Genomic DNA, 144,179 nt, shown 5'->3' on the forward strand with positions numbered 1-144,179 from the left:
GGAGGTCAGTGAGTGTAACAGAGGGGTGAGTGTGCTGAGGGTGATAAGGAGGTCAGTGAGTGTAACAGAGGGGTGAGTGTGCTGAGGGTGATAAGGAGGAGGTCAGTGAGTGTAACAGAGGGGTGAGTGTGCTGAGGGTGATAAGGAGGTCAGTGAGTGTAACAGAGGGGTGAGTGTGCTGAGGGTGATAAGGAGGAGGTCAGTGAGTGTAACAGAGGGGTGAGTGTGCTGAGGGTGATAAGGAGGAGGTCAGTGAGTGTAGCCAAAGGGTGAGTGTGCTGAGGGTGATAAGGAGGAGGTCAGTGAGTGTAGCCAAAGGGTGAGTGTGTTGAGGTTAATGAGAAGGAGGTCAGTGAGTGTAACAGAGGGGTGAGTGTGCTGAGGGTGATAAGGAGGAGGTCAGTGAGTGTAGCCAAAGGGTGAGTGTGCCGAGGTTGATGAGGAGAAGGTCAGTGAGTGTAGCCAAAGGGTGAGTGTGCCGAGGTTGATGAGGAGAAGGTCAGTGAGTGTAGCCAAAGGGTGAGTGTGCCGAGGTTGATGAGGAGAAGGAGGTCAGTTAGTGTAACAGAGGGGTGAGTGTGCTGAGGGTGATAAGGAGGAGGTCAGTGAGTGTAGCCAAAGGGTGAGTGTGCCGAGGTTGATGAGAAGGTCAGTGAGTGTAGCCAAAGGGTGAGTGTGCCGAGGTTGATGAGGAGAAGGTCAGTGAGTGTAGCCAAAGGGTGAGTGTGCCGAGGTTGATGAGGAGAAGGAGGTCAGTTAGTGTAGCAGAGGGGTGAGTGTGTAGCACACGTGAACTAGTTCACAGGGGAGTGCTAGTCACTTTCTCAATTCATCCTTCCTCGATTCCTCTCCTCGTATCCTTCTAAAAACCCATTGGAGAAGAAGGTCAGAAGGGAGAGATCTTGTATTTTCTCCTCCAATACAATACAGGTGAGGAGATAATCAAGGAAAGACAAAGTGAGAATGCCCTAGTAGCCATTGTGTAGTGAGGTCACCCACCCTGAGACCTAAAGTTCTGTTATCCTAGACCAACCAAGATCCTGGTTTTGGAATGATAATGGATGGTACTTTGTGGGTATGAAGTGCTGTTATGGACAGGGGTTGCATCCTAGGTCAGTCATACAGGGATTGTTACACCCGCACCAATGATCAAGGACATCAACTGCTGCTCAAATCTGTGCAGTTTCATCAGACAGAATGAAAGTGAGTAACAACCAAATAAAACAGACAAACAGGGAATGTTCAATGACCAAAAAATACACTTTACATAAAATAATCAAGACTTTATTTTATATCATACAAAGAATGCCTATGTAAATGGTTAGTGGGTTTAGACATTCATTTTCTCAAAAACGAGAGATAATTGAATAGTTAAATGAGTAGTGTTTAATACAAATAATAAGCAGAATGTCAGGGATGGGGTGGAAGAGAAACCTGCACACCCATTAGCTAGATCTCTAGAAGCAAGGTTCACCATGCATATATAACGCATGGCGATATACCCTTCAGTCTCTCCAGGACTTGATGCACAAGGTTAAGGTTAAGCAATTTTCTCAGGTCTCTGTATCTGAGATTAGAAGCATAGACATTAGACCAAGACTTGCTTCATTATTCTCAAGTGATATAACATTTGATATTTTGTTTTAATTGAGTTTTTGTATTGTCATAGTTCTCTCTTTGGGACTGGAAATCAGTTCATTAGCTACAGTTGAAGTCGGAAGTTTACATACACCTTAGCCAAATAAATGTAAAATACATTTTTCACAATTCCTGACATTTAATCCTAGTAAGAATTCCCTGTATTAGGACAGTTAGGATCACCACTTCCTTTTAAGAATGTGAAATGTCAGAATTATAGTAGTGAGAAGGATTTATTTCAGCTTTTATTTCTTTCATCACATTCCCAGTGGGTCAGAAGTTTACATACACTCAATTAGTATTTGGTAGCATTGCCTTTAAATTGTTTAACTTGGGTCAAACGTTTCAGGTAGCCGTCCACAAGCTTCCCACAATAAGTTGGGTGAATTTTGGCCCATTCCTCCTGACAGAGCTGGAGTAACCGAATCAGGTTTGTAGGCCTCCTTGCTCGCACACACATTTTCAGTTCTGCCCACAAATTTTCTATAGGATTGAGGTCAGGGTTTTGTACCTTGACTTTGTTGTCCTTAAGCCATTTTGCCACAACTTTGGAAGTATGCTTGGGGTCATTGTCTATTTGGAAGACCCATTTGCAACCAAGCTTTAACTTCCTGACTGAGGTCTTGAAATGTTGCTTCAATATATCCACATAATTTTCCTCCTCATGATGCCATCTATTTTGTGAAGTGCACCAGTTCCTCCTGCAGCAAAGCACCCCCACAACATGATGCTGCCACCCCCATGCTTCATGGTTGGGATGGTGTTCTTCGGCTTGCAAGCCTCCCCGTTTTTCCTCCAAACATAACGATGGTCATTATGGACAAACAGTTCTATTTTTGTTTCATCAGACCAGAGGACATTTCTCCAAAAAGTATGATCTTTGTCATCATTTGAAGTTGCAAACCGTAGTCTGGCTTTGGTTTTGGAGCAGTGGCTTCTTCCTTGCTGAGCAGCCATTCAGGTTATGTCGATATAGGACTCGTTTTACTGTGGATATAGATACTTTTGTACCTGTTTCCTCCAGCATCTTCACAAGGTCCCTTGCTGTTGTTCTGGGATTGATTTGCACTTTTCACACCAAAGTACGTTCATCTCTAGGAGACAGAATCTGTCTCCTTCCTGAATGGTATGACAGCTGCCTGGTCCCATGGTGTTTATACTTGCGTACTGTTGTTTGTACAGATGAACGTGGTAGCTTCAGGCATTTGGAAATTGCTCCCAAGGATGAACTAGAATTGTGGAGGTCTACAATTTCTTTCTGAGGTCGTGGCTGATTTCTTTTGATTTTCTCATGATGTCAAGCAAAGAGACACAGAGTTTGAGGGTCGGCCTTGAAATACATCCATAGGTACACCTCCAATTGACTCAAATAATGTCCATTAGCCTATCAGAAGCTTCTAAAGCCATGACATAATTTTCTGGAATTTCCCAAGCTGTTTAAAGGCACAGTCAACTTAGTGTATTTAAACTTCTGACCCACTGGAATTGTGACACAGTGAATTATAAGTGAAATAATCTGTCTGTAAACAATTGTTGAAAAAATCACTTTGTGTCATGCACAAAGTAGATGTCCTAATCGACTTGCCAAAACTATAGTTTGTTAACAATAAATTTGTGGAGTGGTTGAAAAATGTGTTTTAATGACTCCAACCTAAGTGTATGTAAACTTCTGACTTCAACTGTAAATTTAATTTAATTCCTCATCCATTTATTTGTGTATCATATAGTGAATATGACTTATATTGTTGGAAAAGGAGACTGTGTTTCCAGTGATGAGCTTGAACTGGGTCTTGGGAGAGGGATGTTTTTCAGGAAGTTGCCACAGACCCCAGCTAGAACTATAGATGTTGTAGATTCACAACATTTTTGCTCTACTCAGGCCACTAACAACACACCTTCAGCTCCTGTAATTATGCCTAGTGACACCCCCTCAGATAGTTCAGAGGTGGCCAATCCTGACTTGGGAAATCGTATCACACAACTCGCTCATCAGATAGGACTGTCTATATCAGCTCAAATTAGGAAGGAAGGTGAGGGGAAGGAGGATAGAGGAGCATATGCTCAGAGCTCCAGTGCAGGCTAGACATTGACTGACACACCTTCCCTTAATTTATCTGGTGTGAAGTTGGTCATGCAGTCTGACATGAGAGAACCTCCATGTTTCAGAGGGGAGGGGTCTGACAAGTACTCAGTACATTAATGGGGGGAGCTCATCGAAGCGTACCTGAGGAAAATGGGCGTGCCGGTCATAGAACAGTCACAGGAAGTCATGTCCAAGCTTATGGGAAGAGCTAGAGACATTGTAAGATAACACTCCGCAGCAAAACATCTCTGAAACCTCACGATAACTCTAAAGTGATAATAGATATAATGAGACAGCATTTCAGTGAGGGAACATATTCATCTATGCCACTTCCTGATTTTTATGACACTTTGCCCATACTAGGAGCTAATGCCATGGAGTACTGGATCCTTCTGAGCAAGGCAGTAGATGTGGCTGATGAGTGTTTGAGGAGATAGGGTCAGAACATTGAGGACTCCAGCCAAGAGGTAACGATGATGTTTGTGAAATACTGCCCAGATCCTTCTCTTTCTGAGGTTTTAAAAGTTCAAAACAGCTGATAGGTGGACGGCAGCTGAGATACAAGAACGTCTAGAGGAGTATCCGTCTGAAATGGAAGCCTGAATGTTGACCAGGCCAAAGCGCCATGCTGCTGTGAGACACATATCCAGATGGCTGTACTTGAAGATGAAGTGACAACTTGTCCAGTGTCTCCTAGCCAGAGTGAGATACTTGTCATCTCACTCCAGTGTTTAATTTCTATATTGTAATTATTTTGCCACTATGGCCTATTTATTTCCTTACCTCCCTTATCCTACCTAATTTGCACACACTGTTTAATATAGACTTTTTCTATTGAATTATTGACTGTATCTTAGTTTGTTTGCTCTGTGTTGTTGTTTGTGTCGCACTGCTTTGATTTATCTTGGCCAGTTCGCAGTTGTAAATGAGAGCTTGTTCTCAACTGGCCTACCTGGATAAATAAAGGTGAAATAAAAAAATAAAAACTTGTCACACCCGCTAATCAAACTGAGGGAAAGTGCATGCAAACCTTGATAAGCCTACTTGATCGTGTGCTAACACAGAACACTCAGACAACAGTAAGACCGCAGCACCCACCTAACCAAGGTTACTCTTACAGGAAATACTGCAGGTGTGTTACGGTACAAACCACTCTACGTTTGCACACTGTAGAAGGGTGTTTGTCATGCAGTAAATACAATGTTTTATTGTATTTATTTTCTAAATTGTGTAAATGCTGTGATGTCATGAACAGGATTTTTGCTCAGAGCATGATGAGGAGAGGCAAATATACTTGTGGATGGGAGTCCAGAAGGCAGTATTAACCTTTACCTTGTATTTGTATCCATTTCATGCAGTCATTAAAAGAGAGACAACTGGCAGAATTGTGTCCAGAGCCTTGTCTTCTACCTACACCTCACCAGAACACAACGCAGAAAGGTACCGGTACAGTACCGGTTACATTAGCATAGATATGTAGCTGTTTACAGCCGCAATGGAATGACTCGTTTTCAAACGCACTAGAAGTTCTTTGGATTCCAGTGTTCACTTCCGCTCCTCCAAAAGGAGCTAGCATTCCTCATGTTGCAGTGATGGCTTTCAGGGCAGGCAGATTTCTATTTAGGCGCTCAGCCATGTATTTACATGTAGCTGTGTTGAATCTAGCTACTGCACACAGCTTTAACTATCTATCATTTTGCATTTGCATTTAAAATGTATACTGAACAAAAATATAAATGCAACATGAAACAATTTCAAAGATTGTAACTCAGTACAGTTTATATAAGGAAATCAGTCAATTGAAATAAATTCATTCGGCTCGAATCTATGAATTTCACATGACTTGTGTTACGAACCAGCTCATATCGCGTAACAAAGAGGGAGACAGCGCAGCGATAAAGAAATGACAAACATATTTATTAAATAAAGTAGACTATATCCAAGTAACAATGGTGTGTGAAGTCAGTGGCTCCCAGACACTGCCAGGCTCCCAGACACCCGCTGGGAGGCCAGGCCCAGCCAATCACCACCACATGGTCTGCTATTGTGGGGCCGTTTGGACCTATTGACAAATTCTCTAAAACAATATTGTAGGCGGTTTATGGTAGAGAAAGAACATTCAATTCTCTGGCAACAACACTGGTGGACATTCCTGCCATCTGCATGAAAATTGCACGCTCCCTCAAAACTTGAGACATCTGTGTCATTGTGTTGTGTATCAAAGTTGCAAATATTTAAGTGTCAAAGGGTCTGAATACTTCCCGAAGGCACTGTAAATCAATACAGTAAGTATTGTGAAAAAGACCTCTCAGTACATAGTATAACTTAACTTGCTAGGAAATAAACAGAGACCAGGGTTCTTACCTACAGATATATTTGTATATAAATAATTAAGGATGAATGATACACTTGCAAACAATCTCCAATACACACAATACAATTTTAAGATATCACCCGGGTTTAGATTTAGGCTAAACTGAACATGTTAATTGGCGTCGTTGGAGCTCAAAAAAACATTATGCTAACATGCGCGCACGTTGATTTTGTCCACCCACACCAAACATGATCAGAACACGCATGTATATACTATATTAATTTGGGGACAGATCGAAAAGCATTAAACATTTATGGCAATTTAGTTAGCTAGCTTGCTGTTGCTAGCTAATTCGTCCTGGGATAGAAACATTGGGTTGTTATTTTACCTGAAATGCACAAGGTCCTCTACTCCGACAATTAATCCACAGATAAAAGGGTAAACAGAGTTTGTTTCCCCTCCTTCAGGCTGCTTCTTCTTCTTCTTTTGACTTTATATGGCGATTGGCAACCAATGTTAAGGTGCATTACCACTACCAACTGGGCTGGAATGTGGACCTCAGTTCATCTTTCAATCCCCCACATGGGTATATGCTCCTAAAAATGAATGAGGAGATGTTCAAGTTCTATTTTAGCCCCTGGCTATGCAGACGCTCATTGACCCGCGCGAGCAGTGTGAATGCAAAGAGTGAATAACATGTATGTGTACATTTATTTTGCAACGCTCGCGTACGTAACGCGAGCGGTGTGGTCAGCATGTAACCCCACACAGTTACTCATAGTTTCGTAGAAACCCCTTGAAAGCAACAGTTCCAAGGCAGTTGCCTATTTACAATCAAATTGGCAGAAAGTGCCCTGCATGCATCTGAAAAACGATGTTGAGTGTCAACAAAGCCCTTACATTCCCTCAGACCAAACTGTCCTCGCCAGCTCCCGATCCGATGAACCCAAGCTACATTAGCTCCTGAAGCCACTGGAACCTTGTCAATCCAGCCATGCAGCAAGCGAATTGAGACTACCCGATCGCTAAAATACGAATGTCACGCCCTGACCTTAGAGAGACGTTTTATTTTCTCTATTTGGTTAGGTCAGGGTGTGATTTGGGGTGGGCATTCTATGTTGTCTATTTCTTTGTTGTTTTTGCCAAGTGTTGCCTAGTATCGTTGTCTCTGATTGGGGATCATATATAAGTTATTATTTTCCGTTTGGATTTTGTGGGGTGTTATTTTCTGTTTAGTCTCTGTTACCTGACAGAACTGTTCGCTTTCGTTTTGTTACTTTGTTCGAGTGTTTTTTGATAAAAAAATAAATCATGAACACTTTTCACTCTGCCGCTTTGGTCCACTCCTTCCGACGACAGGCGTTACAACTAAACTATAAATCTTATTTTGTTAAGGTAAGTAAAGTAGGGTACAGTTAAAACCAAATCGGGAAAAAAATATTTTTTTGTACACAAAAAGTTTTCCCACCTCACAAGAGCATCTGTCCTCCTTTTTTTCTCTCCCTAGCAACAACAGAAAAAACTCCACGAAGCCCACTGCCCACCACTTATAGTCCAACTTGATTGGTTTAAACAGGTACACACCCTTCACATGAACAGAATCTGTCCCAACATATCTAAAGTTACATTACATAATAATTTAACCAACATAGACCCAACAGCGGAGGCTGTAGTAAAACATAGAGCTTATGAAATTATACAGTGGGGCAAAAAAGTATTTAGTCTGCCACCAAATGTGCAAGTTCTCCCACTTAAAAAGATGAGAGAGGCCTGTAATTTTCATCATAGGTACACTTCAACTATGATAGACAAAATGAAAAAAAAATCCAGAAAATCACATTGTAGGGTATATAACAAAGTATTAAGATAAACTTCTGTTATTGACAAAATACTTATTTTCCACCATAAATTTGCAAATAAATTCATTAAAAATCCTACAATGTGATTTTCTGGATTTTTTTTCTCATTTTGTCTGAATGTTGTCTCATGTTGTGAAATACCATTATTTTAACCTTTATTATACATTCTACCATAGTAATGCACAATTATGATAAATTGTACAACAAATTATCGTATGGTACCATCTTTATTAAGTGTGCTTTACCATAGTATAATTGCAGTATAATGCATTAAGTAAATCAACCCCCCAAGGTCAAGAGGTTGGTTGGTATTATATTGATTCGTTTACGTATTTGTCTGTGTGCACGCCAGTAGCTTCACGTTTCGTTTGTGCTTGTTTGTTTTGTTTGGTGAGTTTCTATTAATTAAAATATGTGGAACTCTACGCACGCTGCGCCTTGGTCCAATCATTATGACGATCGTGACAATGGTATAAATGATACCATGCTAATATTTAGGTACAATGGCAGAACCATGGTAGTACCATCATAGTTCTAGGCTAAAACCATGGTACACTTCCATGATTCAGACTATGCCATGGTATAAGTGAAAGTACCATAGTAGTACCATGCTATGAATGAAAATACCATAGTAGTACCATGGCACATTTTTGGAAGGGTGTAAAGTTGGCTAACTACAGTAGCAAACATTATGTTGGCAGCTCATTTGAGTTAGCCTGCACAGTGCACACTAAGTTTCTGTAGCAAGGTAGCTAATAATACAAAATAAATAAAAATATTTACTTACTTGAATAGGTTCTCCCACTGCCTCTGTTTTCTTGGTCCTTAGAAAATAATAACAATAATCTTCCCTAATTTTCCAATGGTAGCAGAAAGCAGCCAGCAATGTGGATGATTGGAGGCATATTACCTACTGACTCTGGTCTTCCAACATGGGGCCTAGCAGTGGGGCCTAGCAGTGTGGGGCCGAGCAGTGTACAAAGTACTTTAAAGTACTACTTAAGTATTTTTTGGGGGTATCTGTACCTAATTATTTATATTTTATATTTATATTTTTGACAACTTTTACTTCACCACATTCCTAAAGAAAAGAATGTACTTTTTACTCCATACATTTTCCCTGACACCCAAAAGTACTAGTTACATTTTGAATGGCGTGTCGCAGGGGACGGCACCAGCCAGGGGACCGGAAGGCCATAGTGCTGGAAGACCTGCTGGAACAGTGCCTCAGCGACCTGCAGAGCGGTAGGGAGACCAGAGAAAGGGATAAAACATCAGGATTTAGAGAATCGGTCCACAACAACCATGATAGTAGTGAAACCATCAGAAGAGGGTAGATCAGTGACGAAATCAATGGACAGATGAGACCCAAGCCGCTGAGGCACGGGAGGGGAAGGAGTTTCCCTGCTGGAGCGTGCCGGGAAGATTTAGTTTGGCCATATACGGAGCAGGTGTTGACATATCGAGCGATGTGCGGGTGATACCTGGGTGTCCAGCGACGAGAGATGTTTGCGCCCAGGTCAACAGCCCATTCCTTATCTCCATAGCCTAGTGGATGTCCACATCTATGTCCCAAAGCATGGGGGCAACCACTCGGGAGGGCGGTATAATTGGTGCACTCAGGACAGGAACTTCTCCTGAATTGTAGAGACTGGACAGGGCATCGGCTTTGATGTTCCTTGAACCTGGGCGATATGACAAGGTGAAGTCGAATCTAGTGAAGAAATGGGCTCACCTTTCTTTGCGCGGTTTCAGCCGCCTCTCTGTCCATATGTACTTCAGGTTCCGATGGTCGTGAGGATGAGAAATGGGTCCTTGGTGCCTTCCAGCCAGTGTCTCCACGCCTCTAATGCAAACTTCACCACCAAGAGCTCCCAATCGATGACATCATAGTTCCTCTCTGCAGGAGACCGTTCTTTTTAGTAGTATGCACATGGATACAATTTCTGTGGGTTACCCTGACATAGGGACATGACGGCCCCTATGCCCATTTCTGAAGTGGCCACCTCCACCACAAAGGGCAGTGTAGGATCTGGGTGTTTCAGTAACCTTCACTTTCATTGTTACTTGAGTAATTTTCTATTAATTGAGTAATTTTCTATTAAGGTGTCTTTACTTTTACTCATGTATGACAATTATGTACTTTTTTCCACCACTGGCGTCTAGTGCAGTTGCTAGGGGATTTGTGACGCAACTGCAAAACTGGGATTGTGATGCAGAACAATGGGCTGGAAATAGAACTTTCAGAATAAGAGTTGTTGCCACGGTGCTCAATAAAACTAATAGGTGTGAAAAAGTCCCTAAAAAACTTTGGCAAGTAGCAGGGAGATAAGGTAATATTATGAAACTGGGCTCCATGGCAGAGGCAATTAACTAGTTTTATATATTTAAAAAAATATGTTTCCAGCCTAGATGTAGGCTACAGAAAATGTCCTCAAAAGTAAAATAAAAGTTATACTATAGGTAATCTGAAGTTACACAGGAGTAGAAATACCCCCTATCAATGTTATGCTAATGAGGCGTCTGTAGGTAGGGTTATAATGACATTTTGTCTGATGTGTCTCTGTCTATTGGCCACTTCAACCTAATGATGGGTAGCCTCAGCATCTACCAGACCAGAGTTTTTGAAAGTTTTGGATGTAGCTCCATCATGTAATTTTGGCTTGCCTCGAACGTCACGCTCCCTGCCACTCGAGCATGGACTACTTACGCCACTCCCCCTTATTGGTGTCACCATGGAGATGGTTGCGGTGTGACGCTCCTGGTCCCCAGGAAGTAGCTCCATCTGTAAACACACGGGGAAATGGACGATAATCTTCAACTCGGAGACAGTGGAGTTGTAAAGAATGTAAGTGATTTACGATTTCAACTTGTACACAGAGTCTTTACATAATAAGTAACGTTAGTAATGTTTAGAATGTCATTGCAAACCTTGAACTTGAAATATGGTTTCTCTCTTGTCGAGGCAGCCTTTTCCAGGCAACTACTTAGCTAGCTAACGCGTTAGCATTGCCATCCAGCTCACTAAACATCGCTTTACAGCAATTGTGTGATAAAGTTAATATTCAACTAATGCTTCAGAGTTACGACCGTGTTCATGTCATTTTATGCTAACTTTTAGTGACTCTAATTATGATATTCACTCAGGTTGCAAAGTTAGGTCGACGGGCTCGCCAGGCTGCAGAGCCAACATCTTCAATGGAGGAGTCTCGACACGTCAGAAAATCCTCTTCTTCTACGTCGATGGGAGAGGTAGCTATGATTTATGATTGACTATCAGTGTTGCTTGTAATGTTTTATTTACCTAAAACCAAATATCATATATTACTTGTCATGGCCATTAACGTCACTGCATACACCTCACCTAAATATATGTGAATTATTTCTTATGCATGAACCAAGGAAGAGGAAGAGGTATTGTATGAGGGCACTTAAGTAATGAAATGCATTGGCAGTATTCATTTTATAACCCTACAGAGTAACTTTATACCACAAGAACATATACTGTACCCTCATAGATTGAATCCATACACATTACATATGATTTGAATGTAGGCATTCTACATACTAACTCAGCTGTCACTGGGTACCTCACACTGTGGTATTAAGTTACTTCATGTTGTGTTCAAGGGATGTACTGCTCTATTCTGCTTTATAGATGTAGGCATATTAGAGTACAGTTGTTCCTTTGGATACTGCTACTTTTATGTAAAAATGAGTTTGAAGTGGATCCTGCACAGTGGTATAGTGCTATTATTATTTTTAGACGAGGGAGTGCAAAAAAAAGTAAGTGATGTCATCATTTCCTCAGTTTGTACCGACAGATGTAGCCAATTGAATAGCCTATCATTATAGAATATCTATAAAATGGATCCTCCAATTGCAACATCTGCATATGTTCACACATACAGTATTGTCTAAAAAAAAAGTTAATACTCTAAAACACCAAATTAGGCATATGCTACCTCGTTTCAAAATAGGCCATCATCACTGTCAATCATGAATGATAATTCTTCATTCTTCGTATTCCCAGTTTCATGGGAATGCGCATTTCGGTCTTCTTGAATTACGGTTTAATGAGCGAATTAGAGCACATGGTGTTAACAAGCTATTAGCCTTTCTTGTATTTTGTTTCAATCAAAGCATATATCCTGCTGAGTGGCACACTCTGTTGAGTTTTGGCGCATTATTTTTTTTGGGGACCATTCATCTTCAGCTAACAATGTTTTTAGTGTAACAGTAACGTTGTAGGCCTACTATGCTATGGTATTATATTCGGTTCTGTAATGTAAAACGCTAATGAATCATTATGTAATCTTGCAAAACATTGAATAAGCTTTGATCTACTAAACAAGCACCATTGTGAGAAGTGATCATTACGCAATAAGGCCTGAGGAGGTGTGGTATATGTCCAATATACCACGGCTAAAGTTCGTTCTTAGGCACGGTGCAACGTGGAGACACAGCCCTGAGCCGTGGTATATTGGCCATATACCACAAACCCAAGAGGTGCCTTATTGCTATTATAAACTGGTTACCAACATAATTAGAGCAGTAAAAGTAAATGTTTTGTCATACCGTAGTATGTCTGATACAATGGCTTGTGAAAGTATTCACCCCCATGGAATTTTTCCTATTTTGTTGCCTTACAACCTGGAATTAAAATGAATTTTTGGGGTGTTTGTATCTTCTGATTTACACAACCTGACTACCACTTTGAAGGTGCAAAATATTTTTTATGGTGAAACAAACAAGAAATTGAGCGTGCATAACTATTCATCCCCCAAAGTCAATACTTTGTAGAGCCACCTTTTGCAGCAATTACAGCTGCAAGCCTCTTGGGGGTATGTCTTTATAAGCTTGGCACATCTAGCCACTGGGATTTTTGCCCATTCTTCAAGGAAAAACTGCTCCAGCTACTTCAAGTTGGATGGGTTCCGCTGGTGTACAGCAATCTTTAAGTCATACCACAGATTCTCAATTAGATTGAGATCTGGGCTTTGACCTGGCCATTCCAAGACATTTAAATGTTCCCCTTAAACCACTCGAGTGTTGCTTTAGCAGTATTCTTAGGATCATTGTCCTGATGGAAGGTGAACCTCCGTCCAGGTCTCAAATCTCTGGAAGACTGAAGCAGGTTTCCCTCAAGAATTTCCCTGTATTTAACGCCATCCATCATTCCTTCAATTATGACCAGTTTCCCAGTTCCTGCCGATGAAAAACATTTTTTTTTCTCCTTTATTTAACCAGGTAGGCTAGTTGAGAACAAGTTCTCATTTACAACTCCGACCAGGCCAAGATAAAGCAAAGCAGTTCGACACATACAACAACACAGAGTTTAAACAACAGAGTCAATAATACAGTAGGAAAATTCTATATACAGTGTGTGCAAATTAGGTAGGATAAGGGAGGTAAGGCAATAAATAGGCCATGGTGGCGAAGTAATTACAATATAGCAATTAAACACTGGAATGGTAGATGTGCAAAAGATGAATGTGCAAGTAGCGATACTGGGGTGCAAAGGAGCAAGATAAATAAATATATACAGTATGGGGATGAGGTAGTTGGATGGGCTATTTATAGATGGGCTATGTACATGTGCAGTGATCTGTGAGCTGCTCTGACAGCTGGTGCTTAAAGCTAATGAGGGAAATATGAGTCTCCAGCTTCAGTGACTTTTGCAGCACGTTCCAGTCTTTGGGAGCAGAGAACATAAAGGAAAGGCGACCAAAGGAGGAATTGGCTTTGGGGGTGACCAGTGAGCTATACCTGCTGGAGCGTGTGCTGCTATGGTGACCAGTGAGCTGAGTTACGGCTGGGCTTTACCTAGCAGAGACTTGTGGATGACCTGGAGCCAGTGGGTTTGGCGACGAGTATGAAGTGAGGGCCAGCCAACGAGAGCGCACAGCTCGCAGTGGTGGGTAGTATATGGGGCTTTGGGGACAAAACGGATGGCACTGTGATAGACTGCATCCAATTTGTAGAGTAAAGTGTTGGAGGCTATTTTGTAAATGACATTGCCGAAGTTGAGGATCGGTAGGATAGTCAGTTTTATGAGGGTGTGTTTGGCAGCATGAGTGTTTTTTCTGGATCAAACGCGTCAAATAAATGGACATTTGGATATATATGGACGGAATTAATCAAACAAAAGGACCAGTTGTGATGTTTATGGGACATATTGGAGTGCCAACGAAAGAAGCTTGTCAAAGGTAATGCATGTTTTATATTTTATTTCTATGTTTAGTGTAGCGCCTGCAGGGTCGAAATATGCTACCCTGTGTTTACTATTGTGCTATCATCAGATAATAGCTTCTTATGCTTTCGCAGAAAAGCCTTTTTAAAATCTGACATGTTGGCTGGATTCACAACGAGTGTAGCTTTAATTGAGTTTCTTACATGTTTGATTTTTATATCATTTTTGTTAATTTGCCGCGCTGCATTTTCCCTGTTTTTTGCCCAAGAGGGACACAACCGTCCCATATACCATAAGAAGTTAACACAGTGTCCAAAGAAGGGCCAGAGGTATACAGAATGGTGTCATCTGCATAGAGGTGAATCAGAGAATCACCAGCAGCAAGAGCGACATCATTGATGGATACAGAGAAGAGAGTCGACCTGAGAATTGAACCCTGTAGCACCCCCATAGAGACTGCCTGCCAGAGGTCCGGACAATAGGCCCTCAGATTTGACACACGGAACTCTATCAGAGAAGTAGTTGGTAAAGCAGGCGAGGCAATCATTTGAGAAACCAAGGCTGTTGAGTCTGCTGATAAGATTGTGGTGATTGACAGAGTAGAAAGCCTTGGCCAGGTCGATGAATATGGCTGCACAGTAATGTCTCTTATCGATGGCGGTTATGATATTGTTTAGGACCTTGAGTGTGGCTGATGTGCACCTGTGACCAGCTCTGAAACCAGATTGCATAGCGGGGAAGGTATGGTGGGATTCTGTTTGTTAACTTGGCTTTCGAAGACCATAGAAAGGCAGGGTAGGATGGATATAGGTCTGTAGCAGTTTGGGTCTAGAGTGTCTGCACCTTTTGAAGAAGGGGATGACTGCGGCAGCGTTCCAATCTTTGGTAATCTCAGACGATACGAAAAATAGGTTGAACGGGCTAGTAATAGGGGTTGCAACATTTTTGGCAGATAATTTTAGTAAGAGAGAATCCAGATTGTCTAGCACGGCTGATTTGTAGGGGTCAAGATTTTATCGCTCTTTCAGAACACCAGCTATCTGGATTTGAGTGAAGGAGAAATGTGGGAGTCTTGGGTGAGTTTCTGTGGGGGGGTGCAGGGCTGTTGACTGGGGTAGGGGTAGCCAGGTGGAAAGCATGGCCAGCCGTAGAAAAATGCTTCTTGAAATTCTCAATTATAGTGAATTTATCGGTGGTGACAGTGTTTCCTAGCCTCAGTTGAGTTTGTGCTACAGGATGCAAATTTCTGCTTGAAAAAGCTAGCCGTAGCATTCCCAACTGCCTGTGTATATTGGTTCCTAACTCCTGTTAAAAGTTGCATATCACAGGGGCTATTCGATGCTAATGCAGAACGCCACAGGATGTTTTTGTGCTGGTCAAGGGCAGTCAGGTCTGGAGAGAACCAATGGCTATATCTGTTCCTTGTCCTACATTTTTTTGAATGGGGCATGCTTATTGAAGATGGTAAGGAAGGCACTTTTAAAGAATAACCAGGTATCCTCTACTGACGGGATGAGGTAAATATCCTTCCAGGATACCTGGGCCAGGTCAGTTAGAAAGGGAGCATTTGGGAGCATTTGACAGTGATGAGGGGTGGTCGTTTGACCGCAGACCCGTTACGGATGCAGGAAATGAGGCAGTGATCGCTGAGATCTTGGTTGAAAACAGCAGAGGTGTATTTAGAGGGCAAGTTGGTTAGTATGATATCTTTGAGGGTGCCCGTGTTTACGGATTTGGGGTTGTACCTGGTGGGTTCATTGATAATTTGTGTGAGATTAAGGGCATCAAGCTTAGATTGTAGGATGGCCGGGATGTTAAGCATGTCCCAGTTTAGGTCACCTTGCAGCACGAGCTCTGAAGATAGATGAGGGGCAATCAATTCACATATGGTGTCCAGGGCACAGCTGGGGGCAGAGGGGGGTCTGTAGCAAGCGGAAACGGTGAGAGACTTGCTTCTGGAAAGGTGGATTTTTAAAAAGTAGAAGCTCAAATTGTTTGTGTACAGACCTGGATAGTAAGACAGAACTCTGTAGGCTATCTCTGCAGTAGATTGCAACACCGCCCCCTTTGGCAGTTCTATCTTGTCGGAAAATGTTATAGTTAGGGATGGAAATTTCAGGGATTTTGGTGGTCTTCCTAAGCCAGAATACAGACACGGCAAGGACATCCGGGTTGGCAGAGTGTGCTAAAGCAGTGACTAAAACAAACTTAGGGAGGAGGCTTCTAATGTTAACATGCATGAAACCAAGGCTTTTACGGTTACAGAAGTCAACAAATGAGAGCTAGGCACTGTAGGAGTGGAGCTAGGCACTGCGGGGCCTGGATTATATGGGGCGGCAGGGTAGCCTAGTGGTAAGAGCGTTGGACTAGTAACCGGAAAGTTTCAAGTTAAAACCCCCGAGCTGACGAGGTACAAATCTGTCGTTCTGCCCCTGAACAGGCAGTTAACCCACTGTTCCTAGGCCGTCATTGAAAATAAGAATTTGTTCTTAACTGACTTGCCTAGTTAAATAAAGGTAAAATAAAAAACCTCTACATCACCAGAGGAACAGAGGAGGAGTAGGATAAGGGTACAGCTAAAGGCTATCAGAACTGGCCGTCTATTACGTTTGGAACAGAGAGCAAAAGGAGCAGGTTTCTGGCTGCGATAGAAACATCTACACAGCTTGATGCTGCCACCACCATGCTTCACTGTGGGGATGATGTTCTCGGGGTAATGAGAGGTGTTGGGTTTGCGCCAGACATAGCATTTTCCTTCATGGCCAAAAAGCTTAATTTTAGTCTCATCTGACCAGAGTACCTTCTTCCATATGTTTGGGGAGTTTCCCACATGCCTTGTGGCGAACACCAAAAGTGCTTGCTTATTTTTTTTTCTTTAAGAAATGGCTTTTTTTCTGACCACTCATCCCTAAAACCTAGATCTGTCGAGTGTACGGCTTAAAGTGGTCCTATGGACAGATTCTCCAATCTCCGCTGTGGAGCTTTACAGCTCCTTCAGGGTTATCTTTGGTCTCTTTGTTGCCTCTCTGATTAATGCCCTCCTTGCCTGGTCCGTGAGTGTTGGTGGGCAGCCCTCTCTTGGCAGTTTTGTTGTGGTGCCATATTCTTTCCATTTTTTTATAATGGATTTAATGGTGTTCTGTGGGATGTTCAAAGTTTCTGATATTTTTTTTATAACCCAACCCAGATCTGTACTTCTCCACAACTTTATCCCTGACCTGTTTGGAGAGGTCCTTGGTCTTCATGACTTGCTTAGTGGTGTGGCAGACTCTGGGGCCTTTCAGAACAGGTGTATATACTGTGATCATGTGACAGATCATGTGACACTTAGATTGCACACGGTTGGACTTCATTTAACTAATTATGTGACTTCTGAAGGTAATTGGTTGCACCAGATCTTATTTAGGGGCTTCATAGCAAAGGGGGTGAATACATATGCTCGCACCACTTTTCAGTTTTACATTTTTTTTTTCATCTTTTGAATGAAGTAATTTTTTTCATTTCACTTCACCAATTTGGACTATTTTGTGTATGTCCATTACATGAAATCCAAATAAATATCAATTTAAATTACAGATTGTATTGAAACTAAATAGGAAAAAGGCCAAGGGGGTGAATACTTTTCAAGGCACTGTATACCACAACTGTCAGCCAATCAGCATTCAGGACTTGAACCACCCAGTTTATAATATTAAATTTGTAATAATAATAAGTGATGAGTATGACTATTAGGCGTAGGCACAAGATCTTGATGAGATGTAATTTTAAGCGAATTGAGCGTCCTTCGTGGTGCTGAAAGGTCAGCGCCAGGATCGCGCAATGATGCTAAAGAAGTTGAACCAACTTGTGTTGCTGAAGGACAGGTCTGCCATTTGGCCAGTTCAGAAACAAACAACAATCATTTGCAGTAGGCCTATAGCCTAATAGTCCTACGACTATGTGATATAGCTATTTGTAGGCTATAGTCTAATCTAAATACAAATACATATAGCTTAATATCATTGTACTGTTTGCGTGGAGCGCTTTATTGCGAGTAGACATTTCATTGTATTGTGTATCTTTCACGCTGTATCATAAGTAAACTTTGATTAGCTTGAACACATGGTTACAGTATACCTTATTACATAATTTTAAGAAAACAGAGTTGAACTATCAATTCCGAGAAGTAGTGTGCATAAATTATCACTATGTAGGACTTTTGCTTTAAAACAAGCCATGAAATCAAGCTTTTGGTGTGGTATATTCATGCATCTCAATAAACGACAACCTGAATGCATTATCACCTCCAACTTGGCCCATTTCACATTTCCAATTTACCACCCTGATATACCAAGCTAGAACGGGCCCTGCATCTCAACAAATTGCCAATGTAGGCTAAATATCCCAAGCAGGGCTACAGCAATTTACAGAGAGGATCAGGCTCTTTGGGTTTGTAGTGGCCACTCTGGTTTGGGTGTCCTCGGCATAATGTAGTCGCCTTAACCAAGTGGTCACATATCGTTCTGGATTCCAATGCATAACGGGTCCTTGGAGTTTGCCCTTTTTAATATATTTTTTTAACATTCTGATTGGCGAAAGTGGTCAAGCCTCCGACGGGCCTCCGCAGTGCACGTAGCCTATACTTCCTCATCATATTTGGTTTGTCAATCTATCGTTTTTTTATGGAATTTTTGTAGTTAATTAAATATAATTTTGAATTTATCCGCATGAATTTTCCAGAAATAGTTTTACCTGCTCTGTGTATTCTCAAATAGAAAAAAGTGAGGTAGTGCCACTCCTCCGGGCACCAGCAGCACCACATCCCTGATCCTGCAGTTTCTTTGACTTAAAAGTTGTCCTACGTACCTGGTGGTCTTGAGTTGCTTGTTTTTTATGCAAAGCCCAGCTACCCAGTTCCATCACATATGAAATTGTAGGAATAGGGACTAGTGGTACTTTTCAATTGAGTCTTACCTCCACACCAGGGGATCAGCAAATAGATTCAGCCAAAACATAATTACAAATTATTTGTAGATTGAAAGACGGATATCATAATTATTTGACTAAGACATAACCATTTCAAACTTTGCTTACATTTGTATACGGTCACATATATCTCTTATGTGTGTTCTGTGGGAATACTTTGGAACAGATTTCCAAAATTAAAATCACTAAGAGTGGATTTGCTTTTGTTTTTTTCAACAAAAAATGTTTTGCTCAGAAAACTTGGGTGGCAAAATAAAATCACCCGAGGTCTGCCAGTTGGGGAACCCTGCTCTAGTGTAATTGTGTTTCCATCAGGAGTGTGACAGTAATGACTTGGAGCGTACAGAATCAACAAATTCTGCTTCATTCGACAGTTGCTTTGTGAGAAGGTGTTAAAGTTCACAGTTAGCTTTTGTTATGTTAACACTAGCTGAAAAGTACCCAGATGTAACGGCGTTCTTCGTTTGTCGAAAGAGAGTCGGACCGAAATGCAGCGTGTTGGTTACTCATGTTTTTTTAATGAATGAATCGCGGTACATGAAATAACTGATATAAATAAATAACAACAAAACGGAACGTGAAACCTAATTACAGCCTATCTGGTGAAACTACACAGAGACAGGAACAATCACCCACGAAATACACAGTGAAACCCAGGCTACCTAAATACGGTTCCCTATCAGAGACAACAAGAATCACCTGACTCTGATTGAGAACCGCCTCAGGCAGCCAAACCTAAACTAAACACACCCCTAATCAACCACAATCCCAATGCCTACAAAAATCCAAATACGACAACACAATAACATAAACCCATGTCACACCCTGGCCTGACCAACTAATTAACTAAAACACAAAATACTAAGACCAAGGCGTGACACCAGATGCCTAGGTTTGGCCTCAAGTCAGGGAAGGTCCGCTGAAGCCAGGGCCCAATGAGACACGGAGGCCGGTCCGCATAGATGCAAACCAGAGTATTTTTTGTAAAACACCAGGGTAAATCCTCAGTGAAAACTCACCAAATATGTTATTTTTGAATTGGCCTAGGCTATTTGCTTTGTTACATTGTTGTCTGTTCTATATCTCTGGTTGTTATGAAGAGAGAGGATAGATTTGAGTTTGTCTGAAGTTTGTTCAGCCCCGTGTACTAATCTGCACTTGCTCCTGGACCCTCATCTTGCACAGTCACATAGAAAATGCTTTCAAAATTATATATATATTTTTGATGAGTTTAGTTATTTTTCATGTTCAAATAACTCATCATAAGCTAAAGATAGGTCTTCATCTTCAAAGATCAACTGCTTTTGTATCGTCTTTGTCATCAGTATTTATCCTCATTAATTCCTAATTACATAGAGCGCTCCGAGTGTTCTTTTTGGTAGCAGACTGTAAAAGCAGGATTTACCCAGAGTAATTAAATACTGTTAATAAGTTGCCACATTTGTCATTCATTTATCCTCCCTTGTTCTTGTTGAAATATTTTTCTTTACTTTTTGCATGAAATTACTTGTTCAGCCTCAACCTCCCAGCTTAATACCATCAGCCAGCCTCCCCTTCCTCCATAGACGCTGACATTCACATTTATAAATGGGTTTGCTGAAGGAACCAGCCATGAAAGATGTTTTCCTCTTTCATGTCGAAAGTAAGAAATTCCTCCTGACCAATATGTCCTTTGCAGACCCAATTTGGTAATGAGAATGTTGTGCTTTTTTTCCAAATTCATTTGTCTGCTGCCTACCCTTGTGTGCTCTGAGGAATTCATTCATTCAAGTGCTGGTCCCCAGCTCCCCGGGCCCCGGTCACAGGACCACAATCCAAATTCAATTCACTATTTTCAGTACTATTTTCAGAATCAAAGAATGAGAGGGAGAGGGTCATTTTTTTCATGTGAAGCTATTTTAGGTCAGACTCGCAGTCCACCCGGGCTGTCCTCTGTGTGGCAGTTCCCACACTCTGCTCCATATGTTCAGGCTCTATTATTGGACAGGAGTTAAAACCATAATAAGCATCACAATGGTTTGCATATAGATGGCAAGATGTTAGGCATGCCATTCCTAAGTATTTTGTATGTGGGCTTAGTGAGAAGGCATGTGATCTTTGCCAGAAACATGCATCTATCTGTAGCATGGTATAGTGCATAAAACAAATGACAGAACACTGATCAAATATAGAATTAGAATACTAGAATGGCAATGAACATTCTTATGATGGTATAAAGGTCAGCCATTTTGGTCAGGGAGTTGGTAAACCATGATTTGCCAGTGCTGTGATAAGATATTGTGTAAAATAATGACTTTGAAGAATGTTTGTTAGCTACCTAGCCAGTCAGTTTTAGAGGAATGGTTCCATTAAGTTTTAAAATGTACTGCCTATATGCCAACATTCCATTAAAACAATGCAGTCAATCACTGGCTGAAATCAGTTGATGATGCAACAAGTACTGATATTGTATCATATAATAGCACTCACAGCTTTCCAAGAAAACAGAAAATTGAGACATTTATGGCCTGTTCACATATATTTTAGATGCTATTTATACAGAACATGTATAAAACCTGTATAAACTATTTAGAATTGTATGATAATATTTTAGGTTGACTAATTCTATTACATAATTTCTTACTTTTATTTTCCTATATAAAATCAGGATTACGCCTCTACTGCCATTTATTCCCCTTGGTTACTGTTGCAACCTTGGACAACATTTTCCCAGGAAGCCCAATTCCCCCTTCTAACCACTGGCGAAATCCACTCACAATGATCTCAAACTGTGTTTTTAATGCACAATTAAATTAATAACAGACTACTCTTGGCTAATCAGGAACATCTTGGGTATGTTGTGGTGGACTGTCATTGTTTGTAGTGTGGCTAACTTCTTAATGGCTCTGAATGCACTGTGCATGCAGTCAAAGCTACAAACCACTTTTGGAGCCAATCGTTTGCTGATGTTGACAGCAGATGAGAGTTCTATTCCTAATATAGCCGATTAAGCAAAGCTAAGTTTGGACACCAACGCATTCAAGGTTTTTTTTTGATTTGTAATATTTTCTACGTTCTACAAAATAATAGTGAAGACATCAAAACTATGAAATAACACACATGGAATCATGTAGTAACCAAAAAAGTGTTAAACAAATCGAAAATATATTTCATATTTTAGATTCTTCAAAGTAGCCACCCTTTTCCTTGATGACAGCGTTGCACACTCTTGGCATTCTCTCAACCAGTTTCACCTGGAATGCTTTTCCAACAGTCTTGAAGGAGTTCCCACATATACTGAGCACTTGTTGGCTGCTTTTCCTTCACTCTCCAGTCCAACTCATCCCAAGCCACCTCAAATAGGTTGGCGTCGGGTGATTATGGAGAACAGGTCTTCTGAACTCTGTGAAGCATTTATTTGGGCTGCATTCTGAGCTGCACTTAACTCTAATGAACTTATCCTTTGCAGCAGAGGTAACTCTGGGTCATACTTTCCTGTAGCGGTCCTCATGAGAACTAGTTTCATCATAGCAGTTGATGGTTTTTGCAACAGCATTTGAAGAAACTTTCAAAGTTCTTGAAATTTTCCGTATTGACTGACCTTCATGTCTTAAAGTAATGATGGACTGTCGTTTCTCTTTGCTTGTTTGAGCTGTTCTTGCCATAATATGGACTTGGTCTTTTACCAAATTGAGCTAACTTCTGTATACCACCCCTTCCTTGTCACAACACAACTGATTGACTCAAACACATTAAGAAGGAAACAAATTGCACAAATTAACATTTAACAAGGCACACCTGTTAATTGAAATGCATTCCAGGTGACTACCTCATGAAGCTGGTTGACATAATGTCAAGAGTGAGCAAAGCTGTCATCAGGGCAAAGGGTGGCTACTTTGAAGAATCTGAAATATAAAATATATTTTGATTTAACACTTTTTTTGCTTACTACATGATTCCATATGTGTTATTTCATAATTTTGATGTCTTCACTATTATTCTACGATATAGAAAAATAAAGAAAAACCCTTGAATGAGTAGGTGTGTCCAAACTTTTGACCGGTACTGCACATTTCGAGAGAACTTTATATTAAGGAGCTAGCTAGCGTTAGCAACATTTGGCAGTCAAAGAATGAGACTGAGAGCTAGCTAGTTATTTGAAAAATACTCCAACTGGCTCTGTATATCAAGAAACACAGTGGCAAGTACCCCAGGTGCACAATTATTTAGCCATTTAAACAATATTTTTTTTAAAGAAAACTTGTTTGTTTTTTCCACTGCCCTCACTGGCTTTCATGCGTTTCAAACATGAGCTTGTCTGAGTTGTCGGACTCAAAAACAGTTGCTATCCATTGGTTGTCCGAAATCCTGGGGCGGGGTTTAGCAAAGACTCAATTAGAGTGTTGTGAATTTCACGCTGACCAATAATACTGCCATTTTCACCCCAATCTGGAACTTTTCGGGTTTATGACATAGTTCCTCTGATAATTTAAAAAGATCTCTTAGATAAAATAGTCTCTCCCCAGTGATATGGGATACCAAGGGTTACTTGGTCTGTTGTACTAGCCTACAGCTCCAGAATACAGTTCCAGGGGCAGTTGTCTCAAAATGTATCAGGGTCTGCTCAGTTTTGGAACTTTGCTTTTACTCTATTTTTCTGATTAAGCTTGACAGAAAGCATCATTTTCACATGGATTTAGAGACCATGTGAAAGACTATTTTCGACCCCTTTTCCTCCTTCTGTATGTTTTCAGCTGAAGTGTAGAATTTAGCCTAATAGTTTAAAGAAGTTGTCTGTTGTGCCTGTCATTAAGGATCTCTCTAACCTCAGGTACCCCCTCCTAAACCAGCCCGCAGGCAGGGCGGCTGGGCTGAGGAGACTTCTGGATCTGGATCAGCCAAGTGAGTATCTCCTTCGCTCTACTCACCTCCAGCCTGTAGACTAGGTAACTCCACCTCACAGTCTCCAGAATGTGTCTCTGGCATGCATTTGAGATTGGGAGCAATGTTTTTTTGTTACTAATGATCTCTCATGCTGAAACAGAGAATAGGTTATTTATCAATGCATATTTCTTTCTACTTTGCGCTCTGAAGGGAGCCTATCTGAGTAGTGAACCCCACAAATCTTCTTCAGCTGAGTGGGAGGTGGCAATTGACATGGTTCATGTATCAGCCACAGGGGGGCACTACTAGTCAGTTATCCACTTCATCACAGGGTTGGCCACTTTATCACCTCTTACAATGGATGTCTAACCAATGCATGCTCGCTTTTAAAGGCACATGTATGAATATTTCCAACTACAGACACATGGAATGTGTTGAACAAAATAATGAATCCCTAAAACAACACATTTAGGCTCCATCCCAGTGCCTTCCCTTAGCCCTCCCCCTCATTTTCAAGTGTTCCTCAGTGGGAGAGTGGCACTCAACCTGAGCAGCTAGTGGTAGGGAGAGCTAAATTAGGCCTAGGGAATGGGACAACAGTACATCACTCGCTCACATAAGAAACTGCCAACGGATACCACTCAATTCACTGGCGGCGAGCCTTGTGTTTTTCACAATGCCCGTACTGGCGGCAGTAACAGCTCTCCTTATATTTCTGATGCAGCAAATGCGTACTTACTACTTACCATATGAGCACCATCTGAGAGTAGCAGAACAACAATGTGTCTGTAATGTACCCATCTTCTGGCTGTGGTTCAATGTGGAGTAGTACTGTAGCAGGACTTCCATTCCATAACAGTTTGACATGTAACAGTTGCATTTGCTTCACTTAGTCATTACCAGTGGAAGCATTCTAGAACAATTAAAACCACTGTTCTGAACTAATATTTATACCAAATGTTTTAGGGTCCATACACAGATGGCTACACATCCATATCATACAGGTCTTTTTATCCTCCACTACACAACAAGGAAGAAAAGAGTTAGCTACTGCTATGTACCTGCTATGGCAAATATCTTCAATCTCTAACGTTACGTTACTTAATACAGTAAAAAAACATTGACAAGTGATTGACAGCTAGGCAACCTGGCAATATGGTACATTCAATTTGCAGTAAATGCTTTCTAGGTAGATTATGTACATCTGCTGGTTTTCACAGATGACAGCACTGGTTTGCTGGTTTGCTCAGAAGTCCCTAAAACATTAAACAACTATAAATTACAATTCATGCAAATATCAAACGCCCATATAGCAAGCTAAATGTGGAGGGAGTTGGCTAATGTTAGCTAGATTTTCGTAAATTAACTTTATGACCGAAAAATATGCATAGTTATTTGTCTCTAAATTAAGTAACATATTCCTCTTAACTGTCCATTTTTTTTATGATTTGAAAAGGGGGGCCAACTATAGGACTGAAAAGGCACTACCCCTCGCTCGTTACTGTGCTTCTCCCTATGTGCCGTCAGTGTGACTGTAGTCAAACTGTGGAACTGGCTCTGCACTCTTCCAGATGGCTCCATCCACCACTCTACTCCAGTCTCTATGGGGAGAAGAGCCGGGGAGATGCATGAATCTATACATTGAAGTGAACAAGCTGGTTTAATTGGGTTTATTTGCATAGTTATTATTTATTTGCAGACGCAGTAAAGACAACAGCAAACTAAATATATCTTTTTCACTCTGGGAAGGTCAGAGTGTCTCGTCCTTGCGTTAGCGTAACTCGTCTTGATTCCTGCGTTCAGAGAGATTGGAATACTGGAGGTGTTAAGGGTTTCTCACGTGCATTGATCCTCTCTGAAACAAAGTAAGTAATGGGCCCCCCTGGAACCGGCAAGGACTTTTCCCTTCAATGTCAACCCTTGTGCTCAATCACCTCCTCCCACTAATCCCAGCCCAGAAATCCCAGGATTTGTCGATCTATCACTCCTAATTGACACTAAATGATCTGTCAGTTTATTGATGAACCTTTTGAAGCCGGGTTGTCACAATATATTTTATCCCTAACAACTTTTTCCAGACAGTTTTACCATGTCTATCGCTTCAGTCTACATGAGTCTTAATCAAGGGACCTGTAATGTGTCTTAAGCGTCACCAGCCCAGGACACAGTCCAAGGGCAGCAAGGTGGGCTCCCTCTCTGATCTCTCTTTGACCATCAGACTCCATAGCTGATCACGATGCTTCTGTTGCTATTGTTATCGCTTTGAACAGCATAGAAATATGAAAAAAAAGGATAGACAGGGTGGGTTAAGGTGGGGTCAGACTGAAGTATTTCTTTATTTTATTTGTCTCAACAACAAGATCAATAAAGGCTCTATAAATAAAGGCTATAAGTATAAATAAATGTATAGCCTTTATAAATGAAGGCTAAATAAACATACATAATACAGCAGAGATCAGGTCCCACAGCAGTGAAGTGTCCCTAGCGTAGCTGGTTGTTGTGTGGACTAGAGGGTGGATGAGGACCATGTGTGAGGCTCTGCTGAGTCTGCTTCCGCTCCCCTCCAGGCGAGGCCCTAAGGCCAGGGGGTTGGCTCGGGGGGCATGTCCGCTTTGTCTCTGTCTCCCCTGAGCTCTGTCTGGACCCTGGCCAGTGTCTGCCATCTACACCACTGGTCTCCTGCTTCTCGACGGAGGAGCCCTTAACACTCCTATGGCCCTGTGGTGGCTTCAACCCCAGAGAATATGCTGATCTATTGTAGAGCGGGGAGCCTCCAGAGATTAGTGAATGGATTATTCATGAAGTACAATTTATAAACATATATAATGTAATTTCAATTTTTTTATTTAGGTTATTGATACACACTAGTAAGGAATAATAAGAAATATAATTGTAGGGCAACATTCTCTTGCCTTAAAAAGCTGTTTTCAGTCCAGAGAAAATTACAGTATCTGTTTTCTTCAAAACCAGTAGGGGGCACTCCTCTACCAGTAGAACCTGCCGGTACCGTGTATCTCCTCCAAAACATTATCCAGAAACACTCTTATGTAAAAGTAACTTTGTAAAAAGTTGTCTTCATAGCCAAAAATTCACAGACTGCCTTGGTCTAAAATGTTAAGATTTTAAGTCTTGATTTGCCTTTCTAATGCTGCTTGTGGTGAGGATACCTTTATTCGACAGTAGCCCTGTTTTGTGTAATATTATCTCCCCTAACCCTGGTGTGAAACAGTGTTATGCCAAGAATAGTGTGTTGAGGTGAGAATGTGTGAAAAGACAGGGATGCTGTCAGTGTGTGTAGGGCGTGGCATGCAGTCAAGCTGGGCTGTGTAAATGGAGAGGTGTCTGAAAATAGCCCCGTGGTCCAGCAGGGGAGGAACAACAGAGAAGAGGAAAAACAGAGAATACAACCGAGGACAGGGATGGGCAACTTTGATGGGGGTTGGGGACACACACAAAAATCTGAATTCATCATGAGGGGACGCAGTGGCTCGCGGGGCTGTGTACCCACATCCATACTTATACATGCAGTCAGAGCTCTAGCCTTTTAGTAGCCCTAAGTGAAATTTGATTTGCATTCCTGGTAATACACTCATGTCCCCCATGGACCGGCTCATCCATATAAAGCATCCTCCATTCAGGCTGCGAAGGCGTAATTGTCTGAAAATCTGAAAAGAGTTTTATTATTAAGACAGTACACGTATTTTCCTCGTTTTTTTCCAATGTGTTGCCACTAAAACGAGTTAAGGAGGAAAGTTGTGCCTTTGGAGCCTGTATCTGCCTAGGCTAAGACTCTGACTCTGTTTCTATTTTCATTTTTGGGAAATTGATCCACGGGCCTACAAAAGGGGGGCTGCCAGTTGCCCATCCCTCACCTAAGCCTTAGGAGGCTCAAATCTAACCAAGCAACTAGCCTACATCAGAAACCATTAGTGGTTTTAAGATTAAGCTTTCAAATATCAATAGAATCAATAAGCTAATTGGTCATTGGTTTGTCTGTTAAAATTGAATAGATTTTAGTCGTTTTATTTACGTGGCACAAAAGCATTTTGTCTGTGTTCCTTTGTTGTATAATCTATCAATTATGTTCACTGTTCCGTAGGTCTGGAAGAAGGCCTGCCATGGTGGAGGACGTGGAAGAGTAAGTTCACTTAGTCTCGTCTTTTCACTCTGAAATATTTCCCTCAGTTGTTGATTAAATTAAATAACTATTTGGTAAAAAAAAAATACAGGAATCGAAATTGGACCAATTTAAATGTTTGTGCCCGATGCCCTGATTTGGAAATTGCTGTACTTGGTTGCAACTAATCCTCGCCTTCCAAGAACAATCACTTAACGTGATTAAAATCCAGCGTGACTGAGTTGTCATCACTTTTATTGTTGTTGGGAGCCAAGTTAGCCTGTTATTTTAGTTCTTCCATGTTGCCAACTTGCATATTAGGCCTTGAATAGACAGTAGTGAGATGGAAGGAGACTAGAGGACATGGTGTGTTTTACTCATCACGGCTGGAGGCCCATGCTTGAATAGCAGTGTTGAGACACAGGCTTCGAAAGAAACACAGGCAGCGCTACAAAATAGTCCTTTGATCTATGTTCTTTTCACCACCAGCCCATCTCAGTTCCATTTATTTGCTGCCTCCGTTGTGTTTTTGATTCATTTTTAGAGGGATACTGTTGAGTTTACTGAAGCCCTGAGCTGCTCACAGAGACAATCAGCCAGGCAGTCCCACTGATGCTGCTGTGTCTGTGGAGCCTTTAGGCGGTGTCTGCTGCTGTATTGTAGAAACAGTCCCAGTCAGTCTGCAGCAGACAGACAGAGGCAGAGCAAGCCTCCTATCAGACTGATCTAGAGCCTCACTCAGCCCACAGAAACCGGCCCATCATCAAAGCACAACAGCTCAGTCTAAGTCTGGCTCCCTGTGATGACCTCACCACTGAAAGCCTTCAATAATTCATACTCTCCCACTTCCTGTTTCTGCAGCCGACGCCTTCGACCACAAACCCCCCAGGGCTCGGATGATGAAGGAGGTGAGAGCACCCTTGTATCCCAGTCCCGCATCTCTTCTGGTGGGCAGAGCTGAGTCCTCCAGTCCCTCCACAGCACATTCATCCAAAATAGAGCAGATAAGCTGCCTCTCGTCTTATCGCTTTCTTTAACAGTCCCAACATATTTGTTCTCGGTGCTAGTGAGGAATCCTCTGTAGCACATCTGCTTCTGACCACCTACTGTGAGACACCCAAAACTTACCAGAGAACACAATCGTTTAGATGAAAGTGACAGGTGAATATGTTAATTTGATACGTTTAGATAACTGTAGCTGATCACTGGTTATCCCCTCATAAAATCACATTATACACAGTCCATAACAGACCTCAAATACAGTATTCACTAAATGAATTATCCTATTCAGTGGCTGAATCAGGATTTAAGTGTTTCTTCCCTTTGAGCGTTACACACACACACACATCTTCTCCTCTCTCTCACACACACACACACACACACACACACACACACACACACACACACACACACTTCTTCTCTCTCTCTCTCTCTCTCACAGGTGCTTCAGAGCGTTGAACCAGCGGGGAACGCTCAATGCTAGCCTCTGACTTGGTCACCTTAGGGCCCGGTTCTCCGCATCACAAACAATTTCAGAGTAGACATTTCAACAAAGCACGGCCTGGGATAATTGTTCCATTTTTCGGAGCAAAGCACCAGGGGAAATGAGGGTGAAATTGCCTTAGCAAAGATAGGAGTGGTGAGCCCCTGATTATTTAAGAAGTTCTATTATATACATGCCAATGGCCGGGCTGGATGGTGTTGTATAAGGAGGTTTTCTTTGACGTATTAAACTGACATATTGATGAGGAACAGAAGCACTGTTTCTGCGGCTGTTACTACTCTCATACTTAATGAAACACCTACCCACCATTATAGCCCTCTTCTGTGGATTTACAGTGCATTTGGAAAGTATTTTAACCCCTTGACCTTTTCCTCATTTTGTTACATTACAGCCTTTTATTCTAACATTGATTATATATTTTTTTCCCTCATCAATTTACACACAATACCCCATAATGACGAAGCAAAAGCAGGTTTGTAGAAGTTTTTGCAGATGTATTTAAAAAAAAAATAATCATCACATTTACATAAGTATTCGGACCCTTTACTCAGTACTTTGTTGAAGCAACTTTGGCAGCAATTACAGCCTAGAGTCTTCTTAGGTATGACGCTACACGCTTGGCACACCTGTATTTGGGGAGTTTCTCCCATTCTCTGCAAATCCTCTCAAGCTCTTTCAGGTTGGATGGGGAGCATAGCTGCACGTCTATTTTCAGGTCTCTCCAGAGATGTTCAATAGGGTTCAAGTCTGGGCTCTGGCTGGGCCACTCAAGGACATTCAGAGACTTGTTCCGAAGCCACTCTTGCATTGTCTTGGCTGTGTGTTTAGGGTCGTTGTCCTGTTGGAAGGTGAACCTTTGCACCAGTCTGAGGTCGTCAGGGCTCTGGAGCAGGGCTTCATCAAGGATCTCTCTGTACTTTGCTCCGTTCATCTTTCCCTCAATCCTGACTAGTCTCCAAGTCCCTGCCACTGAAAAACATCCCCACAGTATGATGCTGCCACCTCCATGCTTCACCTTAGGGATGGTGCCAGGTTTCCTCCAGGCGTGATGCTTGGCATTCAGGCCAGAGAATCTTGTTTTTCATGGTCAGAGTCTTTAAGTGCCTTTTGGCAAACTCCAAGGGGGCTGTCATGCCTTTTACTGATGAGTAGCTTCCATCTGGCCACTCTGCCATAAAGGCCTGATTGGTAGAGTGGTGCAGAGATGGTTGTCCTTCTGGAAGGTTCTCCCATCTCCACAGAATAACTCTGGAGCTCTGTCAGAGTGACCGTCGTGTTCTTGGTCACCTCCCTGACCATGGCCTTTCTCCCCCGATTGCTCAGTTTGGCCGGGCGGCCAGCTCTAGGAAGAGTCTCGGTGGTTCCAAACATCTTCCATTTAAGAATGATGGAGGTCACTGTGTTGTTGGGGACCTTCAATGCTGCAGAAATGTTTTGGTACCCTTCTGTGCCTCAAAACAATCCTGTTTCGGAGCTCTACGGACAATTATTTTCGACCGCATGGCTTGGTTTTTGCTCTGACATGCACTGTCAACTGTGGGACCTTATATAGACTGGTGTGTGCCTTTTCAAAATCATGTCTAATTAATTGAATTTACCACAGTTGGACTCCAATCAAGTTGTAGAAACAGCTCAAGGATGATCAATGGAAACAGGATGCACTTGAGCTCAATTTCCAGTATCATAGCAGAGGGTCTGAATACTTCTGTAAATAAGGTATTTTTGTTTTTATTTGAAATACATTTGCAAACATTTCTAAAAACGTGTTTTTGACATTATGTGGGATTGTGTGTAGATGAGGAAAAATGTGAATTTAATCCATTTTAGATTAAGGCTGTAACGTAACAAAATGTGGATAAAGTCAAGGGGTCTGAATACTTTCCGAATGCACTGTATGTGCTTAGAATCCTAATAAAGTGTATTTGCACATTGTTGTAGGATGTTGTAGGTTTAGATGTTATGAACTTCATTACTGGAATTAGATTTACAAAATAATGTCAACATTTGACATCTTCCTTTAGTTTTATGGCCACTTAGTTTTTACAAAGCCTTTTTAATTTTTCATTGTTCTTCTGTTTTTTGTTTTTTACGATTATAACAAATGGTAATACATGTTTTGGACAATGCTTTTAAGTTGCTCACACACACACACACACTTATGCTTACACACACCCTAGCTGAAAGGGTCAGTTGTGTGGGGACCCCAGTGGTACCGTTCTTACCCAGCAAATGCAGCTGGAAAGAAACTTCCTCAGTGGAGGGCCACCTCTTAATACAGTGCCGGCGGCTGGGGCAGTGGAAATTGCAGTGCTGAGGGTTAGTGAGAGAGCCCCTCCGATCTTGATTATGTCCCCTACCCTATCCCTTATGTCCACTGGCTAGAAGCAGAGAGAGAGAGGGCTAGCCCTTTCCCTCTCTCCCCCTTGGCTGGCTTACAGTCCCCTGCCAGTCTCATTGCAAAGAACTGCCATTACAAACACACTAATCTCTTCTCAATCTGTTTCTTTTCTGTCTCCGTCTCTCTCTCTCTCTCTGTCAGTGATCTGCTGAATATTGTCCCATAAGCTTTTCAAATGTAGTCCGTGCCTAGGTAATCATCCCATAGCCTCCCTGCTTAGATTATAGCAGCCCTGCCTGGTGATGTGTGGAGGTGTCCCCAAAGTCGCTGACTGCGGCGTGCCTGCTGGGAGTATGTCTACATTCACAGCAAATGATCCCCTTTTGATATTTACATGCTTCAGCGAGGAAACTCGCCGTGACCGTGTAATAAGGATAGGCTTGGCCCAGTCGCCGCCAGACAAAGCAACCTTGATAGATGTCCAGGCTGCAATGGGGAATGGAGGATATGTATCAGGTAATGTGTGCCAGCAGTGCTGGGAACAGACGTCTCTTTCTGATTGCGTTGCCCTTTCCTTCAGAAAGAAAAACGGCAGCTTGTTTGCAGCTCCTATTTATACTCTCTTGACGTCCAGTAATAGGTTGAATTTGAAGCTCATTTTAAAATGTTTTACTTTTTTTTCACTTAGTAATAGAGTTTGGGTAACACTTTACTTGACACATTAACATAACACATTGACACGATCATAACCATGTCATAATTTGTCATAACAGCTGACAATTTGTCATAACCTATTATAATATGGTCATAACACTGTCTTGACCCCCGTTTAGACCTGTTTGGCATATATTGCTTTATGTTATGGCTGGATTTATGACACTTACACAATAGTGTCAAAACCCACACAAGTTACCACTGTAGTTATGTTATGGCTGGTTATGACACCTATATAAGAGTGTCAAAACCCACAAAACCTACCACACAAGGCAAAACATTCCTTTACACCATAGCCAACAGTATGTTATATATCTGTGCGCAATTACAATGATAATCGAACATGGTATATATAATATGTATGTGTGTATGTATGTGTATATATATATATGTATGTATGTATGTGTATATATATATATATATGTATATGTATAGATATACACATGCATGTATATATACATATAATATATACCATGTTCGATTATCATTGTAATTGCGCACAAATATATGGTGTAAAGGAATGTTTTGCCTTGTGTGGTAGGTTTTGTGGGTTTTATATATAAAATGTACCATGTTCGATTATCATTGTAATTGCGCACAGATTGTCAGACATGCGCCTACCCCAGTGCCCTGTTGCTGAAGACGGATGAATGCAGGAGCAGGACAAGACACCGTCTTTTTGACTGATGACTGATATAAGAGCATGTACGTGTTAGGCCTATCTGGCTTATATGATTATGATGGTCATAATGCTTCTTGACAGTGTCATAAAAGTTATTTGAAATATGAAGAAAAAAACATGACAAATAATGAAATACAACAACAACAAAGGAAAGGAAGGAAACTTCTTGGCAGGGAAAAACTAATTTGAAAATATGTGGTTTTTGACACTTATGTAGGTGTCATTACCAGCCATAAAATAATGCAATATATGTAACAACAGGTATAAATACAGTACTAGTCAAATGTTTGGACACACCTACTCATTCAATGGTTTGTCTTTATTTTGACTATTTTCTACATTGTGGCATAATAGTGAAGACAACAAAACTATGAAATAACACATATGGAATAATGTAGCAACCAACAAAATGTTAAACATATCAAAATATATTTTAGATTTTCCAAAGTAGCCTCCCTTTGCCTTGATGACAGCTTTGCACACTCTTGGCATTCTCTCAACCAGCTTCACCTGGAATGCTTTTCCAACAGTCTTGAATGAGTTCCCATATACAGTTGAAGCCGAATGTCATTAAAACTCGTTTTTCAACCACTCCACAAATGTATTGTTAACAAACTATAGTTTTGGCAAGTCAGTTAGGACAATTACTTTGTGAATGACACACAAGTAATTTTTCCAAAAATTGTTTACAGACAGATTATTTCAATTCTAATTCACTGTATCAGAATTCCAGTGGGTCAGAAGTTCAACTGTACAAACAATAGTACGCAAGTATAAACACCATGGGACCAGGCAGCTGTCATACCGCTCAGGAAGGAGACGCGTTCTGTCTCCTAGAGATGAACGTACTTTGGTGCGAAAAGTGAAAATCAATCCCAGAACAACAGCAAAGGACCTTGTGAAGATGCTAGAGGAAACAGGTACAAAAGTATCTTTATCCCCAGTAAAACGAGTCCTATATCGACGTAACCTGAAAGGCCTCTAAGCAAGGAAGAAGCCACTGCTGCAAAACCGCCATAAAAAAAAGCCAGACTACGGTTTGCAACTGCACATGGGGATAAAGATCATACTTTTTGGAGAAATGTCCTCTGGTCTGATGAAACAAAAAATAGAACTGTTTGGCTATAATGACCATCATTATGTTTGGAGGAAAAAGGGGGAGGCTTGCAAGCCGAAGAAAACCATCCCAAATGTGACGCACGGGGCGGCAGCATCATGTTGTGGGGGTGCTTTGCTGGTGCACATGGCATCATGAGGAGGAAAATGATGTGGATATATTGAAGCAACATCTCGAGAAAGTTGAAGCTTGGTCGCAAATGGGTCTTCCGAATGGAAAATGATCCCAAGCATAATTCCAAAGTTGTGGCAAAATGGCTTAAGGACAACAAAGTCAAGTTATTGGAGTTGCCATCACAAAGTCCTGACCTCAATCCCATAGAAAATGTGTGGGCATAACTGAGAAAGTGTGTGCGAGCAAAGAGACCTACAAACCTGACTTGGTTACACCAGCTCTGGCAGGAGAAATGGGACAAAAGTCAACCAACTTATTGTGGGAAGCTTGTGGAAGGCTACCCGAAACCTTTGACCCAAGTTAAACAATTTAAAAGCAATGCTACCAAATATTAATTGAGTGTATGTAAACTTCTGACCCACTGGGAATGTGATGAAAGAAATTAAAGCTGAAATAAATTATATTCACTATTATTCTGACATTTCACATTCTTAAAATAAAAAGTGGTGATCCTAACTGACCTAAGATGGAATTCTTACTATGATTAAATGTCAGGAATTGTGAAAAACTGAGTTTAAATATATTTGGCTAAGGTGTATGTAAACATCCGACTTCAACTGTATACTGTGCAGTTGTTGGCTGCTTTTCCTTCACTTTGCAGTCCAACTCATCCCAAACCATCTCAATTGAGTTGATGTTGGGTGATTGTGGAGGCCAGGTCATCTGATGCAACACTCCATCACTCTCCTTCTTGATCAAATAGCCCTTACACAACCTGGAGGTGTGTTTTGGGTCCTTGTCCTGTTGAAAAGCAAATAATAGTCCCACTAAGCGCAAACCAGATGGGATGGTGTATTGTTGCAGAATGTTGTGGTAGCCATGCTGGTTAAGTGTGCCTTGTATTCTACATAAATCCCCAACAGTGTCACCAGCAATACACCATCACACCTCCTCCTCCATGCTTCATGGTGGGAACCACACATCCGTTCACCTACTCTGCATCTCACAAAGACACGGCGGTTGGAACACAAACTCTGAAATTTGGACTCATCAGACCAAAGGACAGATTTCCACCGGTCTAATGTCCATTGCTTGTGTCTCTTGGCGCAAGCAATTCTTCTTCTTATTGGCGTCCTTTATTGGTGGTTTCTTTGCAGCAATTTGACCATGAAGGCCTGATTCACGCAATCTCCTCTTAACAGTTGATGTTGAGATGTGTCTGTTACTTGAACTCTGTGCAGTTAACTCTAATGAACTTATCCTCTGCAGCAGAGGTAACTCTGGGTCTTCATTTCCAGGGGCGGTCCTCATGAGAGCCAGTTTGATGGTTTTTGCGACTGCGCTTGACTGACCTTCATGTCTTAAAGTAATGATGGACTGTCATTTCTCTTTGCTTATTTGAGCTGGTCTTGCCATAATATGGACTTGGTCTTTTACCAAGAAGGGCTATCTTCTTTATACCACCTCTACCTTGTCACGACACAACTGATTGGCTCAAACTCATTAACTCAAATTCGACAAATTAACTTTTGACAAGGCACACGTGTTAATTGAAATGCATTCCAGGTTCCTACCTCATGAAGCTGGTTGAGAGAATGCCAAGAGTGTGCAAAGCTGTCATCAAGGCAAAGGGTGGCTATTTTGAATAATCTCAAATATAAAATATATTTTGGTTTGTTTAACACTTTTTTTGTTTGTTTACTAGATGATTCCATATGTGTTATTTCATTCATTTAGTTGTCGTCACTATTATTCTACAATATAGTAAAAGTAGAGAAAAGCCCTGGAATGAGTAGGTGTGTCCAAACTTTTGACCGGTACTGTATATGGGTCATGACTGTGTTATGACCATATTTTGACAGGTTATGTCAGCTGTTATGACATTATAACGTGTTATGACACTGGGTGTCAAGTAAAGTGTTTCGAGAGTTTGCATATAGAGAACCTAACCCTTGCTGTTTCACTTTGAACTCTCGTAGAATAGTGTTAATAGTGCATTATTGGCTGAGAGAGTGGGGGGGGGAACAACCCAGGAAGCTATTTGCAAAGAGCTGGACAGCGCGGCTTTTTGATGTCATTGCGCTAAGACCATTAAATTTGATTGGGGGTCCGGAGGGGATGGATTCTGCTGAACACTGTGCTTTGTAAATGAGAGGACAAAGTGTCACCGGGGCCTCATGAATATGAAATACCCGCGCTTGCGTTTATTTGGATATCAGAAACACAGATGAATCTTGTCAGCGGCTAAACGAGTGTGGCATTTTAAATTTTATTTAATTAAAAAAAGAGAACGGAATTAGTTATCAACTGATGATGATGTTTGTTATCTGTGTAAAGTTGCTGGGATTTGCTGGGGTTATTTCCTTCAACTGAAGAATCCTTCATAACTTTAATCGCTTTGCTCATTTAGCTCATTCTAGGAACATATAACTTCCTTAACTTTTTATTTTGTCATTGCTGAAATATTTGCTTAACTGTTATATGAGAATGGTAGACTAATCCTCCAAGAAAGTATGTATTTTTAAGTATTTTGAAGGTATAGTGACAGATCTACAGATATTTCCTCCCATCAGATCGTGCCTCCCATCTCCTGGCCTCTATCTAGCTCCACTATTGACTTTCCCCTCAGGGTGCAGCGCTGTGTTCAGAGATTACTGACATTCCTGCTCCCTCCCTCCCGCTCCCCTGCTCTCTCCCAGCCTCTCCACTGACACCGAGCACACTGTCTGTCTGTAGGAAGTCAGAAGGAAATGTAGCTGCACTTTTCAATTGCCTTCAACCAAAACCAGTATTGGAAAAAGAGACAAAACAACAGAAAATCAGACCTCTCCTCTGAGTGCACATGAGTTGTCTCTGTTTTATTTGTTGCTCATTTAGAGTTGTTACATGGCGACAAGGATTAGATATTAAGGATAGGATTAAGTATGAATTTATCATTTTCAGTTGTGGAAGTAGGGGAGACCACCTTCCCTCAAATATGATGTAATATTTATTATTTTGTAATGTTTGTTTCTAACATAGTATAATGCATGTATTAATTTCATATGAATTATACAGGTGCATTTAAGTGTCTTCAACATTTCAATATTCATCCTATTTCCTCACAGTCTGTCTGTCTGTCTGCACCCCCCCCCCCCCCCCCACACACACACACACACACACACACACACACACACACCTTCGCCCACTCTAACAAAAGTCCATCTGAAATGTGCTGTGAAAGTTTGCCCTGTCCTTCTTGGGAGCGGAGCCATCCTCTGTCCTGTTGCGTTTTGCCAATTAAAGTGAGTTCCCACTGTTTGAGCAGCGGGCTGGCGGCTCCTGGCACCGCAGCCCCTGCCAGGCCGCACCGTGACTTCCGACCCCACACAGATGGGCCCGCCAGCAAATACTCTTGCACATGGCTGGATGCCGCCCCGGTCCGAGTGGCAGAGTGGTCACGGAGGTCGGCCTGCCGGCCACCGCGGGTCCTGGGGGTGGGCGGCGCTGACAGGGCCCAAATGCTGGGGTAGCGGGGGGTGCTTTCCGGGGAGCCCCTGGCCAGCGCCCCTCTCGCAGCAGGAAGACCTGCTGCCTGGCCTGCTGAATATTCATGGCCGCCTGGCTATTGTGACAGGGCAGCTCTACGGAGGATGTAGGGAGAGAGAGGGAGGGGATGAATCAGGTGCCAATTTACTCTGAGACACTCACACGTACACACAAACTGTCATACTAAACACAAAGCAGACTGTATCTTTGAAATTAGTGTTTCTGTAATCCATGTCCAGTTTATGTGATTGACCACTATTGTTTCTCAGTTTACACTTTCGATGTACAGATTGAATGACTAAATAAGGGAGAGGGTGATATTGATGAGATATTGATATGTTCTGTATGTACATTGTGTTTTAGATATACCAGTGATTCCAGACCTTGATGAAGTACAAGAGGAAGACCTTACCATGCAAGTTGCTGCTCCTCCAAGGTACTGTAAACAACACCTGCCTCTCCTTTAGTTGACTCCAGTTACTCAAACTCCTAGATAGCATCCCATCACTCTGTTTTCAGAGTTGAAGTGTATCCATTTGGTCAGTCTTGTGAATACAGACATGCCTCCTCACCCTCACTGGCTACTTAACTGTTCACGTCTCTGAAGTGACCTGATAGGACCTGACAGCTGAGTTCAGATACCTCTGGAGGGTTACAGACCCAGCCCACCCTCAGAGCCATGTACAGTACCTGGCCTACATTTGAACATCACTGAAAGTTAAAGATAATAATACACTGGTCTTAGATGGTGTCTTGACTGTTACCTTGCCTCCTCTCATCATGGTAATGAAGGTGTCTTGGCATATTGGGCCGTTATGCAGAAATAACAGTTAAGGTGTGATTTATGCACGGCTGTTAGAGGGGCCCTTACAAGTGGGGCCCTTTGATTTACAGGGCAGTGAGAGATGCGCCGACATGTGTCCACTATGTAGCGCGGCTATGACAGCGGCGGGGGTTATTAGGCTGGGGCCCGTTCTCTGTACGAGATAATATCCACATTGAACTTATTGAGGGGGCAATGTAGCGTGTAATGTGCAGTAAGTAGGACTGGCATGCACTGCTAGGCCCTCGCCACTTTCAGAGCCCTCCTCTTAATTTCAACTACAGATAAGCAGCTGGGTTTCAAATTGAGGCGGTTACCACTTGGCGCCCATCTCCTGATCTCTGTCCTTTATGAACTCTCCGTGCCCTGTAAGCACTACCCTAAACTTCTGAGAAGCTATCTGTCTCACAGAGTGATACTTGCAAGTTGTACTGTACTATGATACAGTTTGTCGATTGGTCTGGTGATATCTTACTGATGCAGATAGTGGCTATATTTGAATAGACAGCCTCTAATGAGGAAAAGCATGCCAACATTTAGTATAGCACGTCTACTATAGGATTTTTGTTTACTTAGTGTTTGCTCTTCTTCTCAGCATCCAGGTGAACCGGGTAATGACATACAGAGATCTGGACAATGACCTCATGAAGTACTCTGCCTTCCAGACCCTGGTAAGACAGCTCATATGGGCCCCACACACACAGCCAGGTTTCAACTGCTCATTTATTTTTCTTTGTAATAGATTACCCAGCCTGCCTTTTAAGGAGGTCCTTTTAGGATGCATCCAATATCAATCCCCTCTCTCTGAGGAGTATGTTTCTGCACACTCAGGGTGTTCTCATAAGGTCTATGCCTCTCCCTAGGATGGGGAGATTGACTTGAAGCTCCTCACCAAGGTTTTGGCTCCAGAACAGGAGGTGCGGGAGGTGAGTGATTTTTTTTTTTTTGTAAATATAGCTGCTGTGTTCCATGTGAGGGGGGTGTCCAGCTGTTTCTGAAGCACCAGGGGAGGTTGCCTTCCAGTCTCCTAGGTAATCAAGATTTATGATGTGTGCATTAACACGCTCTACTATCTTTCTCCCACCTTCCCTGGGATGTTCGCTCTGTCTTGCTCTGCTTCTCCTCCTCTATTATTTTCCTCGCTTTCTTCTTTCTCCCTCTTTTTCTTCATCTGCTTTTCCTCTCTGTTCCTCTCATTTCCTCTCTTTTCCTCTCTCTCTTTTCCTGTCTATCTCTCTATCTCTCTATCTATCTATCTATCTATCTATCTATCTATCAGGAGGACGTGGGTTGGGACTGGGATCGTCTGTTTACGGAGGTGTCCTCAGAGCTGCTGACGGAATGGGATCAAGGAGAGAAGGAGGAGTTATGATGTGTTATGATGACGAGCCTCCCCAGGATGGGATCGGGTGGACCAGGATGCCTCCTCTGGGACCTGGGTGGGTGCATGTCAATGCTCTGTCCAAACATAGGGACCATCAAGTATATGTAGCTTGTTGTTCATATTCCAAATTCAGTGTACAATGTATTTATTTTTTCTAATAAATTTAAACACGCCACATTTGTAGGTATATTTATTGTGAAATTAATTACTGTAATTTCTATAGTAGGTTGCAAATTAATTATCTTCTCTAAGACAAGTTTAACGACACGTGTGCGGTATTTCACTGCAATGCTATCTGTTTGAATCTACCAAGACTGCTAGAAGACAAATCACTTTTGTTTAAAAATGCTGAATGCCTAAATGGTCTGATACAGATCAAAATGCCCTCATCTCCCGCCTGCATTATCTACCCCCCTACAACCTCAGTCAGATACAAGTCCAAGGTTGACAATCACCTAAGCTGAAATCCACTTGATTGTGGTCAAATTAACATTCTTCATTAAAGCCCACAACTTTATTGTTATTGACTGTGCCATTGACTTTATCTTCCAGCTCTTCGACAAGAGCTGCCCCCTCTTCACTATTATCTCAAATGCATTGAACACACTTCCTATTGACAAATGGGGGATTAGCATACATTATATAAGGAAGACATCTTTCTCATTTGGAGATGGCTGGAGGTGTCCAGATGCATGCTCTCTCCAAACTTACATAACAACCATGCATCAAACCCAAACCACAGGGCCTTAGGAGAGGCTGTAATACTATATATGCCTATGGGCCTGAACATGAGTCCAATTCAACATAATACAGATTATTAGTAGCGAAGAAGCCCTCGGTGGAGTATGTCCTCTGCTCTTTACTTTTTTATATGTAAGGATGGAATCATTCATACCTAAGATCCTCTCACTGTCATAGTTTGCACACAAATGTTTAGTATGTATCAGTGTGTGTTTATGCCTTGTCTCCACTTAGATTAGTCTTTGGATCATGTGTGTGAATAAAGACGCAGGCCTCCAAAGCTACACTGAGACTATTGGGAAAACAGGTTTAACATTTACAGACTGTGATTAGGTTTATTTCTCCCTGAAGCAGAGAGAGGTCTCGTGACAGTTGGGGATACGCCAACGGCCTGGAGGACACAATCTACGCAGCTCACAGCTCAATTATCTCCAGTCACACATAGATAACCATTCAGCCAGTCATTTCGTAGGCCTCAAATCAGTCTTCATGGGTATTACAGATGGAGGGGATGTTGAGAATTACTGTAACGAGTGGTCAGCCTTTCTCCCTCTTCCATCTCTCTTTTTCCTTCACTCTCTCTCTCTCCATCACTTACACACACTTACAATCTCTCCACAATTGGCTTATTTAGCCAGCCTTAATGAATTCTGCCCATATGCCCCGAGCAGCTGCCGCGTTGCCCCTTCCTCCCACCCCCGCGGAGCTGCGAAGTGCCCAGCCATGTAGAGACAACCTCTAGCTGTCTCTCTGGAGACGGCTGCGCCTGCCAGTCCTCTGCTGGCGCCGGGCCGCTGGCGTTTGAGGTGGACGGCTTACGGGCGGAGGACCCAGATTAGGGCCCAGTGATCACGGGTTGTGGCCTGTCTCAGACGATTGGCTGGAACACCAGTGGATCATAGTGGGGATTAGAGAGGGAGAGGAGACGCTGTTTGGCATGTGCCTGCATCCAGCTCCTCAAAGTGACCTCTCTCTGTCCCTCATACTCTCCTCTTTCTCGCTCTCGTGCTCCCCCTCCCTCTCTATTTCTCTCCATCTCTCTTCCTCTCTCTTATATCCTGATGCAGCAAGGCTTAGAATGACCTCTCGGTAGCTGGGCGCACTGAATTGAATCACGTCAAACCAACTGTAACACATACGTTATTTCTACGAAGAGAGACGGCCCTTGCTCCTAGAGCTCCTCGCAGTGTAGATGTATTTAGCTCCAGAAGAACACCGTGTCACGCAGAGGTGAGCAGAGACTTCTTTGTGTGCCTCTGATAAAACATAGGAAGCTATTTTAGGAGGATTAGGTCTCATTTGGGTTGAGGTCATCCTTGGGAATGGTGAATGATTTTGTAGTGGGATCTTCTGACCTCATTAGTACAGAAAAAAAATACACCGTATTTAATGTGGAATATGATATCCTTATTCAGCTGATTGGAATAAATAACTGTTCGTTTGAACTCTTTGTCAGGGTCCCATATAAAATGTAAATATACATCAGTTACGTAAAAGTTAAGTTCTCATCCGGCATTTATTTATTCTCATGTGAATTATTTTGGTTATTTTTTTTATGGATGTTTTCTCATTTGTAGTCCAACTGTAGAACCTTGAGAGTCCAATCTGAGCCAGCGGACTAGGACCAGTTCTCAGGCCATCGAGTTTACTGGGTCCTTTATCTGAGTTTTTATTGAATCCCTTTGTGGAAATGACTTTTCATTTTGTGGCAAAGAAACAAAAAAATGTATTTTCCTGCTCGGGGTTGATGGGCTTGTCTTAATGTATTTTGATACAGGGCGCTAATTGGAAGAAGGAATAGAGGTACTATGCTTCTAACTCCCCCTAATATGCTGTGGTGTTGACAGAAGTTTATACATCTTATCTGGTCTCAATATCTGCCTTCCATATGGCCCAGAAGCAATATGTTGATGTGTAATTAAAGTGTTAAGAAAATGGGGAGATGTGAAGATAGCCGGGGCCTTCAGCCAGGGCCCGTCACACACAGAGTGACGGGTGAGGACAGACACGCCAAAGCTCACGGGATATTAAGACCTGACCTGCTCGTTCCACCAGGGGCCAGGCGCCTGGCCTGTCACAGGTCTTCAGTCAGTCACTGGCCTGATCAGGGCTTTACAAGCTGAGTCAGGTGCCATGAACCAAACCTGGATGTCCAGCATCTCTGATGTTGGTTTGATTATTCCAGAGATGCAGTAAATAAATCATCAGACCCTGAGTCTGTTCATTATTAAGCTTCGGAGGCTTCTCTATGTAGGAGGAAACATTAGCAGTGTTTTAACTCTAGGGCAAATGTCCACCACACTACATACGTTCTGTTTACATGGGCAAGCTGAATTTTTGTATTTTATATGGTTGAAATAAATGCAAATGCAACCATATTCAAATTGTTTCAGTGCACTTTGAAAATGACTTGAAAAAAAGAGAGCTGTTTAGCCCCTGTATTAACTTGCCACAAAGACTGGATGATATTTCAAGTTTGAAAGAGAAATCCCTGCCATAGACAGAGGCAGGCAGATCAATATCATTCTTTGATCAAAAGGGGATTTGCGTTTGAAAGTAATAGATTAAACAGATGTTTTATTTTCCATGAGATATGCTGCACCTTTATCCTGCGGAGCCACAGGGGCATGTGGGGGAGGGGCTCAAATCAAATCTCCTGACCACATTAGAGACAAAGGCTTTATATTTAAGAGTGCAAAGTTGTGTGAGTTGGTGTTTTCAGTTTCGACAGTGATTTCCCCCCCCCCCCTTTTGTTAATATTCTATCGCTCTTGGTCCTTTTTTGTTTACCCCAGGTGGGCTTGGACATGAAATGACTGGGACGGTGGCAGCTTGGAATGCCCCTGGGCATTTTACAGGTGTCATGTTGTCAAGGGCTTGGGAGTCGGGAGGGGGAATGAGAGGGGCGGGTGGTATTTTCTAGTTTTTTTTTTTCAAGTACAAACCAAACGAGAATAAAGCCGCTGTTCTTTTTGTAACGCAGAGATTGGCTGAATTAATTATGCTTATTTCCTCGTTCTTCTACAATTTTGGGGAATCGGTGTGGGTTGGAGGGGAGGTGTGAACATGAATTACATTCAGGGTCCACATTTGCCATGGATTTGATTATTTCCTCTCTTCTCCTCTCAGTCCAGGACATGAGGCCCTTCATTTTTCACATGAGTGGTTTTCTTATCATTGTGGGGCCTCTATACTGGCCTACGAGTGACTTAAAGGCAATAAAACACAAAACATTCTGTAAAACATGGGCGACACTCTCATTGTGGAGGCCCCGCAATTCCTCTCTGGGAAATTATGATAATAACTCAGTGGCGGTCAGAGAGGCTGCGGGGACCGGGGGGGGGGCAGGGGACAGCGTTCACCGAGGCCTTGTAGACAGGGACAGGTCAAGGTGGGGGACTCAGTCGCGTGGTGCGACGGCACCCCCATGTAAACCCTCTCCATCACAGAGAACCCTGGCTGCAGCAGTGTGTGACCTGCAGCAGAACCTGTTTGTCGTGTAGCTGCTGGCGATAAAGAAGGGGCTGATGGAAGGGAGAGTGGTAGTGTGGGCTGGGCCCCATGGCGGTGGCGAGGTCAGAACGTGAGCTTATCATCACCAGCAGTGGAAAACACTTGAGTCAACAGACAGACAGTTTGCCCTCAAAGGGGCAAAAACATCTACTTTGGTTATTGTACTTTGATCTTGGTACTTCATATCATTTGCCATACCTCATGCTTCATGTGTTAAATCCAATTCAGTCCACAGCCTGTCAGTAACCTCTCATCTTTCATCGTTGGGGCGGACTGGCCATCTGACATATCTGGCAAATGCCAAAAGGGTGGTCCATTTTTTTTGCCAAGTGGACCTGTTTAACTTGTTGTTTTTTGGCAGAAGTGATAATGATAAAATGATTTTTTTTGCAAAAACATTTGACCGTTGTGGGGGCCTCGGAAGAAATTTGCCAGGGTGTTAGAAATGCCAGAGCCCAATTTCTGATCCCAGTTCGCCCCCGTTCATCGTGTTAGTGAATGATAAAGCCTGGTTTGTCAGAATATCTGGATCTAAAGAGATGTGAAAATTACTGTAGTGGACATGTCTTTGGTTAGTGAGGGGGAGGATGTGGTCCTGTTACCTCAGCACAGACGGTGTCTAAGTGAGGAAGAGCGAGGGCAGGAAGAGAGTGCAGAGTGTGGGCTCCACCACTGAGGTGCTGACAGGGGGGAGAGAGAGGGGCTGAGATCACACCTGCTGCAGCCCAGCATCTCCCCAGCAGGGCTCCACTGGAGGCCCAGGCTTCTTCTGGCATCTGTGACGGAGGTTAGTTAGGCCAGTCCTAGCCCAAATCTCCTTGCCTTCCTGTGGAAGAGAGGAGAGAGAGGGGAGCAGGAGGCTCCATCTGCTGAGCGCCTATGGTGGTCACAGCAGTCCGTCGGTGGGCAGGGGGCACCAAGCCTCAGTGGTTCTGCCGTGGGACTCTCACAGTGGCAGACCACCCCACACTGCACCCCACACCACGCCAGCTGGCCAGGACAGTTCCTTTTACCTTAAAGGCAGAGACTAATGACCACCACACACAAATACACAGCCTCAGTCCACATACACTACTAGGTAAAGTGTGAGAGAGAGTTAAGGGGAAATTAGTTGGTTCAGAATTAAGGGAGACACACATCCAAAGGGTCAAGTGGTTAAAGTAAAGATTATGATGAGAATTGTGTTCTGCTGTGTGATATGGACACCATAGAGAGCATGAGGCTTGTGACCGTAAAGGCCGCTAGACCTAGACCGTACATTCCAGAGGTTACTTCACACACCCCTCTGAGAGCCCACTAAGCTTGCTCAAATCCTCCCTACTGGCAGATGCCGTTTGAGCCCAATAGCCAGGCTCAGAATCACAGTAGGAGACAGCTGACTCCACTCTGTAAGATGGGGTTCTGAGTCCACTACATCAGAGTCCGACGGGTTCCCTCTAAGTCTGTCACTTCATAGGCCTCCTGCCTGCTCCTCAAGCCCTTGGAGCTCAACCCAGTACACCCCACAGAGTCTGTGAAGCTCAGCGACGTGCAGAACACAACTATCTATGAACATGGCACATGATCACTGTGTGGAGACACTGAAAACCTTATTTTAATCCTCGGCACAGGAGGTATTTTTACTATGACGAAGCTACTTCGTCTCGGCCCACTTCATTAATTAGGCTGTTATACCTTTGTGCTGAGATCTGGGGCTAACATGCTGTATACAGATGTCTGCTGGGAGTCTCTGGAATGTTATATGAAGGGACAGTGTCAAGGGGCCACACCCCCTCCCAACCAACCTGTCTCCTTGTTCCTGAACATGAACATTTATCCTATTCATGTCAATTACAGACACTGGACGAAAGCAGTGGCTTTGAGTTTGATGTCTCCACATTCCATGACAATACCAAGGAAACGTTGTCCTCTTTTATCCCATCCGTCCCCTTCACTCTATATCTCGTTGTCTATGCCAGCCGCCAGGGCTGTCTTTCTACCAAGCTTACATCTCTCACGATCTTCTCTTTCGATCAAATGGCAAATATGTTTAGCATCCAGCACTAGATCATTTCATTTGCCTTACTATCTCGTTTGATGTCTACCCCCTAACGTCCGCAGTAACACATGCATATATATATATAAAAGCAAGAAAGGTGTAATGTGACATTGAGTGTTATTCCCTTGCCCCACGCAAAAAGAGCAAGCAGGTCATGCAGAGAGGCAGAGCCATTGGCAGCCCAGCCCCCGCTGGTCCGCTGGAGTGACTTCGCTTCATCTACAAACTCGCAATAAATATCTGGCCGTCATTTATTTTAATTCACTCCTTTCTTGCTCAGACGGAATGGATTCTTAACCTTGTAGGACAAGGACACCCGCATGCTGGCTGCCTTGCCTTCGCTGCTAAATGATTATTTATTCTTCTGGGGGAATAAAAAAGGATTCCAGCAGAGGAGCTCAAACTGTCAGCTCCACTGAAAAGCTTGCTTGAAAACGTTCACTGTACCCCTGGACAAGGTAAAGAGGGGGCACAGTGAAAGACATAGTGGGAGAGGTGGGGGAATGAGAGTGAGAGAGAGAGAGAGAGAGAAGCCCCCAGAGTGATTTATTTGCCAAATCAGGACACAATGAGTCGATTATGAGTCCTCTAATAAGAGAGAGTGTTTGGGGACCCACTAATTGGGCATGATTGAGTTGCAGTCTGGGAGCCAGGCGAAAAGGGAACCTGTTCGGCGGCTGTCATGCAATCATCAGCTAATCAGAGCTTTGAAATGAAAACGGTGTGTTTGGGGTAGAGGAGAGGATAATGGCAGGGTGAAGCAGTAGTTGTGGGTCTGACTGTGTGTGTGTGTGTGTGTGTGTGTGTGTGTGAGTGTGTGTGTCAGAGGAGGCTGGTGGGAGGAGCTATAGGAGGACAGGTTCATTGTAATGGCTGGATGGAATAAATGGAGTGGTTTCCATATGTTTGATACCATTCCATTGATTCCATTCCAGCCTTTGCAATGAGCCTGTCCTCCTATAGCTCCTCCCACCAGCCTCCTCTGGTGTGTGTGTGTGTGTTTTATTGTTTGTTTGTACAAGTGCATGTGTACATCTGCATGTGTGTATGTGTCGGTATCCTCTTTCCTGTGCATCTTGTGTGTGTGTTTGCGGTGGGTGGGGGAGATGGCATGTAACCAGGGAGAAGAGACAGGCTCTGTGGTGTGGCCTCTTCGCTCTGGCTGGGGTCTGTGCTGCTCCTGATGAGAAGGGTAAAGGACCTATCAGGTAATTAGGCTATAGAACCATTATGGCCACTGCCCTTCCTGGAACATGTGTATAGTATATCTGTGTTTATGTTGTTGTCCTCTTTTGTAGTCTAACATCATTTTTATTTAAATATATAGAATATATAAATGTTTTGGAATAAAATTAACTAAACACAAGGATACCTGATATTAAACCTCTCACTGCTGACAATAGGCTTATACAATAGGCTTATACAACAGGCTTATACAACAGGCAATAGTAATTTGTCAGTATATAAGCCCCATCAAATAATGTTTTACTCTTTTGGACAGGCAGAAATGTATGTTGTAGTCATATCATTGTTACAAACAACAATGAGATTTATAGTGAAAATCATACTGGGTATATAGGCTCGATTTATGTTTTTTTCTAACTGAATGCTTTCAAAGCTGCTGTGTATGGAAATATAATAATGTGTGCAATTATGTTTGAATAAAATAATGTGCAATTTTCAGATTTTTTTAAAGACATTTTTGAATCGTCATTGTATTTGTATTGATCAGCAGGGGGCAGTGCTTCTCTGCAATTCCGAGAGGGTCGAAAGACCAGAGTGGTTCACTTCATATAACGCAGTGGCATGTCAAAATCCGTAGCCTATTTGTGGCTTCAGTTTAATCGTTTTGCTGTAACAGTATATTGTGTTTTGACGTAAATTGGCTGATTAGGATTTAATACATTCTGATCACATAATTACAGGTTAGATTTGGGTTTTCTTTGTTAAATGACAGGTAATCCTGCAACTTTATTTCAAAATTGCAGCAGTCTCAATAAGCCTAACATTGCTCTTATGCTTCATTCATATTTAAATTATTAGGCCCTAATGTAATAGTCATATTATTGTAATTGTATATTTTGCATGGCCAAATGTATTCAAAAAGAATGGCGAAACAGTACACATTTACTTATGTTCGGTAGCCTTTATTCAAAATGTAATATTTTGTCAGATTTCCACAGCTGGCCCAAATACAATTAGGTATATAATTTGAACAAATGGAACAATTGTAACCGTTTAGGCTCTACTGCTTTTGACAGTGTTTCATTTGAATGCAAGAAAGTCCATGCATTGATGTTGCCTATATACAGCACGCGCTGTTTCGTAGTGACAGCCAGGTGGAATGTGTACGGCCACTGCTTTTCGCTGTAAAACTGATGCGTTATTAAAACGGTTGCAAACTACAGGCCCATCGAGACTGAGGAACTTTTTTTAGAATGATTATTTTATTTTCACCAAAACAACAATGTTATTCTTAGAATGACAGAAGTTTGAACAAATGTATACATGAAAACTTTATATAAAAATACAATTATAGGCCTATGGGCTAAACAAATCAAATGCATTGGCCAAACAAATAAAATCTATGCATATGTTTTTTCTTACATTATTTAATTCAAAACCGTGTTCTATTTCAGACGCTAAAACGTAGCACGGTGTCGAGCCAGTGCTTGTTGATGTGTTGCGGGGTCATTTTGATTACTTTGGCGTGCCTTCACATCAAAGTGCCTCTACTGTAGACTAGATCTAATGAATTTAATCCATTGAATTAAAATCCTCCATAAATATCGACAACAATTCTCACACCTTTTCTGATCAAGGAAGAAGATTATTGGAGTTTAAGGTAGGCCTAGATATAAAAACAAAAACAACATTTTTATAATTGTAGAGGGCAATATTTTGCTCTTACAGAACCGAGGTGTGTGTGTGGGAAATGACAGTGACAAAATATTTGAGATGACTATCCTTTGAAAAAACATGTTTAATTTAATTTGGTGTAGGCCTAGATTTGGAGAAGACAAAACATACATTTCTAAAGGTTCAAACAGGTGCAGATACAGTCCAGAATGAAGGTTACCGACAGCAGGGTTTCCTAAAACTCCCTTTTGATTATTTTAATCAGCTGTGTAGTGCAGGGCAAAAACCAAAACCTGCACCAATGGGGGACTCCAGGAATGGAAACCCTGGTCTAGTGGACACCTGGTGAGAATCTTTCTTTCAGATTGTTTGAGTGTGAAATCAGTATGTTGAATGTCTTCATTTGTTCAGTGTTTAGCCATCTGTTTGATTATTTCCAGACACTCTGCTATATCTCTCACATCTGCCCTACTTACCAAGAAACAGCCATACTGTGTGACCCATCCTCCCAGTGCCTTGTCTAATTGTAAATGCACCTTACATCTTAAGAGTACCTCACTATAACATTTTGAAGTGGGTTTAGGCATAAATAGGATTAATTCCCAAAGAATGTCCTTTGCTCTTCCTCCCATAATTTCATTTGCAGGGTCCACAGGATGAATAGCCAAGCAGGCAGTGATGTGGAACCTGGAGAACGGGCCATACCGGGCAGCCCTGCGCCACAGCACCGCAGCCTTCAGGTTATGTTACATTGATAATGTCACAGCTTCAGGAGTGCCACCGCCCACAGCCCACCATACAGGACAAAGCTCGGAATCCAATTATCCTCCCTATAATTTGTGGTAATTTTCCGCTTCCCTTTATATGCTCTGGCTGGCTCCAATATTCCACTGTACCTGTGCAAGCTACAAGGCAGGTTGGAGGGACTATTTTTCTAGCAGAGATTTTGTAGGAGCAGTGTCCATAGAACTCCAAAATGTGTGAATTAAGATTTGGGAAACTGGATTGTTTCAGCTGCCATCAGTTATTCCATGACTATTATATTGTATTGTGATGCAGCCTACATAATTCAAGATTAAAGAAAGTCTAGATTTTCATTACCCTACTGACATCGTATTACTTATTTTGGCTGATTGGGAAAGACCAAGAAAGGTCATTTTTGTGTTAAATCTTTACATGTTAGCATGGGCACGGGATGTCAACTGTCTATGCTTTGAATACATTTTCATGGAATCAGTGGGTTACACCTCTATGGTAAACTACAGTGTGCTGGATGTCCTGTCTGCCTCAAAGACACTGCCATGCAACATCCACTTAGAGAGAACAGTGAAGTACACACTAGTTAATAGATTACCAAACCCAAGCCAGAGTTTTACCAGCACTCAGGTTTGGCGTGAAGTCAGGCAGGTCTTTTTGACGTATGTACGGGCGCAGGCCCCCCACCCCCACCAGGCCCCCCACCTGCCCGGCCCCCGACTGGGTTTGATTTAATTAAAAGGAAGAGGGTGCATCAATTTCAGCAGCGTCGCGGGGAGATGACAGTACACAAATTGAAAGTAAGCAGATCGGCAGGGCCGGGAGGGGGCCAGTTCATTAACATGGAACACAATTCTGTGTGCAATGTAACAAGATTAGAAACATTATTATCATTCCACCCCCAGACATAAAGTCCCTGTCACAGCCTGAGAGAGATGAGAGAAGAGAGGGGGATCCCATGTAGCCACTCAGCTTGTGACAACACTGAGATGGTGTGGAATAAACGCATTGGATTTGACGTGAATACAAGTACTCTGATATATTTTTGAATAGGATATGGGGGAAATCTCCAGAAGAGCTTTTTCATGCAATTTGAATGGAGCATATTCAAAGAGACAGTTGGATGTGCGACAGTGTCTAGGACTAGAGAAACAGTTGGAGAGAGATATAGAGAGAAAGTGAGCATGATTACCTGTCAAAAGCATGAATTCTCTGTCATCTGGCTCTGGATTCAGGGATTGATGTAATGTATGATGGAACTAGCTTTTGTGTGTGTGTGTGTGTGTGTGTGTGTGTGTGTGTGTGTGTGTGTGTGTGTGTGTGTGTGTGTGTGTGTGAGATTATCAAGACAGGTCTGTTTACCCACAGCGTCCTATCATAGCATGGTCAATAGCTGTGATGCTAGGCCAGGATTAGGTCCTCAGCCCTGTGACTGCCATGATTACATCGCTTCACACACTTTTACTCACGACAGCCGCAACTGATGTACTTATCACTTCCAGACTCTCTGACATACCCCTCCGCTGCTGCTCCTGCTGCTCATCACATGGAGGGATTAGATTTGTTTGAGTGAAGATCTTCCTATACTGGTCTGAAGGAACATGTACTGTAACAGTCCAGAAACCAGTTTCAGTGAACTGAATGTGGTTTTTAGCTTTATGTAGAATCTCTGATGCTGTGTATCCATCCCTTCTATTGACTCTTCAGATTAGATCGGGGGTTATATGCTCGTGTTCCCTTTCAGGAAATCCAGAGGAGGAATGTGAATGTGTTTAGTCCAAGAGGAGGTCTGTTAATGAACAGTAAAGACAGATGAGTCTCTGATGCCAAGCAGGTCGCATGAATTGGATTAGTGTGACCTGAGATTGGGATGGATAGCTGTCTATGTGCCAAGTGGTCATTAGCTTGGCAGCACCACCACATGCTCAAAACTTCCCCCCCAATACAAATCCTAGCACTGGACCTCCAAAGGAAAGAGAGCAGCTAATCAGGGAGAATAGTTTAGATGTCTGCATTTCATTTAGAGTGGAGCATGGACACAGGAATATTTATTTTTGACCTTTATTTAACTAGGCAAGTCAGTTAAGAACAAATTCATATTAACAATGACGGCCTAGGAACAGTGGGTGAACTGCCTTGTTCAGGGGCAGAACGACAGATTTTTACCTTGTCAGCTCGGGGATTCGATCATGCAACCTTTCAGTTACTAGTCCAACGCTCTAACCACTAGGCTACCTGCCGCCCCTCTGGATTTTAAAGTGGGCATGTCATGGTGTCTGTGTTCTAAGATGAGTACCTTATACTAAACATAAACAATGAAAATCATATCAGCATCTGGTGAATACGATTTATCAATGGTTGTCAAAGCACACTTTATGAATGAAGACCTTGTTGAGTTTGTCTCCAGAACGCTCCAGGGGTTCAGCATGCTGCAGCTGTGTATTTAACAGGCTGATGTCATGTTCTCCAGTGGGGCTGTGGTAGGCACCAGTACAGGAGGAAGTGGTCTCTGCCTCACCCCATTCTCCAAATGGGCACCAGTATGAATCAGTCCCTGCCTGGATGTTGTTATCAATCACGCTGGGTCCCAGGGGGGGCTGGTGAGGGGAGGGGAGCGTCCCTGATCCTGGTCCATATAAAAGGCTGTGATGTATTAGAGCAGATGAGCATCGGACTGTACTGACACATGACTGACAGCTCATTTGACAGCCCCGGGAAAGTGTGCAGTGGAACTTTCAATCTCATTTAATATTGGGAAAGAATGGAATTGTGGTGGTGGGGAGATTTTAAAAAGATTTTGTTTCACCCCCTTTAAGTCAATGCGAGGCTCATGGGGTGACTATGTGCTACAAGCTACAAGCCAACAAAACTCTGAGCTAAGTCTCAATCAGGAACCGACTGATCCCTGGCCTGAGTCCCTCGGGTGAGAATCACCCTCCTCAGGTTTAGTTAGTCAAGTTACAGCAGAAAAACAACAGAGTTCACAAAGCCAGGAAAGAAAACAAAAACATGCATAAATCAAGTGGTCAGACTGGTGCTTTCCAAACAGGTCATCTCTGTCATTCAATCGCTCCACGGCGAGGCGCGGTCATGAAATAGGATAGCCACAAAAACAGCTACAGCACAGAGCTCATCTCTCTCTCTCTCTCTCTCTAGACAGGCCATCTACCACTGTCAAGTCCCTTTCTATCTGAGGCCTATTCCTTTCTGTTGTATCTGTGTTTTTACATGACTTATTTCACAGTCATTTAAGGTCAGTAAAGTCATATAACATCTCTTAATTACATGAGAAATGTTGAATTATTTCAGTAGAAAATCTCAGGGGTCTCAAATGTCCCAATGTGCCTCTCCAATGATCAATCATAGTGGGGTAATTAGCCATTTTACAGCTATTAAAAAGACATGCAACCCTTTTCATTTTGTCCAATCTATTTTTATACCACCATTGTTCATTATTACATTTCTCTTTATTTCAACCTTTGAAAGTTATTTGAAACTTTGTGCGAGTGCTTTGAGGTTTGGAACGTCAAAGCCAGCGTTCCCTGTCCACCATATACAGTCGCCCACCTCCTCTCCACCCCTCCTCCAAATGCCCATGTTCTAAATGAGGTCACCAGCAGCGCCTCAGGAGTAGAGTGTCAGCTGCTGTTTTTCCATTGCTGCTGGATGGGACAAGTCGCACCACACCACAGCAACAGCAGCTCTGGTTCCTGAACCAGTGTCGACCTCTCTGACAGGCCTGAACTGACGCCACACCAGCTCTGTCACGCCCCAACCAGGCCGAGCAGTGACCACAGACAGAAACCTATCCCACAGACGCAGGAAAATGTATCTGCCCCGTATCAGCTGGCCTCGTTGTCCCTATAGTCCTGTTTATACCTGGTTCTGACATGCAGCCTTTGTCCTAATCTTGTCCACATTGTGATTGTGCTCACCTTTTTAGACAAGTGTGGACGATTAAAAGATGAAATGTGCTCTGATTGTGAAACAGACAAGATCAGGTCAAGATCAGGACAAAGGACTCATGTTAACGACAGGTATAAACAGGGCTTCTGTCACATCTCCCCTGTTTGTCTCCCACATCTCATCTCTCCTCCTGTCTCTGGTCTCTGGTCTGACTTTGATGGCATCCATATTTTCCTGTTAATGTGGTGGAAGCCGCGTGAATGTCCGTATCGTCTAAGTGATCATTACAATTTATTGCATGCTGACTTCATTCAGGTTGCTAGGTTGTGCTGGCATAAGTCATAATTATGTGGTGACAGTGTAAGAGAGAGTGGCTGCATTGGCCACTCATCCAGGCCAGTTAAATTATAGAATTAGCCCAGTAAGAGGTGTATGCTCCAGATTGGATAAATTATTAAATGTTTGGATGAACCTGAGCTCCATTTCCCTAACTAACTATCTTTCTCTCTTTCTCTCGCTATTAGCCCATTAGCAGTTATGTAATACTGTATACTGATGTAACAGTGGACAGGGAAAGTGGTTAAATTAAGTGTCACGTTCTGACCTTTATTTCCTTTGTTTTGTATTTATTTAGTATGGTCAGGGCGTGAGTTGGGGTGGGCAGTCTGTGTGTGTTTTTCTATGTTGGGGTTTTGAGTTCAGCCTAGTATGGTTCTCAATCAGAGGCAGGTGTCGTTAGTTGTCTCTGATTGAGAATCATACTTAGGTAGCCTGGGTTTCACTTTTGAGTGGTGGGTGTTTGTTTCCGTGTGAGTGTTTGTTGCCACACGGTACTGTTTCGGTTTCGTTCATGGTCACGTTAATTGTTTTGTATTTCATAGTGTTCAGTTTATGCCTTAAAATAAACGTTATGTACACTTACCACGTTGCGCATTGGTCCTCCTCTCCTTCTCGCTACTCCTCCTCAGAAGAGGAGGAAGAATGCTGTTACATGAAGCCAGACCAGTGGTTGTCTTATAGCAGCTCCTGGCTGTCTGTCACAGAAGGACAGAGGGAGACTGAGAACATGCAACTATGGGAATTTACAGTAATGTGAGCTTAACTATTTCTGTAAAGTTTGAACCAAAGATGACTGGCATGCCCTTGGTATAGAGTTGAGACACTGCACTTTTGTATTAATGACACCCTTCCATCCAGTAAAAGGTATTTCATTTGTAACACTAGTCTATAATTGCACTACTTCATTGTAAGACAATAAAGTGAGTCAAACGATATACAGTAACACGTCAAATCGCTCAATTTGTCCCTGGTTAAGCTGTAATGGAGGGGTCGGAGTGGGGCTGACAGCCTGCCTGCCGCTGTGCTGCTCTGCACCAGGCCCCCCAGCCCCCTGTGACACTCGTATGTGTGTGTGCACACCGCCAGATAGGGTTTCGCAGAGCGTGACTGTGTGTTATTCACACTGACGAGTTCCGCTGTTCACTGTCACCTCTCATTGTGAGAGGAAATAAGCCAGTGGAGGAGAGCCGTGGCCAGGGGAGGGTGGAGGAGATGAGAGCCTACGGAGGGGACCCAGGGAAGGGGAGAGGGGACCCAGGGAAGGGGAAGGTGGAGGAGAGCCGTGGCCAGGGGAGGGTGGAGGAGAGGAGAGCCTACGGAGGGGACCCAGGGAAGGGGAAGGTGGAGGAGAGGAGAGCCTACGGAGGGGACCCAGGGAAGGGGAGGGTGGAGGAGAGGAGAGCCTACGGAGGGGACCCAGGGAAGGGGAGAGGGGACCCAGGGAAGGGGAAGGTGGAGGAGAGCCGTGGCCAGGGGAGGGTGGAGGAGAGGAGAGCCTACGGAGGAGAGCCGTGGCCAGGGGAAGGTGGAGGAGAAGAGAGACTACGGGGGGGGACCCAGGGAAGGGGAGAGGGGACCCAGGGAAGGGGAAGGTGGAGGAGAGCCGTGGCCAGGGGAGGGTGGAGGAGAGGAGAGCCTACGGAGGAGAGCCGTGGCCAGGGGAAGGTGGAGGAGAGGAGAGCCTACGGAGGGGACCCAGGGAAGGGGAGAGGGGACCCAGGGAAGGGGAAGGTGGAGGAGAGCCGTGGCCAGGGGAGGGTGGAGGAGAGGAGAGCCTACGGAGGGGACCCAGGGAAGGGGAGGGTGGAGGAGAGGAGAGCCTACGGAGGGGACCCAGGGAAGGGGAGGGTGGAGGAGAGGAGAGCCTACGGAGGAGAGCCGTGGCCAGGGGAGGGTGGAGGAGAGGAGAGCCTACGGAGGAGAGCCGTGGCCAGGGGAAGGTGGAGGAGAGGAGAGCCTACGGAGGGGACCGAGGGAAGGGGAGAGGGGACCCAGGGAAGGGGAAGGTGGAGGAGAGCCGTGGCCAGGGGAGGGTGGAGGAGAGGAGAGCCTACGGAGGGGACCCAGGGAAGGGGAGGGTGGAGGAGAGGAGAGCCTACGGAGGGGACCCAGGGAAGGGGAGAGGGGACCCAGGTAAGGGGAAGGTGGAGGAGAGCCGTGGCCAGGGGAGGGTGGAGGAGAGAAGAGCCTACGGAGGGGACTAAGGGAAGGGGAAGGTGGAGGAGAGGAGAGCCTACGGAGGGGACCCAGGGAAGGGGAGGGTGGAGGAGAGGAGAGCCTACGGAGGGGACCCAGGGAAGGGGAGAGGGGACCCAGGGAAGGGGAAGGTGGAGGAGAGCCGTGGCCAGGGGAGGGTGGAGGAGAGGAGAGCCTACGGAGGAGAGCCGTGGCCAGGGGAAGGTGGAGGAGAGGAGAGCCTACGGGGGGACCCAGGGAAGGGGAGAGGGGACCCAGGGAAGGGGAAGGTGGAGGAGAGCCGTGGCCAGGGGAGGGTGGAGGAGAGGAGAGCCTACGGAGGAGAGCCGTGGCCAGGGGAAGGTGGAGGAGAGGAGAGCCTACGGAGGGGACCCAGGGAAGGGGAGAGGGGACCCAGGGAAGGGGAAGGTGGAGGAGAGCCGTGGCCAGGGGAGGGTGGAGGAGAGGAGAGCCTACGGAGGGGACCCAGGGAAGGGGAGGGTGGAGGAGAGGAGAGCCTACGGAGGGGACCCAGGGAAGGGGAGGGTGGAGGAGAGGAGAGCCTACGGAGGAGAGCCGTGGCCAGGGGAGGGTGGAGGAGAGGAGAGCCTACGGAGGAGAGCCGTGGCCAGGGGAAGGTGGAGGAGAGGAGAGCCTACGGAGGGGACCCAGGGAAGGGGAGAGGGGACCCAGGGAAGGGGAAGGTGGAGGAGAGCCGTGGCCAGGGGAGGGTGGAGGAGAGGAGAGCCTACGGAGGGGACCCAGGGAAGGGGAGGGTGGAGGAGAGGAGAGCCTACGGAGGGGACCCAGGGAAGGGGAGGGTGGAGGAGAGGAGAGCCTACGGAGGGGACCCAGGGAAGGGGAGGGTGGAGGAGAGGAGAGCCTACGGAGGAGAGCCGTGGCCAGGCGAGGGTGGAGGAGAGGAGAGCCTACGGAGGAGAGCCGTGGCCAGGGGAAGGTGGAGAAGAGGAGAGCCTACGGAGGGGACCCAGGGAAGGGGAGAGGGGACCCAGGGAAGGGGAAGGTGGAGGAGAGGAGAGCCTACGGAGGGGACCCAGGGAAGGGGAAGGTGGAGGAGAGGAGAGCCTACGGAGGGGACCCAGGGAAGGGGAAGTTGGAGGAGAGGAGAGCCTACGGAGGGGACCCAGGTAAGGGGAAGGTGGAGGAGAGGAGAGCCTGCGGAGGGGACCCAGGGAAGGGGAAGGTGGAGGAGAGGAGAGGAGAGCCTACGGAGGGGACCCAGGGAAGGGGAAGGTGGAGGAGAGGAGAGCCTACGGAGGGGACCCAGGGAAGGGGAAGGTGGAGGAGAGGAGAGCCTACGGAGGGGACCCAGGGAAGGGGAAGGTGGAGGAGAGGAGAGCCTACGGAGGGGACCCAGGGAAGGGGAGGGTGGAGGAGAGGAGAGCCTACGGAGGGGACCCATGGAAGGGGAAGGTGGAGGAGAGGAGAGCCTACGGAGGGGACCCAGGGAAGGGGAAGGTGGAGGAGAGGAGAGCCTACGGAGGGGACCCAGGGAAGGGGAAGGTGGAGGAGAGGAGAGCCTACGGAGGGGACCCAGGGAAGGGGAGGGTGGAGGAGAGGAGAGCCTACGGAGGGGACCCAGGGAAGGGGAAGGTGGAGGAGAGGAGAGCCTATGGAGGGGACCCAGGGAAGGGGAAGGTGGAGGAGAGGAGAGCCTAAGGAGGGGACCCAGGGAAGGGGAAGGTGGAGGAGAGGAGAGCCTACGGAGGGGACCCAGGGAAGGGGAAGGTGGAGGAGAGGAGAGCCTACGGAGGGGACCCAGGGAAGGGGAAGGTGGAGGAGAGGAGAGCCTACGGAGGGGACCCAGGGAAGGGGAGGGTGGAGGAGAGCCTACGGAGGGGACCCAGGGAAGGGGAAGGTGGAGGAGAGGAGAGCCTACGGAGGGGACCCAGGGAAGGGGAGGGTGGAGGAGAGGAGAGCCTACGGAGGGGACCCAGCGAAGGGGAGGGTGTAGGAGAGGAGAGCCTACGGAGGGGACCCAGGGAAGGGGAAGGTGGAGGAGAGGAGAGCCTACGGAGCGGACCCAGGGAAGGGGAGGGTGGAGGAGAGGAGAGCCTACGGAGGGGACCCAGGGAAGGGGAGGGTGGAGGAGAGGAGAGCCTACGGAGGGACCCAGGGAAGGGGAAGGTGGAGGAGAGGAGAGCCTACGGAGGGGACCCAGGGAAGGGGAGGGTGGAGGAGAGGAGATTCTACGGAGGGGACCCTGGGAAGGGGAAGGTGGAGGAGAGGAGAGCCTACGGAGGGGACCCAGGGAAGGGGAGGGTGGAGGAGAGGAGAGCCTACGGAGGGGAGCCAGGGAAGGGGAAGGTGGAGGAGAGGATAGCCTACGGAGGGGACCCAGGGAAGGGGAAGGTGGAGGAGAGGAGAGCCTACGGAGGGGACCCAGCGAAGGGGAGGGTGGAGGAGAGGAGAGCCTACGGAGGGGACCCAGGGAAGGGGAGGGTGGAGGAGAGGAGAGCCTACGGAGCGGACCCAGGGAAGGGGAGGGTGGAGGAGAGGAGAGCCTACGGAGGCGACCCAGGGAAGGGGAAGGTGGAGGAGAGGAGAGCCTACGGAGGGGACCCAGGGAAGGGGAGGGTGGAGGAGAGGAGAGCCTACGGAGGGGACCCAGGGGAGGGGAAGGTGGAGGAGAGGAGAGCCTACGGAGGGGACCCAGGGAAGGGGAGGGTGGAGGAGAGGAGAGCCTACGGAGGCGACCCAGGGAAGGGGAAGTTGGAGGAGAGGAGAGCCTACGGAGGGGACCCAGGGAAGGGGAGGGTGGAGGAGAGGAGAGCCTACAGAGGGGACCCAGGGGAGGGGAAGGTGGAGGAGAGGAGAGCCTACGGAGGGGACCCAGGGAAGGGGAAGGTGGAGGAGAGGAGAGCCTACGGAGGGGACCCAGGGAAGGGGAGGGTGGAGGAGAGGAGAGCCTACGGAGGGGACCCAGGGAAGGGGAGGGTGGATGAGAGGAGATTCTACGGAGGGGACCCTGGGAAGGGGAAGGTGGAGGAGAGGAGAGCCTACGGAGGGGACCCAGGGAAGGGGAGGGTGGAGGAGAGGAGAGCCTACGGAGGGGACCCAGGGAAGGGGAAGGTGGAGGAGAGGATAGCCTACGGAGGGGACCCAGGGAAGGGGAAGGTGGAGGAGAGGAGAGCCTACAGAGGGGACCCAGCGAAGGGGAGGGTGGAGGAGAGGAGAGCCTACGGAGGGGACCCAGGGAAGGGGAGGGTGGAGGAGAGGAGAGGAGAGCCTACGGAGCGGACCCAGGGAAGGGGAGGGTGGAGGAGAGGAGAGCCTATGGAGGCGACCCAGGGAAGGGGAAGGTGGAGGAGAGGAGAGCCTACGGAGGGGACCCAGGGAAGGGGAGGGTGGAGGAGAGGAGAGCCTACTGAGGGGACCCAGGGGAGGGGAAGGTGGAGGAGAGGAGAGCCTATGGAGGGGACCCAGGGAAGGGGAGGGTGGAGGAGAGGAGAGCCTACGGAGGCGACCCAGGGAAGGGGAAGGTGGAGGAGAGGAGAGCCTACGGAGGGGACCCAGGGAAGGGGAGGTTGGAGGAGAGGAGAGCCTACGGAGGGGACCCAGGGGAGGGGAAGGTGGAGGAGAGGAGAGCCTATGGAGGGGACCCAGGGAAGGGGAAGGTGGAGGAGAGGAGAGGAGAGCCTACGGTAGGGACCCAGGGAAGGGGAGGGTGGAGGAGAGGAGAGCCTACGGAGGGGACCCAGGGAAGGGGAGGGTGGAGGAGAGGAGAGCCTACGGAGGGGGCCAGGGCAGGGGAGGGTGGAGAAGAGGAGAGCCTACGGAGGGGACCCAGGGGAGGCGAGGGTGGAGGAGAGCCTACGGAGGGGACCCAGGGGAGGGGAAGCTGGAGGAGAGGAGAGCCTACGGAGGGGGCCAGGGCAGGGGAGGGTGGAGGAGAGGGGAGCCTGTGGAAGGAGCACCCTCAGGCCCAGGGCCCAAATATCAGTTACCCTCCCAGGGAGAACAGGGCTCCCAGCTGTAAGCAGTTGAATGGTTATGTTTCATTCAGATATTCAGTGAGCAGTGCTGTGCTGCTCAATTCATTCTGGATGAGCACCAGAGTTTGTTAGCACATTCTTCCAGACAGCGGAGGGCCTCCAGCTGTGTTCAGGGAGGTGGTGTTATGGTGTTTGATTTGTTGTGAAGACTCAAACAGCAGGACACAGCAGGACACAGCAGACTCCAGGTTGACCCAGCAGGCCTGTGGAGAGTGACACTTCCTCTCAGTGTCTGGTCCTGCAGCGCGTCGTGCCAGCAGAGCCTCAGTGCTGTGTCGCTACTCCGTTTATCATCACCACAACCACCCACTGTGGGCGGCCAGTGGGACGAGACTCAGACGCCTCTCTATCTCTCACCCCTCCTTCTCCTCCCCTCCCTATGGTCCCACTCCAGGGAGACTAAACAAGCCTGATTCTCTGTCTGATTGTTTTTGTTACAGTGTGCAGGAAAATAGACTGTAGTTTCTTACAAAAGCAAATGCTGAATCTCATCTGATCTTACGGCCCTAAAGAGTGGCCTGGCCTGAATGGTAGTGATTGGAAAATTACAGGGCTTCTCCTCAAGCATTGTCACAAGTCAGACTCTTATCTGCTCAAGTGAACAAACATCAGCTGAATGGACGCAATTCATTCAATTTTGATCTTTGTCGCCATCCATCTGGCAATTCTAGGACGCTTAGTGTATGTCTGTAAACTCTATAGGAGAATGTTACGAAACATCAGCGCAAGTCTGAAGGTTTCAGCTCCTCTGTAAGTGAACAGCTCATTTTATAGGGAACACATGTCAATCTGTGCCAACATTCACACAAGATTCAAAATGTGTGAGGCAAACTTTACATAACGTGATTGTGTTAAACTACCGTAATGTGGTTGTCAAACAGGGTAGCTTGAGATAGCAGTCTTACAAACGTATGTTGTCTGTGGGTAGAAATACCTGCTGTATTGCCAGTGTGATGATTATTGTTACCCTCCCCACCCCCTCCACTGGACTGGCGTAGTTGAAATGATTCAAATTGGGAAGGAGTAAAACAAGGGCCTTTTCAGAACAGACTCTCTATCAGGTGTGTGTGTGTGTGTGTTTAAACTGGAGTTACCAGAGCCATCATCATGCCTGTGATCAAAAGAGCCCAGCCCCCCACCAACACCCTCTTCCATCTCTCTCTCTCTTTCCAACTATTAACACCCAACTATCTCCTTTATCCTCCCAACCCCCATTCTATTGTTTTTTTCTTTGTCCCCCCCTCTCTCTTCCATCCCTCTACGCCTCTCTCTCTCCTCCTCACCCCCTCCCTCTCTCCCTTTCTCTTCCACCCCTCTGCCTTGGCCCTCTGCCTGCTCTTCCGTTCACCCCCATGTTCGCAAATCACTTCTTCCTGTGTCAGCAGGTAAATTGTTTTGTCCTCCCATTCCCTGCTTTCATTACCTTGTGTAAATTAAGCGATATGTCGTCCACTGGTGCGCGCCAGAGCACTCACCGTGGCAACGCCAAAATCATGAGATTTGGCATAATAAATGAAGACAAACTGGCAGTAGCACTGCTCCTTCTCCAGGCGGGCTCGGCTTCATTATTCGCTTAACTTGCCGTAGAAAATGACTTAACCCTGACCTTTGTATTACGTCCCATATTCACTCCAGATAAAAGCCTTTTTACAGCGCACAACAATTTATATTCCAGCAAAGAGGCTGCTTTTCTCTGTCAGTTTTCCAATCTCAGCTCCTGAACACACATCATTTAACTTGTCTTGCCTTCCTGTATTTGTCCATCAGTCCTTCTTTTTTACATAAAATCTGGCAGCATTATTCTGTGATTTGATGGCACCCACTCATTTTTTCCCCTTGGAATGTTTGATTGGAAGAAATATAGCCGGCTGGGGCTATCTCCTCTCTTCTGTGGAATCATGCGCTTGATGAAATAGTGTTCCCCCAGCAAGAATAATAAAAACAGACTTGTGCATTACGGGAGGCTCTCAATCTGCCAGCTCGGCTGGAGCAGAGCGAAAAAACCTCCCCTGTCTCCTGACAGATTTCTATAGTTATCCCACCAGATAAATGGAAGTGGGTGACCAGGCTGGGGAAGGCCATAATGGAGCCAGGCATGGGGTGCAGAGCTGAGTTGGCCAACATGACTGCCTGCTGTGAATACTCACAGGTCACCCAGGGGCTGCTAATGGAGAAATTAGTTATTTTACCCCCAACCCTTCCATTACCAATTCACTCTTTGGAGACATGTAAGGGCCACACAGAATAAATAGAGAACCCATTGCTTTTCAGTGAAGAATGTCACAAGGTGTATTGATATTTGAATAAACTTGAACTTTATTTGTGTATTTCTATTTATTATGTCATTTCTATTGGGGGTTGGCAACAAAGAGTACACCCTGACTCACTCCAGCTACTCTGAGGATAGAGGGGAGCTTTTCCATCAAGTGCTCATGTCATTGTTGTATCTGTGGAGGGTCCCTACTCATCCCCTGGTCTGTCTGAAGAATCAATCATGTTCATCAGCTTCTCTCTGGCAGACTGTTGTTGTTTGTACTGACACCAGACTGAGATATCAAAATGGGAGATAAAGGACCAAATGACTGCGGTGAACCCTGGCCCACCCCTCTGCCAAATTGACATGTCAACCCTGCCTTCATTGGGACAAGCTGACATCACTAACTGTAGGAAACAACACAACTGGAACAATGTGCTACAATAAGGTCTCCAGGTACAGAGACACGACAAACACACTCACCACTGTTTCATTTCCCCGACAACAGAAACAATGCTCCTGAGGTCTGTGTTGTTAATCATGTGGGGCCAGAAAAACAATCCTTTGAATCCTAATGAGAGATGTGTTTTGGCTTTTGTCATGTTGTTTATGTTGGTGTTTCTTGTCTTACAGTGGTTGTTGTAGTTAGCAGTGACTGGATCAACAATAACGATCAACAATGTTTCCTTTATTTTGAAGGAATGGGAAACATCAGGATGTATTTCTTTGATGAAAATGGTTCTGACCTTGTCAATGAAATCAGGGGCCTTCAAGCCCCGAATGTGACCAAAACAAACAATGATATGATTGTGGGAAACATTGGTATCAAGGGCCCCATTTTATAACAAATCAGTGAGTTGTGTTGAGCGGCCACAAGATGCTCCAATACCAAGCTGCAGAGGAAATAATGAAAAAACGTAGCATGCAACTCATTTGTTACTGTGTAAAAGTTTCACAAGGTCGTTTTGAGAGCCATGTTAACCCAACACCTGAATACAGATTTGTTTCCTTGTTCTACAAGTCACGGAGCCCCAGGTCCTTAAGCGATCATTATTACCATACAAATAGACAGATCTATTTAACAACCCTCTTTTTATCACATAACACTTATTCTTTAGTGTTGCTCCTTGAAAGGCATTGAAATGAGGCTCCCCCTTTTGCAGCGGAGCGTCTATGGGTTGATAAAGGCTCAGAGCAATAGACGAAGCAAGGCTGACATCTTCTTAAGAGATGATAGGGAAGCCAAATCAAATAGGATGGAGCAGTCACTCTTTTCACAGATAGGTAGCTCATTTCTGCTGGCTGGGAGTTTGCTTCCCTAGTGACGCTCTGCCTGGGAAAGATAGCTCACTCGGACTCCATTAATTATTTCATTCCCTGTCCCTCTTTTTACAATTTAAGCTATTTCTTTTTGGCTTTAATGAGTTATGTATTTTTCCATTTTTGATGAGATCTTGGAATTTAGATTTTTTTTTTGGGGGGGGGGACAAAATTCTTAATCACATTCCTTTTTCATTTATGTGAAAGAGGCAAAATCAATTATTTTTATTAGACAAAGCAGAATGCAAATGAATGGAATGGGTTGCATTAAGAAACAAAGGATCCGGAGAGGCCCTGATAAGTGTTATTCTTGCCCCCTGAGGTAAAGCGTGTGGCTTGGGTTATTAAACACTTTGCAAACATTTTCCCTCTCATCCAGGCAGCAAAATAAGTATTCTAGCACCACCAAACAATGGTCAAAAAGTAATGGTAATCATTTCAGCTGTACTGTTCATAAATAATTTTCAAAGGGATTTGTCAAGAATGTGTGGGATATGATAGCAAGTGCTTTTTGAGAAGCGCAAAGCTGGACATCCTGTAGAGCTGTGCATGCCGGATGCAACAGCAAGTGGTACAGCATAAGGATGCCTAGGCCGTGCTAGAATAGCTGTCTGAAGACAATCTCCATTGGTCATCACAGTCATATTTAACATGTGATGCAAGTTTCTTGCATGTCTGTTCAGGCTTTTGTTGGCCTGACATTCAAAGACCCAAATGCCCTTTCCTGTGGAGGGGAGAGTCTCCTCTGTGGCAGAGTTGCCCCAAGTTTTCTTACAGACTATTTACTTCTCAACTTAATCAAGCATGCACAACTCTACAGGATTTCCGGCTTGGCGCTTCTTGAAAAGCACTTTGCTATCATATCCCACACATTCTTGACAAATCCCTTTGAAAATGATCTAGAAAAGTTTTATTCTCTTGCAGAAGGCTCATTGAAAAGAAGAATTACATGACAGATTAAAAAAAACTTTATCACCAGTGAAAGGCTAGACAATGTACGTTGAGAAATTGGGAAGATGGGAGAAACAATGAATATTAAGTGCCTTAGAATCTAAAGCTGTCCTGCCGACTAAATTGAAACTGTATATCCTGAGGGGGCAAGGTTTCCAAATTGCTAATTACCGCCTCTGAAAGGGGGTTGTTTCTGATATGTTTGCTTGTGAAAGGCTGGCATTTAATGAAGCAGTGGCTGAGTTTTTTTTATTCCCCCTCTCTGGCTTTCAGGCCTCTCCCCGGACTGCCTCCCAGGCCAGAACAATGGCGGGCCCTGGAGCCCAGCTCTCCCACAGGCCCGGTGAGAGGAGGCCGGGGGCTGGGTACTGAGGGAGCCGCTCAGCATGCTGACATATGGAGAGGACCGATAAGGTGGCAGCGGCACAGAGAGGCCCTTTCCCATGGGCCCAAGGGGAAATGTGCAGTTATTAAGAGTAAGATGAGAGAGATTAAATGGCTTTTGTGCTAATTTTCTCAGAAAATTAAATGTTTTATTTTACTTAGCCTGGCTTCATTTGAGAGTTGAAAGGAGTGGTAAATGACTTTTCATTCAGCCACACGTTTGCTTTGAGGAAAACTTCCATTATTGGCACTTGTCAGACATTGTCTAAAAACACTTATTTATATTGTTTAAAAAAAAGTATGAACTTATCTAATACATTTCGAATGGGTCTTTCTCAACACACAAGGAACAATGTCACTTTGAGGGAACTATTCTGCAAACCACTAGGAATACTGTTTTCATACTAGCTGTATTATAGGCCCATCTATTGCTTGCCTGGTGAAGAAAACAGTTGACCTGACATGATGTACTGTTATATTGCCCTCTGGGAAGTTTCCTTAAAATAAATAAATGAATAAAACAAAGATGTGAATTATATTCCCTTGTTATGTCTATATATATGTCTATATATAACTAGACTATGGTAGCCTATGTGCTTCAAGCCCCCATGCAGTCTTTGTAATACATGTTTTAAGTCATCATGGTATGTCTAATAAATATCTCTGTGTGTGTATTTAATGAAACTAACTAAAACATATATTAGTAATCATTTATTTCCCTGAGCCTCCATTGGCCATTGAAATGCTCAGTCTGGTTGTGTGGGTGTTCGGAAGCAAATTTGAAGATATTTACATATCTTCTGAATGGCTGTTAGGATGGTTAAGAGCCAACCCCCTTACCCAGATGAACAGTCATTGGTCTATTATATTCAGATCACTTTGTGACACCATGATGTGGCTAAAAGTTCCATCCCACCTGAACAGCCTGAAATTCCAGGCATTTTTTTTCAAACAGCTTCTACACAAAAAGGGCATTATCACCATGTTCACAATTTCAGTGTTATTTAGACCTCTTAATGTGAAAGATCACGTTTTTAACTGCACTGCCCCTTTAAGCATAGTGCAGAGAGCTCAACTAAGGTAGCTTTTTATATGGGTGGGATAAAGATCCTATCTGGGTTGTGGGATCCTTGGAACCTTATCATTTAAAATGTAAACTTCAATGGGATAGAAACGCTCCAAGGATCCGTCATATCCAAGAACCGTTATATCCAAGCATACGTTATATCGAGGCAGAGTTTAGTATTGATAACTAGTCGCGCGATTTGCTAGCAACATGAGTCGATACTTGTAAAATGTACATTTAAAAAATGCATGACTGCACTGTACAACTGCGGTCCTACCGCGATTTGCTTAAATTCATAATTTTAAGGAATACAGCCACCGATGTTTTCCTAATTTGTGTTGCTGAACTGGAGACATACTGACCTCTGAGATTCAATTGACAGAAGCGAGTTGAGCAACACAATTGAGGAAAACATCGGTGGCTGTTTTGGATAAAAGTGTTGTTTTTTTAAGTATGAATTTCATCACCCCTGGGCAGCACCGCAATTGTACAGGACACATTTAGCGCGACCAGTTTTCAACACTCCGCCTTGATAAAGAGAGCACAGACCGAAAAAAGACAGCGGGGCGGAAATTACTTCATTCGTTTGGCAGCGGGGCGGAAGTACGTCTCATGTTTACAGCTGTGAAAACAAAACAAGCAGGAACTGCGACTGGTGAGTGGAAACAACAGCATCGTTACATAACATAAGGATATCATTTCATTGAGAAACGGAGCATCTAATCTCAAACAGCGTTCTCATTTTAAGTGCAGTAACAACAATTGTGTCACGATACCGTTGTAAGCGATATCAAGGTTTCGCAACGATAATGTTTTGGTTTGTGGTTTTCTTAGCACATCTCGCTCCCCAGGCTAGGCCTATTGTTATCTAATTATCATGGTCAGTTTCAGAACGATAGAAGAAACAATCAAAATTGATGAACGATATGAACTTTCTAGTTATTTGGAGTCTGCCGAAGTGCTGAAGGCTACACACAATATATTTTACATAATAGTTTAATTCCCCTGTCCAATTGGTCATATTCAGTCCTGATTATAGCCTAATGATCAAATGATCTCTTTCCCTCTGTCTTCATGTTCTATTCAAAAGTGTTTCAGTAGTAGCAGTGCTGTAATAAGGAATGAGTTGTGAGTAGATTCATTCTGTAGGCTATGTAGTCACTGAAAAAAAATCCTAGGTTCCACTTTAAACGATCAGTAAGCATTTTATAGAAAACTTAAGCACATGTCTTTGTGATACTTGTGGCAAAGTGCCAGATGCCAGACCTGCAAGTTTGTTTTATACAGTATGCTATAAATAAGTTGTAAAGCATCTACTTTGGCCCTATGAAGGGTTTATGAAGGCTGTATTAAGACTAACACAATTGTTGTTCAATTAGTTGAACAAAACATCTTCATAGTCATGTGCATTATGCTTTAACAGTAGCTTCTCAGAGGATTCTGAGTGTTGTAGTTGGCAGCAGCAGCAGCATACACTGTCCTCTTATCCTAGACGCACCATAAGCTAGTGTCAACGTACACTATACTCATTCTATACATGTGCCAATCACATCTACAGTATACTGGAGCTGTACTGCTCCAGCTTACCAGTATTCCTCTCCCACTGTCCCCCAGCAGCATGATGGATGAGCTGGTGCACGACCTGGTGTCAGCCCTGGAGCAGACCTCCGAGCAGACCAAGCTAGAGGAGCTCTGGGAGGAGATGGTTCTGAGTCCTCTGCAACAGCGCAGGCAGATCCGACGGCGCCGGGGACGTAAACGCCGTTGTGACTCCTCTCTCCACCCCTTGGAGCACAGCCGTTGCCTCAGTGAGGCCTCCGAGTCCAGCCTGGACGAAGCAGCCAAGGACTGCCGGGAGAATGCTGCCCCGGCCCCCTCCGCCGCCAACTACAGCGACTCAGACGACATGGTAATGGCCAAGCGCTGGCCCTCCTGCTCCAGCAACAGCTACGCCATCAAGACCAAGCAGCACTCCTGGCCTGAGTCAGACTCCTTCACAGAGAACACCCCGGGACGGCCACTCAGGAGGAGGCGGAAGGTCAAACGCATGACCTCTGATGTGACGGTCAGCCTGCAGCAGAAGTTGACGGTGTCAGGGGTGGATGGCGAGCGGGGCGGAAACTACAGGTTGTCCAAAAAGCAGCGTCTGTCCAGGCTGAAGAAGGGCGCTGGAGGCTGGGTGGGAGTGGACAGGGAGGCTGATGGAGTGGGCCTCAGGGCAGAGGAGTGCTGGAAGGATAAGATCCCATTGGTCCTGGAGGCCAAGGAGCAACGAGAGGCTTCTGATGAGAATATGTCTGAAGGGTAATGTTCTAAACATCAAATTTATTTTTGTGTGAGAAAATATCAAGTTTGACAGGACAATAATATAACATCTAAAAGGATATAATATTTTAGGATATATATATTTTTTTACGTTAAGTGTTTTCATTTGGCATTTCCTAAATATTACATAATATTTGCAACCTTTGCAATATTTACAATATAGCCTACAATTGTAAAATATGTTATTGCTGGCCTTTGTTGACACAGACCTAATCAAACTACAAATCACCCCTAAATATCACGTTCCATTTACCCTTTGGGTGGTGAAGTTACTGAGGCAGTCTGGCCCGTAATATAAAAGTCATGGGCATAACTACTATCTGACAGAGGCAATTAAACACAGCGACATTTAAAATGATCTATACTGCCTGTCTACATCTAGTTGTCAATATTCAATGTGGCCCCATCTAAAACAAAAAGTGCATCACATTGATGCTTCTGCACCTTCAAGTATTTCATTGACATAAAAAATGAATGATATTCCCTTCTCCTGCTCATCTGCTCTCTCTCTGAGGTGATAAGTGGGGAGGGATCGCTGATACTGTGGCCGCAAGGCATCACTCAGCTCATTACTTTGCTGGGAGAAATTGTCACAAGTAAATAAGTCGCTTGGTGAGGTATTGATTTGTTTCAAAATAAATGTCTATATTATTCTTAATATTTGAAGCTATGTCTGTCCTGAGTTAAACTGAGTGCATTCCAATGTGTGCATTTAAAAAAATATATCTAAATTAGATATACTACTGTGACTGCCTATAAGTGACATTGGAACCAATCAATTACCATGCTGTCATATTAATTACAATAATGGGTTTACTAAATAGGCCTATTCAGTCCTGCCTGGACACTTTAGGGCTGAGCCAGTTTGACATAAAAATACACAGTGAATAATCTAACCTAACCTCTCAGTGTCTGTATACTATCATCAGTGTCTGTATACTACACTAGTAAGAAAATAGAAACTTGGACCGTGGAGGAACAGGCTGTTTCCATAGACGTCCCAGAGAAGTGCATAGTGCTGCCTGTGTGTAAAGCTGGTTGGTCTCTTCTCCCCAATGTCCCTCCCACTGCTAGACACCTGCCTCCACTGGGTGTTCCCCTTGATGATCTCATTATCTGTTGGCCCATATAAAAAACATGGAGAAGAAGTCTGTGGTAACCAATAATAGGGAGACGGAGGGCTTTACATCTTCTGGTTTAATTTGTCCTGACCTCCCTGGCCCCTCAACGGTACTTGTTTTCTTACTTTATGGAAAAATCAATAGCCGTTCTGACAGAAAACAGCTCGGGAGAAGAAATAAATGGGAACACCGTGGCACGCTGTCAATCATTTCTCACTTACACAACAGAAGGCTGCTGATTGCTGCTCAGTAGACTGCCGCTCTGTACTGAGGACTAAACAATCTCTGGGTTAAGTCCTGCTGGAGTCCAAGGAAATGGGAAAATGGTAGCAAGTGATGGGGGGTTGACAGTGGTACAACAGCCATATTTAGACACCTGGAAAAGCTATGCTCCATCCATCTGATGTTTTAGACTTCAGTTACTTCTTAAAATGTATTTGAACCCTTTTAGGTTTCAGTAGTCTCTCTCTGTTCGTTCCATTAACCTCTTCATATTCTGTGTTTGATCTCTTAAATGTCCTTTGCCTTAAGGTCACAGCTCATGCAGTATATGCACAGACCATAGTCTGCCTTTAGCCGCCCAAGTGCATTGGGAGCAGATGTTGGCACCTCCAGCTGGGCTCCACATCCTTGATTAGAGCAGCGTTGGCCTGCTGGCAGGATGGCCACCTGGTACCCCGTCTGGCCCAGAGAGCAGGCCTCACCTGTGGGTGGAGGCAAACAGGGACACGGCCTTTGTCTACAGCTGTGGTGTTGGTACTGTTGGTGGTGTGTTCAACATGGACAACCTTTCCATCAGAAAGCACAAACCATTGTGCGTGCGTTTGTCACACTCCACACATTCACTTTCTAATTAGGATTTTTTGAAAACTCTACGAAGAGTTTTGGTTTAGAGCTGTATTCCATTTGCTGAAGTTCATTTTCATAAATCTCTGAGACTAATCCAATTACAGGAGCTCAGGGAGAGTGGGATAACCTTATATTCAAGACGCCCATGGAAGAGGGCATGGATTTGGATTGGGGCGGCTTGTTTGAAGAGCCAACGGAGCCATTGTTATCTGCGCTTTGCCCCCCTCTGTCTCTGTCCCCCCTCTGCTGAATTAGCCCAGGCTCAATAAATGGCGGCCGACCGGTAATCTCTGCGCAAACTGGTCTGCCTCTCCCAGGAGCCAGGGATTATATCCTAATGATTAGTCCTAATCTGGATACTTTGTTTTTGCTTCACCTCACTGGCTTGTCTGCAGACAATGGGGCCGTGTGGGGAACTGATTAGTTCAACCAGAAATGACTGAGGTTTGTCAGAAGGGAGCTTTTATTCCACACTGGAATGCAGTTGTCGTGTCTTAGAACACGTAACTGTCCTTGTCTTAATTGAGTGCCACCATGGTTGAAGGGAACATCAGTGTGAAGGCTTATTTAGTGATATGGAGCCTGATGCAAAGTACGTGATAGTATTTCTCTGGGAAGAAGAAATGGGAGGCGTGTGTTTTGATTGCTTGGCTACCCAAACTCCTTGATCTGGCCAAACGCTACACCAGACCCACGGACGTTAGTTTCTTCTCCGCAATGAGTCTAGATTTGAGTACCTATCCAACGATTTCTAGAACGCAAACATTCTAACCATTCTGATTAGTCCCATAAACTGATGGGTTGGGCCAGAGTCAGAACACACGTGGGTAAAGCTGCATTTAGAAATTGGCTTTGATACTCTGATTGGTTTTAGATGATCCAATCGTTGATGACTTTGTTTTGTACAACTTTATTTTGACATCACCACAAACGACTTCAATGATGGCAATCTCAGACTGAGCAGTGGAAGAAAACAAGTTTGAGTCATCAGGCAAGTGTTTTGATGAGCTTTACCTGTAATTGATACTAACACAGGAATGATCCTTGTTCTCGCAAGTGCATTTGAAACAGGCTAAGTTTGACTAAAAGGTCTGTCAACTTTTCCTGACAAAGGTCATGGGAGGAGATGAAAGAGAGAGGTGTTTCTACTGGTCCCAAGAAAAATGGCAGCCTCAATTATTCATGGAATTAATTAGGCAGTACTTAATGGAAACGGTTTCACATTGGCTCAGGGCTGCTCCCAGCGACATCACATTACACCTTTAATACGGATAAATAGTTAATGTGTGGCTCTAATTAATTGTTTATACCTGTGATCTTTTTCAAACTTTGCTCCAAATCCCCCTATAGGAAGCGAACACATTTTTTAAATGCAGAAATTTTCAAACTTTGCTCCAAATCCCCCTATAGGAAGCGAACACATTTTTTAAATGCAGAAATGGAGGAAACTATTGTACCGCTGCCATCTGTGAGCCATAACTTGTTTTGGGTGCATATTTCTAAATGTTCCTCTATTATAGAGAAAGATAATTATTGTACATGTGTAACCTGTACTTAAAATATTCTCCTTAAGACCATTTGGAAAGTATTCAGACCCCTTGACTTTTTCTCCACATTTTGCTATGGTACAGCCTTATTCTAAAATGGATTGAATAGTTTTTTCCCCCTCAAAGAAAAAAGTTGACATGTTTGCTAATTTATTTAAAATATAAAAACTGAAATATCACATTTACATAATCATTCAGACCCTTTACTCAGTACTTTGTTGAAGCACTTGTTGAAGCAGCTTGGCACACCTGTATTTGGGGTTTCTTCTATTCTTCTCTGCAGTTCCTCTCAAGCTCTGTCAGGTTGGATGGGGAGTGTTGCTGCACAGCTATATTCAGGTCTCTCCCGAGATGTTTGATCGGGGTCAAGTCCGGGGTCTGGCTAGTCAACTCAAGGATATTCAGAGACTTGTCCCGAAGCCACTCCTGCGTTGTCTTGGCTGTGTGCTTAGGGTCATTGTCCTGTTGGAAGGTTAACCTTCGCCTCAGTCTGAGGTCCTGAGCGCTCTGGAGCAGGTTTTCATCAAGTATCTCTCTGTACTTTGCTCTGTTCATCTTTCCCTTGATCCTGACTAGTCTCCCAGTCCCTGCCGCTGAAAAACATCCCCACAGCATGATGCTGCCACCAACATGATTCATCGTAGGGATAGTGCCAAAGGATGTGATGCTTGTGTGGTGCCAGGACAACAAACATCACCAACAAACTAACAGGGGCCAAGCACACCAAGACATTCGTGAAGCAGGCACTACAAAACCTACTCCCCCCAGGAGACTGAAGAGATTTGGCATGGATCCTCAGATCCTCAAAAGGTTCTACAGCTGCACCATCGAGAGCATCCTGACTGGTTGCATGACTGCATGGTATGGTAACTGCTCAGCCTCCAACCACAACTCCTACATGTACATACTACCTCAACTAACCGGTGCCCTCGCACATCCCTCTGTATCGGCATCCCACTGTAAAAAAAAATCATCTGACCATATGACATCCTCCCAATCTTCTTCTGGATCATCCAAATGCTCTCTAGCAAACTTCAGACGGGCCTGGACATGTACTGGCTTAAGCAGGAGGACACGTCTGGCACTGCAGGATTTGAGTCCCTGGCGGCGTAGTGTGTTACTGATGGTAGGCTTTGTTACTTTGGTCCCAGCTCTCTGCAGGTCATTCACTAGGTCCCCCCGTGTGGTTCTGGGATTTTTGCTCACCGTTCTTGTGATCATTTTGACCCCACGGGGGGAGATCTTGCGTGGAGCTCCAGATCGATGGGAAATTATCAGTGGTCTTGTATGTCTTCCATTTCCTAATAATTGCTCCCACAGTTGATTTCTTCAAACCAAGCTGCTTACCTATTGCAGATTCAGTCTTCCCAGCCTGGTGCATGTCTACAATTTTGTTTCTGGTGTCCTTTGACAGCTCTTTGGTCTTGGCCATAGTGGAGTTTGGAGTGTGACTGTTTGAGGTTGTAGACAGGTGTCTTTTATACTGATAACAAGTTCAAACAGGTACCATTAATACAGGTAACGAGTGGAGGACAGAGGAGCCTCTTAAAGAAGTTACAGGTCTGTGAGAGCCAGAAATCTTGCTTATATATATATATATATATATATATATATATATATATATACTGCTCAAAAGAATAAAGGGAACACTTAAACAACACAATGTAACTCCAAGTCAATCACACTTCTGTGAAATCAAACTGTCCACTTAGGAAGCAACACTGATTGACAATAAATTTCACATGCTGTTGTGCAAATGGAATAGACAACAGGTGGAAATTATAGGCAATTAGCAAGACACCCCCAATAAAGGAGTGGTTCTGCAGGTGGTGCTTATAGCCCAACACCCTGCAGGACGTTTGGCATTTGCCAGAGAACACCAAGATTGGCAAATTCGCCACTGGCGCCCTGTGCTCTTCACAGATGAAAGTAGGTTCACACTGAGCACATGTGACAGACGTGAACATGTGACAGACGAGAACGTTCTGCTGCCTGCAACATCCTCCATCATGACCGGTTTGGCGTTGGGTCAGTCATGGTGTGGGGGGGGGGCATTTCTTTGGGGGGCCGCACAGCCCTCCATGTGCTCGCCAGAGGTAGCCTGACTGCCATTAGGTACCGAGATGAGATCCTTAGACCCCTTGTGAGACCATATGCTGGTGCGGTTGCCCCTGGGTTCCTCCTAATGCAAGACAATGCTGGACCTCATGTGGCTGGAGCGTGTCAGTAGTTCCTGCAAGAGTAAGGCATTGATGCTATGGAATGGCCCGCCCGTTCCCCTGACTTGAATCCAATTGAGCACATCTGGGACATCATGTCTCGCTCCATCCACCAGCGCCATGTTGCACCACAGACTGTCCAGGAGTTGACGGATGCTTTAGTCCAGGTATGGGAGGAGATCCCTCAGGAGACCATCCGCCACCTCATCAGGAGCATGCCCAGGCGTTGTAGGGAGGTCATACATGCACGTGGATGCCACACACACTACTGAGCCTCATTTTGACTTGTTTTACGGTTTTAAAGTTGGATCAGCCTGTAGTGTGGTTTTCCACACACTACAGCCTGTAGTGTGTGACACCAAATCCAGACTTCCATGGGTTGATACATTTGATTTCCATTGATAATTTTTGTGTGATTTTGTTGTCAGCACATTCAACTATGTAAAGAAAAAAATATTTAATAAGAATATTTCATTCATTCAGATCTAGGATGTGTTATTTTAGTGTTCCCTTTATTCTTTTGAGCAGTGTATATATTTTTTTACTGCAGCTCTTAAATTACTTGTATTTCTTATTCTTATCCATATTTTTTGGAAACTGCACTGTTGGTTAGGGGCTCGTAAGTAAGCATTTCACTGTGTTATATTCGGTGCATGTGAATAATAAAATTTGATTTAGTTTCAGACCAGAGAATGTTGTTTCTCATGGTTTGAGAGTCTTTAGGTGCCTTTTGCTAAACTCCAAGCTGGCTCTCATGTGCCTTTTACTGAGGAGTACCTTCCATCTGGCCACTCTACCGTAGAGGGCTGCAGAGATGGTTGTCCTTCTGGAAGGTTCTCCCATCTCCACAGAGGAACTCTGGAGCTGTGTCAGAGTTACCATTGGGTTCTTGGTCACCTTCCTGATCATGGCCCCTCTCCCCCGATTGCTCAGTTTGGCCGGGTGGCCAGCCCTAGGAAGACTCTTGGTGGTTCCAAACTTCTTCCATTTAAGAATGATGGAGGCCACTGTGTTCTTGGGGACCATCAATGTAGCAGAAATGTTTTCTTACCCTTCCCAAGATCTGTGCCCTGACACAATCCTGTCTCGGAGCTCTATGGACAATTCCTTTGATCTCATGGCTTGGTTTTTGCTCTGACAGGCACTGTCCATGGTTGTAAAAACATCTCAATGATGATCAATGGAAACAATTCTGTGCTCAACTTTCATAGCAAGTCTCATAGAAAAGGATCTGAATACTTATGTAAATAAGGTATTTTTATTTTTAATAAATTAGCCTGTTTTCGCTCTGTCATTATGATTGATGAGGGGAATAAAGGGGAATTTAAAAAATAACATTTTAGAATAAGGCTGTACCTTAACAAAATGTGGAAAAAGGGAAGGGGTCTGTATATTTCCCGAATGCACTGTATATAATAGCGAGACCGAGACAGATAACTGAAAGGGCTATAGGATGAGTAACAATCGTCCTGAAAGGGCAATTAGTGTTTATTATAGGGGCTGCTGCCTATAGCCAGGAGGATGCATGGTGAGGGGATATGCCCTCTACTGCTGTCGAACAGAGAGCCCTGCTCCAGATGCTCAGCCGTGTGTCCAGAGGTGGAGGACAGCTGAGTAGAGGCCTGGGGAACCAGGGTCTGGGGAAGGGGGTGGGGAGGAAGGGATGATCCTGGAGTTCTTGGCTAGGCCAGACGTCTTCCACATTCCCAGGAGAGGCCTGGTCCCTCTCACATCTGCTTCTTGGGTGTGTGAAGGGAGATGCTGCTGGACCATCTGGCAGCAGCCTAGTCTGAGCCTGCCGTCACCGCCACGCCTGTGCAATATGGCAAAGAACCATATCAGCGTGAATCTGACCCCGCCGGTCTCTCTCCATCGTCACCAAGGTCAACGCTGATCACCACAAAGCAAAATGCAATGCAAACAAGACCCTCAGACTTCCTCTGACCCAGTGGACAAATGGCCTCAAAGGACTGAGCATGGATGTTTGTGTTACAGTTGCTACTTGGCATGCTGTGAGAGAATTTAAGACAAAATCAGTGACCATCCATGGCAGTTTGAATGTAATCATCGAAAAAAGTGATACACAACAAAAAACTAAATATGTACACACATTCATTCTTCAAATTCACAGAACACAGTTCTAAAATTTACTCCACCAATGTCCACTTCATCAAGACAATAATTTGTTTTAATATTTTTTTGTGTTAAACAAATAGTCCTGACTCCTGTGTGACCTTGGCGGGTCTATTTAGCTCCCAGCCCAAAGTGGCAGAGGTGTGACAGAGGCAGAGAGGCCCAGGGTGGGGTATGGGCCGGGGCAGAGGGGGGTGGAGGGGTGACACGGGGACGCCTGGGGGCAGGGAGAGGGCCAGCCATGGAGCAGCCTGGGCTGGACCAGCCTTCAGAGCAGATGCTGGCCAGTTGTTGTGTGGAGGCACGTCCGCGGGTCCTGCTCACAGACTGAGAAGGCAGGGGAATCTGCCGCACTCCTGTCATCCTCCAGAACGCAGCACAGATTAGATTGGAGCTGACAGCGGAGGATATTCAATTAGATTGTGCATGTCACTCAGTGGCTTCGACCAGAGTCCTTCCCCATGCCTTTGTGTTGGGGATGGCAACCAGTGGGGAGAGCGCCCCTCCTCTTTTTGTGTCATTTTATATTTATGTTGACCTCTAGCTCGGGACTGATTCATTATTTTGTTATTGAATGTTGCACGTTAACATTTTTGGAATGAACTTGCACGTTTTTGCTTCACATTGGTCTATTTTCAAAGGCACAACCTTCTTTGACCCTAAAATGCACCCATTTTAAAATGATCCATCACAACATATTTTTTTTTTGTTACACATCAGTATTAGCACTACAAAAAGACTGCTAAGTTCAACATGAAATGCATACTGACAATTATATTCTTCTTCCTCTGTTTGCAGTGAAACTAGCAGCATATGCAGCAGTGATCCTGGCCTCTTCACTAACGATGAGGGAAGACAAGGTATTAATGTTCGGCATAATATTTATTTCTCACTAGCTGGGTTTCCATCCAGTTGGCAACAGATTTTCATGCAGATATTGTAGAATTTGCATAAAGAAAATGTGTGCATTCTCTCACCAGTGGTGTGTTTCCAATAAATGGATTTATTGCAGATAAAAGTGAGTGTGTAATGACGTAGTGCACACAAAATCTACTTTTCATGTACTGAATAAAAATGTAATGTTCAATATGTTTCCATCGCATTTTAAACTCTACCGATAGTTTTATCACAAACTGTTGCCTTAAATAGCAAATGTGCCTACTCTGGTCTCTGTAGCCAACAGCTCGCAGATGTAGGCTAGTCTACATGATGAGATTATTATGGATAATTGTTATTTGTCAAATGGCAGTCAAGCATCGATCCTCATGTCACCAGAATAAGACCGTCAATATTTATTGGAAAGGAGCATCAAGAGCCCCCTGTGAAGTTCATCATAAGTTATTTAATCTGTAGACTAATAAACTGTATGGTTTTCTGTATTGTAGTGGGAGAACCACACACCATATCATTGTGTGACTCCCAAGTTTAGTTCGATATGTTGATTATTATACTGAGCAAAAATACAAACGCAACATGTACAAGTGTTGGTTTCATGAGCTGAAATAAAAAATCCCAGAAATGTTCCAAATGCACAAAAAGCTTATTTCTCTCCAATTTTGTGCACAAATTTGTTTACATCCTTGTTAGTGAGCATGTGTCCTTTGCCAAGATAATCCATCCACTTGACAAGTGTGGCATATCAAAAAGCTGATTAACCTCTCTGGGATATATGGGACGCCTCGCCAACAGCCAGTGAAATTGCAGGGCGCCAAATTCAAACAACAGAAATCTCAAAATTATAATTCTTCAAACATACAAGTATTATACACCATTTTAAAGATAAACTTCCTGTTAATCCTGCCACAGTGTCTGATTTCAAAAAGGCTTTACGACGAAAGCACACCTTGTGATTATCTTAGGTCAGCGCCTCGTCACAGAAACCATACAGCCATTTTCCAAAGAAGGAGAGGTGTCACAAAAGACAGAAATAGCGTTAACATTAATCGCTGAACTTTGATGATCTTCACCGGATAGCACTCCCAGGACTCCATGTTAGACAATAAATGTGTGTTTTGTTTCGATAAAGTTAATCTTTATGTCCAAAAACCTCATTTGAAATTGGTGCGTTATGTTCAGAAATGCATTGTCTCAAACAAACATCCGGTGAAAGTGCAGAGAGCCACATCAAATTACAGAAATTCTCATCATAAACATTGATCTAAGATACAAGTGTTATATATATGATTATAGATAAACTTCTCCTTAATGCAACTGCTGTGTCAGATTTAAAAAAAAAACTTTACAGTAAAAGCACACCATGCAATTATGTTAGGTCAGCGCCAAGCCAGAAAAACATACCGCCATTTTCCAACCGAGGAGATGTGTCACAAAACTCAGAAATAGCGTTATAAATATTCACTTACCTTTGATGATCTTCATCGGAGTGCACTCCCAGGCATCCCAGTTCAACAATAAATGTTAATTTTGTTCGATAAAGTCCATCATTTATGTCCAAATACCTCCTTTTTGTTCGCTCTTTTAGTCCAGTAATCCAAATTCACAACGCGCGAGCAAGTCCAGACGAAAAGTCAAAGTTACATTACAGTTCGTAGAAACATGTCAAACGATGTATAGAATCAATCTTTAGGATGTTTTTATCATAAATCTTCAATAATATTCCGAACGGACAATTCCTTTGTCTTCAGAAATTAAAGGGAACGCAGCTCGCGAGTGAGACTTAGCTCATGGCATTCTGCCAGACACCCGGTGTCCAGGCAACAGCTCTTATTCGCTCCCCCTTCATAGTAGAAGCCTGAAACAAGGTTCTAAAGACTGTTGACATCTAGGGGAAGCCTTAGGAAGTGCAATCTGACCCCATTTACACTGTATATTGGATAGGCAAAGACTTGAAAACCAACAAACCTCAGATTTCCCACTTCCTGGTGGATTCTGTCTCAGGTTTTTGCCTGCCATATGAGTTCTGTTATACTCACAGACATCATTCAAACAGTTTTAGAAACTGCAGAGTGTTTTCTATCCAAATCTACTAATTATATGCATATTCTAGCTTTTGGGCCTGAGTAGCAGGCAGTTTACTCTGGGCACCTTATTCATCCAAGCTACTCAAAACTGCCCCCCAGTCCCAAATAACTTAAACTGCATTATCATTACACAGGTGCACCTTCGGCTGGGGACAATAAAGGCCACTCTAAAATGTGCAGTTTTGTCACAATACAATACCACAGATGTCTCAAGTTTTGAGGGAGCATGCAATTGGCATGCTGACTGCAAGAATGTCCACCAGAGCTGTTGCCAGAGAATTGAATATTAATTTATCTACCGTAAGCCTATGTCGTTTTAAATATTTTGGGCAGTACGTTCAAAAGTCCTCACAACCGCAGACTAAGTGTAACCACGCCAGCCCAGGACCTCCGTATCTGGCTTCTTCACCTGCAGTATTGTCTGAGACCAGCCACCTGGACAGCTGATGACACTGTGGGTTTGCACAACTGAAGAATTTCTGCACACACTGTCAGAAACCATCCCAAGGAAGCTCATCTGCGTGTTCGTCCTCCTCACCAGGGTCTTGAACTGTCTGCAGTTTGGCGTCGTAACCGACCAGTGGGCAAATACTCTCCTTCGATGGCCGCTGGCACGATGGAGAAGTGTGCTCTCCGCGGATGAATCCCGGTTTCAACTGTACCGGGCAGATGTGTCGTGTGGGCGAGCATTTTGCTGATGTCAACATTGTGAACAGAGTGCCCGAAGTGGTGTTGGGGTTATTGTATGGGCAGGCATAAACTACAGCCAACGAACACAATTGTTTTTTATCTATGTCAATTTGGATGTACAGAGATACCCGTGACAAGATCCTGAGGCCCATTGTTGTGCCATTCATCCGCCGCCATCGCCTCACGTTTCAGCAAGAATCTGTACACTCTTCCTGAAAGCTGAAAATGTCCCAGTTCTTCCATGGCTTGCATACTCACCAGACATGTCACCCATTGAGCATTTTTGGGATACTCTGGATTGACATGTACGACAGCTTGTTCCAGTTCCCGCCAATATCTAGCAACTTCGCACAGCCATTGAAGAGTGGGAAAACATTCCATAGGCCAAAATTAACAGCCATATCAACTCTATGTGAAGGAGATGTCGCACTGCATGAGGCAAATGGTACACACACCAGATACTGACTGGTTTTCTTTTTAAAAGGTATCTGTATTCCCAGTCATGTGAAGTCAATAGATTAGTACCTAATGGATTTATTTCAATTGTCTGATTTCCTTATATAACTCAGTAAAATCTTTGAAATTGTTGCATGTTGCGTTCATATTTTTGTTCAGAGTATTTGCACACAAATGTGTTTCCACCGTCATTTCCCGCATAATACATTTTACAGACACAAAAATATCCCACCATGTCGAAGGAACAAATTCTGTCAGCATTTATAAAATTACACCAAAACCTCCTGTTTCCATCACAACTATTGTGATTTGGTTTTATAAGGTATGACTTTCCTCCCATACAAACTGTGGATGAAAATATGGTTTGTGTCATTTACATATGTATATGCAAATTAAATAAGATGACAAAGGTAATAATGGTGCAAAATGAAAACAAAAAGCATGTAATAAGCCTTTTTTGTCGTGCATTACCTGAATGTTCAAAGGATGGAGCTGTGCCTGTGCTCTTTGTAAGTGTAACAGAATGCTAAGACTAGACAGAAAGAGGTTCTGATACAATAGGCTGGTTGCCGGGCACCCAGGCGGCTCTAATAAGGCGTTGTCATGTCGTGTTAATGAGCGCTGAAGCCTCTGCTAATCTCATTAGCCGTGGTGGGGCGAGGCGGCCCCTGATTTAACAGTTGTCACTACACCTTGACTGTGAGAGGCATGCGCCCCGCTGACTGACAGGTCTGTGGAGAGAGCAGTGTCTGGGGACCAGGGTGGTCTGCTGTGTGGTGGTGGAGAGGCTGTCAACAAATAGAGAGAGGATTGATGCAGGCCAAGTAGGAAAGATGTCCTCATGCAGTCAGTACTTCATTCCATGGTTAATTGTACAGCACTAAATTATAAATTGGTGCAGCCCATCCGTGAAAATACTTTTGTATCATTGTTTAAATGTCATGCAGAATCATATTGAGCAGTTATGGAATTTCCCAATGTACACATTGTGACTAACAGTGTTGAATTTCCTGCCTGTGCTGTAGGTGATGATGAGCAGAGTGACTGGTTCTTTGAGGGGGAGTGTGGAGCGGGGGGGATGGGCATTCCCAGCCTGCTGCCCAGCTGGGACCCAGATACTCCTCCTGTCCTCGAAGTACCAGACTCAGCTCCACCCACCTTCCTACAGCCTGCACGGCCCACTCAGAGAGGTGATGAGCTAATCAAAACGCTATACATAAAAATAAATATTTAACCTTTTTTATCTAGGCAAGTCAACAAATTCTTATTTACAATGACAGCCTACCCCGGCTAAACCCGGACGATGCTGGGACAATTGTGCGCCACCCTATGGGACTGTAGTGACGCCTCTTGCACTGAGATGCAGTGCCTTAGACCGCTACGCCACTCGGGAGCCCATTTACATTGTGAAATAACAGAAAACAACAGAAATGTCACTCTCTCCAGGTTCTGATTGGGTAACAGTGTGGTTTGGTGTTGCAGGTTACCATGCCCGTCTGAACCGGTTGCCTGGCGTGGCAGCCCGCTGCATCAGGAAAGGCCGGAGGAGGCTCCCCAGTAAGGTGAGGGCAGAGTAGAGTAGCACACTAGAAAAACATTCCTTGACAAACATTAATGGATACCAGGCTTTTAATGCATGTATTTAACAAGTTATGTGATATGTTCTAAAATACCACATTTTATGTGTTGCAGGACAACAGTATGTCAGTGTCTATGGAGAGAATGAAGCATTTCTCTCAGGACCCCTATCAATGGCTGCCTTCTATTGGAAAAAGAGACCGGAGCCAGGTATATTTGTGTTGAATGATTGAATAAGACATTTCATCTCTCTAGCCCTATTTTTGATGCGTCTGGGTGAACTCCTAACATCTTCTAAATGTGTTCCAGTTCAACCCTCTGTGTCCGTTACCTGTTTATCCCATTGACATGGTGCCAGACAGCTCCCATCGGAGATGCTCCTCTTCCATCTGTAAAACCAGGTAGGGGATGCACACAACACTCATTATTGTTGGCATGGTTAAACTCCGCCTCTCCTGGGCCTATTGGAGCCATTCAGCCCATTCCATTCTGAAGCTCAATATATTGACAGACGTGGTTAACTCTTAAATGAACCAGTCGCTAAACACAAGTCGTGATTTAACCGATGCATGCTGCATCAAAGTTTGTACCTCAGAGACATGTTCAATATGTGCGAGGGTGAGAACATTGACCAACTCCTCAGAGACAGGAGCTCAAAGTGTGACATCGTGACCTCCAGACTCAGGTGGGCATACAGATGACATCACATCAAGCAGCAGGGCTAACATGTTAAAGTTGTGCTCTGGTGCTATTGGCGTGGGCATTCATGGTCTTTAGAGTGAATGAGAGGAGTGGTGTCATAGAAGGTCATGTTAGGATGAGGACATGGGTAAGGCTGGAGAAAGACTTGTGTGATATTAGCCACATCCCCCATGAGACTAGCTAGCACAGTCAGGTACTGTATATGGGGCAAGCTTGACCCCTGGTCTATACAACAGACAACTCCTCACTGGGATATAAGACTCTGCTGAATAATAACTGATGTATTTTTCCAAGGTTGTCTTTCTCGAACATAGAATATATTCATGTTGAATCTTTGGTTTCCAGTGTTTCTGAAAACGCTAAAAAAAATATAAATAATTGCAGAAGTTTATCTAAAGAGTTTTGCTCAAAGCCTCTAGCTCCAAGTCAGCCCCTGTACTGCTGGATCTGCATGGCATGGGGATTGTTGAGGAGCTGAACAGCCCTCAGTCTGAGACTCTTCCTAGCATTGTTTCCAGTTCCACAGTGCCTATTTACAGAGCATTTTTTATTCTGTTTCAAGCTCTCTCTCCTGGGCTAGTTCAGAAAGCCCTCCACCATTTCTTGATGGGCAAAAACACGAATGCAATGAAAAGGCTAAACTTCTTAGATTTATTTTCTTAACTGGCTCTTTCTTCTCCACCTGAAAGGTTCCTTCAGATTCCAGTTTGAGGCCTTGTGAATACTAATTTCTATCTATTAAAAAGCCCTCATATCCCTACCATGCTCTCATTTGAATGCAGTCTCAGGGGAAGCCTCTTAATTCCTTTATAGAGGGATTCAAGACCCTTCACTTCAGAAAGTATAAATCATACTCCCAAATGAACGAGGGAGAGAGGGAGATTGACGAGTGGTGCTTCAGATGTGTCCCGTCGGACGGCACAAGCCTGAATCCATCTCCCCAAGCAGCTCAAATCCATCCTCCAGTGACTGTCCAGACTTACCCTGGACAGTCACTGGAGTTCACCCCCCTCCACAGTCACACCCCTAAACAAGTCACCCAACACATAAAGTGCCTCCGAATCAAATTTTATTGGTCACATCCACATATTTAGCAAATGTTATTGCAGGTGTATTTAAATGCTTGTGTTCCTAGCTCCAACAGTGCAGTAGTATCTAACAAGTCACAACAATACACAAATCTAAAAGTAAAAGAATGGAATTAAGAAATATCTAAATATTAGGATAAACAATGTTGGGTGGCATTGACTAAATATAGTATATACATACAGTTGAAGTGGGAAGTTTACATACACTTAGGTTGGAGTCATTAATACTCGTTTTTCAACCCCTCCACAAATTTCTTGTTAACAAACTATAGTTTTGGCAAGTCGGTTAGGACATCTACTTTGTGCATGACACAAGTCATTTTTCCAACAATTGTTTACAGACAGATTATTTCACTGTATCACAATTCCAGTGGGTCAGAAGTTTATACGCTAACTTGAATGTGCCTTTAAACAGCTTATAAAATTTCAGAAAATGTCATCATGGCTTTAGAAGCTTCTGATAGGCTAATTGACATCATGAGTCAATTGGAGGTGTATCTGTGGATGTATTTCAAGGCCGACCTTCAAACTCAGTGCTTCTTTGCTTGACATAATGGGAAATCAAAAGAAATTAGCCAAGACCTCAGAAAGAAAATTGTAGACCTCCACAAGTTTGGTTCATCCTTGGGAGCAATTTCCAAATGCCTGAAGGTACCACGTTCATCTGTACAAACAATAGTACGCAAGTATAAACACCATGTTACCAGGCAGCCGTCATACCGCTCAGGAAGGAGACACGTTCTGTCTCCTAGAGATGAACGTACTTTGGTGCAAAAACTGCGAATCAATCCCAGAACAACAGCAAGGACCTTGTGAAGATGCTGGAGGAAACCGGTACAAAAGTATCTATTTCCACAGTAAAAATGAGTCCTATATCGACATAACCTGAAAGGCCGCTCAGCAAGGAAGAAGCAACTGCTCCAAAACCGCCATAAAAAAGCCAGACTACGTTTTGCAACTGCACATGGAGTCAAAGATCGTACTTTTTGGAGAAATGTCCTCTGGTCTGATGAAACAAAAATATAATTGTTTGGCCATAATGACCATCGTTATGTTTGGAGGAAAAAGGGGGGAGCCTTGCAAGCCGAAGAACACCATCCCAACCGTGAAGCACAGGGGTGGCAGCATGATGTTGTGGGGGTGCTTTGCTGCAGGAGGGACTGGTGCACTTCACAAAATAGATTGCATCATGAGGAGGAAAATGGATATATTGAAGCAACATCTCAAGACATCAGTCAGGAAGTTAAAGCTTGGTCGCAAATAGGTCTTCCAAATGGACAATGACCCCAAGCATACTCCCAAAGTTGTGGCAAAATGGCTTAAGGTCATCAAAGTCAAGGTATTGGAGTGGCCATCACAAAGCCGACCTCAATCCTATAGAGAATTTGTGGGCAGAACTGAAAAGGTGTGTGCGAGCAAGGAGGCCTACACACTTGACTCAGTTACACCACCTCTGTCAGGAGAAATGGGCAAAATTCACCCAACTTATTGTGGGAAGCTTGTGGGAGGCTACCCAAAATGTTTGACCCAAGTTAAACAATTTAAAGTCAACGCTACCAAATACTAATTGAGTGTATGTAAACTTCTGACCCACTGGGAATGTGATGAAAGAAATAAAAGCTGAAATAAGTCATTCTCTCTACTATTATTCTGACATTAAAATAAAAAGTGGTGATCCTAACTGATCCAAAACAGGGAATTTTTCTAGGATTATATGTCAGAAATTTGAGATTAAGTGTATTTGGCTAAGGTGTATGTAAATTTCCGACTTCAACTGTATGAGATGAGTAAAGCAGTATGTAAACATTATTAAAGTGACTAGTGTTCCATTAATTAAAGTGGCCAGTGATTCCATGTCTATAAGGCAGCCGCCTCTAAGTTGCAGGGTTAAGTAGCCGGGTTGTACCCGGCTAGTGATGGCTATTTAACAGTCTGGTGGCCTTGAAATAGAAGCTGTTTTTCAATCTCTCAGCCCCAGTTTTGATGTACCTGTACTGACCTCACCTTCTGGATGATAGCGGGGTGAACAGGCCCTGGCGGTTGATGTCCTTGATGATCTTTTTGGCCTTCCTGTGACATCTGGTGCTGTAGGTGTCCTGGAGGGCAGGCAGTGTGCCCCCAGTAATGCATTGGGCAGACCGTACCACCCTCTGAAGAGCCCTGCGGTGGCGGGCGGTGCAGTTGCCATAACAGTCGGTGATACAGCCTGACAGGATGCTCTCAATTGTGCATCTGTTAAAGTTTCAGAGGGTCTTAGGGGGAAAGCCAAATTTCTTCAGCCTCCTGAGGTTGTAGAGGCACTGTTGCGCCTTCTTCACCACACTGTCTGTGTGGGTGGACCATTTCAGATTGTCAGTGATGTGTATGCTGAGGAACTTGAAGCTTTCCACCTTCTCCACTGCGGTCCCATCTATGTGGATAGGGGCGTGCTCCCTCTGCTGTTTCCCGAAGTCCACGATCAGCTCCTTCGTTTTGTTGACGTTGAGAGAGGTTATTTCCCTGGCCCCTCTCTGCCAGGGCCCTCACCTCCTCCCTGTAGGCTGTCTCGTCATTGTTGCCAATCAGGCCTACTACTGTTGTCGTCTGCAAACTTGATGATTGAGTTGGAGGCGTGTGTGGCCACACAGTCATGGGTGAACAGGGAGTACAGGAGTGGGCTGAGCACACACCCTTGTGGGGCCTCTGTGTTGAGTATCAGCGAAGTGGAGGTGTTGTTTCCTACCACTACCTTGGGGTGGCCCGTCAGGAAGTCCAGGACCCAGTTGCACAGGGCGGGGTTCAGACCCAGGGGCCCGAGCTTAATGATGAGCTTGGAGGGTACTATGGCGTTGAAGGCTGAGCGATAGTCAATGAACAGGATTCTGACGTAGGTATTCCTCTTGTCCAGATGGTGCAATGGCAATTGCATCGTCTGTGGATCTATTGGGGCGGTAAGCAAATTGAAGTGGCTCTAGGGTGTCAGGTAAGGTAGAGGTGATATGATCCTTAACTAGCCTCTCAAAGCATTTCATGACAGAAGTGAGTGCTACGGGGTATTTGTCATTTAGTTCAGTTAACTTTGCTTTTGTGGGTACAGGAATAATTGTGGACATCTTGAAGCAAGTGGGGACAGCCGACTGAGATAGGGAAAGGTTGAATATGTTCGTAAACACTCCAGCCAGCTTCAGAAAGTATTCACATCCCTTTACTTTTTTCATATTTTGTGTTTCAAAGTGGGATTAAAATGTATTTAAATTGTCATATTTGGTCAACGATCTACACAAAATACTCTGTCGAAGTGGAAATAAATTCTAACATTTATTACAAATGATAAGATAAATGTTCACCTCTGAGACAAAATATAATGAGAATCACCTTTGGCAGCAATTACAGCTGTGAGTCTAAGAGATTTGCACACCTGGGTTGTACAATATTTGCCCATTTATTCTTTGAAAAATTCTTAAAGCTCGTTGTTGATCATTGCTAGAAAGCTATTTTCAAGTCTTGCCATAGGTGTTCAAGACGATTTTTAAGTCAAAACGGTAACTTAACTAGGCCACTCAGGAACATTCACTGTCATCTTGGCAAGCAACTCCAGTGTATATTTGGCCTTGTGTTTTAGGTCATTGTCCTGCTGAAAAGTGAATTCGTCGCCCGCTGTCTGTTGGAAAGAAGACCGAACCAGATTTTCCTCTAGGATTTTGCACGTGCTTAGCTGTATTCTGTTTCATTTTATAAAATGTTTTAATATTTTCCCGAGTCCTTGCCGATGAGAAGCATACCCATAACATGATGCTATGAAGAGTGGTACCCAGTGGTGTATTATGTTGGATTTGCCCCAAACATAACACTTTGTATTCATGAAAAAAAACACGTTTTTCTATATTATGGAGTAACTACAATGTTGATTCATCCTCAGTTCTCACATCACAACCATTAAGCTCTGTTTTATTATCACCATTGGTCTCATGGTGAAATCCCTGAGTGGTTTCCTTTCTCTCTGGACACCTGTATCTTTGTAGTGACTGGGTGTATTGATACATCATCCAAAGCCTAATTAATAACTTCATCATGCTCAAAGGGATATTCAATGTCTGCTTTTTCCCCAAATAGGTGCCCTTCTTTCCAAGGCATTGAAAAACATCCCTCATCTTTTTGGTTGAGTCTTTGCTTGAAATTGACTTCTCAATTGAGGGACCTTACAATTATCTGTATGTTGTAACAGTTTTGACTTGCAGTTATTGTTTGTAGGGGTACCAGAGAAAATATTGACTTTGCCTTTTAGTTTGGGAGGGAATGAGTCCTGGCTGGTCCGTCAAGTCTACACCAATACAAAGGACTCATGTAAAAGTCAGTATGGACATACACTTTTCATAAATCCTTAAAACTTTGGAAATAACAAAAAAACAACGGTTCTTTTGTGTGGGTTGTATTACCAACATACACTGCTGAAAAAAATAAAGGGAACACTAGCATAACACATCCTAGATCTGAATGAATGAAATATTCTTATTAAATACTTTTTTCTTTACATAGTTGAATGTGCTGACAACAAAATCACACAAAAATGATCAATGGAAATCAAATGTATCAACCCATGGAGGTCTGGATTTGGAGTCACACTCAAAATTAAAGTGGAAAACCACACTACAGGCTGATCCAACTTTGATGTAATGTCCTTAAAACAAGTCAAAATGAGGCTCTGTAGTGTGTGTGGCCTTCACGTGCCTGTATGACCTCCCTACAACGCCTGGGCATGCTCCTGATGAGGTGGCGGATGGTCTCCTGAGGGATCTCCTCCCAGACCTGGACGAAAGCATCCGCCAACTCCTGGACAGTCTGTGGTGCAACGTGGCGTTAGTGGATGGAGCGAGACATGATGTCCCAGATGTGCTCAATTGGTTTCAGGTCTGGGCAACGGGCAGGCCAGTCCATAGCATCAATGCCTTCCTCTTCCAGGAACTGCTGACACACTCCAGCCACATGAGGTCTAGCATTGTCTTGCATTAGGAGGAACCCAGGGCCAACCGCACCAGCATATGGTCTCACAAGGGGTCTGAGGATCTCATCTCGGTACTTAATGGCAGTCAGGCTACCTCTAATGAGCACATGGAGGGCTGTGCGGCCCCAAAAGAAATGCCACCCCACACCATGACTGACCCACCGCCAAACCGGTCATGCTGGAGGATGTTGCAGGCAGCAGAACGTTCTCCACGGCGTCTCCAGACTCTGTCACGTCTGTCACATGTGCTCAGTGTGAACCTGCTTTCATCTGTGAAGAGCACAGGGCGCCAGTGGCGAATTTGCCAATCTTGGTGTACTCTGGCTAATGCCAAACGTCCTGCAGGGTGTTGGGCTGTAAGCACAACCCCCACCTGTGGACGTCGGGCCCTCATACCACCCTCATGGAGTCTGTTTCTGACCGTTTGAGCAGACACATGCACATTTGTGGCCTGCTGGAGGTCATTTTGCAGGGCTCTGGCAGTGCTCCTCCTGCTCCTCCTTGCACAAAGGCGTAGGTAGCGGTCCTGCTGCTGGGTTGTTGCCCTCCTACGGCCTCCTCCACATCTCCTGATGTACTGGCCTGTCTCCTGGTAGCGCCTCCATGCTCTGGACACTACGCTGACAGACACAGCAAACCTTCTTGCCACAGCTCACATTGATGTGCCATCCTTGATGAGCTGCACTACCTGAGCCATTTGTGTGGGCTGATGCTGGCTATTTAATTGGGAATTAAAGGGGAAGTGTCCAATTGGAAGGAGAAGCAGAGACGGTTCAGTCAAATTCGTCACAATGTGTGGGGTACAGAGATGAGGTAGTTATTCAAAAATCATGGTAACCACTATTATTGAACTCAGAATGAGTCCATGCATCTTATTATGTGATTTGTTAAGCATATACTCCTGAACTTATTTAGGCGTGCCATAACAAAGTGTTTCAATGCTTATTGACTGAAAACATTTAAGCTTTAACATGTTTTCAATACATGTTTTTAAATATCGTCAAACATCATTCCACTTTGACGTTATGGGCCCATTGTGTGTAGATCATTGACACAAAATCTAAATGTAATCCATTTAAATTCAGGTTGTAAAACAACAAAATGTGGGAGAAGTAAAGGGGTGTAAATACTCTCTGAAGGCACTGTACATGACACACACTTACTGGTGTATGTGTTATAACGCACGCACTCACACATGCACTCCCTTACATACATTTCATCAATATTCTTATATAGGGCATCAGCATGGTACTGACAGGGTGGGGATAATAGTGCTGTGTCTCTAACACAGAGCATCGATACTCAGATTTAGAAACTGTATTAAATAACACCTTGCTCATCACAAAGTTTACACTTCACATAATTGGATTCACTATATTTTCATTTATTTTGAGGAACTTATTCAAATGATCGATTCTTATCACTAAGCTCTGATGTATCTATGCCTTTTATTTACTTCAAAATACCCTTGAAAGTGTTTTGGTCTGTAAGGGAAGTATAAACATTAATCTTGAATCTTGCAGAGGTTAAAATAATGCTGCGTTAATAAAAACCTGTCATCTCCTGTTTTGGTAGAGTTGATGGCAACCATCAGGGATTTGATAGGAAGTGCTTTAGGCTGTATAGGACTCCATGTTATTTGTCCTAGTACGGCCGTGTGAATGGGCACAGTGAACAGTAGGATTTGGCTCTAACGTTCTGGGATGGTGGCCATGTTAAAATGCATAACTGCCTCCCACCTGAGCCGGCCGCACTTCGGTTATATCTATTGACTTTTTTTTATTTTCTAAATGACATTTGTGGCGCAAGATAAATCATAGTCTTACGCCACTCCTCTCCCAGTTTTCATTTTAATTGTGAGATCTCGGTGTCAGCAGTAAGTATATTGGTGTGAGTGGCCTATTGATTATTGATTTGGGGCTATTGATCGGCTTCCCAGGAGACTTTAATCATTTCTGATTCATTTGAATACCTCTATTCATCTTGAGATCCTGCTCACACCTGAAGTACTGTGTACCCTAATGAAAATAGGTGGCCATTTTGTTACCGCTGCCCCTCTTCTTTTGAGGTGTTCTTTTTAATTGATATATCTGCTTTTGGTTGTGGGCACCTCAATTACAATTGACCCTGTGTCACTTTTGTTTTATTCTTTCCCTAAGGGACCACGCTGCTTTTAAGAGTGTCTTTTTTGTTGTATGACCCATGTGACATGTAAAATGTATTGCTTAGACATTTTCTTGAATGTCCTCGATGTGTCTTTGCGAGAATTTAGTTCTTGTTCGTCTTCTTTATTGGGTTATTTTTCCATGGCTCAATACAGCTCTGCTATTCTTAGTTGGTGATCCCTAATTCAATGACTTTCCCTTCTTTCTGTGGGACTCTTCTAGTTTACCGTTACATTACATTGAAATGTTAAATGTTCCCATGTGCAAGGAAACAACTTTTCACCTGACTTTTTATCTGCGCATTTTGTAATGTTGCCATATACAGTGGGGCAAAAAAGTATTTAGTCAGCCACCAAATGTGCAAGTTCTCCCACTTAAAAAGATGAGAGGCCTGTAATTTTCATCATAGGTACACTTCAACTATGACAGACAAAATGAGAAGAAAAAAAATCCAGAATATCACATTGTAGGATTTTTTATGAATTTATTTGCAAATTATGGTGGAAAATAAGTATTTGGTCACCTACAAACAAGCAAGATTTCGGGCTCTCACAGACCTGTAACTTCTTCTTTAAGAGGCTCCTCTGTCCTCCACTCGTTACTTGTATTAATGGCACCTGTTTGAACTTGTTATCAGTATAAAAGACACCTGTCCACAACCTCAAACAGTCACAATCCAAACTCCACTATGGCCAAGACCAAAGAGCTGTCAAAGGACACCAGAAACAAAATTGTAGACCTACACCAGGCTGGGAAGACTGAATCTGCAATAGGTAAGCAGCTTGGTTTGAAGAAATCAACTATGGGAGCAATTATTAGGAAATGGAAGACATACAAGACTGATAATCTCCCTCGTTCTGGGGCTCCACGCAAGATCTCACCCCGTGGGGTCAAAATGATCACAAGAACGGTGAGCAAAAATCCCAGAACCACACGGTGGGACCTAGTGAATGACCTTCAGAGAGCTGGGACCATGGTCAGATGAAACCAAAATATAACTTTTTGGTAAAATTTCAACTCGTCTTGTTTGGAGGACAAAGAATGCTGAGTTGCATCCAAAGAACACCATACCTACTGTGAAGCATGGGGGTGGAAACATCATGCTTTGGGGCTGTTTTTCTGCAAAGGGACCAGGACGACTGATCCGTGTAAAGGAAAGAATGAATGGGGCCATGTATCGTGAGATTTTGAGTGAAAACCTCCTTCCATCAGCAAGGGCATTGAAAATGAAACGTGGCTGGGTCTTTCAGCATGACAATAATCCCAAACACCGCCCGGGCAACGAAGGAGTGGCTTCGTAAGAAGCATTTCAAGGTCCTGGAGTGGCCTAGCCAGTTCTCAATCCCATAGAACATCTTTGGAGGGAGTTGAAAGTCCGTGTTGCCCAGCAACAGCCCCAAAACATCACTGCTCTAGAGGAGATCTGCATGGAGGAATGTGCCAATGTCATAGTTGAAGTGTACCTATGATGCAAATTACAGGCCTCTCTCATATTTTTAAGTGGGAGAACTTGCACAATTTGTGGCTGACTAAATACTTTTTTGCCCCACTGTATATCTTGCAGGAAGATCACTTGCATGTATTGTGTGTTTTATCTGTCAAACTGCTTCTCTTAAACACATCTTAAACCCACTCTATTGCAAACCAATTTCCAAAATAGCTTTTTATTACACCTTTGAGTAAAATTGTTGCTGTGTTATCCCGCAGTGAGCTACTCAAACAGCTACAAATGATGCATAACAAGCCTGTTACCAGAGGCCTTTTGGTTCCATTTTTTAAATGAGTTGTCCCGTTTAGCATCCCTAATGAGCCAGCTAATGGTATTCTAATGTTTTATTAGCATGTGACTGAGTGTCTCTGTGGGCTCCATGTGGCCCCTGAGTGGTCCCTGCTCCTCAGCCTGTAGTCTGAGCCTTGGAGGGGAGGGGCCAGAGCCTTCCCTCCACAGGATCTCTCCCGCTAGGCTGCAGCCTGGGCCCCAGAGCACCTGCCCGATCAGGACTCTGTGTAATGAGGGGAGCGATGGAAGGATGGACTTCTATGCATAAAGACCAAATGCATCAGGGTATTACTTTTAATACCGCGGGCGTGCCTCGTGAAATAATGCGACGTTTAAGCACGGATCGATTTTGGAATTAAAAAGTTAGTTTGCAAAGATTTACTGTGGGGAGTTCAATGTCTGAGCTCTTTATCAGGGGCACAAATGGCTGGTTATGTGCTGTCCGACAGAGGGATTGTACGATTGAGGGATCGATAGGCGCGTGATTTACTAACTGGAGTACAGGTAATCAATAAGTATAAAAGTAAATGAAATATGCATTACTGGGATTTTATTAGAGTGGGGTAGCAGGGAGGGAATAACAGTCAAGCCATTTATTTTTATACCTATTGATTATACAACATAGACTTGGCTCAAAGCGTTCCACACACAGCTTTCTGCACCCTCTCCTGCAGTGCCGTCATGTGATTAATGGGTGTTGAGGTCATGGATGGTACATGCAGGCTGTTAAAAGGCAGCCATGACAGGACCCTATCCTATCTCAGCACATGTTTGACCAGGGAGGTTTATGTAGCTGACTGCTCAGGAGGAGACACCACGGTTAACAGGGGTCTGCTGTATTAATGTCTTCCTTTGTTGTTTTGTACTGCAGAGATTTCTTCTTTTTACAGATGCATCTTTACAGGTGCTTTCAACCAATAAACACTGTTGTCAAAGTGGATATAGTGTTGTGAAACGTGTGAGATAATACACCATTTCGTGGGCGATATCATGCACTGGCACTATATGAGCGCAGGCACACACACACACACACACACACTGAGTCAACTCATCACATCGCAGGCTCTTGGTAACGTCAGTCCCTCCCCCTCAGCCATGGTGGGGACCTTGACCTTAACTTTACATCCCAGTAATCAGGACTAGGAGGGGCTGTGGGGGGCCCTCCCCGTTTGGAGGCTACTGACATATGACACAGGAGGTCCACAGCAGGGGTACTTTGTTTAACTGGACCCGGCAGCGACAGACGCACAACCCCGACAACTCCTTCTTCCTCCGCTGATATTTTTTGTTAACGTTTCAACAAAACTCTGAACAAAATGGAACAAAATTCTGGTGATTCCCTCCAGTAAAGAAAAACAGTTTATACTATCTTTAACTACTTTTGGGTCCAGGGTTGGATATTCCCTTGCAGCAGTGTTCTAGAAACTTCTAACTTCTAACACTCATATTTTTATTTTCGACTCAAACAGAAAAGATAAATGAATAATGATTTGAAACAACCAAAGTGTTTTTATTTTATTTTGTCCTCACATTTCAGTATACAGATCCATAGAAATTGGAAAAGGATGGTCTTTGAATAATTTTGTCTGAGATTAATGTTACAGCTCTGTGTCTCTGACCTAGGCAGACTAACGTCCATCTGGGACTGCTGTGCACAGGGGACATCAAGAGGAGGAGGAAGACCACTGCTGTCTCTGTCACCACAACATCAGGTACCTGTCGCCATGACTACTGCACCTTTGACCTGTTTAACATTCACCTAACCTCTCATCGGGGCGCTTACTTTATTATACATCCTGCTGACAATACAGTAACTAATCCCCAAGACCACTTTCAGGTTAACAGAGTTTTTTTTTTTTTTAAACAGCAGACCAAAACATTGTGCTACTTGTACTACCCAACAAAAATGTACAATGCTTATCACATTTATATTAAAATAAATGGTTTAGAATATATATTTTTTTTAACTTTTACTTTAGATGATCCTTTATAACCACCAATATAGGATGCATGTGAATCACATCCATTAATATAGGAATATAGGATGCATGTGAATCACATCCATTAATATAGGAATATAGGATGCATGTGAATCACATCCATTAATATAGGAATATAGGATGCATGTGAATCACATCCATTAATATAGGAATATAGGATGCATGTGAATCACATCCATTAATATAGGAATATAGGATGCATGTGAATCACATCCATTAATATAGTATAGAATCACATCCATTAATATAGGAATATAGGATGCATGTGAATCACATCCATTAATATAGGAATATAGGATACATGTGAATCACATCTATTAATATAGGAATATAGGATGCATGTGAATCACATCCATTAATATAGGAATATAGGATGCATGTGAATCACATCCATTAATATAGGAGTATAGGATGCATGTGAATCACATCCATTAATATAGGAATATAGGATGCATGTGAATCACATCCATTAATATAGGAATATAGGATACATGTGAATCACATCTATTAATATAGGAATATAGGATACATGTGAATTCTTGAGTTTCTTACAAATAGTGTCTCCAGTATTTGTGAGACAGCAACATATTTACTGTTTATTAGCTGAGCGAAGAGTTCAGTCTTGACTAGTGTGTGCTGTTTTGTTGGCAGAACAGGGCTCTGTGGGCCTCCTGTCTGTCCTCCCATGTGGAAGTGGTCTGACTGAGTCTGAGGGAAGCAGACCGTATTGGAGGCGGCACCCTGCAGCAGCCCCCTCGTCCGTTTGGGCTCGTAGAGCTGCCTTTTTTCATTAGACTGATGGCTCCGGGCCTGGCGTCTTTACCGGATTGAAATTTGAATTGGTTTGTCCACCTCTTCTCCAAAGTCCCCTCTTCCTGCTCTGCTCCTGCAGCCGCTGTTTGTCATTTAAATAACAAATGCCGGTGGTTTCCTGATTTAGTGAGGGGCGCTGGCCTTTGATGTATATTGATATTGCCGCACAGTGCACTGTACCGGGATCCATCATTCATTTGGATAAAAGAGGTGGAATTTAAAACCAGCCAATGCTTTACTGGGATACAGATTGCATCCATTTATTGCACTGAGTGATGGAACGGCCAGCGACTCTGTCCTTCACCTCTCCAGTGCTCAGCCACTTCCCATAAAACTAAAAAAAGATTCAAAAAGATTCACCCCTGGCCCTTAAAGACCCCTCATATTCTCCATGTTATTCACCATGTAGAGGCAGGCATGGGGATCCCTCAACATCCCCCCCCCCCCTCCCCAGGAGAGATATGCAGTTAACATCACATCCAGCTGCTGGAACTGAAACATTATGTTCAACAGAAGAAAATATTGTAAACATAGAAGCCAAATAAAATCACCAAAGGATACATTTCCCACTCAATATAAAGAAGTAGACTTGGTGCAGGCAACTCGATCTGGTGCAAACAGGCAACTCGATCCAGAATGTAAAACGTTCTCAATAAATAAGAACTATTATTAAGAGGCAGATTTTTTAAAACTCTTAATAGGCCTAATGAAAGTTATTACCATATTCACAATCGTTTTGAAGTTTAATGCTTAAGTTTACAGTATTTCCCCATGTCCCTGTACCAAATAGTTTTTCCTGGTTCTGGAGTCTGATGCCCCCGTACCAGAGTGATTTATCATGCAGGGAATGGTCATCCAATGGAAGTTTCTGCGGCTCCTACTGCTCTGTATAAATCTTTACTTTGGCGCCCTGCTACAGTATTCCACGCCTCTACTTTGTCATATCACAGAAGCCAGGAGATACACATTGGCTCCTAAATGCATTTGCAGTTTATTTGTAGAAATAGTAATAGGTATTCTCATTATAGCTGGAATGAACTATTCTTCATGCACATTTATTTTCTTTCATAGTTTATCATTCAAATGCGTTTTCTTCCTTGAATTTGCAAGAATTCCTTTAGACATATGTAGTTTTTTTGGTCTTTTTTTCCCCAGTGTAGAAGAGTTTTGGAAGTGAGTTTGTTGTATTGTGGTTGATTTTAAACTCTGTAATTAGTAGTGAACATGGCCTGTAGCTGGAAGTGTCTCCCAGGGTTCCTGAGGGTATTGCTGAGATGGTACCTAGCTGTTGCTGTGTCCTCCATCTTTACACGCTTAGCACTTACCAGCTCAAGTGTTGAAGCTGGCTGTGAATGAACTTATCAACCCAGGTATCTGTTTGTATAGGACGACCACTCCACTTGTCAGGCTCAAATTGAATATTAAATACACTTCTCACTACCATCAATCCAACAATAGAAGAAGACCACATCCCGCCAACAAAAACTGAACGGAAAATGCAAATACCTGGTTTCAATGTGTGACCGATGACATCACCACGAGTCATTTGCTTAGGATCCGTTCTACAGAATGTTAAAAAGTGTCATTTTCACATTGTGTAGACACTGTCCCTTTAAGCTGCGTACTGTGTTCAGATCTCAACCTCAATTCTAGATTTAAGAAATCTGATCATTGCGGGAGACATTTATTGACTTTTTACTACATACATTTTGAAAAAGAAAATTAAGAAAATGTTTCAATGTACACTATTCCAAGAAATATACCTATGTTGGGCATGTTTCATTTGGTTAATCTACGTTCAGAGTAAAAGAGAATTCATTGTATGCATTGGCAGGGATAAATCAGTCAGTATAAAGGTCCTGATGGATTTTAATACCCTCTGCTTGTTTCACATGCCGACTAATTAATTATTCAAATGTCCCCCTCCCCCACTGTAGTGCACAGTGCACTTCATTTGAAATTAGGGACGAGGGCTGATAATAAGCACTAACTCACACACTCATACAGTGCACCCTTTTTAAAGAAGCTAGTACATGTGTCCTGACTGTACGTCGCAGTTTGATTTGAAGTTGCATTGTTTTCTATCCATTTTACATTTGTTTAAATGATTGGTTTCCTCAAACCATTTATTACATCATTTGCCGGCAACCAACATTTGTGTACATCACCCTCCTTCAACCTTGGCAGCTGCTTGGCATGTAACTTAGCAACCTTACATTCTATCATGGGACCCAAGTGGATGCCCATGGTGGGTCCAGCCCCCAACCTCCCAACCTCCCTGTGTGGCGCCCACGTCCCTGCCTCTCCATCTCTGTGTGTCTCCTTGGTGGAGCCGGAGCAGGGCTGTTGTGTGACAGATCACCTGCGTCTGAGACCCTGCATGTTCCTGCCCGCCGGTCCGGCCTCCTCTCATTAATGCCCAGGTTGGTGCGACGGCTGTATGGCAGCACAAGACAAATAACGCCAGCACTCAGCCATCACTTCTGCTGACAGAAATGCAGCCCAGCGCACTATTTCGCCCTCTACCGCTCCACTCTGCTCCCCTCAGTTACCCTGTCGTGTCCTTCAAAAACCCACCTGCCCCTGCCACTAGCACCGCTCCACCAAAGTTTCAGGGTAGAGTCGCTGGCTGCTGTGTGGAGGTGAATACTCATGAGTCCTCACAGTTTGGTTAAAGGTGTTTTGGTGGGGGACTTGATTTTCCTGTTGCTTCACATGTATCACAGAAAACAAAATGTGATCATATGGATGATTGTTTTCTTCATTGAGCTGCCGTCCTTTACTGGTTCTTCTATGTTCAGTTCTGCATTACAGGACCACACTGCACTATTACAGAGTAGCTGGTTTGAACAGTCAGGTACTAGTAGTGTTTAAGTGTTCCAGCCCTCTTCTGAGGGATTTGATTTGAATGTCCTCCTGTGGTCCAGTGAAATGGATGGAGCCTGGAGTGTATGGGAGAAATGCACAAAGGCTAATGATTAAAGGCCCATTCAGTGCTGTTCATTTAACTGTGAGAATCAGCAGACCCATTACTGTCAATGTGTAATTAGCTGATTAATAAACAGGGGAGGGGAGGGGAGGGAATGGCTCCAGGAAGTGCTGTAATGATTGTTTCTGAACAGCCTCACATGAGAGGTTGTTAAGTTGCCAAGATGGTTCCATTCACTCCACCCATTATTGCACAAAACAAATGCATGTAATTCTCACATGGACTCAAAATCTTTGCTTTGTATCATTTTTATTGACCACCACAGTATCTCATATTAGATGTTGTTATCTAGGTAACATATTTCACAGTGTATGTTTCAGGGGGACTGAGACATTTATTCATGGAAAGTCAATGATTTGTTTTTATTAATGAAATAAACAATACTGAAAAAAACATTATTGATGAAATATCACTACTGATAAAAGTTACAATTAAATAGTATAGTATTCCGCATGATCAGTCTTTCAGTGGATACACTGTCGTCTGTTCCCAAGGCATTATCAAGTAAGGGGGAAAAAACAACGGAATTTGTATTCATAACTTTGACCGTGTTTAACCTGAGATGTCCAAGTGTTTGGGCTCAACCACAGCAACAGTTAGTCATCATTCCCTCCAGAAATATTAATCAATTATCTAGCCCGCCGGATGAGTTTGGGGAAGAAGTCATCTGGAAAGAGGCACAAGCAGATATAATGGGAAAGAGCAAAAGCACATGCCAGTGAATGCTGTAATGCCTAATCCTTTGAGACAACCCAGAGCCACAATGTCACTTCTAGTTCCTGTGTCCTCTGCTCCTACTCTACCTCACAAAAAGTCTGTGTGACTGCCACTAACTTCTGGAGAGACCAACACAGATTGATTTATTAACGTAAAGTAGGAAAGGAGAGCAGATATTAGAAAGTGCAATTGTTTTAGAGTTCTTTTTTACTACAGTGTAAATTGGCTCGTGAAGTGTTTCAGATATTTCCCCTCCCTCCAACTCTTTGAACGTATTGAGACAGAATGGCTAAATAAGTGAGGAGGATGAAGATGGTGAGAATGAAGTTGCTTTGAGTCAAGATTTTCAGTTAAATGGTACTTCACAACAGCCACACAATTTCTCACAGAAGTAGATCATGTTCAATGGGAGAGTTTTAACCATAGGAGAATCAGATTGCCCTTCTAACAACCGTGGCCACTAGGTATATGAGGCCAAATAGGATTGAGATCGCTTGAACAATACATAATTAACTATTAGGCCATATGATAACTGTAGATTTATAGTGATAATGCATTCATGTAGATAAAATGAAGAACCGTCTTTGAGTTCTAAATTCAAAAGACAAGTTAACATTTATTTGTGTGTCCTTCTACTCTGCAGCATGCATCCCCTTCCATAAAGATGACCTGGGAGAGGACACCTCCACCTCCTCCACCTCTCTGAGCATGGAGTCTGCAGGCCCTGGGCCCTCCACGTCTGACAAGCAGGACTTCATCAAGCCTGGGACTTTATTCAGACCTAGCCCCCAGAGGGAGCAGGAGCAGGACTGAGGGGGAGAGAGAGAGGGAGAGAGCGAGAGAGAGGGAGAGCACCCCATTGCTCTCTGAATCAGCATTGTGCTGCTGGATCAAGTCTTTTCCATCTAGCATTTAAAGGATGAATAATGTTAATGCAATCAAGCCCAGTTAATCACTCCGTAGCCAGCCATTTCCTTGAAGAGCCTCCTCGTCTTGCTACTCCAGACTGCAGCACCAGCCAGGCACCGCCTCCTGTCTCTACAATACACAGTCTGCAGGCCACCTGCCCATTACTCAGGCCCAACAATTATGTCTTCTTTGAGTTGCCTGGCATTTGTCAGCAGGGACACTGAAATGATGGTCAGGGAGGGTTGAGTGGTTGGGGGTCTGCTCTGCTGAAAGCCTGGGAGAAGTGGGACCAACAGGTCTGCTCTGCTGAAAGCCTGGGAGAAGTGGGACCAACAGGTCTGCTCTGCTGAAAGCCTGGGAGAAGTGGGACCAACAGGTCTGCTCTGCTGAAAGCCTGGGAGAAGTGGGACCAACAGGTCTGCTCTGCAGCGTATGTAGCAGCTGACAGATAGGAGAACATCAAAATGTTCTGCTACCTCATGCTGGTACCAGGTTCAGAGAGGTGACCACCGAGAGAGAGCGGCACAAAGAACAGGTCTCCTATTAGCATGGATTGGAAAAGCTACACTGGCTACAACGTCTCTCATTAGCACAACAGAGAGGGGCTGTGGCTGCGCTCCTCGGAGGGGCCTCTTTGTTCTCCTCAGCTCACCTTCCTTATTCAAATTTCATAACACATTCAAGTTCAAGGCAAGTCGCACAATCCGTTTTCAAAACCCTGTTTTTTTTGTGGAAAGCGGTTGTTTTGTGACTGACTGGGCTAATGTTGAGAGTGTGTTGAAAGTCAGGTGGAGAGGGATGGGGGAGCAGGAGAGGAGGGTAAATAACAGTAATCTCCACCGTGTTTTAAGTAGCACACAAAGAGGAACCCTGGTGTCTCTAGCTAGCTGTGAGGCTGGGCTGTGACTGTCTGCCCTGACATTACCTGGCATTCCCTGGCCGCCCGCCCACAGCAGATAAATGGGCAGTGCCAGGGGCACAGAGAGATCAGTGTGGTAGCATCATGATAGCATACACTCACCATCCAGTACAGGGCTCAGGAGTCCCTGCATTAGAGAGCAGAGGGTTTACTCCTGGATGCCAGCGAGATCAGTGATAATGAATAACTGTAAGAGAATGAGAGGACAGCTTTCCCTACTGACTCCGCTCCCTCAGTGGTTTTATATCACACGGCCCAGTCACATGAGCCCAGTCACACTCACTCTAACCAACATTGTTCAAGCTCTTCAGAGATGAGACAAGGTAGTGAGTTATGTGGAACATTTTATTTTTATGCAAAAGAATCAAGTGATACATTGATTTATCAGTGGTATGATTTAGGAAACCACTCTTTATGAACTATATTTGGCTAGATAACTATGTCACTAATGCAGTATGATTATAATCTTGGAACATTTTCATTGGTCATTGTGCACAGTAAATACATAGCTATTTTTCAAAGCTTTAGAAACAATATTAAAAAAATATTAGGTGCAGATAACACTTCTGTGGAATAGTCACAGTTTTATAAATTAGTGTGAGATATAGATCTGCAGTGATCCTTTTGAGAAGGTGCTAGCTGACGTTTTAGAAATGCTGTGTGTGTATACTCATCTAAATGGATGCCTCTCCCAAGACATCCTGCTACAGGAATCTGTCAGTCTGCAGACAGACAGAAATAACCTCCACCCTCAGACCGCCAGCTCCATCCTGAAGAGAACACATCAGTGGGTACCTGAACACAAGAGAGAATACTCAGCTTCTCAAGGAACCATAGCACTGTTGGATAAGAATATTACATGTCATACAAAAATATGCTAATGTTAAAGGATATTGTGAGTCAGAGCTTTTGCTAGATCAGCTCTGTTTTAACAAGTGCTTGGTCTTTCCTGGAGAGGTCCCTTTCCCTAATGCCTTATCCGTCACTCTGTGTTTTGGTGCCAAAGAAATTGACAGATGGGAAGGAATGTTCAGATCAAGTTTCGTCAATTGCAGGGGGAATGCCTTACCTGGCTTCCTCCATAGTAATTTGTGTTCACCATGATGTGATGTCTCAGCCAGCCCCCCTCCAAAATGAATTTCCAATGGCCATGCAGACAGGAAGTGGGGAGAGAGAGCGTTACGTGCACCCAGTCAATTGCCCTGTTACAGTTAAGGAATCCAGCGGGCTGGTACCACTCATATTTCATCCTGGGTAAAGATTACCTGTCAGGCCCACGGGAGATGTATTGATCTGTTTTCCTTTTTCCGGCAGCAATCACCTGACAAAGGCACCTAGGAGGCGAGTGAATGAGTGATGCCCAGTCCGTCTCCTCCAGTGGGAGACTTCCAGGCCGTGTCCACTGAAAAGGGGATGGGACGGGATGGGGGGATGAGGAGACATAATGTAGTCATAAACTCTGCATGAACCTACTCTCTGAACAAGCAGGGAAGGCTCATTCCTCCATCCCTGTAGGTCAGAGGTCATTTGTGAACACGCTGTTTGGGCCGCTTTTTAATTTTAATATTGTTTTTGTTATGAATTGCATTTGTAGATGGTTGATGGCAGAAACACAGATACAGCATGTGTTGATTGCTAACACATCTGTGGTATCTGGTTACCGCAGTTCAGTCCCTGCTGACAAATGTAGATGTTGTGGGTCATAATGGTTGGCTCTGGTGAAATAACCTCTGTCAATGACATCAGTGATCCAGTCAGTCAATAGGAAGTGTTCTATTCAGAGGTGATCTGTTAAAGATGAGAAAACAACTGTATATTTTGTTTCTGTATGTCTGGGCACTCTTATCCATAAGTTCCAAGCACTCTGTTCACAGGATCTCCTGAGTTAGTGATGATGGTACTGCACTATCAAGGGTCAATACTATTGTACATTATCCGTCCTGTATTTCTTGGCTGCTTGAATAGACTGATATTTTTTGCATGGATTGTCAGAATGTTGATATACTCTATGAAACCTTAAACATAAACATAGTGTTCATTTCATTGGACTCATATTGTATGATATAAAATATGAAAGGTCCATCCATAGATGTAGATCCTGGTATATAGATATGCATTTATTATGGCATCTTCATGACTTCTAAGTGCTAGATACTAGATATACCGTGATAGACAGAATGACGAAACTGTCTTGATTATATTTGTAGTTTTATTACAAGGATTTTAAACTATTGTCGTAGGCAGCTATCCCATATGACTAATAGCATCTTATCTTGTAAGCTGTTATGTTTATATTTGCGTAATTGCTTTGCAAATGATCTAAGGAGGATTATTTTTATTCTGTCCTTAGAAAGCCTGCACTGTGTGTTTGTCGTTCTGTCGATGTCAGAAATACATTACAGTATTTATGTAGTTGCTAGATAAACTTAATATAGTATACAGTATTTATGCCCAACTTTCCATACCATGATTTCATTTAATGTTAAATTAACATTAGGAAAGTTAAACATATTAGTACATTATGAATCATTAATCATGTACCCATGTGTATTTTTATCACTGTGTGTCTTCAATATTCAATGTCCATGCCTTTCAAATATATTTATCCCAAAGGCTGTAACTGTGTGTGTTCAATACATGCATTTTAGTGTTTGGGATCTGGGATGATGTCTCTGGGAATTCATTTTCACCTGAAGCAAAATGATTCACTTGGTTCTGAAAAACATATTTGGACACTTTTCTGTCCTTATTATTGATCTCTGACATGTTTGTCACAACAGGAAGGACTAACTATTTGTAAAACCCCCCCCCAGTCTGCCCATCGCTCTCGTCACTGTTAATTGAACAGTGGCTCCTAGATTGCTGTGACAGAGGAACACTCTGTAGGATTGTTGTGGAGCTTATCGATACTGTAGGTCCCCCGCTGTTAGTTAATCTTGTCTGGATGGTGAAGGAGTCGCAGCAGCCACTTTGCCATGTGTTGAGAGTCGAGCAATTCTCTCTGCTGCTCACCAGTGGTCCAGTGTTACAAATCACATCATCAGCTGTCTGAGCACCCACAGCCACCTCTTCTCCAGCAGATTCATGGCCAAATGGAGGAAAAATCAATGGTTTCCTCTCCTGCTCTGTCATGTTTAGGAGTTTGATGTTTTCCCTATCCTGCTTTCTCCTCCCAGCTCTCGGAGTGAAAGTAGTGTTTGAACACACTGACAGTGACTAAGTAGATTCTCTCCGTTCTCCCAACCCAGCTAACAATTCTAAGGAGAGAGAGAACGTTTTTGTAGTCTTACCCGTAATGTTCCCCTAATGTTTGAGTGTTCAGTTAGTGGAACATTCTATCTATGCTAGCAAACATCTTCTGAGAGCCTTTTAAGCATGTTTTGGTGTTTAAAGTTAGGAGAGCATTTGCTTAATGTCAAGCTGAATTTATCTAGAACGTGGTTACAATGTTCTCAAAATATACAACATAAATGTTCGAAACACATTTAAAACTTCTTGAAGCTAGGGGGCACTATTTTTATGTTTGGAAAAATAACGTTCCCAAAGTAAACGGCCTATTTCTCAGGACCAGATGCTAAAATATGCATATAATTGACAGATTAGGATAGAAAACACTCTAAAGTTTCCAAAACTGTAAAAATATTGTCTGTGAATATAACAGAACTGATATTGCAGGCGAAAGCCTGAGAAAAATGCAATCAGGAAGTGACTCTTATTTTGAAACCCCTGTGTTCCTATGCATCCCTATTGCTCATTGAAAGGGATATCAACCAGATTCCCTTTTCTATAACTTCCCTAATGTGTCAACAGGCTTTAGACATAGTTTCAGGCTTTTATTTTGAAGAATGAGCGTGAACGACCACATTGCGTAAGTGGACAGGTGGGCACTCAGAGTGATTTGTGCGCAAAAGAGAGAGGCGGCCATTGTTAGTCCCGGTCCTAGTGAAAAGCCAACTGTCCTGGTTGATATATTATCGAATAGATATTTGAAAAACACCCTGAGGGTTGATTATAAAAAACGTTTGATATGTTTCTGTGGACATTATGGATATCATTTGGAATTTTTGTCTGCGTTGTTGTGACTGCTCTTTCCTGTGGATTCCTGGGCATAATGCACCAAACTAAAGGAGGTATTTGGATAGAAAAAATGTAACAAAAGGAACATTTGTTGTCTAACTGGGAGTCTCGTGAGTGAATACATCCAAAGATCATCAAAGGTAAACGATTAATTTGATTGCTTTTCTGATTTTTGTGACCAAGTTACCTGATGCTAGGTGTACTTATTATTTTGTCGAGCAATCGATACATTTACACAAACGCTTGTATTGCTTTCGCTGTAAAGCATCATTTCAAAATCTGAGATGACAGGTGGATTAACAAAAGGCTAAACTGTGTTTTCCTATATTGCACTTGTGATTTCATGAATATGAATATTTTCGAGTAATATTATTTGACTGTGGCGCTATGCTATTCAGCGTTGTTGATGACAATTCTCCCGGATCCGGGATGGGTGGTTCTTAGAGAAAGTTGCAAGAACCTTCCTGTGTCCAGTTTTCTGTGGGTTAGGAGAATATTCCATCAACGATGCATCAAACACACACAGAACATGGTTGCCATGTTCTCAGAATGTAAGATATTAATGTTCTAGAAGATTTTAACGGTCGATATTAATGTTTCATGGGAACGTTCCAAGAACATTTCTGTGTATCAGGTTTCAGGGTGTGGCCTGGTGGTCCCAACGAAGAAGAAAAAATTGTAATTAAACATTATGCCTTGTTACTGTTGCCAAGCCCATCAAGGCCCTGATTGGTGAACCACTGATCCATTCACAGCCCTTTTTGTCTGTTGGCAAGGTTAGGGATACTCACACACAAAGTGCTTTTAACATACAGTGTTTTCAATGTACATATTTGGCATAATTTGACTATTCTCTCATCATTGATTTAATACTTTACTTATTTAAAATAAAATTTAAGGGCTTTCTGTATAGTTGGTGGGGCATGTTACCCTGTTTTAATGATACTTCTGATTCACAATAGTCAATAAAAATACATTTTGAGTGTACTTTTAACAGAGCTGAGATTTACTTCAAAGTGCATGCACCCTATTGCTTACAACTATCAAGTTGGTTCAGAACAACACGTGCTGATGGAGGAGGATTAGGGTTTCTGCTGGACAGGGCCTAACTATCCTGGGCCAATAAGCACATGCCCTAGAGATATCCCTTATTGGTACAGTGGTTCAGGTGTTGGTCATTGGTGTTGGTGACCTGGGTTAGAGACCCACTAGGGGAGTCACACTACTCACATTCTTAGCAATTTACACTGAGTGTACAACACATTAGGAACACCTTCCTAATATTGAGTTGCACCCCCTTTTGCCCTCAGAACAGCCTTAATTCACCAGGGCATTGTTTGAGGTGTCAAACTTTCCACAGGGATTCTCTGTTAAAAGTACACTAACATATTTGATTGATCATAGTGATTCAGGAGTATCATTAAAACAGGTTAATATGCCCCACTAACATTCGACAACTATACAGAAACACTTCAATTGCTGAAGTAAGTAAATCAAATGAATGATGAGAATAATCAGATTAACTGATATCTGACACGGGCATGGCGGTGTTCGAGGATGATCAGAGTAGCATGAACCAAGAGGTTGTGAGTTCAAATCCAAGTTGAGGACATGTTGAATAATAACTACTGTAGAAATGTAATCATGTATGTCAAATATGTAAGTTAAAAGCACCTTGCCAACAGACAAAGAGCTATGAATGGATACATTATTCACCAATCAGGGCCTTGATTGACTCAGGAACAAGTGTAATGAATTTCTCTTCGGACACATAAATGTTCCCATTAATTTATATATTATGTTCTGAGAACATGACACCCATGTTCACACTGAGTGTACAAAACATTAGGAACACCTGCTCTTTCCATGACATAGTCTGACCAGGTGAAAGCTATGATCCCTTATTGATGTCACTTGTTAAATCCACTTCAATCAGTGTAGATCAGTTATTCTCAAACTGGGGTATGTGTACCCCTGCAATGCCGTTGGTGGTGTGCCAAATAAAAACGTGATTCACATTAAAAATAATAATAATTTTCTTCACATTTTCAAACAGTACATTTATATTTTTCAACGGGGCTATACATTTGGGTGAGGTTTTCTTCTCGCCTGAGTAGCCTCGTTTCACTGCCAAAAATAAAATATAGCCTTTATTGTTCAGCAAAATAACAGCATAATGTAACATACAGTTAGCCTAGTCAAATAATTAACATCCAATCACATTAACTGTTACACTGTGGAGGGAAACCTTCACTCTTGCGCAAACATTTAGAAACGCAACATGACAGTTTTAAAAATAAGCCACAGGAGTTTTTTTAATGAGAATAAAGACGACTTTCAAGTAGTAAGACATGTATAAAAGCAACAGATACCATTAATAAGAAAGGGGCTAGAAGCATCTTATATGGTGAGCTACTGAGTGGCTAGGACAAACAAGCCCCATACTATTGTGGAGGACTTCATTCTTCATGCTTCCGCGGATATGGCTGGGACAATGCTGGGGGAAAAGGCCCCCAAAACATTTACAGTCAATGTCTTCATCAAATAACACTGTTTCACAACGCATCAGTGAAATGGCAGGAGATGTTTTGAAACAATTATTACTTCACATACAAGCCAGTGAATTATATGCATTACAGCTGGATGAGTCAACAGATTTGGCGGGCCCGGCACAGCTCCTGGTATATGTCCGCTATGTTTATGGGGGGGTTAATTAAGGAAGACATCCTCTTCTGCAAACTACTGGAAACCAGGACAACAGAGGATATTTTTAAAGTACTGGAGAGCTTTGTGACATCAAATGGACTTTGGTGGTCAAGATGTCTTGGTATGACGGGGAGACATATTGAGGTGGTAACGCGTGCGCAAGCAGTTGCTCCCTACGCCACTTGGGTACACTGCAGCATCCACCAAGAGGCTCTTGCTGCCAAGGGAATGCCTGACAGATGGAAATATGATTTTGACACTACAGTGAAAATGGTTAGCTTTGTTAAAGAAAAGCCCCTGAACTCTCGTGTATTTTCTGTATTATGCAATGATATGGACAGAGACCATGTAACGCTTTTGCAACATACAGAGGAATTGAGAGACGATCTTAAAGTTTTCTTTACTAACCATCATTTTTACTTTTCTGATCGATTGCATGATGACGAGTTTCGCACAGGAATGGCCTATCTGGGTGATGTTTTTTATCGCCTGAATGATCTGGATCTAGGATTATAGGGACTCTCCGCAACTATATTCAATGTGCGGGACAGAATTGAGGCTATGATTAAGAAGTTGGAGCTCTTTTCTGTCTGCATTAACAAGGACAACACACAGGTCTTTCCATCATTGTATGATTTTTTGTGTGCAAATTAACTCAAGTTTACGGACAATGTCAGATGTGACATAGCGAAGCACCTGATTAGCTGGGTGCGCAATTACGCAGGTACTTTCCCAAAATGGACGACACAAACAACTGGATTTGTTATCCCTTTCATGCCCTGCCTCCAGTCCACTAACCGATACCTGAACAAGAGAGCCTCATCGAAATTGCAACAAGTGGTAATTTAATCAGAAGTCACTGCCAGATTTCTGGATAGGGCTGCGCTCAGAGTATCCTGCCTTGGCAAATTGCACTGTTAAGACACTGATGTCCTTCGCACCACGTACCTATGTGAGAGTGAATTCTCGGCCCTCACTAGCATGAAAACTAAATACAGGCACAGACTGTGTGAGGAAAATGATTTAAGACTGAGACTCTCTCGAATATAACCCACAATTGCAGAGCTATGTGCACCCTTTCAAGCACACCCTTCTCATTAACCTGGCAGCTTCATTAAAACACCGCAAAACACCAGTCTCAACATCAACAGTGAAGAGGCAATGCCAGGATGCTGGCCTCCTAGGCAGAGTTGCAAACAAAAGCCATATCTCAGACTGGCCAAAAAAAATAAAAGACTAAGATGGGCAAAGGAGCACAGACACTGGACAGAGGAACTCTGCCTAGAAGGCCAGCATCCCAGAGTCGCCTCTTCACTATTGATGTTGAGACTGGTGTTTTGCGTGTACTATTTAATGAAGCTGCCAGTTGAGGACTTGTGAGGCGTCTGTATCTCAAACTAGACACTCTAATGTACTTGTCCTCTTGCTCAATTGTGCACCGGGGCCTCCCACTCCTCTTTATATTATGGTTAGAGACAGTTTGTGCTGTTCTATGTGAAGGTAGTGATACACAGCGTTGTACGAGATCTTCAGTTTCTTGGCAATTTCTCACATGGAATAGCCTTCATTTCTCAGAACAAGAATAGACTGACAAGTTTAAGAAGAAAGTTAATTGTTTCTGGCCATTTTGAGCCTGTAATTGAACCCACAAATTCTGATGCTCCAGATACTAAAGAAGGACAGTTTTATTTCTTCTTCAGTACAACAGTTTTCAGCTGTGCTAACATAATTGCAAAATGGTTTTCTAATGATCAATTAGCCTTTTAAAATGATAAACCATGATTAGCTAAAACAACGTGCCATTGGAACACAGGAGTGATGGTTGCTGATAATGGGCCTCTGTATGCCTATGTAGATATTCCATTAAAAATCAGCTGTTTCCAGCTACAATAGTAATTTACAACATTAACAATGTCTACACTGTATTTCTGATCAATTTGATGTTATTTTAATGGATAAAAAAAATTGCTTTTCTTTCAAAACATGGACATTTCTAAGTGACCCCAAACTTTTGGACGGTAGTGTAAGATGGCTAAATAAAGAGCAAAATTATTGATTATTATTAAATTATTATTTGTGCCCTGGTCCTATAAGAGCTCTTTGTCACTTCCCACGAGCCGAGTTGTGACAAAAACTCACACTCATTCTTATGTTTAATTAATGTTTTGTATAGTGTGTGTGTGACAGGCTTACAATGATGGCAAAAAACAACATTTGAGAGTGCGCTAACCCTGGTGCTAGAAGGGGTACGAAGTTGGAGGTTGAATTTTGAAGAGGTACAGGACTACAAAAAGTTTGTGAACCACTGGTGTAGATGAAGTTGAGGAGACAGGTTAAAGAAGGATTTTAAAGCCTTGAGACATGGATTTGGTATGTGTGCCATTCAGAGGGTAAATGGGCACAACAAAAGATTTAAGTGCATTTGAATGGGGTATGGTAGTAGGTGCCAGGCGCACCAGTTTGAGTGGGTCAAGAAACACAGCTCTGCTGAGTTTTTCACACTCAACAGTTTTCCGTGTGTATCAAGAATGGTTCACCACCAAAAGGAAATTCAGCCTACTTGACACAACTGTGGGAAGCATTGGAGTCAACTTGGGCCACCATCCCTGTGGAATGCTTTCGACACCTTGTAGAGTTCATGCCCTGACGAATTGAGGCTGTTCTGAGGGCAAAAGGGGGTGCAACTTGGTCCTGATTCGGTCCTGCCGTACATACATACACGTACGCTACGGTCACAAGACGCAGGCCTCCTAATTGTCCCTAGAATTTCAAAGCAAACAGCTGGAGGCAGGGCTTTCTCCTATAGAGCTTCATTTTTATGGAATGGTCTGCCTACCCATGTGAGAGACGCAAACTCGGTCTCAACCTTTTAAGTCTTTACTGAAGACGCATCTCTTCAGTGGGTCATATGATTGAGTGTAGTCTGGCCCAGGGGTGTGAAGGTGAACGGAAAGGCTCTGGAGCAACGAACCGCCCTTGCTGTCTCTGCCTGGCCGGTTCCCCTCTTTCCACTGGGATTCTCTGCCTCTAACCCTATTACAGGGGCTGAGTCACTGGCTTACTGGTGCACTTTCATGCCGTCCCTAGGAGGGGTGCGTCACTTGAGTGGGTTGAGTCACTGATGTGATCTTCCTGTCTGGGTTGGCGCCCCCCCCCTTGGGTTGTGCCGTGGCGGAGATCTTTGTGGGCTATACTCAGCCTTGTCTCAGGATGGTAAGTTGGTGGTTGAAGATATCCCCCTGGTGGTGTGGGGGCTGTGCTTTGGCAAAGTGGGTGGGGTTATATCCTTCCTGTTTGGCCCTGTCCGGGGGTATCATCGGATGGGGCCACAGTGTCTCCTGACCCCTCCTGTCTCAGCCTCCAGTATTTATGCTGCAGTAATTTATCGGTGTCGGGGGGCTAGGGTCAGTTTGTTATGTGTGGAGTACTTCTCCTGTCTTATCCGGTGTCCTGTGTGAATTTAAGTATGCTCTCTCTAATACTCTCTTTCTCTCTTTCTTTCTCTCTCTCGGAGGACCTGAGACCTAGGACCATGCCTCAGGACTACCTGGCATGATGACTCCTTGCTGTTCCCAGTCCACCTGGCTGTGCTCCTGCTCCAGTTTCAACTGTTCTGCCTGTGATTATTATTATTTGACCATGCTGGTCATTAATGAACATTTGAACATCTTGGCAATGTTCTGTTATAGGCTATGAGGACTGGCCACCCCTCATAGCCTGGTTCCTCTCTAGATTTCTTCCTAGGTTTTCGCCTTCCTAGGGAGTTTTTCCTAACCACCAGGCTTCTACACCTGCACTGCTTGCTGTTTGTGGTTTTAGGCTGGGTTTCTGTACAGCACTTTGAGATAACAGCTGATGTACAAAGGGCTATATAAATACATTTGATTTGATTTTGATTTGCATCTCAATATTAGGAAGGTGTTCCTAATGTTTTGTATACGCTGTGTATGTTTGGTGGGATGTTGCTGGAATATTCTCCTAACCCACAGAACACCTCATAAGTATCTTATGTTCTGAGAACCTGGTAACCACATTCTGGATAAGTTCAATTTGAGTTAAGGGAATGGTCTCTTGGAAACATTCCTTGCACATCGCAGGAACATTCCTATGAAAATGTAAATTAATGACCTATGAGACTCTTAAGGGAAAGTTATCTAAAGTTTTGCGAACGTTTGTTGTTAGCTGGGTAATTACCCATTTCTATCCTCTATTTTTTTCTATCTCTCCTATTTGTTTGCTGGGTTGCCCTGAAATCTTCATTTGGGGTGGTGTTGGTTCATGAGGGGTATGCCCCAGGGAGCAGGGTGTGTAGGAGGCTGGTAAAGGTTGATTTAGAGGGTGGTAAACTGTCATGGCAACTTCATCTGAGGTGACCCTTTGATTGACTAACATCAGTCAGTTTCCCTGCACTAGGATAGTCACCCACACAGCAGCTGTCTGTAGCTTCCATCAGTCCATCCTTATCACCACAATACTCCTTTACCTCTTGAACACGGGAGCATTCTACACAGTGGTAGTGTAAAATAAAACGGGATCAGTGGCATTTTTCACTTTGCGGTTCCCATAATGGAAAATTCTAATATAATACAATACATCAATTGGCCATATTTTTGCTTATAGAGATAGTATTTGAACTGATACATTCCTGCTGTGTCTGTGTGTATCTGAGCAGATCCCAGGACATCTGCTGGCCTGCGTGCCTCCCTCTCTGTTGTCTTACAACAGCACCATTCCTTTTCATTTCTCCTGGCATTCTAATCAGAGCGTTACGAGCTCCAGCGGGTGAAGTACGCAGAAAGTTGTGTTTTCTGACAGCCAATAAAAACATTATAATCTCCCCGATTCAAGTGGGCCATTTAAAAAAAAACACTAACTAGCGCTATCACTCAGGCTACCCCCCTTCTCTTTTTCTTTAATGCTCTTTTTTATTTAATATATAGCCCATGAAAAATGAGAGACTCCCGCTTCGGCGTGTAGATATTTTGTTGCTGATGATGCGAGACGAATTTCCATCACAGCTTTGTTTCCACCGGGTGAGCGGATAATCTTTTACAGCGCAGGGAGGGAGAACGACGCTCCAATCAATCTCCGGGGCTTATGGCTGCCACATGGTCGCATTACCCAACCAGAACATCGGCTCGCCGTGCACACCACCGGCCCACACAGGGTCAAGAGGCCCAGGGGAGCGGCCCACTCAGGACCCATCTGGGCTCCTCTGATGGACCTGGCCCCAGAGAGCGTACCTCCCACCTCACCTCATCCTGCAAAACAGCGGCTCACTTCTGTTCCATCACTCCTGTCATTGTTATTATGTCATTTTTCTAACAAGATAGTCACGTCTGAGAGAACAGTAATGTTTTCTTGTTGACAGCCCCTGTGAAACTATGTTTGAACCACAGTCTCAGCTGCTCCTATTGCAATGGCAGAAAGCATAGCAAGTCAGCTCCAGAGGTTTCAACCCGCTACGCTCTACGAGTGTGTGTTGCATGTTGTAGAGCAAATGTCCCGTCTGAGTGGTGGCATCCTGCCCAGTGTGGCCCCCAGAGTGTGGCCCCTGGTGGCCCAATGGTGGCGTGGTGCCTGGCAGGCGTGGAGCAGCGTCTCTCCCCCTGGCGTCACTCCTCTGCACCCCACTGCCCTGCCGCCTGCCTGATTGCCTGCCGCTGCTTTCCTCTCCGCCCATGGAGACGCCGCTGCTCTGATTGACAATAATGGGAACTGGCAGAATCGAGTGGAGACAAGAGAGGGGCCCATGTATGAGATTCTCCCCGAGCTCCCAGTCACAGACCAGGGGCTCTGGCACAGCTCACCTGTCATCCCTGCACCTCCCCGGATTAGGGCCTGTGACAGGGGAACCAGGCTGGAGAGAGGCTGTGTACTTGTCATTGTCACTGACAGAATGGAAATGGAGCCTCTCTGGCACACTTACATGTCTTCCTACCAGGCTAGAATCAAGCAGGAGACAAATGTTTGCCTTACAATAATTTACTAGCTGCTGAGTCTAGTGTCCACTCACTGTGGTGAGGGAAAACAATCAAACCGGCAATCATTTCTCCAAAACATTTCCAATAAACGAAAATGTATGGAATGCCATTCAAGCATGTATTACTTTTTTTCATATAAACAGCTTGTATTTTATGTCATTTAGGTGAAAGGATTGCCAATAATATCTAAATCCTGATAAAATAAATATGTTTACTGTGCTCACAAGAGTGGAATATTCTGTGTGTGCGTACACATGTGTGTAGTAGCAGAACGAGGGCAGGTGTCCTGACAGGGGGCACTCCATTCTCTAATTGATCGGCAAAAGATGCACATGAAGAAGACGTTAAAGCGAAATGAAGTCATAACAGTGAATTGAGACATTTATTAGGTCAGACGAAAGGCCCTCAGAAACGTTGAGATTGTTTATTGATTTTTGCGTTTTGGCTGGCTGCACCAGAGTAATCACTCGTGCTTCTGCTGCCACTGGAGCTACCGGTTGGCCTGGTTCTGGGGCTGGGGTACAGCCAATCGTAAGGTGGGACCCTGGACTGAGACTTCCATCCAAAGTGAGATACTTTAGCATGGTAGCTCAATATGACTAGTCCTCCTCTCACCTGATGTCCTGTCTCATACAGACTTTAGCCTATTTAGCCGTGTCCAACTGACCACAATACCACACGTTGAGTTCTGTGGTAATGTTGTGTTTTTTTCTGACAGACATTTGTAGAGATAGACATGTGTATAGACATGTTTGGAGCTGATGAAGACAGTCTGTTCTTCCTGTGCTTGACTGATAGAGGGGAGTTCTTCTCCCTCAGGGGAGACACTGAGGTCTCTGACAGACGGCATCTTCAGGCTCTACTTGAAACAAACAGGTTGCACATTACTTGTGTGGGTGTTTTTTTTTACATCTGTATCTGTGTCTTTGTGTTCTGGGAAACAGGTTAATGTAAATTCTCAGATGCAACAGCAATGCCCAAATGGTAAATTAAAATGTGCAATAAAAGCAGTATGTGAGCAGAGTTGCATGACGTTGGTATGAAATTGATTTCTAGCCCAGCATAAATAAAAGAAGAATCTAGATCACACAAAGAATCCCTCTATAATCACGCTCTCATCATAGAAATCCCCTCGATGGGATGGATCCTCAGTCCTAGACAAGCAGCTCCTACACGGGAGCAGTAAAGTACCCTCTCACCCCTCCTTGGCCAGCTGAAAGTGCTGAGGGGTGCTGGGCTGGTGAGTGTTAGGCAGAGTTCACCCATACTCGTGTCATCAATCTGCCTGTTCTTTATTAGACGGGGCAGTGAGCTGTAACTGACTGCATTGTCCACAGATGGACTGGGGCCCATAGCACACGGGACCCTGGTCAGCCACCCTGACAATACAATCAATAACCACACACTCATTACTGGCTGGGGCCTGCCTGCCTGCTCTGTGGAGCCTACCTCTGTCTCTGCCTCTGTCTCACCCTCAGTCTCACTGTCTCTCTTCTGTCTCTTCTGTCTTTTTCTCTGCCGGTCTCTTTCTTTCTCTTTGTGTCTCTTTTGCTCTGTGTAAATCATTCTATTTCTCACCCTTTTATTTTGTTTCTTTTTGCTGTAAGATGTTGTTTTTTTCCTATTCCTCTCTGTCTATGTAGGAAACTATAGAAAGAAAAGGACGTTTGACATAGAAGCTGATGAGAGCGTTTTGTAGAGATGGCAGTTGCAGTCGCTACTGTTAGGACTCTCTTTTTCCTGGGTCTGCGTGGCAGGTTGGATAGTAACACCCGGTGATCCCGGATGGAGCCCAGGGCCTATAAATGGTCATGCCCTCCACTTGCCTTCCTCATAAAGCATAGTAAAAGGAGGTTATAAATCCTCCCAATTAGCTCTGTCCATTAGTATCCTTAATTGGAGTGTCGTGACTGGCTGGGGGATGACCTTGTGTGCCAGAGAAAAGATCAACGAGGAGGCCAGGCCAGGATGGAGATCTATATGGGTATGGGGGGCTACTTTACATCTACAGTAGGTAACAGTTAATTGTGAGATTGTGGTAGGTTCTGTGGTTTATCGTAAATATTCAGAGCAATTGTGATAAACTCTGCACATTGAATAAGATACTGGCACTGACCTGTATATACTTGCACAGTCGTGTTTATTGAACTCACATCGTAGTTCTTGGGTGGTTTTTATTTATGTATTTTATAATATTTTCTATTATTATCTATGTTATTGTTATCACTGCATTGTTGGGAAGGTAAGAATTTCACTGTACTGTTTTACACCTGTATCCTGTGCACATTGTGAATCAACTTTGAAACTTGAAACCGTACAGCAAGTCCATAATTCTTGGTATCAAGGAGAATACCCCCTATTATGTCTCTGTGATTATAGAAACTAGACGACTGATACATACACACATACATTTCCTGTGATCAGAGGGCACAGGTGTTCTAGATTGAATGGGTCCCTCTCATTCTGTACCCCCCATCTTTCTCTCTCTTCCCCCTCTCTTTCTCTCCTGTGGGTTTGGCCACCACACCTCCCCTCTCAACACCTCAGTCAACCGCACTCTGTGGCCACTCAAACATGAGACCCCAGCTTCCGCTGCTGACAGCCACTATCGATGACATCCCACTGCTGGAGAAGAAATAGAGAGGCCATCTTCCCTGTCCCGGCACTTCGACAGACAGACGGACGGACGGACGGACGGACGGAAAGAGTACTGAAATATCCTACTCGAGTAGAAGTACTGTTACTTTAGTTACATTTTACTCAAGTTGAAGAAAAACTTGCTGGTGTAAAAAACTACTCAAGTAAAATTAAAAAGTAGCTCATTTAAAAAGTACTCAGAGTAAAAGTAATTGTTACTTTTAAAATAAAAATAGTTAATTTCGCTAAGTTTACCTGAGCATTGTTACACATTATCTGCAGGAAATGGAAAAAGAGTGGAAATTAATGTATAGTATAAAGTAAGTTCCTTTATTGTTTGAGTTGCAACAGGGCACAGCTGTATATAAAAAAACAAAGGACTTGTCAAACATTCAAAGCAATTCAAATATATTGATGAATTATAAGCAACAGAAAATCAAGTACATAAACAAAGAAAATCACCCAATCGCTATCACTCACTCATTCACTCACACCCATACAAGGCCAAATAGGGAGTTCCAGGGCACACTGGACATACCTAAAGGATTTGATGTCAAATTACCTTTGGAGGCAACATCAAAACATCATGGAAATAAAAATGTTTGAGCAAACCCCCCCTGAATAGAGACAGGGTTGATAAACTCTACATAGACTAGATGTACAGAGTACATTAGGTTAAGTAGTGTTCTTTGAGCAAAAACAAAAGAGTTCTGTTCTAATGCCTTCACGTCTCTCTGAACTTTCTGTTCAGTTTCAGCAGGCGCTGATTTTTAAAGTGAATCGTGCCTATCGCTCACAGGCGGCAGAGGCAGGCAGGCCCGTGTTGAGTTTGAGGGACAGCTTCTTTATGTATGGAAAGGAATGAAGCAAGTCCATCTTGTCTGACACACAGGCAAGGTACCCATCTTGTACCTTGTAACCTTTTGGGCATTAGTGATGAGAAGAAATCCTCTTCATCAGATGAATGCTGGCTCTGTTCCTTTCTCTCGTCCTCTGTCATTATGTCAAGATGATGCTTCAGGTAGACCAAACCTGTATAGAGGAAAATACACAACATAAATATTTGGAATATTTATGAAAATTCTGTTTTATGTGGCATCTTATTTTATCACATCACTGACCTCACGATAGCCCAAACACAAACTTTCCATACTTATTCTCAGATACTGAAACTGAAGTGAATTTGTCAGATGTTCTCAGACCTAAAAAGTTGAGATGAGTCCATGTCTAGCTGTACTTATTGTGTAGACTCACAGTTATTTGCACAGTTAGACTTACTTACATGCTGACCACACTGCTTACGCCGCATGCGTGAGCGTTGCAAAATAAATGTACACATACATGTTATTCAATCATTGCACCCACACTGCTCGCGCGCCAACGAGCGTCTGCATTGCCAGGCGCTAAAATCTAAATAACTTCTATTTGTTTGCGCAGAACATGCTGCAAGTCCTGCATCTCCCATCACCTCATTGGCTTTTAGAAGCATTTGCCCACATGCCATCTCCTCATTGGTTATACCCACGTGGGTGGATGATTGAAAGATGAACGGAGGTCGTGGTGGTAATACACCTTATGAAAGTTAGTTGCCATTCGCCATATAAAGTCCAAAGAAGAAAAAGCCTGCAAGGAGGAGAGATGACTACAAACAATTCGGTTCACAGTTTTATGTGTGGATTAATTGTCGGAGTAGAGAACCTTGTGCATTTCAGGTAAAATAACAACTCAACGTTTATATCCCAGGACAAATTAGCTTGCAACAGCAAGCTAGCTAAATAGGACACATTAGTTAGCAAGTGCAAGCTAGCTAGCTAAATTGCCATAAATGTTTAATGCTTTTCAACCTGTCCCCAAATTAATAGAATTGGTTCAGAGTTTGTTTTGATATTTCAACCTGCTTGTCCTGATCGCGTCTGGTGTAGGGGGGACAAAATCAATTTGCGCAAGATGGCGCATGCGGACGCACTCGAGCACCCGGTTTGGGTATGGTGTGAGTCTCTGGCTTTTAGATGAGCATTATCCTAATTTATCTAGCTAACTAGCTAGCTAGCTCACAGGACCATGTCTACAAAAACGTTATGTTATGTGATAACAAATATTTCACATAGTCAGTGCTTGACTTGGACTGAAATAGGCGCTGGTAGTCATTTTGGGTGCCGGTACTTTTACTATTTATGTGCTGCAGCTCCACAATACTTTTGAGGTAATATTTAATAGAGGTACAGGAGCTTAAGCAGTAGAAAATTTGAGGTTCCAGTACTCGGCTCCAGTGAACTCCTGGCCAAGTCAAGCACTAAACATAGCATATATTTTTGACACACTTGATGTACACAGGACTTTTGGTGAGTTGATCCACTGTTGCATGAATTAATAAATAAAGATCATCAATAATAGATCAGATGTGTGTTTATTGTAACACATCATTTTTCAATAAACGTGATGGTCAGGCCATACTGTATATAATGACTCTAGGTCATTACCTCGAATATAGATTTCCAGTCACTGTGACCTTAACCATCTGGGAAGTACATATTCTTTAGATATTGTTTTGTCGGTCCAATGTCATTGCTTATTTGTGCCAAATGTGTTTGAAATAGTTTCTGTAAATGCTGAGATAAATGACCACTTATTCAACTCAGAAATGTGTTCACAGTTACCAATTATTTAAAGTTTTAGTGGGTCCTGGGCCATATCATTTTACATATTTAAGACAACCCTTATAAATAATTACTTGACATACATTTTTTAAATCTTAGAAAATGCCATTTGAGCTGCTGTAGTATTGACTAAATACATATTTAAGGGTATATACTGTATGGGACCTAATGAATATGTTCAATCACTATGGCCTTGGCCTAAAATAATCATAATTTTCTTCCTTGTGCCAATTTTGATTGAAATTGGTTCAGTGGACGTGTCTGTCCTATATCTGAGAGCTAAAAGAAAGATCCGGAAATTATTTACATTGTTATTAACATATTTAACCTCTTCTTTTGGGGCACTTAAACTACATCCATATACACTGAGTAAACAAAACATTAGGAACACCTTCCCAATACTGAGTTGCACCCCCTTTTGCCCTCTTAACAGCCTGAATTCGTCGAGGCATGGACTCTACAAAGTGTTGAAAGCATTCCACAGGGATGCTGGCCCATGTTGACTTCAATGCTTCCCACAGTTGTGTCAAATTGGCCTGATTTCCTTTGGGTAGTGGACCATTCTTGATAAACAAGGGAAACTGTTGAGCGAGAAAAACCCAGCAGTGTTGCAGTTCTGGACACAAACCAATGCGCCTGCCACCTACCACCATACCCAGTTCAAATGCACTTGTATTTTTTTGTCTTGTCCATTTCAACAGAATTTATTTATATAGCCCTTCTTACATCAGCTGATATCTGAAAGTGCTGTACAGAAACCCAGCCTAAAACCCAAAATAGCAAGCAATGCAGGTGTAGAAGCACGTTGGCTAGGAAAAACTCCCTAGAAAGGCCAAAACCTAGGAAGAAACCTAGTGAAGAACCAGGCTATGAGGGGTGGCCAGTCCTCTTCTGGCTGTGCCGGGTGGAGATTATGGCCCAGATGTTCAAATGTTCATAAATGACCAGCATGGTCAAATAATAATAATCACAGTAGTTGTCGAGGGTGCAGCAAGTCAGCACCTCAGGAGTAAATGTCAGTTGGCTTTTCATAGCCGATCATTAAGAGTATCTCTACTGCTCCTGCAGTCTCTAGAGAGTTGAAAACAGCAGGTCTGGGACAGGTAGCACGTCCGGTGAATAGGTCAGGTTCCATAGCTGCAGGCAGAACAGTTGAAACTGGAGCAGCAGCAGGGCCAGGTGGACTGGTGACAGCAAGGAGTCATCATGCCAGGTAGTCCTGAGGCATGGTCCTAGGGCTCAGGTCCTCCGAGAGAGAGAAAGAAAGAAAGAATTAGAGAGAGCATACTTAAATTCACAAAGGACACCGGATAAGACAGAAGTACTCCAGATATAACAGACTGACCCTAGACCCCGACACATAACCTACTGCAGCATAAATACTGGAGGCTGAGACAGGAGGGGTCAGGAGACACTGTGGCCCCATCCAATGATACCCCCTGACAGGGCCAAACAGGCAGGATATAACCCCACCCACTTTGCCAAAGCACAGCCCCCACACCACTGGTCTTCAACCACCAACTTACCATCTTGAGACAAGGCCGAGTATAGCCCACAAAGATCTCCGCCACGGCACAACCCAAGGGGGGGGGGCAACCCCCCCTCTGAATGGCACACATACACAATCCATGTCTAAATTGTCTCAAGGCTTAAAAATCCTTCTTTAACCTGTCTCTTCCCTTTCATCTACACTGATTGAAGTGGATTTAACAAGACACCAAAAAGGGATCATAGCTTTCACCTGGATTCACCTGGTCAGTGTATGTCATGGAAAGAGGAGGTGTTTTTAATGTTTTGTATACTCAGTGTGAACAACTTCCATTAATTTTTTTAACTGGTACCGGGGACCTTCAGACGTGTCTTGTGAGGCTTGTGGGCGATTTTCTGGATGTCTGATGGTCTGACAAACACAGCTGTAGCTTTGCCACCTTTCACCGCAGATATCAGTGGATGAGGTGGATCGAGACAAAGCCCATGCAGATATCACTAGCATAAACAGACAGATTTTATTATTATGCTTATAAGATTTGCCTCGCAAAGAAGGGCACCAATTGGTAGATGTGTAAAAAATAAAAAAGCAAATGCTGAATATCCCTTTGGGCATGGTGAAGTTATTAATTACACTTTGGATGGTGTATCAATACACCCAGTCACTATAGGCATCCTTCCTAACTTCCAGAGGATGGAAACTCATATAAGAAAACTAAGGATGGCTCAACAACATTGTAGTTACTCCACAATACTAACCTAAATGACAGAGTGAAAAGAAGGAATCCTGTACAGAATTAAAAACCTGTTTGCAACAAGGTACCCTAAGTAATACTGCAAAGAATGTGGCAATGAAATTTACTTTTTGTCCTGAATACAAAGAAAATCCAAAGCAACACATCAATTTGTACCACTCTTCATATTTTCAAGCATGGTGGTGGCTGCATCATGTTATGGGTATGCTTGTCATCGACAAGGACTAGGGAGTTTTTAGGATAAAAAAAGAAAAGGAATACAGCGATATGCACAGGCAAAACCTTAGAGGAAAACCTGGTTCAGGTTGCTTTCCAACAAACACTGAGAGATGAATTCACCTTTCAGCAGGACAATAACTGAAAAAATAAGGCTGAATCTACACTGGAGTTGCTTACCAAGACAACATTGAATGTTCCAGAGTGGCCTAGTTACATATTTGACTTAAATTGGCTTTAAAATCTATGGCAAATTTTGAAAATGGTTGTCTAGAAATGATTAACAATCAACTTGACAGTGCTTGAAGAATTTCTTTAAGAATAATGGGCAGATATTGTACAATCCAGTTGAGGAAAATTCTTAGAGACTTACCCAAAAAGACTCACAGGTGTAATCACCGCCACAGGTTCATCTACAAAGTATTGACTCAGGGTACTTAAGTTAATGAGTTTCATTTTCAATAAATGTACAAAAATGTCTAAAAACATGTTTTAGCTTTGTTGTTGTCTGTCATTGTTCAGTTTGTATGCACAGCTTGATCTGATTGGCCTGTATTGGCGCAATGCGTAAAATTGAATTTGATTGTTCACTGACAAAACAACGATGAGCAGTTTTTTTCTGGCTCCGAGGGGCTCTTGCAAACTTTCCGTGCCCTCACGATCTACGATTATGGATAGCCTACAAAATCCTACTCTGTAACGGATGTTAATAAAAAGGTTGTGAAGTACAATACTCAAAAATACAAATACTTGGAAAAGCTGCTCAATTACAGTATAGTATTTTTAATTTGTTACTTCCACCCCTGCAGACAGACCAGCAATGGCCTTGATGTGCCCTCACACTGCTCTCTCTCTCTCTCTCTCTCTCTCCTGTATTTCCCTCTCTCCTTCTCTCTTCATTGGGATTAAGAAGGGAGGCAGAGTTAACCCGGCGGTTGTGGGAGAACAGCATCCCCACCACGCTGAGAGCTGCAGACAGTTGTTTCCTTTCTCTCTGACCATCCAGAGATAATTCAGTCATCAGGCTTTGAACTGCAGATAAGGAAGGAAGAGGATGAGTCCAGGGATGTAACAGTGTTTGGGGGAAGGGGGTAAGAGGGCGACACAGGAGGGGGCAGGTGTGCCTCAAGGCGTGCATTAAAGGGCCAAGCGAGATAGGCCCCATGGTAGGTGGAAGTGTACTTATGAATCAACTATATCCATACACAACATACAGCTTAAAAATGAATAAAACCATGAAATGGATAACAACAAAAAGATATCAAGGAGTATTTAATGCTTTCAGGATGATGTGTACTTATGAGAAATGTATGATGTGCAAATTGTATTCAGCAGATTAGCTGTTATCCAGTTTACTAAAGAGCCTGATGATTTCCCAATTGTTATTTTATTTTAATATTGATCTCCTTAATCTGCCTGTGTAAATAAACCTACTTCCTGCAGCTGACAGTTCATCTGTACCTGCTGAGTGGCTCACTGTAAGCACCCTGTCTCTCCCTCCCTCACTTCCCCCCTGCGTTTTATGAATGCAAAAAGATCGGGAGAGGAAATTAATTTGCAATAAATGACTTGACAGAGTGGCTTTTGTTTTGGCCAAGGCACATGGTCCTCGGTACCTGCCAGGTGTTTTGGGCTGGGAGCACCCCCCTCCCGGCTCCGTGCTCCAGGGCAGGGTGCACGATGAAAGGCCTCGGGTGTCCCATCAAAGGCCCCATTGAGTCCGGGCCACAGGCAGGACAGAGGGGCCACAGTGTCAGCCCTGGAAACATGACACCCTCCGACAGCGGGTCCACACGGCCCACTCCAGGGCATGCTGACAGCCTGAAGAAAGCAGATCAGTGGGGGCACTCTCATTCACTCCTACCCCTTCATCCCCCTGGTTGGCCCTGGTGTCCAAACCAGAGAGAGAATGAGAGAGAGAGAGGGGGGGGGGTTAAGGGGGGCAGAGAGATAAAGAGTTAGAGAGGGAGAGGATGTAGCAGAAGCACAGAGAGAAGAAAACAGTCAGTGATGTGAAATGGGCCCAAAGATAGAAGGAAGAGATAAGTTGGAACTTCAAACGGTGGATGGGATGAACTCCGGGACAGGTGTGGCAGGAGGTAGAGATACTGTACAGGAGGAAGTGTTGGGCTCTACACAGCTCTATCTACATGGCCCCTGTCCTTCTCCCTCTGTGTAACTCAACCATTGTTTCTCTGCTTCCAACAGAATCATGTCAATGTACTGTTTATTCTCTTTTTGTATCCATGGTTTATCCTTTGTCTCTGTTGTGGTTTCTCTTTTCTTTTTCATTTAATCCTACTGAACTGTCTGGATTCATTCCAATCATATTTATTATGTATACAGTGATGATCTGTGTGTGGGTTTAGTGCTTGCCTTCTAAACAGCCCTCCTGTTCTCCACAGACAGTGGAGCCCCCAGGTGGCCTCTCTCAATGCCCCAAGTTACCTCCCCTGTCCCAAACACACTCCTTTATCATAGCTTCCTCTGGAGACCATCTCTGCAATACTGACCTGCAGGTAACGTATCCGCTTGTTACCCTAGCTAAACATGAGCACCGCATTTTAAACCTCGCTGCCGCCTACCCAGACCCATGATTTGTTGGGAGAGGACCCTTCCCAAAACAATTTTTTTCAAGAGAATCTGACATCCTTCCCAGACCTTGTGTCGTTGTTGCCTGGCTTACATTGCTCCAAGGTCTGGGGTTTCCGAGACTAAACTAAAATTGAATGAATGACTGGATTTACTGGAAGTGCAACCTTGTTAATGTTGCAACACTTTCTGTTTAGTGATTGATCTAAAAATGCCTTCGGTTTATTACATTTTGGCCTATCTTTGGTTTTTGTCTTTCATGTTGCAAAGTTCGAGATCTTTTGCGCTGAACTGGATCTTATCTAATCCTCTGAATGTCATTCCTCTGCAGAAAAAAAAAATTAAACGAGTGTCTTTAATGAAGTGTATTATAATTTTAACTGGGAGTCTCTCAAATTAGCGTGGCTGGGTCATGACAGGGGTGAGGCTCTTATCAAATGCCCTCAAATAAGCCTCACCTGTCGGGTCGTAAAAGAGCATGCAGGCCCTCAATCACCCTGTAGTGAGCAGTGGACAACTCACTGTCCCCAAGCCCAGAGGCAGGTATTAATAGAGAGGAGGAAGGTTCTAGTGAAACCATGCCTAACCAGATACATCGACACAGATATAGTTTTAGGCTGCTGTCGTTCTGTCTTATCCACGTGATTTGCTATATATTTGGAATGAACACGGTTAATAACCTGGGTACCTGTTGTAAATTAAATAACATGTTAAGGCCATTCAGATGGAACATAAAATCGGACTTTATTCTATTTTTACCTTAATCTATCAGAGGAGCCAAAACATATACAATTGGATTAATTTGACCCCACATTTCCCTCATCTATACACGTGATTTTCCAAACCTTAAATCCAACGTGATTTTATCCAGCCTTTGCTGTTCAATGTCATCACCTTAAAAAAAAAAACTTAAATAATAACTCTGTTGTTTGTGGTGACACCCTAAGCCATGTTAGTTGCTTTGTAATATATTGCATCAGCAGAGAGAGGCAAGTTGCTCTGCACCTGCACCAACCATTCACTCAGAGGTCTATAAATCCCACCGCTGTGGAGAATCACAGTAGGAATTTTCCATGTCCTGGCCATGACATCCCTGGGGTCGCCTGTCCCCCGTCCTGCTACCCTGCCACCCCTGCTGTCCTGTTGGCCATGTGTGAGAGCCCAGGGGGAATGAGGAGATCAGGGGTGGAATCTACAGGCCTGTTGATGGGCAGCCCCCTCAAAGGTGGAACTTTGAGGGGGCTGCCCATCAACAGGCCTGTAGATTCCACCCCTGATCCCCTTATTCCCCCTGGGCTCTTTCTCTTCCTGCGCTCCTTACTGCCACGTGCCAGGGAACTGTGCATATACAAATCACCATGGTCTTGTTAGCATAGTTTAGTGAAGATGTCAGCTTTACGAGGCCTGGGATGCTTGCTATGCGTGTCAGGGCCGGAAAGGCAGGGGAGGGGCTGACCCACCAGGGGAGAGCAGGGGTACTGTAAATTTATGACTGACTGAGGTATGGAGCCTGTTTGCCCACAGAAATGAAATGACAGACCTGTCCCGTTCCCATACCTTTGCCCTATGGACACACACTGTGCTTTGTGATTTAACTGGGACAGGAGAAGAGGCAGAGAATAGATAGAGGGGCTTCTATTTGAACAACTGAAAGTTCCTTTTTTCTGAAAAATTGCAAATGATATTTAGATCAAATGTTAGCAAATATGATTCTTCCTTTTTATAATTCAAGCTGTGTTCAGGAATCTACAGTGGCATGAAGGAAATATGGGGTTTATATTTGTCTGCTTATACCACGATCTTGTTTATCTAATTTCCTTTCTGATGATTGAAAATGGACTGAGGCTCTGACTTTATCAGTCAGATAAATCGGCGGACCATCCTCTGAGCAGATATCTGTCATGCGTCATACAGAGAGCTTGCCTTTTAAACAGCCCACCTGTTCTCCGCAGGCAGTGGAGCCCCCAGCTGGTCCCTCTCAATGCCCCAAGTTACCTCCCCTGTCTCGAACACACTCCTTTATCAGGGCTTCCTCTGGAGACCATCTCTGCAATCCTGACCTGCAGGTAACACACATGATTGACATGCAATACAGACAATACAATGTGTAACAGAAGGTGGGTTGGAATATCCATTAAATCCATTGAACAATGACCTGATATAGCCTGAATTAAAAGTAGTCTCTCTAGACAGACAGGTTACCTCACTCAACGTTCCAATGTTCCGGTTTCCACGTCTGTAGAAGGTCTGGAGTAAGTTGGGACAGAGAGGAGGAGTCGGAAATGAGACGTGAGTCACCGGTGACGTCATTGCCGTATCCACTTGTTACCCCAGCTAAACATGAGCACCGCATTTTAAACCTCGCCGCCGCCTACCCAGACCCATGATTGTTTGGGAGAACTGTCTGTCCGAAGAAGAGCCTCCGCAGAAATGTTCTTCCCAAGAGAATCCGACATCCTACCCAGACCTTGTGCTGTTGTTGCCTAGTTTATTTTTGCTCCAAGGTCTGGGGTTTCCGAGACTAAATTAAAATGGAATGAATGACTGGATTTACCGGAAGTGCAGCATTGCTAATGTTGCAACACTTTCTGTTTAGTGATTGATCTACAAATGCCTTTGGTTTATTACATTTTGGCCTATCTGTGTTTTTTGTCTTTCATGTTGCAAAGTTTGAGATATTTTTTTATCTAATTTCCTTTCTGATGATTGGAAATGGAGCGAGGATCTGACTTTATCAGGCAGATAAACCGGTGGCCCGTCTCCTGAGCAGATATAATCTGTCACGCCTCATGCAGGGAGATCAGTTCACCAGCCCACAGGCCAGGCCAGCACTGTAGTGATTTGTTTGCCTTTACAAACACCTGATGGTTCTATTAATTAATAGAGTTGAACTAGCAGACCACGTCACGCCAGGTAGGCCCCTTAAAGAGAATTATGAGATATTAAAAAGCAGGGAGGGACTCCATTAGAGCTGACCTTTTCTTTTAAATTACTGATATTTGAGATTTAATTCAGAATTCAATGAAAACTTCATTTTTATTCTTACGGCTGGGGCCTTTTTAGTCTCTGCTCTGAGATGGGGTCTCCTGCTGCCTGCAGGTCATTAATTATGATCTTTATAAATTAAATTAGGAAGATGTCACTGGTTGATTTTTTAAAATCTTCCTCCCACACAGGTTAAGAGACTAGCTGACATATTAGCTAGGGAAAAGTAGGTTCTGTTTCCGGATGAGTCTGTACATTAGGACGATATCAAAAGCTTTACAAGGGAATTCAATAAATGAATGCCAGTACAATAACAACAATGCTAAATATTATCTGAGGGTAAAAGCCTGTCGTAGCAAATATGTCTAACATATTGTTTAGGGTTCAATGTAAATCTAAAAGGATGGACCATCTTGGTGTGGCAATAAACTGTCTCTTCCCAGCTACATCCAAGTCACCTGATGGGGGAGGAAAATATTCCCTGTCTGGACGAGCTGCCTCTGAGTAATTTAACATGCGAGAGAAATGGATCCTGAAATAGAAAATACAGTACTGTACCAGGGGTATATTTACTGATAAAAATGCCTGTTTCAAGATTTAGCATGGGGTATGGTTACAATGTAATGTTCAAAGATGCGTAATAGTGCATACATATGGTTTTATTTCAACCTCTACTGAAGTAGGTATAACTGTATAATAAAATGTTTTCCCTGGAAACTATACCCTGCATTCTTACCTTTTCATACAGGATAGTAACTATAGCACTCACAAATTCCTTCCATTTCATTGCATCACACACACACGCACGCACGCACACACACACACACACACACACACACACACACACACACACACACACACACACACACACACACACACACACACACACACACACACACACACACACACACACACACACACACACACACACACACACACACACACACACACACACACACACACACACACACACACACACAGCCTCCACCCACATACATTTATTTATTCGTTATATTTCCTAATTCAGTTTGACGAATGAGTGACAGAGTGACACCTCATTCGGCAAGATTAATAGAACGACACAATATTTACGTGGCAGAGACAGCCAATTATCCCACCATCTATCATCCAGATTATCTTTCTGATTGAAAACTACTCGTCCATGTAATCGGAATTATTTGGAATTAGAAGGGAATTTATGGTTTCTTGTGTCACTTTTCCTGGACGGTGGTAAATTTGAAATATTAGATACATAAAGAGAGTGCAGGAAAGGGGTAAATAGAAGCTGATAATGAACGTCACATGGTTTCATTTTCAGTTTGCACCGGGGTGAACCCCAAGCATTTTCAATACACCATTTGATAGGTTTATGTAAACAATTTAAATAGTTTAAACCTGAAATATTGAACATTTTGTGGATATGGTAATCCTGGTTTCCAGTAGAAAGAGGCAGCTTAATTTACATTGGTAACACATTTCATTTTTTAAGAAATATTACCCATGGAGCAGAATTTAATGTTTGATCGAGCAATGACTATAACTATTTTACTATTGTTTTACACAGCAGGTAGAATTCATTGTGTTGAAGTTTGAAGACAGTAATGGATTTGATCTTATCATAAGAAACAGGCTCCTGTATCGATCTAATGCTATGTTTTTAAATGTCTATCTCACTCAGCACAGAAGCTGTTAAATCAACTTGCTCCTTCAACCCCTGTCTGTCCCTCAGCCTCCCTCGATCAATTCCTCTCCCTCTCCCTTTTACAACAGTACTTTGCATTATTTTTTTCTCCCACCCCACTTTCTCCTTCTATATTCCACTTGCTTTCCTCTCCCACAACTATCTTCTGTGTACCCTAACCTTTGACTAGTTCCTTGATTTTACTCAATCAAACCATTCCTCCATGTCACACTTCCTCTCTCTTTCCTTGTAACTTATTCTTTCTTGTAAATTCACCCCTCCCTTACAACCCTCACCCATTGCAGTATAATATATCCACCAAACCTCCTAGACATGTCAGAAACGGGTTTTCAGACACTAGTTGTTGATCACAAGAGCCTGATCTGATACAGTCAAACAGAACCTTCTTCCCTCAGGCATCCCATCAGGAGAGACACACTGTACTGTACAGATGTCTTATACAGTAGAGGCAGAAATTCTGCATCTTATTTAAAAAAGCTATACTTTCCAGAACTGTAATATTTGAAACTGGTTCATTAATGCTTAAATGGCTAATTAAAATAGATTTACAAATGAATCAATTATCAAATGTACTAGTCAATACCTGCCCCCAAAATACATGTTCTTCTATTATGTCTAATATTGAGTATATGACATAGATTGACTGAGCATTTTTCTTAGTTGGCGTTTCGTAATGAAATTTAGAAAGTGACGTTTTATCCACTTAGTAAACCTGGCACTCTAAGGCCTTAGGCATGGTAGTTTCTTGTTTTAAAAATAGTGAAAATTGCCACCTATAACCGTGTTGCAGTGGTTTGATCTCATTGCCCAGAGCGCGTTCAGACTTGTAAATAGGATTATGCCATCCCGATATAGTGCTTTCACAACTAGCTTGTTTATTTTTATCCTCTTATTAGGGGAGTTGGATCCTTAAAGGGTGCCAAAATTATCCCGCAAATCGCTGACAATGAAAAATGAAAGGTCCCTTATGGTTATTATAAGCAATCTGTCTGCATTGAAGCACAATGTGACTGCTGTGCTTGCGATACCAACGGGGTGACCTCGGTGAGATGGGGGAGAGAGACACACTGAAAGTCAGCGATTCAGTGAGAGGACAGACAGATAGACAGAAAGAGAGTCTAGGACCACCATCATGGTGACATCTAGAAGTTCTCAACATGGCAGGACCTTAGGAAGTTGAAGGCTAATGATTGATAGATTGTAGAATTTAAACATGCAATTGATGTCTCCTATTTGTATCTATATATGTGTACATTGCACGTAAGCATTTAATAAACATAGAATTTATCCATCATAAACGTTTAACTGAAGACTACAGTAATCTTGTATGAATTAAATTGTATTAATTGCAATAGTCAACATTCAAAAGGGCATTAAAAATGAAATCAATACAGAATAATTGTCACGCCCTGACCTTAGATATTTACGTTTTTCTATATTATTTGGTTCGGTCAGGGTGTGACTAGGGTGGGTACTCTAGATTTTGTATGTCTAGGGTTTTTGTATGTCTAGGTTTTTTTATGTCTATGTTGGCCTCATATGGTTCCCAATCAGAGACAGCTGTTTATCGTTGTCTCTGATTGGGGATCATATTTAGGTAGCCATTTTCCTCATTTGTGTTGTGGGATCTTGACTATGTTTAGTTGCCTTCGTGCACATCAGTAGCGTCACGTTTCGTTTGGTTGTTTGTTGTTTTATTCAGTGAGTTTCGATTTATTAAAATTATGTGGGACTCTACTTACGCTGCGCCTTGGTCTCATCATTATGACGAACGTGACAATAATGCAGAAATGTAATGTATGTATTGTTGTTCTGTATCACACAGTTTTAGTACAGTCTTTCTCTGTCTCAAAGGTGTTTGCAGCTCTTTATTTTGGAAGTACACAGTTTCACTACTTGGAGTTCTGAAAGTCAGATCTCTCTACTAGTTTACTCCTTCAACCCTGGGGAACAAATTAACTGTTTCTTGCTCTCGTCTTCCCCGTATCCTTTCTCCATCCTGAGTGACATTTGTATTTCCCTGCGCCCTGCAGGTCCCTGGCGTATGGTGGCTGGTGAGGAAGAGAGGATGCAGAGATGCAGAATGCAATAACAGCGTCTGTCTGTGTTCTGTACATGAGGAGAGAAGAAAGACAGCCCAGCTGTTGAGTGAAAGCTTCCTCACGTGTGAAATGGAGATACTCTGGTGGAGGCAGCAGCAGAGATGTCATGACCCCAGAACATGGCACAAATTCACAACTCTGTCTGAGAACTGATGAGAATGGCTGATCAAGAAATATTTCCAAAATGACTGTTTGGAGAGAGATGGATGAAAACACATGTTGCTATTTTCTACCTCTGTTTTTAAGAGTGGGTCTTTTTCTCAAAAGCTATTGTAATATTTGAGATCATTGTGACACTGATCACTGAAAGACAGTTTTGTTTTGTTTTTGTAAAAAAGACATTGAAAATGATGGGATATCGTCAAGATTATTTTTTTAAATCAGTAGATCATCATGTTTATCAAAAATCTCCTTCAACATTCAACCCAGTAAACAAAATGACAGAAAACTCTATGATCCAGGCAAATTGGAGTTTGCCAGTTTGGTAGTTAGCTGTATAAGGATGGAGCTACCGTTTGGTAGCTAGCTGAAGAGGGACAGGGCTAGGGTTTGGTAGATATTTCAAGAGGGACGGGGCAAGGGGTTGGTAGTTAGCTGAAGAGGGATGGGATAAGGTTTGGTAGTTAGCTGAAGATGGATGAGGCTAGGGTTTGGTAGTTAGCTAAAGAGGGACGGGGCTAGGGTTTGGCAGTTAAATGAAGATGGATGTGGCTAGGGTATGGTAGGTAACTGAAGAGGGACCGGACTAGGGTTTGGTAGTTAGCTAAAGAGGGACTGGGCTAGGGTACGGTAGGTAGCTGAAGAGGGACGGGCTAGGGTTTTGTAGTTAGCTGAAAAGAGACAGGGCTAGGGTTTGGTGGTTAGTTCAAGAAGGACGGGGCTAGTGGTTGGTAGTTAGCTGAAGATGGATGCAGCTAGGCTTTGGTAGGTAGCTTAAGAGGGATGGAGCTAGGGTTTCGAAGTTAGCTGTAGAGGGATAGGGATAGGGTTTAGTAATTAGTTCAAGAAGGACGGGGCTAGGGTTTAGTAGTTAGCTGACGAGGGGTCGGCTAGGGTTTGGAAGTTTACTAAAGAGGGATGGGGTAGGGTATGATCGTTAGCTGATAAGGGATAGGGCTAGGTTTTGGTATTTAGCTGAAGAGTGACAGGCTAGGGTTCGGTAGTTAGATAAAGAGGGAAATTGCTAGGGTTTGGTAGTTAGCTGAAGAGGGAAAGGGCTAGGGTTTGGTAGTTAGCTGACGATGGATGATGCTTGGGTTTGGAAGCTAGCTGAAGAGGGACGGGGCTAGGGTTTGGAAGCTAGCTGAAGCGGGGCGTGGCTTGCGTTTGGTAGTTAGCTAAAGAGGTACGGGGCAAGGGTTTGGTAATTAGCTGAAGAGGATGGGGATAGGCTTTGGTAGTTAGCAGAAAATGGATGTAGCTAGGAATTGGTAGGTAGCTGACGAGTGACAGGGCTAGGGTTTGGTAGTGAGCTGAAGAGGGACGGTGCTAGGTTTTGGTAGTTAGCTTAAGAGGAACAGGGATAGGGTTTGGTAGTTAGCTAAAGAGGGTGGGCTATTTACCGATAAGACTATGTACAGCTGCAGCGATCGGTTAGCTGCTCAGATAGCAGATGTTTGAAGTTGGTGAGGGAGATAAATGTCTCCAACTTCAGCGATTTTTGCAATTCGTTCCAGTCACAGGCAGCAGAGAACTGGAACAAAAGGCGGCCAAATGAGGTGTTGGCTTTAGGGATGATCAGTGAGATACACCTGCTGGAGCGCGTGCTACGGGTGGGTGTTGCCATCGTGACCAGTGAACTGAGATAAGGCGGAGCTTTACCTAGCATGGACTTGTAGATGACCTGGAACCAGTGGGTCTTGCGACGAATATGTAGCGAGGGCCAGCCGACTAGAGCATACAAGTCGCAGTGGTGGGTGGTATAAGGTGCTTTAGTGACAAAATGGATGGCACTGTGATAAACTGCATCTAGTTTGCTGAGTAGAGTGTTGTAAGCTATTTTGTTGATGACGTCGCCGAAGTCGAGGATCGGTAGGATAGTCAGTTTTACTAGGGTAAGTTTGGCGGCGTGAGTGAAGGAGGCTTTGTTGCGGAATAGAAAGCCGACTCTAGATTTGATTTTCGATTGGAGATGTTTGATATGAGTCTGGAAGGAGAGTTTACAGTCTAGCCAGACACCTAGGTACTTATAGATGTCCACATATTCAAGGTCGGAACCATCCAGGGTGGTGATACTAGTCAGGCGTGCGGGTGCAGGCAGCAAACGGTTGAAAAGCATGCATTTGGTTTTACTAGCGTTTAAGAGCAGTTGGAGGCCACGGAAGGAGTGTTGTATGGCATTGAAGCTTGTTTGGAGGTTCGATAGCACAGTGTCCAAGGACGGGCCGGAAGTATATCGAATGGTGTCGTCTGCGTAGAGGTGGATCAGGGAATCGCCTGAAGCAAGAGAAACATCATTGATATATACAGAGAAAAGAGTCGGCCCGAGAATTGAACCCTGTGGCACCCCCATAGAGACTGCCAGAGGACCGGACAGCATGCCCTCCGATTTGACACACTGCACTCTGTCTGCAAAGTAGTTGGTGAACCAGGCAAGGCAGTCATCAGAAAAATGAGGGACAGGGTTAGGGTTTGGTAGTTAGGGTTTGGTAGTTAGTTCAAGAGAGACTAGGATAGGGATCGGTAGTTGGCATTGTTAGCTGAAGAGGGACAGGGCTATATATTGGGAATTGACTGAAGAAGGATGGGACAAGGGATTGGTAGTTAGTTCAAGAGGGACGGGGCAAGAGTTTGGTAGTGAGCTGAAGAGGGACGGGGCAAGGGTTTGGTAGTTAGCAAAGGAGGGACAGGGATAGAGTTTGGAAATTAGCTGAAAGGGGATGGGGCTAGGGATTGGTAGGTTACTGAAGAGGGACAGGGCTAGGCTTTGGAAGGTTTGCTAAAGAGGGACGGGGCTAGGGTTTGGTAGTTAGTTCAAGAGAGAATGGGCTAGGGTTTGGTTGTTAGCTAAAGAGGGGCTAGGGTTTGGTAGTTAGCTGAAGAGGGGTGGGGCAAGGGTTTAGTAGTTAGCTGAAGAGGGAAAGGGATAGGATTTGGTAGCTAGTTCAAGAGGGACAGGGTTAGGGTTTGGTAGTTAGCTGAAGAGGGCCGGGTCTAGGGTTTCGTAGTTAGCTAAAGAGGTACAGGGAAAGGGTTTGATAGTTAGTTCAAGAGGGACGGGTCTAGGGTTTGGTAGTTGTTGAAGAGGGACGGAGGAAGGGTTTGAAAGGTAGCTGAAGAAGGACAGGGCTAGGGTTTGGTAGTTAGTTCAAGAGGGACAGGGCTAGGGTGTGTTAGTTAGCTGAAGAGGGATGGGGCTAGGGTTTGGTAACTAGATGAAGAGGGACGCGCCTAGGGTTTGTTTGTTAGCTAAACAGGGACAGGGCTATAGATTGGTAATTAGCTGAAGAGGGACGGGGGAAGGGTTTGGTAGTTAACTGAAGTAGGATGGGGCTAGGGTTTGGTAGTTAACTGAAGAGGGATGGGGCTAGGGTTTGGTAATTAACTGAAGAGGGGTGGGGCAAGGGTTTGGTAGGTAGCTAAAGACGGGTGGGGTAGGGTTTGCTCGTTTGCTGAAGAGGGACGGGGCTACGGTTTGGTAGTTAGTTCAAGAGGGACGGGGCTACGGTTTGGAAGTTAGCTAAAGAGGACTAGGTTTTGGTAGGTAGCTGAAGAGGGACATGGCTAAGGTTTGGTAGGTAGTTCAAGAAGGACGGGGCAAGGATTTGGTATTGAGCTGAAGAGGGACTGGGCTAGGATGTGGTAGATAACTAAAGAGGGACTGGGCAAGGGTTTGTTAATTAGCTGAAAAGGGATGGGCCTACGGTTTGGTAGTTAGTTCAAGAGGGACAGGGGAAGGAATTGACAGTTAGCTGAAGAGGGACTGTGGTAGGGTTTGATAGATTGTTCAAGAGGGATAGGGATAGAGTTTGGTAGTTAGCTGAACAGGGACGAGCATATGGTTTGGTAGATAGCTGAAGAGGGATAGGGGTAGGGAGTGATAGTTAGCTGAAGAGGGACAGGGTTTAGGGTTTGATAGTTAGTTCAAAAGAGACAGGGCTCTGGTTTGGTAGTTAGCTGAAGAGGGATAGGGGTAGGGAATGATAGTTAGCTAAAGAGGGACAGGGCTATTGATTGGTAAATTAGCTGAAGAGGGATGGGGCTCTAGTTTGGTAATTAACTGAAGAGGGATGGGGCTCTAGTTTGGTAAATTAGCTGAAGAGGGATGGGGCTCTAGTTTGGTAATTAACTGAAGAGTGATGGGGCTAGGGATTGATTGATAGCTGAAGAGGGAGACGGTTAGGGTTTGGTAGTTAGTTGAAGACGATTGGGGGTAGGGTTTGGTCGTTAACTGAAGAGGGATGGGGCTAGGGTTTGGTAGTTAACTGAAGACGGGTGAGCAAAGGGTTTGGTAGGTAGCTAAAGATGGATGGGGCAGGGTTTGATTGTTTGCTGAAGAGGGACAGGGCTAGGTTTTGGTAGTTAGTTCAAAAGTGATTGGGCTAGGGATTGGTAGTTAGCTGAAGAGGGGTGGGCATATGGTTTGGTAGTTAGCTGTAGATGGATGTGGCTAGGTTTTGGTAGGTAGCTGAAGAGCGACGGGGCTAGGGTTTGGTCGATAGCTGAAGAGGGAGGCGGCTAGGGTTTGATAGTTCAAGAGGGACAGGGCTAGGGTTTGGTAGTGAGCTGAAGAGGGCTAAGGTTTGGTAGTTAGCTGAAGAGGCACAGGGTTTGGTAGTTAGTTCAAGAAGGACCTGGCTGGTGTTTGGTAGTTAGCTGAAGAGGGACGGGGATAGGGTTTGGTAGTTAGCTGAATAAGATTGGGGATAGGGATTGGTAGTTAGCTGAAGAGGGAAGAAGATAGGGTTTGGTAGTCATCTGAAGATGGACAGCGCAAGTGTTTGGTAGGTAGCTGAAATGGGATGGGGCTAGGGTTTGGTAGTTAAATGAAGATGGATGCAGCTAGGGTTTGGAAGGTAGCGGAAGTGGGAAACGGCTAGGGGTTGGTAGTTAGCTGAAGAGGGACGGGGATAGGGTTTGGTAGTCAGCTGAAGATGGAAAGGGCAAGGGTTTTGTAGGTCGCTGAAATGGGATGGGGTGGGTTTGGTAATTAGATGAAGAGGGATGGAGCTTATGTTTGGTAGTTAGCTGAAGAGGGACAGGGCTAGGGTTTGGTAGTTAGTTCAAGAGGGATGGGCTAGGGTTTGGTAGTTAGCTGAAGAGGGACGGGACTAGGGTTATGTAGTTACCTGAATATAGATGCGGTAGGGTTTGATAGTTAGCTGAAGAGGGATGGGTTCTAGGGTTTGGTCGTTAGCTGAAGACTGATGGGGTAGGGTTTGATAGGTAGCTGTAATGGATGGGGCTAGGGTTTGGTAGTTAGCTGAATAGAGACGGGGCTAGGTTTTGGTAGTTAGCTAAAGAGGGAGGGGGCTAGGGTTTGGTAATTAACTGAAGCGGGATGGGGCTTGTGTTTGGTAGTTAGCTGAAGAGGGACAGGGCTAGGGTTTGGTAGTTAGTTCAAGAGGGATGGGGCTAGGGTTTGGTAGGTGGCTAAAGAGGGATGGGGCTACGGTTTGGTAGTCAGCTGAAGATGGAAAGGGCAAGGGTTTGGTAGGTAGCTGAAATGGGACAGGGATAGGGTTTGGTAGTTCGTTCAATAGGGATGGGCTAGGGTTTGGTAGTTAGCTGAAGACACCATTCTGTATACTTCTGGCCCTTCCTTGGACACTGTGCTATCTAACCTCCAAACGAGCTTCAATGCCATACAACACTCCTTCCGTGGCCTCCAACTGCTCTTAAAAGCTAGTAAAACCAAATGCATGCTTTTCAACCGTTCGCTGCCTGCACCTGCACGCCTGACTAGTATCACCACCCTGGAGGGTTCAGAACTAGATTATGTGGACATCTATAAGTACCTAGGTGTCTGGCGAGACTGTAAACTCTCCATCCAGACTCATATCAAACATCTCCAATCCAAAATCAAATCTAGAATCGTCTTTCTATTTTGCAACAAAGCCTCCTTCACTCACGCCGCCAAACTTACCCTAGTAAAACTGACTATCCTACCGATCTTCGACTTTGGCGATGTCATCTACAAAATGGCTTCCAATACTCTACTCATCAAACTGGATGCAGTTTATCACAGTGCCATCCTCTTTGTTACTAAAGCACCTTATACCACCCACCACTGCGACCTGTATGCTCTAGTCGGCTGGCCCTCGCTACATATTCGTCGCCAGACCCACTGGCTACAGGTTGTCTACAAGTCCATGCTAGGTAAAGCTCTGCCTTATCTCAGTTCACTGATCACAATGGCAACACCCACCCGTAGCATGCGCTCCAGCAGGTGTATCTCACTGATCATCCCTAAAGCCAACACCGCATTTGGCCGCCTTTCCTTCCAGTTCTCTGCTGCCTGTGACTGGAACGAATTGCAAAAATCGTTGAAGTTGGATACTTTTATGTCCCTCACCAACTTTAAACATCTGCTATCTGAGCAGCTAACCGATCGCTGCAGCTGTACATATTCCATCCGTAAATAGCTCACCAATTTACCTACCTCATACCCATACTGTTTTTATTTATTTACTTTTCTGCTCTTTTCACACCAGTATCTCTATCTGCACATGACCAGTGTTAATCTGCTAAATTGTAATTATTTGCCTCCCTCCTCATGCCTTTTGCACACAATGTATATAGACTATTTTTTTCTTTTTTTTCTTTTTTTCTACTGTGTTATTGACTTGTTTATTGTTTACTCCATGTGTAACTCTGTGTTGCTGTCTGTTCAGACTGCTATGCTTTATCTTGGCCAGGTCGCAGTTGTAAATGAGAGCTTGTTCTCAACTAGCCTACCTGGTTAAATAAAGGTGAAATAAAAAATAAAAATAAATAAAAAAGAGGGACGGGCTAGGGTTTGGTAGTTACCTGAAAAGGGATGGGGTAGGGTTTTTTAGTTAGCTGAAGAGCAATGGGTTCTAGGGTTTGGCCGTTAGCTGAAGATTCATGCAGCTAGGTTTGGTAGGTAGCTGAAGAGGGACAGGGCTAGGGTTTGGTAGTTAGCTGAAATGGGATGGGGCTAGGTTTGGTCATTCGCTGAAATAGGATGGGGCTAGGGTTTGGTAATTTGCTGAAATGGGGTTGGGCTAGGGTTTGGTAGTTAGCTGAAGAAGGTTTGGGCTAGGGTTTGGTAGTTAGCTGAAATGGGTTGGGGCTAGGGTTTAGTAGGTAACTGAAATGGGATGTGGCTAGGGCTTGGTAGGTAGCTGAAATGGGAAGGGGCTAGGGTTTGGTAGGTAGCTGAAATGGGATGGGGCTAGGGTTTGGTAGTTAGCTGAAGAAGGATGGGGCTTGGGTTTGATAGGTAGCTGAAATGGGATAGGGCTAGGGTTTGGTAATTAGCTGAAGAGGGACAGGGCTATGGTTTGGTAATTAGCTGAAAATGGATGGGGCTAAGTTTGGTAGTCAGCTGAAGACTGATGGGGTAGGGTTTGATAGGTAGCTGAAATGGATGGGGCTAGGGTTTGGTAGTAAGCTAAAGAGGGACAGGGCTAGGGTTTGGTAATTAGCTGAAGAGGGATGGGGCTTATGTTTGGTAGTTAGCTGAAGAGGGATGAAGCTAGCGTTTGGTAGTTAGCTGAAGAAGGATTGGGCTTGGTTTTGGTAATTAGCTGAAGAGGGACAGGGCTATGGTTTGGTAATTAGCTGAAAATGGATGGGGCTAAGTTTGGTAGTCAGCTGAAGACTGATGGGGTAGGGTTTGATAGGTAGCTGAAATGGATGGGGCTAGGGTTTGGTAGTAAGCTAAAGAGGGACAGGGCTAGGGTTTGGTAATTAGCTGAAGAGGGATGGGGCTTATGTTTGGTAGTTAGCTGAAGAGGGATGAAGCTAGCGTTTGGTAGTTAGCTGAAGAAGGATTGGGCTTGGTTTTGGTAGTTAGCTGAAATGGGATGGGGCTAGGTTTGGTCGTTAGCTGAATGAATGATGGTGGTAGGGTTTGATAGTTAGCTGGAATGAGATGGGGCTAGGGTTTGGTAGTTAGCTGAAATGGGTTTCAGCTCGGGTTTGGTAGTTAGCTGAAGAAGGTCGGGGCTGGGGTTTGGTAGTTAGTTGAAATGGGATGGGGCTAGGGTTTAGTAGGTATCTGAACTGAGATGGGGTTAAGGTTTGGTAGTTAGCTGAAGAAGGATGGGGCTTGGGTTTGGTAGTTGAGTTGTCATGGTGTTAATAGAGGAAGTGGAGCAGGGGGTCAGCATCTTCATCGCTTGTGTGGAAGATTAATGACCACTATGCTGGACCTGCTAGGAGAAAGCAGTTCTCCCATAAAAAAGCCCTGTAAAACGACAGGGCCCTGGCTGGCCCTGACCTACCTGGCTAACCTAGAGGTCAGGCCTGTTTATCCACCTTGTGGAGCACCATGTCTACTATATCTAGCACCATAGGTCTCACAGAGAACCTGGACCGTGGGAATGGTCAACATGAATATAATTGTGTCCACATCAGGTCATTCTGGATATGAAGACTTTAAGCACATGACTCTTCTATCATGCATGTATGTACTATGTTATCATACTGTTTGATTTTAGGTTCATATTTGGTGCAAACTGTCATCTCTTTACGACACTGAAGACGCTTTTTAGCTGGTGATGACAGAACAAACGATAGTAATGATTACCCCTAACAAAATTAGATATCATCATTATTGCTGCACACTAATGTAGGCTGTTAGGGAGCCGCACAGGGCTGGCTCTAAGAGTTAAGTTGTAGGGATTCTTTTCCTGTGTAGCCTGGGGAATCGCGGTGGGTAGGAGTCTCATTTCCTCTTCAAACACAGAGCGAGTGATTTGGAATATTTATGAGGGTCCCAATTTAAGTTAAACATTTAACAAAAAGCATCCGATTAAAATTAGACAGCAGAAAGAGTTCAAGTCCCTGTGGGCAAGCCAGGCTAAAAATGTAACGTGGAATGCTTGAGATGAATTAAAGTGCCAATTCAGAGACAGGCAGTGGAGTTCCAGTTCTGAAATGGTTCTGTACGTATCTGACAGTGGTATATATCGAAAAGTACTGAGTGACTTGAATCATCATGCTGCTGAAAGAAAGAACGCAGTCCTTGATAAAAAATAAAAAAAACATTTGCGTTTCTGCTCCATGTTTTAGTAGTGTTTACGATTTCAAACTTTAAATCAAGGAGACAATGATTTATGGAATTATAATTATGTATGAAAATATTGTAATTAATTAAATAATTCTAAAGCAATTGTCACGCCCTGGTCGAAATATATTGTGTTTGTCTTTATTTATTTGGTCAGGCCAGGGTGTGACGGGTTTATTGTGGTATGTTTTGTCTTGGGGTTTTGTTAGGTATTGGGTGTGTGGTTTAGTGGGGGTATCTAGCATAGTCTATGGCTGCCTGGAGTGGTTCTCAATCAGAGGCAGGTGTTTATCGTTGTCTCTGATTGGGAACCATAATTAGGCAGCCATATTCTTTGAGTATTTCGTGGGTGATTGTTCCTGTCTCTGTGTTTGTGTTCACCAGATAGGCTGTATAGGTTTTCACGGTCCATCTTTGTTTTGTTTGTTATTTCATGTCTAGTTCATTTTTATTAAAGAACATGAATAACCACCACGCTGCATTTTGGTCCGCTTCTCCTTCGACAGACGACAACCGTTACAGAATCACCCACCACAACGGGACCAAGCGGCGTGGTAACAGGCAACAGTAACAGCAGGAGCAACAAAGAGAGGAATGGACATGGGAGGACGAATTGTACGAAGAAGGACCTTGGGATCAGCCTGGAGAATATCGCCGCCCCAAAGAAGAACTGGAGGCGGAGAAAGCTGAGAGGCGCTTGTATGAGGAGGCAGCACGGCGACACGGATGGAAGCCTGAGAGTCAGCCCCAAAAATGTCTTGGGGGGGGCTCACAGGGAGTATGGCGACGCTAGGTAGGAGACCTACGCCAACTTCCTGTGGTTACCGGGGGGCTAGAGAGACCGGGCAGGCACCGTGTTATGCTGTGGTGCACACGGTGTCTCCAGTGCGGGTGCATAGCCCGGTGCGGTATATTCCAGCTCCGCGTATCGGCCGGGCTAGATTGAGCATCGAGCCAAATGCCATGAAGCTGGCTCTACGCATCTGGTCCCCAGTGCGTCTCCTTGAGCCGGCTTACATGGCACCAGCCTTGCGCACGGTGTCCCCGGTTCACCTGCATAGCCCAGTGCGGGCTATTCCACCTCGCCGCACTGGTAGAGCGACCGGGAGTATTCAACCGGGTAAGGTTGGGCAGGCTCGGTGCTAAAGAGCTCCAGTGCGCCTGCACGGTCCGGTCTACCCAGTACCACCTCCACGCACCAGCCCTCCGGTGGCAGCTCCCCGCACCAGGCTTCCTGTGCGTGTCCTCGGCCCAGTACCACCAGTGTCAGCACCACGCATCAGGCCTACAGTGCGCCTCGCCTCTCCAGCGCTGCCCGAGCCTTCCTCCTCGCCTGCGCTGCCGGAGTCTCCCGCCTGTTCAGCGCAGCCAGAGCCTTCCTCCTCTCCTGCGCTGCCGGAGTCTCCCGCCTGTTCAGCGCAGCCAGAGCTGTCAGTCTGCATGGAGCAGACAGAGCTGCCAGTCTGCATGGAGCAGCCAGAGCTGCCAGTCTGCATTGAGCAGCCAGAGCTGCCAGTCTGCATGGAGCAGCCAGAGCTGCCAGTCTGCATGGAGCAGCCAGAGCTGCCAGTCTGCAAGGAGCTGCCAGTCTGCAATGAGCTGCCAGTCTGCAAGGAGCTGCCAGAGCTGCCAGTCTGCATGGAGCAGCCAGAGCTGCCAGTCTGCAAGAAGCCGCCAGAGCTACCAGTCTGCAAGAAGCTGCCAGTCTGCATGGAGCAGCCAGAGCCGCCAGTCAGCATGGAGCAGCCAGAGCCGCCAGTCAGCATGGAGCAGCCAGAGCTGCCAGTCTGCAATGAGCTGCCAGTCTGCAATGAGCTGCCAGTCTGCAAGGAGCTGCCAGTCTGCAAGGAGCTGCCAGAGCTGCCAGTCTGCATGGAGCAGCCAGAGCAGCCAGTCTGCAAGAAGCCGCCAGAGCTACCAGTCTGCAAGAAGCTGCCAGTCTGCATGGAGCAGCCAGAGCCGCAAGTCAGCATGGAGCAGCCAGAGCCGCCAGTCAGCATGGAGCAGCGAGAGCCGCCAGTCAGCATGGAGCAGCGAGAGCCGCCAGTCAGCATGGAGCAGCCAGAGCCGCCAGTCAGCATGGAGCAGCCAGAGCTGCCAGTCAGCATGGAGCAGCCAGAGCCGTCAGTCTGCCAGGATCCGCCAGTCAGCCAGACTCTTCCAGGTCAGCCAGACCCTTCCAGATCTGCCAGTCAGCCAGACTCTTCCAGATCTGCCAGTCAGCCAGACTCTTCCAGATCTGCCAGTCAGCCAGGATCCGCCAGTCAGCCAGACTCTTCCAGATCCGCCAGTCAGCCAGACTCTTCCAGATCTGCCAGTCAGCCAGGATCCGCCAGTCAGCCAGACTCTTCCAGATCTGCCAGTCAGCCAGACGCTTCCAGATCTGCCAGTCAGCCAGGATCCGCCAGTCAGCCAGACTCTTCCAGATCCGCCAGTCAGCCAGACTCTTCCAGATCCGCCAGTCAGCCAGACTCTTCCAGATCCGCCAGTCAGCCAGACTCTTCCAGATCCGCCAGTCAGCCAGGATCTGCCAGAACCGCCAGCCAGCCAGGATCTGCCGGATCCAACTACCTGCCTGAGCTTCCTCTCAGTGCTGAGCATCCCATCAGTACTGAGCTTCCCCTCAGTCCCGAGCTTCCCCTCAGTCCCGAGCTTCCCCTCAGTCCCGAGCTTCCCCTCAGTCCCGAGCTACCCCTCAGTCCCGAGCTGCCCCTCAGTCCAGTGGGGTTCTGGGTGAGGACTACTAGGCCATGGTCGGCGGCGAGGGTGGACTATCCAAGGACGCGAGGAGGAGGGGCTAAGACATTGGTAGAGTGGGGTCCACGTCCTGCGCCGTGGCCGCCACCATGGACAGACGCCCACCCGGACCCTCCCCTATTGTTTTGAGGTGCGTCCGGGAGTCCGCACCTTAGGGGGGGGAGGGTTCTGTCACGCCCTGGTCGAAATATATTGTGTTTGTCTTTATTTATTTGGTCAGGCCAGGGTGTGACGGGTTTAATGTGGTGTGTTTTGTCTTGGGGTTTTGTTAGGTATTGGGTGTGTGGTTTAGTGGGGGTATCTAGCATAGTCTATGGCTGCCTGGTTCTCAATCAGAGGCAGGTGTTTATCGTTGTCTCTGATTGGGAACCATATTTAAGCAGCCATATTCTTTGAGTATTTTGTGGGTGATTGTTCCTGTCTCTGTGTTTGTGTTCACCAGATAGGCTGTATAGGTTTTCACGTTCGTTCTTTGTTTTGTTCGTTATTTCATGTCTAGTTCATTTTTATTAAAGAACATGAATAACCACCACGCTGCATTTTGGTCCGCTTCTCCTTCGACAGACGAGAACCGTTACAGCAATTGTATTCTGTAGTACAATAATTCTAGATTTCACAAGCTTGTAAATTATGATTATACTGTCAATATGCTTTAAAGGCAGGTTATGAAGTTAAACCCTTTTAATCATAACATAATCCATGTTTCTGATAAGGACTTAGATAAAATCAAAACATCCAGCTGTTGAATACAGATGAATTACAAAGCTCCTCTCTAATAGCGGCACTTGCTGCATCATTGGGTAATGTGC

The 144,179-nt window shown here is 44.1% G+C and overlaps 3 protein-coding genes across 7 annotated transcripts; all 3 read left to right on the plus strand.

Moving 5' to 3' along the window:
• The first annotated feature begins 10,644 nt into the window (after window positions 1-10,644).
• LOC135526964 (intraflagellar transport protein 43 homolog A) lies at window positions 10,645-40,411 on the plus strand. Of its 2 annotated transcripts, none has more exons than XM_064955634.1 (9): window positions 10,645-10,742; window positions 11,042-11,146; window positions 23,863-23,933; window positions 28,015-28,053; window positions 28,894-28,940; window positions 38,393-38,465; window positions 39,448-39,523; window positions 39,716-39,778; window positions 40,132-40,411. In XM_064955634.1, exons 1-9 carry the CDS (start codon window positions 10,698-10,700, stop codon window positions 40,222-40,224), a joined length of 612 nt encoding a protein of 203 aa, XP_064811706.1. In that variant the 5' UTR covers window positions 10,645-10,697; the 3' UTR covers window positions 40,225-40,411. The 2 variants fall into 2 exon arrangements, with proteins under 2 accessions (XP_064811706.1, XP_064811707.1); XM_064955635.1 differs by having other exon boundaries at window positions 39,716-39,769.
• A 9,654-nt stretch (window positions 40,412-50,065) lies between these two features.
• LOC135527185 (TATA-binding protein-associated factor 2N-like) lies at window positions 50,066-65,476 on the plus strand. Its single transcript, XM_064955810.1, has 6 exons — window positions 50,066-50,127; window positions 55,552-55,729; window positions 55,954-56,521; window positions 56,594-57,339; window positions 58,454-59,791; window positions 65,378-65,476. Exons 1-6 carry the CDS (start codon window positions 50,066-50,068, stop codon window positions 65,474-65,476), a joined length of 2,991 nt encoding a protein of 996 aa, XP_064811882.1.
• A 1,651-nt stretch (window positions 65,477-67,127) lies between these two features.
• LOC135525875 (G patch domain-containing protein 2-like) lies at window positions 67,128-104,180 on the plus strand. Of its 4 annotated transcripts, none has more exons than XR_010453216.1 (10): window positions 67,128-67,209; window positions 68,169-68,858; window positions 77,547-77,608; window positions 81,901-82,065; window positions 82,358-82,437; window positions 82,568-82,663; window positions 82,763-82,854; window positions 94,793-94,881; window positions 100,332-102,303; window positions 102,831-104,180. XR_010453216.1 is itself a non-coding variant. In XM_064953818.1 (9 exons), exons 2-9 carry the CDS (start codon window positions 68,173-68,175, stop codon window positions 100,499-100,501), a joined length of 1,440 nt encoding a protein of 479 aa, XP_064809890.1. In that variant the 5' UTR covers window positions 67,128-67,209; window positions 68,169-68,172; the 3' UTR covers window positions 100,502-104,180. The 4 variants fall into 4 exon arrangements, 2 of the variants coding, with proteins under 2 accessions (XP_064809890.1, XP_064809891.1); XR_010453217.1 differs by having other exon boundaries at window positions 100,332-101,287; XM_064953818.1 differs by having other exon boundaries at window positions 100,332-104,180.
• Window positions 104,181-144,179: the final 39,999 nt, after the last annotated feature.

The sequence above is a fragment of the Oncorhynchus masou genome, chromosome 32, assembly GCF_036934945.1.
Source record: "Oncorhynchus masou masou isolate Uvic2021 chromosome 32, UVic_Omas_1.1, whole genome shotgun sequence".
NCBI classification, from domain to species: domain Eukaryota; kingdom Metazoa; phylum Chordata; class Actinopteri; order Salmoniformes; family Salmonidae; genus Oncorhynchus; species Oncorhynchus masou.

Bases quoted from the DNA above. Each gene is read 5' to 3' on its own strand.
- LOC135526964 (XM_064955634.1), top strand. From the start codon at position 10,698: ATGGACGATAATCTTCAACTCGGAGACAGTGGAGTTGTAAAGAAT. The intron at 23,934-28,014 runs GTGAGTATCTCC...ACTGTTCCGTAG, and splicing joins TCTGGATCTGGATCAGCCAA to GTCTGGAAGAAGGCCTGCCA. The intron at 39,524-39,715 runs GTAAGACAGCTC...GCCTCTCCCTAG, and splicing joins ACTCTGCCTTCCAGACCCTG to GATGGGGAGATTGACTTGAA.
- LOC135527185 (XM_064955810.1), top strand. From the start codon at position 50,066: ATGTGGAACCTGGAGAACGGGCCATACCGGGCAGCCCTGCGCCACAGC. The intron at 55,730-55,953 runs GTGGAGGAGAGG...GACCCAGGGAAG, and splicing joins GGGACCCAGGGAAGGGGAAG to GGGAGAGGGGACCCAGGGAA. The intron at 56,522-56,593 runs GTAAGGGGAAGG...GAGGGGACTAAG, and splicing joins GAAGGGGAGAGGGGACCCAG to GGAAGGGGAAGGTGGAGGAG.
- LOC135525875 (XM_064953818.1), top strand. From the start codon at position 68,173: ATGATGGATGAGCTGGTGCACGACCTGGTGTCAGCCCTGGAGCAGACC. The intron at 68,859-77,546 runs GTAATGTTCTAA...CTCTGTTTGCAG, and splicing joins GATGAGAATATGTCTGAAGG to TGAAACTAGCAGCATATGCA. The intron at 82,855-94,792 runs GTAGGGGATGCA...TCTCTGACCTAG, and splicing joins TCTTCCATCTGTAAAACCAG to GCAGACTAACGTCCATCTGG.